The sequence below is a fragment of the Semicossyphus pulcher genome, unplaced genomic scaffold (assembly GCF_022749685.1).
Source record: "Semicossyphus pulcher isolate SPU_LCO1_2020_fin unplaced genomic scaffold, fSemPul1.0.p SCAF_8, whole genome shotgun sequence".
Taxonomy (NCBI): Eukaryota; Metazoa; Chordata; class Actinopteri; order Labriformes; family Labridae; genus Semicossyphus; species Semicossyphus pulcher.
Genome location: NW_027211759.1, coordinates 30,378,159 through 30,521,514, shown reverse-complemented (window position 1 = coordinate 30,521,514; position 143,356 = coordinate 30,378,159). Strand labels below are relative to the sequence as shown.

General features: G+C 40.0%; 9 protein-coding genes across 11 annotated transcripts; 5 read left to right on the top strand and 4 right to left on the bottom strand.

Moving 5' to 3' along the window:
* The first annotated feature begins 32,267 nt into the window (after positions 1-32,267).
* st3gal2 (ST3 beta-galactoside alpha-2,3-sialyltransferase 2) lies at positions 32,268-46,036 on the top strand. The gene is made up of 8 exons (XM_069687045.1): positions 32,268-32,293; positions 32,984-33,638; positions 40,619-40,678; positions 41,125-41,258; positions 43,616-43,795; positions 44,102-44,147; positions 44,961-45,080; positions 45,240-46,036. The coding sequence occupies exons 1-8, from the start codon at positions 32,268-32,270 to the stop codon at positions 45,411-45,413; spliced, it is 1,395 nt and encodes a 464-aa protein (XP_069543146.1). The 3' UTR covers positions 45,414-46,036.
* Positions 46,037-54,731: 8,695 nt separating this feature from the next.
* aars1 (alanyl-tRNA synthetase 1) lies at positions 54,732-72,730 on the bottom strand. The gene is made up of 20 exons (XM_069686964.1): positions 72,668-72,730; positions 69,235-69,392; positions 68,885-69,073; positions 68,379-68,524; positions 67,533-67,724; positions 66,558-66,702; positions 65,811-65,956; positions 65,390-65,498; positions 64,353-64,503; positions 63,645-63,769; positions 62,218-62,362; positions 61,948-62,126; positions 60,689-60,802; positions 60,355-60,561; positions 60,051-60,235; positions 57,407-57,515; positions 56,791-56,904; positions 56,505-56,711; positions 55,928-56,041; positions 54,732-55,842 (listed from the first exon to the last, which is right to left on the bottom strand). The coding sequence occupies exons 2-20, from the start codon at positions 69,376-69,378 to the stop codon at positions 55,663-55,665; spliced, it is 2,901 nt and encodes a 966-aa protein (XP_069543065.1). The 5' UTR covers positions 69,379-69,392; positions 72,668-72,730; the 3' UTR covers positions 54,732-55,662.
* Positions 72,731-73,255: 525 nt separating this feature from the next.
* Positions 73,256-74,626, top strand: exosc6 (exosome component 6). The gene is made up of 2 exons (XM_069687094.1): positions 73,256-73,562; positions 73,957-74,626. The coding sequence occupies exons 1-2, from the start codon at positions 73,288-73,290 to the stop codon at positions 74,501-74,503; spliced, it is 822 nt and encodes a 273-aa protein (XP_069543195.1). The 5' UTR covers positions 73,256-73,287; the 3' UTR covers positions 74,504-74,626.
* Positions 74,627-80,971: 6,345 nt separating this feature from the next.
* Positions 80,972-93,088, top strand: LOC138613189 (protein-glutamine gamma-glutamyltransferase 2-like). The gene is made up of 15 exons (XM_069686805.1): positions 80,972-80,987; positions 83,262-83,432; positions 84,662-84,892; positions 85,397-85,515; positions 85,926-86,054; positions 86,468-86,645; positions 88,130-88,265; positions 88,393-88,496; positions 89,362-89,504; positions 89,593-89,692; positions 89,788-89,933; positions 90,785-90,914; positions 91,046-91,206; positions 91,507-91,643; positions 92,708-93,088. Exons 1-15 carry the CDS (start codon positions 80,972-80,974, stop codon positions 92,880-92,882), a joined length of 2,076 nt encoding a protein of 691 aa, XP_069542906.1. The 3' UTR covers positions 92,883-93,088.
* A 5,502-nt stretch (positions 93,089-98,590) lies between these two features.
* pllp (plasmolipin) lies at positions 98,591-110,788 on the top strand. 2 transcript variants are annotated; one of them, XM_069687293.1, is made up of 4 exons: positions 98,591-99,150; positions 106,987-107,160; positions 107,781-107,897; positions 108,711-110,788. In XM_069687293.1, exons 1-4 carry the CDS (start codon positions 98,986-98,988, stop codon positions 108,816-108,818), a joined length of 564 nt encoding a protein of 187 aa, XP_069543394.1. In that variant the 5' UTR covers positions 98,591-98,985; the 3' UTR covers positions 108,819-110,788. The 2 variants fall into 2 exon arrangements, with proteins under 2 accessions (XP_069543394.1, XP_069543393.1); XM_069687292.1 differs by having other exon boundaries at positions 107,781-108,794.
* On the bottom strand, positions 110,699-114,501 carry arl2bp (ADP-ribosylation factor-like 2 binding protein). Of its 2 annotated transcripts, none has more exons than XM_069687294.1 (7): positions 114,424-114,501; positions 113,979-114,048; positions 113,103-113,164; positions 112,296-112,402; positions 112,087-112,172; positions 111,768-111,864; positions 110,699-111,648 (listed from the first exon to the last, which is right to left on the bottom strand). In XM_069687294.1, exons 1-7 carry the CDS (start codon positions 114,440-114,442, stop codon positions 111,550-111,552), a joined length of 540 nt encoding a protein of 179 aa, XP_069543395.1. In that variant the 5' UTR covers positions 114,443-114,501; the 3' UTR covers positions 110,699-111,549. The 2 variants fall into 2 exon arrangements, with proteins under 2 accessions (XP_069543395.1, XP_069543396.1); XM_069687295.1 differs by having other exon boundaries at positions 111,614-111,648; positions 111,749-111,864.
* A 1,047-nt stretch (positions 114,502-115,548) lies between these two features.
* rspry1 (ring finger and SPRY domain containing 1) lies at positions 115,549-132,364 on the bottom strand. The gene is made up of 15 exons (XM_069687232.1): positions 132,024-132,364; positions 130,910-131,532; positions 128,572-128,624; positions 125,242-125,354; positions 123,649-123,775; positions 123,284-123,342; positions 122,281-122,347; positions 121,517-121,648; positions 121,257-121,372; positions 120,859-121,002; positions 120,659-120,770; positions 120,214-120,316; positions 119,872-120,024; positions 118,214-118,318; positions 115,549-117,988 (listed from the first exon to the last, which is right to left on the bottom strand). The coding sequence occupies exons 2-15, from the start codon at positions 131,305-131,307 to the stop codon at positions 117,892-117,894; spliced, it is 1,779 nt and encodes a 592-aa protein (XP_069543333.1). The 5' UTR covers positions 131,308-131,532; positions 132,024-132,364; the 3' UTR covers positions 115,549-117,891.
* Positions 132,365-135,705: 3,341 nt separating this feature from the next.
* On the top strand, positions 135,706-138,793 carry anapc13 (anaphase promoting complex subunit 13). Its single transcript, XM_069686490.1, has 2 exons — positions 135,706-136,059; positions 136,326-138,793. Exons 1-2 carry the CDS (start codon positions 135,961-135,963, stop codon positions 136,449-136,451), a joined length of 225 nt encoding a protein of 74 aa, XP_069542591.1. The 5' UTR covers positions 135,706-135,960; the 3' UTR covers positions 136,452-138,793.
* LOC138612952 (lathosterol oxidase-like) lies at positions 137,030-139,263 on the bottom strand. The gene is made up of 5 exons (XM_069686489.1): positions 139,054-139,263; positions 138,794-138,926; positions 138,180-138,280; positions 137,600-137,728; positions 137,030-137,299 (listed from the first exon to the last, which is right to left on the bottom strand). Exons 1-5 carry the CDS (start codon positions 139,261-139,263, stop codon positions 137,030-137,032), a joined length of 843 nt encoding a protein of 280 aa, XP_069542590.1.
* Between the last annotated feature and the right edge of the window lie 4,093 nt (positions 139,264-143,356).

Sequence of the window (143,356 nt, the reverse complement as noted above, 5' to 3'; positions counted from 1 at the left end):
TGGATGCATTTCTATGAAGTAAAACTATAATTTCTTTACTTTTGAGTGAACCCTAAACCCTCATTGGATGAAAAATATGAATTTCCAATACTTTGCTTTTTGATCAAATACCTACAATACAAAGAATGGAAGAATGATTTTCATCCCACTGGTAGAGTTCAGAGACTTGTAGAATTAATGTTTATTTTATGTATGTTTTCTCAATCAATCAATTTTTATTTATAGCGCTAAATCTTAACCAGTTATCTCAAGACACTTTACAAAAAGAGCAGGTCTAGAACGTGCACTTGTTTTTATAGTATTTAGAAGAGACCCAACATGAATCCACCATGAGCCGCACTTAGGAACATTTGGCAACAGTGGCAGAAAAACTTCCTCTTAACAGAAACCTCGAGCAGAACCAGACTCATGTTGAACAGCCGCCTGCCTCGACTGGATGGGCTAAAGAATGGGATAGAGGGAGATTTCCTGAATTAAAAGGATTATCTTATCTTATCTTATGCAGGATAGAGACAAACAAACAGCAGCAGCAACTAACATACTTAATTTGGTGTTTTCTTTTATTATTTCACCTGTCTACATACAGATCATGACAGGTTCTGACCAGTTGGAGCACACAGCGCTCCTGTGCTAAACAGCATGTGCTTTGAGATCAGCTTTAATGTAGCTTGCAGACACATTTTAAAAACATTCTCCATGGGTTACAACATTAATTTGTACTTTTTTGACAGATTAAAAGTTAAATAAAGCCAGCAAATCTTTACGCACAGACAGGGCTCAAATCCAGCATATACCACAGAACGTTAGACACCAGCTGACTGAGTAAGTACAAAGCCAAGAGGTTGTTAATAGGATTCCTACCTTTAAGATTATGTGTGTAACTTACACAAACACGCACACACTCCCACTATGTTCTGAGAGTACCTAGAACAGATTTGAAATGTAAATCCTTTTCTGTGTAAAACAGCAAGTCGTGGTTCTATGCTCAGAGTAAACCACGACGGTGACCAATGTCAATACAAAGCACAGAAAATAAACAACGCGTATGCTACTAGATTCACAGATATTTACATTTAAGCAGTGTTAGTTCAGATTAGTGTCAGCATTGATTTGAGTGCAGAGTGAGGATAGCTTCTTCAGTTGAGGATTGTATGTGTTGACCACTTTATATCACAGCAGTGGTTTGTTTAATGTGGTAGCTTTTGTAAAGATTGCATATAAGCACGACATGAAGAGACTATTTCAAGTTATTAGCTGCTACAAAAAACGTACCAAATATCAGGTGACTGCTATTTCTTCTTTTCCTTGCTGTGATTGGTGTGTGTGTGTCCAACAAGGCATCATAGTATAAACCAGTTCTCACAAATTCACGAAGGTTATTCATTAGGGTTCTTTTCAAAAACGTTCTGCAATGAAATTTGGTCCTGTGGCAAAAATCTGCGGTAAATTCATAAAAGTAAATTCATGCTCTTCACAACAATCAGGAGTGAGAAGAGACGTTTTTTCTTACTTCCAGGCTTCTTTATGAAAGCTTCCTCAGGGGAATCTGTGTGTGCAAATTTACCTGGGACAGCTTGCAAAATTGTATGATGTACATCCAGTTTAAACACTGCCAGGAGGTAAAAGGCCTCCAGTCAAGTTTTTCATGAAAGAAATGCTATACCAAAAGGAACCAGTCTGATTTCAGATTGTGGAGGCTGTGAATAATAATGCAAACCCCTCCAGCCTGTGAAAGCATGTGGATTTAAAGAACAGATCAGAAGGACTCGACACGATGCAGAGCACATGGTAGGAATCAAAAAAGTGTTTCTTTTCCCTCCACATATGCACACACACAAACATGCACATGGACAGACACAAACCCCCACATAATCCCATCATTTCCAACTACTTACAGTAACTGTATTTTTTCCTCTGGCTCACACACACACAAAGGCACACAAATAGAATCCTATCAGCGTAAACTACTTAACCTTCTCAAGCACATTTAGCTCCTTTATTTGTGCTGGTGCTTGAGTGAGAGCCAAAAACCACTTACTGTAAAACCAAGGAAAGCCTTGTACCTACTTCACAGTACTGTTATTATATAAATTAATGGAAATCAATTCAGTCCAACATTTCTTTGTGTCAATCTTAATTAGTTGTGTATCTGGTACTGCTGTTTATCTTTAATTATTTCTCCAATAGAAACCACACAGTAACTCAGACCATCAGATTAGATAACACGGCCGGTGTCGGACCATTTATTAGCACACCGTTTGTCTAGTTACTAATCAATGGCTTCTCTTACCACTGATAAAAGCAAACACAATCATTGATGGCTGACAGGGGAACTTTGCACTGCTTTATGCTCGCACGGCAGAGAGTTCAAGACACAGTTTAAACTGAATCAAAACGTTACCTTTTGAGTCGATTCAAACAAACTTATTGTGTCATGTGCGGTCTGGTGGGTGGCTGGTAGTGGTAGAGTCGGTTGTCTCTCAATCGGAAGGTGGGCAGTTCGATCCCTGACTGCTACAGTCACATGTCGAAGTGTCCTTGGGCAAGACACTGAACCCCAAATTGCTCCCGGTGGCATAGCCATCGAGTATGAAAGGGCATAGATCTGATTGGAGATTGGCACTTAGGCCATCAGTGTGTGAATGTGTGTGTAAATGGGTGAATGTGACATGTAGTGTAAAAGCAGCTTTGAATGGTCTGAAGACTAGAAAAGCTCGATATAAGTACAGTCCATTTACCATACAGATACTGTGGTTAGATGCAGTCTTCATCAGAGCTCTTGAATTGAATTATCTAGCAAATAAAACTCAGCCTTAAACCTCTTAAAGACCAGCTCCAGTCATGTTTTAAGACATATCAAATCCTCTGCTTGAAATAATAAACTGTGTCTGATATGTATTTTCCGCAAAATACGTTTAATTACCTTGTAAAAATCCTCCCAAGGCATCTCCTTCTTCTACCTCTTTAAAATTAATTAATCTGCATGGTCCCCGCCCAATATGCACATTTCTAATCAGCCTGTCCGTCACAAACACAAAACAGGTCTCTGCCAACGTTTAGTGGCAACTTGTTGAAACTTAGCTAGCTTGAAATGTAGTTATTAATACTAGTAACATTAATGTTAGTAGTGAGTTTGCAAAAATTACGATGACGGTTACAGCTGGCTCGCGCATTGCCGAAGTGGTTGCCATAGGTTGCACATAATGATATGCATAGGGTCACCCCCGTTTATTAACAGGATTGGCTCCTAAGGTTTGTGATGTCTCAAACCTGCCAATCTGAAAACGTGTTGTTCAGCCTGTCCTTGCTACACTTCAGTTTAAAAGCAGACAGGCCCAGCCATGGAGATGATGCTGATGTTGTCCCTGATATGTCTTGTAGCACATGAGAAACAGCACATGGAGATGTTTACAAGGTTAAACTTGATTTTCACTGGACGGGGTCTTTAAAAGAACTGTTTATACATTTCCAGGACTGAACGTAGTATTGCCTTAAGGGTTGCAATTAACAACTATTTTGACAGTCGACTAGTCATCAATAAATAAAACGATTAATCGACTAGTCGGATAATGTATTGCTCAGTTACTTATGAGAGTACTAACTCAACGTAGATTGTGAAGAAGTAGGCAAATGTAAATATAAAGACTTAGCAAGGACAAGAATATGCATCCTTGTACCCAAGTCAGTGTTTTTTTTTCCCAATATTGAGACCATAATCTCTCTCTGAAGTAACAAAGCGCTTTAGTTACCTAACATTAACTAACTGCACCAAAACCCAGACCTCAGTGTAACTCAAACAATTACCAAGTGCATTTTTCTCTTTTCTTGTGCTGTGCTACCAGCTTGCTGAAACAACAAGCCTTATTCCATCAACCACTGTCTAGTAACTGTTTCAAAACAATTTTTCTTCTGTGAAGCAGTTTGTATACTCCTTCAGAGCAGAACAAAAGTGAACCGTGCAACATGGCTACCATAGCTTCCGACATGTCAGACTCTCCACTCATGTGCTCCCTCAGAGATCAACATTGAAGATTGCTTGCAGCTGGTCAACAGAGCAAATGTAATGTTAAAATGTAACCACATTTAGTGCTGCAGTTTTTTTTAACTGTTTGTATTGTCGAGTGTTGTGTAATTGAACTGTACTAAGTGCTTTTCCTTTTGCTCTAATCCTCTGTCTCTCTTTCCTTTTTAAAAAACAGACTGTAGGAAACTGAAATGGTTGCACTCTGATGGATTTCAAGTGGGTGCCAAAAGCACCAGTAAATACAATTAAAAATAAGTCGATTTACTGCTGCCCCCCAAGACCAAACAACACTGAAACACTCAGCAAAAAAGGACGAGCATTTCAGTGTTTCTTGCTTTATAAAATCAATACCCAAATACCAGATTAGATTTCCAGGCGGTCACATGCTTGGCACTGCAGAGGGTAATTTGAACACAGCTGAATAATATAATTATAGATCACCCTCCTGCTCACACATCCAAATCTGAGACTGGGCTGTTGGTGTTCATCAGATCATTAGGAATCGGCAGTGGCAGTTCTCAGAAGCTCCAATCTGGCTAATTAACGTAGTAGGAAAAGCTTTAACTAGGTTAATCTGGTACCTAGGGAGCAGAGTTTTAATAGAGCTACATAGACCTAACTGGGTTAGCCTTATGTTTTTATTCTCACCTCTTCACGTCTCTCCTCACCTCTGTATCTTTCCTCTGAGTTTCCTTTTGATGATAGTCCCTGTCACTTTTGGTCCATAGGGATTTCAAACTGGGTTAACACACAGGTCATCCGATTGATACAGTCTCGAAATATTACTTTCGCTCTCTGTCTGCCTCTGCTCTCCAAATGCATTACTCTCAATGGGAGATAGCTCAATTGCCCAGGACACTCTCAAGCAACTTTCGCTGAATAAATATGTAGAGACGCAGCATCGAGGTGTCAAACTGATGTTCCCTTTACTGAGAGGAGAGCTTTGGTGACAGACATGTTACGTAGAAGACAGATGGGCTCTGTAACAGATGCAGTAGCTTCACATTAATAACCGGGTGTCCATAGATGAAAATACACAACTAAAACATTGACTATGCTGAGGAATAGACAGGTGTGTTCAACCAGGTAGCATAAAAGGGACTATATGACAGTAATATATGGTTGTGCAACCCTGCCTTGCAGTAATAAATACATAGATAAGAACCTTGAACCAGGCCTTCTATTCAACCGTTGCTCCAGTCAAACACAACGCTCAATCTAAATGACATGACATTAGTGCTGTGTGACATGAACTCTCCTCTGACCATGTTTTTTGACTTTAATTTGACATAGTTTACAGTATCCTCCCTATGTTATTGTCTTTTCACTGATAGCCTTTGTCAGGGTAAAAGATACTGGTCATTAGTGGCCAACAAAACATCAGGTAGCTGTAGAGGTGAGATGTCACATGTGGCTTCGGCAAGGCAGTTTCCTGTCATCACTGTCATCAAGGGATGTGAATAATTAACCATGTAACCGGTTCAACGGTAATAGGCTAATAATAATAAAAAAAGGTATGTAGGGCAGACAAAGACCTAAGTGTTTCTTATACATAGACTATACCTGCAGGCCGGTAGCATTTTTTCCCATTTTTAATTGTATAACAGCGTCAGGGTCATTAACTATCTCCCCTTACTTTTACCCCTCAGGTACCGGTCGCAAGCAGACTCCACATATACTCACATAAACAGCATCCCGACTATGTGTTAATTTCGTTAACGAAAATGATGACGGTAAATGTTAGTCAATTACCTTTTTTCCATGATGAAGACGAGACGTTGACAAGCTAAAAACAGATCGTTGATAATAAAAACTCTGACACGTACGTTTTGTTTTCGTTAACGAGACGAGATGAGACAGGACTAAAATGTGCTCAAAGAAAAAGGAATGTTTTGCGAGTCATTTGACACTTTTGTGCACAAAAAGGGGCGTTCACTGGCTGTCTGCTTCAGTCAGACTGTTTGTTTTTTTTAATGTAATTTTTTTGGCTTTTGCTTTTATTGGACAGGACAGCTGAAGATATACAGGAAATGTTGGGAATAGAGAGTGGGGGATGAAATACACCAAATGTTGGCTGACCGAGAGTCAAACGTGCGATCAGTGCGATGAGGACTATAGCCTCTGTACAAGGGGCGCCTGCTCTACCAACTGAGCTAAACCAGCCCCAGTCAAACTGTCTAAATGAGAAGCAATGATGAATATATAAAACGTTTTAAAGACACTGCTGCTGTAAATAAGGCAAGAGCGGAATGTGCAGCTTGTTCTACGTTAGCTGCACGGCTGCGTTCTGTGGCTTTACATTCCAGAAGTTTCCGTATACATATCTTCAGCTGAGGATCTAGATTACCTGTGTAGAACATCGTCAGGAAACAATGAGAGACTATCAATAATGTCTAAAATATGATGACATTTTATTGACTAAAACTGGACTAAAATGTTTTGAGTTTACGTTGACTGAAAACTATAAAATGTGACTAAAACTAAAAAGCATTTTTGTCTTAAGACTGAGACTAAGACTAAATTTAATAAAGCTGCCACTGCTACTATCATTTAGACAATTTCACAAACAAACAACACTGCTGTCGATGATGTGGAACATTCTGAATCAGCAACAGGATCTTAATCAAACATATTGGAAACTAGTTCACGTTATGTTCAAATGTGTTGGCTGAAAAATCATTTCATGCTAAATATCTGTATTTTTCCCTTTGGAAATCAAACATGTTGCTGCTGACAAAGTACCTTTGTCAGAAAAGCAACAGCAACTCTGTATCCGTTTACAGCTCAGCCAAACAAACCACATTAATAAATAAGATCAATAATTTTCTGTCATTCTGTACATAACTGCACTCTGATCTCGTGGGCGTATGCTGTGAGCTTTTTCCACACAACAGCAGGGAATGCCACGAGTTGTTCACATTGTAATGGATGATTTTTTAAGGCTGCAAATACATACTGGCATTTGTTAACTGATGTGTTTTTCTCTCTCATATCTTTGTGTTCTTGCATCTGCTGGTGTGGCGTGGCAGGAAGAGGAAAATGTCATTTGTCAGATTGATATGAACGGCTGCAGGTAACTCTTTGAGTCACTTGTGGTGCTAGTCTCTGATTGCTCCATGTTGCCCCTGAGCAAAAGCAAATACCAATTGTGTACCAACCTGCTGCAAAGTATCTAGCTATTTTGTGTGATATAAGGGAATATGTCACTGTGGATGTATGAGAAAGCCGTCCTTTAGCAGTTAGCAGCTAACTCAAAAAACGGGAAGACAGAATAAATGTGAATTGAGAAGACAACAAGGTGTGGAAGCTCTTTATCCTCCGAGCAGAGGATGAGATCAACACCAACTGTGTTCCTGTCAACAAGCTTAGGCCATTTATGTCTATGGCCCTGTTTACACCCAGTATTAACATGCATCCTGAGTGATCCGATCACAAGTTCAAGGCTTCAAGTTCAAGTATGGCTGTTCACACCTGGCATTTAAATGTGTCTCCAAATGCATCCGGATTAACCACTTTAGATCCGATCTCACTTTTCTGCTCTATGTGCAAAAACGTGCAGCCAGCATCATCATCATAAGCCTGTTAAAACTTCAACTGGAAAAAAAACTCAGACTTGCAGAGCTCATATAGATGGTTGGATATGGACAGTAGTGTCAATGTCATACAACACTTTGAAGCCTGATGTTGCTCTACAGTTCTGAGGTTTATCAGTGAGTGTATGAACTCCACTGTAGAACTCCACTGAATTTTCATAAACTAGGATGAACTGCTCGTGGGTAAGATCTCTCAGCCGCGTCCAGGCCCCGTGTCACCAGCTTCCCTTTTCTGTCCCGTATTTAAAAAACGGGATGCTATGTCCCTTACTGAATCAATAGAGGGGCGGTCCACTTCTGATCGTATCACTCAGGATGCATGTTTGTGTCAGGTATAACCAGGGCCTGTTTGTCACACCTATTACAGCCTCCCTCTTGTTTCAGATGGGTGTTAGGGAGTTGGACAGAGCCATCCATCACATTGGTTTACAGGCAATCTTAGGGCTTTTTCTCCCAGGATTTTCATATCCTCTGTAAATGTCCTTTCCTCACCTGGGAGCACATGTACAGACAGCCATCATATGTCTTAGACTTCACAGATGATCAGATTCAGAGCATTGAAAACGCCCCATCCTGGAGCTCCAGCTAGCAAGCACTTTATGTAGCTGTTGCTATTTTGGTAGCAGCTCAAAGAGTCACGATCTATCTTCACTGGTACCATGAGGCTCACTGATCTGAGTCCTATGACCAGAAATGCTCATGTCACTGATTTCCATGTCTTCCTCTACAGTATGTTTCACTTCATCCAACTCTTAAAGAATAAGCTGGCTGCTAGCTCTGTTCCTAAAGTTTAGAAACAGTCTGTTTCTTTTTCTTTCTGTCTGTCTCTCATGTACGCTAACACAGACAGGAGCTGTTCCATGAGCTGCTGTCTGTCAAGTGTTCACTTCATCTCATCTGTCTCCCAGAAACCTTCTCATCTCTTTCTCTATTCTCACACTCTCATCTCTCTGAGGAGCAAGAAAGAGCCCCCAAGGGAGAGAGTGAGGTAGAGCAGCAGGATCCCTCCTGCTCTCTTTTCAAGAAATGAGTAGGGCTGAGGCCTAGTTAATCAACCTCCCCTTAAAGCCACAGAGACTCCACACGGTCTGAACCTCCACCTGACTTGAATTTAAGATGCACTCATTAATTTACTGTGGTTGAGGGAGCAACAACATGAAAGCTGAATCCATTTCAACCATGTTTCATGTGAATTAAGACAGGTTGGACTGAAAGGTTAGGCTGTGCCCCCTCTGAACAGCCAATGGTAACCTCTATCCTGTAACACTTTCACCAGTGTAACTTTAAACCTTTTCTTGCAACTTTCTGTGAAATACATGGTTTGAAAACTGAAGAGTAGGCATCAAAACTATGAATGTTCACAATTGATCAAAGAATTGCAATCATGGCAACACTGACAAATTGTGGTAGCAACATTTCCATACATATAAATGGAAAATGTACTGTACCAAAGATGCAGCTTTTTGATTTTCACTAAAAATATAAGGCAATCTAAGTCAGCACTTTATTATTCAGAAGTAGCTAATGCTGATTGCAAAGTATCTTATTTTATTATAGCAATAAAAGCACATGGCTTTCCTATATCAAACCTTTATTTGGTGCTTAATATGAGCTCATTTCTTTATTCCTAATTGCTCATCAAAACCCAGTTGTTAGGGAGGTAACGCCTGCTGGGACACAGGCATAATGTGTTTCTTTGATTAAGCTATTAATAAATAATGTTAGACATGCTTTAGTGTATATTTTCTGCAGAAGTTGTTTTGTAAATTCTCCTCTGTCGAGACTTGCCTTTGAAAATTGTTCTTTGTTCAGCATCCACACAAAATGTTGACTTTACCTCCTCAACTTAAGTTGGCACATATTCTCTCAGCAGCCGACTCTGCTCCTGGCACACAGAGCTCATCCTTAGTAATTACAACTGTTAAATGTTAAGCTGCTTTACTCTTTGGTATTGTTTACTTTAGATTGAACCGATCCAGCAGGGCTCTGTTAACAGGTGTAGTTTATATATTGAGAATGGCTAACAAAAGCTAAGAAATAATTATCAGCTTCTGTAAATACTTTACATGTTTGGTCTTCTTACTATCAAAGAATGTCAGGTTGTTGTTTGGACAGGGTTTACCCCGTTGTCTACTTAAAAGACTTTTTTATGCTCACAGTTATGCTACAGCGGGTGGTGTATGTGCATTTAGATGAATGTGACACAACAACAGCTGTGCCGTTTACCTTGTCATTAAAGCAGGGTGACAAGATTTTTTAAGGCCTCCAAATATAATGAAAAGTTATCACATACTTACCAATACTACCAAGTATTTATACTCCATGCTACTATTAAGGAATATACTTCTTTGAGGTTCATTACATTGAGAAAGTGGATACGTACCATTTTCGTCCAGAAACCGAAAATGATTGTATGGGCTTATTTGTCCATACTCATCGATGTTTGCTCAGGGTTTGAGACCACGTTGAATAATTGTGCATTGATAGCATTCAAAATATACTCAGTATAGAGTTGACATAGATAAGGAGATTTTTTTGATGAGCATCAGTCTATTGTCAAATGTACAGTAGTGCAGTTCTTACTTGTGTGGTTAAAAGTCCCATCATCTCACAGTTCTGATGACTTAATTACCTGTTTGGTCAGTGTTCATGGTGCACTTTTGCATTCAGCGTACATACAGCCTGCGTTTCGTGTGTTATTGGGTCTATTGTAGGCAGTAATCTGAAAGGATGAAAGATAAGAGAGATAAGAAATCTTACCATCTGTGTACATGGCAGATAAGAGACGGGCTAACTTGTAAAGTTAACATTGTTTATAGAGCGCAGACTGGGGTACCTTCTGCTGTCACTATCAGGGCAGGGTGACACATCGCACCCAGAGAGCCCAGGGGTTTATGGAGGCAGGCCTACCCACTGAGTTAGCATTAGGGCTGAATTCCAAAGCAGTGTCATCCCTGCCTCTGTGCGTTTCGATGGATAGTCACTGCAGCAGTAGCAGCTGGCACTGGGCCTTAGGACGTAGGGACTCTCCTCCTCCTCGTCCCTTTTGTATTCCTCTCGCCTCTCTCAGGACTGAAGACTAATGGATAAAAAAGGAAAGGGAGGGGAGTGAAGGAAAAGCCCCAAGACACTATCAGGGCTGGCAGAGAGACGTGAGGGAAAAGAGACAAGTGGTTAGTTCATGCTTTCTGTGTGACTAAAAATGAAGGGACATAGTACAAATGTGGACATGCCATCTATGTGCTTTGGCAGTCTTGTTTCTTGCACCACCTTTAACACAGTGCTGGAAAACTTACTAAGTATGTGTTGCTGTAAGTCAATTCAATCCCACACGTCTGGTGGCAAATATAAACATCAAACATTCACTCAGCTGAAACACCCATCGGCTACGGTTATTTGACCTGTCAAGCTTTCTGTTCTCATACACAGTTTTTAGCAAATTTCAGAAAAAAAGCTGGACTGGATGTCAGACAGTTGAAGAGGAAAGCAGGCTTCTCATTTCGACTGACTGTTTGTTTGTGTAGCAGAAATGACAAATGTGTCCGGCATATTTTATCAGCTATATTTAGCTATCTAATAAAGCTAATGTTAGCAGTGAGCTCTGTGAGTGGTTAAATGTCTCCAGCTCACTTTCTAATGTTTCCATCTGAGTCAACTGTAGAAGCGGCATTAAATGTGCACTTAATTGCTGTATGATATTGTGCTGTAAGACTGAGGCTCACATTTGCATCAGACAATCACAATATATTCTTGAACTCATACTTCAACTCTTTCTGTTGTCTTTTAAAGCCCTGAAAACTATACTATATCTATCGAGCACTTGCTAGAGACACTTGACAGACCTGTTCTCTGAACGGTCAACTGGAGAAGCTTTTGAAGGAAGGCGACGGTCACATATATATTCTTTATATAACCAGGTAAAAGGCTTGTTGAGATCCAAATCTATTTTTCAACAGTGACCCGGCCAAGATAGCAGCATAAAGATAAACGTTGTTGCAGCAAAAACACACCCACACTAAAAGACAAATGCATTCGTCTCACACTACAACAGAGTGATCCCAAGGTCCAGTTAGTATGCAATACAAGGGCAAGGACAGAAATCCAAAGTTCAGCTGAAATTCTAAGAAGCAAGCACAATGACCAAGAGCGTTAGTTTCTCCTTTCTCCTGAAAATCAGCTTACAGTCCTTCTGTACATTATTCCAGGAACGAGGGGCAGTGATTGTGTCCAATTGAGAAAGCTGAATGCGTCTCTTTACATTTTGGTAGCCTTGCTAACCAGCTTTAGTACTGTAGCAGGAGAGAAGTATGACCTTCCAAATAAGCAAAACTTTCAACATAAAAAGGGAAAATGAAGTCAGGCTTTTAAATGTGTTTTTATTGAATGTTCCTTCAGATTCTTTGATGTGAGTTTTTTGACCTCCAGCAGCTCTGTTCACGATGTCTGGCTGGAGAAATATAGGAGATAATGAAGGTAAAACAGCACTTTGTTGGAAAAGAACACATCTTTTGAATAATTCAACATTTTAGTACAAACAAACAGTCCTTGTTAAAGGTCACACAGTACTTTGTGCTCTCTCTCCTCAAAGGTCGTGGAGAGTGTTCACAGTCATCCACTCAAGTAACTTTGTAACTCAGGTTACTTTTTGTTCAGCTGAATTTTGTTAACAGCAATTTCTGATAGACATCAGGGATGTAAGGCACTAAATGTTCCAGTTTTTTAAGAGATTTGAGATTTCACTGTCGCAGTTAAATACATTTTCTGCCAAAGTAGAACGAGTGGAATGATGGTAGGACAGCTATGATCAGATCAGTTAAAAAGGAATAGAAATGATCGGTCTTGTTATAACTGAAGGTGTGTATAGCTCATGCATTGCGCACCTGAAACAGAGTTAACAATTGGTATCAGAGAAACAACTGTGTGTGACAGGAGTTTGAATGATTGGAGGCGAAAGAGAATAGGTGGAGGGATTGAGATGCAGGAAGTAATATAGACTTAAATATAAGGTCTTATTATGGAAATACAACATGGGAGTGTTTGACTGTGTGTGTGTGTGTGTGTGTGTGTGTGTGTGCGCGTGGGAATGGGACATTTGAAAAATGTGAAGTAACAGTAGCCCCTTTTACACTGCCAGTTCAAGGCGGGATTATTAAGGCTTCTGTTACGTTCCGTCTTCTATGTAGAACACACAGAGGCAAGATGGTGGGGGAAAGTCGTTTGCCTCTGAGCCGGCATCGGAGGTCGTAAGAGAGGCGAAATGGCATCTGTGCAGACAGCGGAGCCGACAAGGCTCAACATCGGTGTGTGTGTGTGTGTGTATTTGGGGCACGTGCTGTTTGTTAAACCTCGCGCACGTTTTACTTCCCCAACGCCGGAGCGCTATGTAAAAACACGCCGTTGCTTGGTCTAATGGTAAAATGTCCTGTCCTTGGTAAAATGGCAAAGGCTGCATGACGGCGGAGCTTCGTTGTGGCGCTGAGGCGGAACCGCAGTGTAAAAAAGGCAAGTGACTGATAGGAAGGCAAGAGGTGCAAGAAAGTTAGTAAGGAAAAGAAGACTTTTAAAGTCACACTGTTGATTTATGTTCTCTATGCATACTTTACAACCATAAACAATCCTACACTTACCTGATGTTTACGGCTCAGTAGAATTTCCATAGTATGCTTATAAAAATCCCATTTGCAGAGGATTTTATACACAAAGTCCTGCCATATGAGGCGTGCGTAGAATGAAAGACAATAGAAAGAGAAGTTGGGAAGATAGATGATAAAAGGTGGATGAGGAAAAAATCGAGCAGGGAGATGAAAGCGGGAGAAAGAGGTGATTGTGTCTGGTGATAGGCCACTTCACCGCAGCCTTTACTCAGCTGTCTGGGAAGAAATATTGTAAGTGCTCTTTAAGTGCTGCCATTTTTTTCCAGTGATTGGACAAATGCGACGCTATCTCATTCACATACAGGAAGTTACGACTCATAAATCCAAAAAAAGGAAGTTGAGTGAACAACTCAAGAGGGAGAGTCGGGTGCTTTTTACCTCAAAGTAATGACTTGGTGGTCAAGTATATATTCTGTGCTATCAGATTTAAGACTGTGAGAGGCAGGAGGGAAGGGTGAAAATGAATCAAATGACAGAAACTAAGTGGTAGACCAGGAGGAGACGGAGGAGGAGAGGCAGCCAGACCGACTTATTGCAGTTAGATGGAAACTTTTAGAACAGAGTGAAAGGTGATTCTTGATCAGTGGTAACAAAAGAAGGCAGGCTGTGGACTAAAACAGGCAGGATGGGAGAGCAATACAGTTAATAATAGAAGATAGCGAAAGTTTTTGATATTAAATGATGGCAAGAACATAATGTACATGTAGTGGTACAGTGTGTTGATAGATAGTCTATTTAATCTGTTTAAAAGACCTAAGTGTTGTTTCATGATTCATTTTCATTCATTCAGTCGGCTAAAGAGGAGAAGGGAACACATATGAGCACATACAACGACATTCTAACTTTCAAACTGTTAAACCGAAGACGACTCGGGGAAGCTTGATATTTTAGGCCCGGGCACGGTGCCAGGATTTTTTCTAATACGTGGGGGTGCTAAGAAAATAAATGAGTCTCATGACATTGAATTACTTTAGAAGCAAGTTCGTTTATTCAATAAAAACAGATCTGGTACAAAACACATTCGATATAAATGTAGTTTTTAACTGACTTTGGCCAAAGAATATTTAACAAAATAGATGAAAGCTTAAAGCAACAAAGGCAAGGACAAAACAGTTTCACGCGTCAAGGTGAGAGACTTCAGCACCCCGCAGCACCGGACAGCGCCCAGCCACAACAACACAATGAAACCAAAATGACAAGTGCAGGCAGAATCAGACAACGGGCAGAATCAGACAACTGTGCATTGGTAATGTTTCGGACAAAATGGCCATCACAACCTCAGGAATACAATTAATAATGAGAAGTAGTAGTAGTAGTAGAGTAGTGCAAACAGCCTATGCCGGTTAACTGTGCGCACACTTAAAAAACTGAAATGGACATCACGATCTTGGTGTTCATATTTATATTGTAAACAACAATACATGCGTCCCGCTTTGCATTAAATTTAACAGATTAAACGTCTGTCACAATGTCAAAAATAAAATGAATGAAAATAACAGCCTATCCAAAGTGCAGCCAGTGTGTGCCTAGTATACAGTGTAGTTGGCTCCCAGAGCTTGTTTAATCCAAAAGTGCGCTACGCTTCCAGCAGTTGGGTTGGAACTAGGTCAGATCGCGTTCTTACCACAAACGAACCTCAGCAGAGTTCGTTTGGAATCGGACCGAGACCACCTCTTCAACAGGTCTCGGCCAGTTGTTTTTGGTCCGCACCCAAGTGCGATTGCGTTGTTCCCACCTGCCCAAACAACCGCACCAAGGGGGTAAACGCTCCAGGGTTTGATTCAACGGAACTAAACAAGGCAGGTTTGGAAACGCCCTAAGTTGTATGAAACACTTGCTTGTAGTGTAGTGGATGCAAAGCCATTAGCTTACTCAACGAGTCCCGTGGTCGGAGTTCTGGCCGGTTCTGAACGTAGAATAAGTCGTTCCGGTGAGATGCCAAGGTCATGAAACCAAAAAGTTTTACCCTACAAAAACATTTTTTCAGGATGCAGGATTTCATATACTGCACCTTTTTTTTTTTGGTACCATTTTCTCTCTTGAACAATCCAGTGTCACTACGCCTGTAGCAGGCTGGTTTCTCAGGTGATGCGATCCATCAGCTGTTTCTAAGAGAACACGCTGGCATTGGTAACTTGTGAGACGACATTTGTTGTCACAAAGGAAATGACATGTCAAAATGGTGCGAATTTGTGGTTTTCCTGGCTGTAGTAATGTGTATGTAAATATTCCAGCACACATATTTCATTGTTTTCCTGACAAGGATCGTGCCCATAAAGGTCCTGTTTGATCCATTGTAAAGGGTAAATCTTCCTTTCAACAGTCCAACATGTTTACTTCAGCGTTGGTGCGAATCATTCAGAATCACGTGAAACAGCTACTAGGTCGGCATACCTGAGAAACCGGCCTGCCGCAGGCGTAGTGATACAGGATTGTTCAAGAGAGAAAATAGTGCCAAAAAAGGCACAGTACATGAAATCCTAGGACGGTTATTTTGTGATGAAAATGGATCACCATTGCCTGCGTGTTTTTTTTGTTTTGTGTTTTTTTTGTCATGACACTGGCATCTCGCCGGAACTACTTATTCTACGTTCAGAACCGGCCAGAACTCCAACCACAGGACTCGCTGAGTAAGCTAATAATAATTCACAAATCTGAACTATCCCTTTAAGCCTGAGCATGCAGGTGATGCAATACATAGTTCTGTCCCCTGTTTCACACTAATGTGCTGTTTGAGAATTGGTAGCTGTAATGTGCAAATTGAGGAAAATGGCTAATTAGGATCCTGAATTTTTTTACATGTAAACATTAAAGGAAAGAAGCCAGTATTGGTTTTTCTTTTAAAAGTACTGATTAATGCTTGTTTTATGTTCTCTGATATCTTTCAATTATATAATAAGTCTGTTTCCTCGGCTGTTTTGAAGTTTGAAGAGTCTTATTTGACGAAATTCGACTACTGTTTGACTTATTTGATCTGCTGTAACAAACATGGAGCAAGCCCTTTCGAAGAAGAAGATCGTGGTATTAGTTCAGATGTTTCTCAGACTTTTCAGCAGCTTCTTACCAAAATACGCTGACAGGGTTTTGGCAAGATTAACTGAACCAGGGGGTTACAGAATGCATAGGCAGCCTGTTAAGGCCTCCTAACTTCCAAGTGCCACTTTCCCTTTATCTATGCTGCGAAAGTGATGAGTCAAGTGCATCGATATGACTGACTGGCTATAGTGGGTATACCTGTTCATTTACATGCCTGTCAGTATTCTTCAGAGCTGCTGCCTTGTTTGTTCACACAGACTTCGTCGTGTGTTGCCAAGTCGCCTCGGCTAGTGTACCTGCTGTCACAAGTTGGAATTACTTTCAGTAGTGTGGGTAAGTACAATACTGCGTTATAGAGCTTGTTGATATTTTGACACATTAATTAAGGCTTTGAATATTACAGGAATCACCAAGCTGTATACAGACTAGTGCTTTAGTTGGCCGTCGCTTTGTCTCTTCAATGCTTAGCATGAAGTTATATTTAAATTTGTGCAAAGCTTACACAATATTGTGGTGTTTAAAATCATATTTCTGTGTGATGTTAGTAAACAACATGTCAAACACTTGAGGTAGTCGAGATGATGAAAGATAGGTCGAGATATTTCCCCCTCTGTTTTCTTCCTGTGCAGCGATGCCCCATTACCTCTGTTACTTTTAGTCCCTCACTTATTATTATTTTAATAATAGTGCAACTCGACTGTAAAACATTGCCTGAGAAATGGAAACCGGTGAACCGCAAAATAAAGAAAAGTCCATTAGCGTCCTGTTTGGTTCTCATTAGGTTCATTTGTTGTTCTTGTGTTTCGTTACCTTTGATGAGGCAAACCGAAATGAGTCATGATGCAACCATTTATAACACCCCAACAGATCATTTGAGTGCAATACTTCACCTTCTAATTCCTGAATATTTTACCATATTGCCTTTCTTTAATCAGCATTAATAATTACGCCTAATTAAATTTAATTAAAGTCTCAAAAGGCGTGCAGGTGCTGTGGGATGCAGTTAAATGGTCGGGAGAATGTTCCCTCGCTCTGTTTAGAGGTAGAAACACATGAAAAATCGAATCCCCCACTGCTGGCTCAGGTGTCCGTACACGGAGGGGACTGAGGTTTGAGATGGTCAGCTTCAGCAGACTGCAGGGCCTCATCACAGCTGTGGTGTGAGAGGCCAGGAGCCAGTGAAATCCCACTGTCGCATTATGGGAAGTGGAGGAATCAGGCCTGAAGCAAAACTTTTATATTTTATGATCAGACATCTGTTCACCTGCAGACAAACTTTGTCTTCTAATGTGCCATCCTGTGGTGATAACTTATCTTACAGTGTGCCAGCTGTCCTTGCATCAAGGTGTAAATTATGTTCAGTAAATGGGACATCGCCTCAGACGAAACATCCCCTATTCAGCATGAGGCATAATTGTGGCCTAATTTAAAGCTCAGTGAGTAAATGTCTCCAGTTTTTCAGTCTTTTTCAGCCTTAATGTGTGTGTGTGTGTGTGTGTGTGTGTGTGTGTGTGTGTGTGTGTGTGTGTGTGTGTGTGTGTGTGTGTGTGCGTGTGCGTGTGCGTGCGTGTGTGTGTGTGCGTGCGTGTCTGTACGTGTGTGTCTGAACGTGTGTGTGTATGTGTGCATGCGCGCATGTGTCTTTACGAATTGGCTTCAGGCAAGCAGCCACAAGCTCATTTCAGAACAACATACTTCCTGGCTGATAACATTGTTGCAGGTGCATTACAACACATGACGATAATAGTTAGGTTCATGGCGACATTAACTGATTATTTTGGGCCACTTTGTAGCTTATCTTTTTTGCTATTCACTCCTGTATTCTTCTCCGTACTTTGTTTTTAAATACGTTTACAATATGTATAGTGCCATAAATAAATCCTCAGTGGAACAATTAAAGGAGTTTTGAAGCATAAGGCTTGATTTTACAGCCAAGCCCCGAGCTATCTTCAAACCCTTTGACCACCATCTGACAGGTATACAGCCTCAGGGGGCAAAGACTAATTTTTCAGGGCTTTGAGTGAGGCCAGTGGTATCAGGGTTAGTGCTAAAGGATATTTATTTTCCGTCTGTTGCTCATTCTTTACGGTCTGCAAAGCAACTTGAGACATGAGAGTGGAGTTGGACGGTAGAGACGTTATTTAGGACCCGATTGTAATCTGCACTCCAAAGCAGAATCCTTTTTATTGAGATCAGTAAAATCTTGTTCAGACTACAGTCAGTGGGTAGGGATTGCTTTAGGGCCTCTGCAATCTGCCTCTTTGCTTTCAAAACAGACACTTTTTCCTGCATACAATCAAAGCCCGCTCAGATGCGATTGGTACATACCACTTGGACCACAAACCAAAACCAGAGCACTTCTGATACCAAATGTCTCCTCCAACACTCATCCAACTTGAAAATGCTTCACACTGTTAACCAGATATTTGGCACCCTTTTCTGTCTGTCTTGGTGCTGAGCAGGTAGCTTGCAGCTGGGTTTACCAGAGTGATGAGCCAGTGATGAAAACGGTCGCTTTCTACTGCTAACACCCTGATTAGTGTTGAGATAAAACCAGATATTGATTTGTTTAGCTGTAAAGTAAACTGTTAGTATTGCAGGTGCTTGGCTTTGCAGAAGTTTTATATTTTTTTGTGACCTCTGAATTTGTGGAAGGAAAAGCCATTGGTGTCTTTTTGCTACACGAACACAAAGTACTACTGCTACAGGGGATCGATCATACTGAGTCCTTTTTTGCAGGTCCAGCAGCGTTACAGCAGCTCAGAATGAAGAAAAGAATTGGTCTTTGGCTGGCTGCACATTTCCTTTAACACTGTGATCCCTGAGTTCAATGTCCAGGTGAACTGCTTTACCAGGACAAAACCTACCCTGTCGTTATTGGTACATTGTTCAGCTGTACCTAAAGGCACTTTTTATTAATCCTGTGTTGTTATTTTGCTTAGATGTTGCTGTAATGATACAAGTTCTCTTTTCTATTAAAAGGAAATCAGCGTTAATAGAGCCACAGTTTTGTCACATTAAAGACGCACAGAACACTCCGTGGTTGGCTTCAGGAATTGGTCCCTTGCCAGTTGAAAAAACATATTTGTGACCCCTTTTGCACCCCGTAGCAGCGCAGCAGGGGGCGAGCGATCATCCCCCTCAGTCTGCTCAAAAGTTAGATCACACATTTATTCTCACTCGCTCTGCTGTCCCTGCCTGTCTCACTCTGGCAAACCAACAGATAAAGCAAGCTCATAAGACACGCAAACACACTCGCACTATATTAGAGACTCGTGCACACAAACAGTCGAGCATTACTCATTTGAATTCCTCCAGCAGAAACACGTCTGATGTGTTTAATTGGCCACTGGGGAGTTGTTGGACGGACCTCACTTGTTCTCTCTCTCTCTCTCTCTCTCTCTCTCCCTCACACTGTCTTTCTCTTTCTTTAGATCCTTCCTTCCTCTCTCCATCTTTGTTTCTTCCTCTCACTGTCCCTCAGAGCCTCCACCCTCACATCTAGCGTTCAATCTCCCCACCTCCCACCTCCCTCCGTTTGACTGCTGATTAAAGCCCCAACTAGCTGGAAACAAAGATTCCTAAATCAGACTCACTGCTGAAAATACTCCCCCGCACGGCTACGTGGGATACAATGAATTTCAGTCCCTTCATTTAAAATAGGTTGACATCTTAAACTAATTTCCTCCGGCAGTTTCTCTTTGACTTTCCATTTAAATATACCACTCGGAATATTATTGGGACTATTTGAATATTTTATCTGCAAAATATTTGCAGACTCAGACCTGACATCCATTGACTCATGAACAGACTGCTACTGTTTTAAGATGCGTACATTAAATGAGTCTCTTCAATAACAAAGCAGGTGCATCTTTTCACAGAGGGCTGCTTTGGGGAATTGGCCTGCCCATGAACTGCCCTGTTTGTGATGCTAAGGATGGTTTCAGACACCTTATGGTCAATTAAAAGCAAATAAAAGCCAGGTAATAATGGTAATTAATCAATGTCAGTAGTTCAAAGTGCAGCACTGCCTTAAATGTTAGAGAAGATTTTTAACCTAATGAACCATTATCAATGTCCCCGTGACCCTTGTTATATAATTTTATTAGCAATGTCCTTGCTGTATGTCCTCACCACTATTTATTTTCCTACATACTCATGCTATGAACCTTTTTGCATTGTTCCTCCGTATGCAAATCCCCATCTGGCGTGATTATCTCTGTGACTCTTTGTCAGCTTCTGAGACCTCTGGGAAAAATACTGTTGGTGCTTTCATCTCCAATGCAAAAAAGTTTCCAACATCTTTTGGTAACCTCTAAGAACCTGAATTAAGCAGCACCAGCAAACTGTATAATACATTCTAATTATAAAGTATATTCAGAAAGTTTCCAAAGACTCTGAATGTGTCAGGATGAGTTTCAGGGAGTGTGTTTGAAATGACGACTTTCAAAATATTTATTTACAACATTAATGTAATATAGTGGCGTAGCCATGAAAATAGTCAAGTTTTTAGAGTGCGGCCTCATTAAAGAGAATATAAAAATAAATGTGATGTCATAAAATGTGGAAAAACAAGCTTCTTGAAAAGGTTAATCAAAGTTCAAAGGGTTTCTGAGAAGTTTAGCATTTCATAAAGTGGAGTCAACATCTCTCCTCAACAAGAACCCAGCATTATGACTTATAAATGAAGGTCACTATTTGACAATTTGTATTTAACAGCATTCATTTCACTAGATTTATCTGATAAGGTGGCATCTCAGTGTATTAATCACATACAAAAAATTCTCTCTGTTTTGTTCAAGGATTAAGCATCCAATATTACATTAGTACACTGTTCTTTAAATATTTTTGGCTGACCGCCGGGGTCAGCCCTACATATGGGTCTGTATGTGACTGAGTAACTGAGTGAGTGGGAGAGAGAGATGGGATATCGCAATGGCGTATCATGGAGCATATTGGACCACCACTAGCGCGACTCTCTGTCTATACGGCTCTGGATACTTTGTCCGCTGCTCATCTGCTGCTTGTCCGCTGTCCTCACCTACATCCTCAGCGCGCACCTGCTTCCAAACACGTTGCCATCGGCCTCATAACGACTGCCTCCACTTCACTCATCTCCTTTTAAAGGTTTTTCACACCATGAACGGATATTAAACTTTTCGTGGATAATACAACTCAAGACCAAGGTTATTTTGCTGCCTACAGCTGCAGACTTCATGACTGCACAGCGACCCTCTGTCTATACGGCTCTGGATACTTTGTTCGGGGAGTAGGCGGGGTTGCGCGTCTGCTGCTTGTCTGCTGTCCTCACCTATGTCCACAGTGCCCACTTGTTTTCAAACACATTGTCATCGGCCTCATAAGGACAGTCCTTGTAACACATCGCCCACAAAAGTGCACATTGACCCGATGCAATTAGCCACCACAAGGTTTTGACCTAGTCTTGTTTCAGGTCAGGACACTTAAATCTTAAGTTCTCACAAAGTATTCAGGCTCTTCCAATTATATTCATTCTGATATTTCCAAACGAAGAAATTGCACTCAGCAAATGCAGAGCCTCAAATCACTCAAAATGCTTCTGCCAGGATGTTGGCAAAGACAATCTAAAGACCCCCTAACACCCATACTTTCTGACTTATCCTGGCTTGTTATGTCAGCTGGTTGATTTGAAAGCCTTTTGAAATAAGATTTTAATGGATTAGTTTCTTTATAGATTTGTGACTTGCTGTGATTTTTTTTACTGAACCAAACGAAGGAGGCAGACACAGTTTACACTTCGAACAGGAAGTTGAAGCCTGAGATTTGCTTTTTTCATGTACAATTTATTTCTATTGTTGCTATTTGACAATTAATGTTATTAGCTTGAAAGGTGTTGGGAAGGTGATAAATATTGGCATCTTTATACGATTCAGGATTAGAGTTTGGTTTCATTTGGTTCTTCCTTAAGACAAAAAACAAATACAATTCTAAGTCTAACTCCAAATAAATAAAGGAACACATTTTTGACATTGGTTCACCTGGTTTATCATAGAAAATACATTTTATGAAGTTAGAATGCGTTTTCTATATGGATTGTCATTGCTGGATGTCTCCTGTCTTTGATTAAACAAACACAGCAGCAATAATAGCAATAACAATGTAAATCTTGACAACATTAAATTACCTATGATTTTTATGTGGAAATTGTGTCTTAATAGCTGAAAATAGTAGCTTAATCACTTATTTGTGTCGTGATTTTAAGCAAAAATGAATTGCATTGATGGTACCATCTGTGATGATTTGTTACTTAGGTTTTGGAGTTGTGTTTGCACTTGTTGAGACGTTACCTTGGACAGGGAATCTCTGATTGGCATTTCCTTTTGCTATAATCAGGCTATTAATCGAGGAAATGGTTGGCAGATTTCTCGAAATTAACATGAGTGTTAGCTGCAGCCATTTATTCAGACTAGTTCACATTTGTGAGTACATTTTTTAGTCCATTGTTGGATTACATACTTCTAAATTAACATGCAACACTACAACACAACAGACAAGACTGTCTCTTTTTAAAAAAATGTCCCAAGGGAAAATAGTTACAATCCACTGTGCATTCACATGAATTTACTGCATTTGGAATATCCGTGTTGCTCAGACTGTTTCCTGTCATGCCCCTCATTTGAAAACGTAATGCCCCAAAACCAGTGATTTAATGTGCAAATAAAAAATGCAAAGTAGGTAAGACTTTCTAAAGCTGACAGTTTTTAGGCTCAAAGAAAAATCTCTCCCACCATATTAATGGAAAACTCAAGACTGAGATGGGTTTGACATATTTCATGTGCTTGATTAGATTGCATAATCAGCTCTTCTTGTCTTCCCTGTTGTAGGTCTGTCCATTTGGAACAGGTCCTTCCATCTGAATACTGTTAATCTTGCAAATCTGAATCTTGATTGCCTTGAAAGCATTAGAGTATACGCTCATCTAAAGACCAGATCCTTTAAACTCTTCACATCTTCCATCAAATGAAATCAGGAAAAATAATTTTAGCAAAAGCAACACACGAGCTTTCAATTACTAAGAAACATTGCATATTGTGTCCCAAGCATCGTGGTGTCAGTGATCCTTGTAGCGAGTATGACCAGGTCAGTCCCTGGAAAATGGTGCATCACATTTCTGACGTGTTTCATAGAGTCTAAATAATACACACTGAGAAATGTAGCACAATTCACTTAGAAACATACGTATATAGAATAAATCATTGCTCTTTAATGGAAATAACTGATATACAAAGCCTTCATCAGGAAATATGGACAGACTAATCAAGTAGGAGGAACATGGATTTAAAAGTGTATAATGAAGCAGTTTTTACCATTTAAATTCTAAGGACTAGATTTTTACAGTCATTTTGTGTAATCAGTGTGTCTGTATGACACAATTAACTGAGTGAAGGAATAATCTCTTTCCATAGGATACAGATAGTGGGTTTCCATGGCTACAGCCGTGTTGCAGAGCGAGGCTTTCTGCTCGCAGTTTATAAAAATGGAGACACTTGAATTCGGTGATAAATAAGCCATTATCTTCTTCTGGAATTGGCTGCTCTTTGACTGTGTCTGGGATTATTTTCCCGTCTTGCTATATTTCATTTCACATTTTCATTTTCTCTCTGCACCGTGTTTCTCGATGATGGTCAGGACTGTTTTTTTCTCTGTGTTGGCCATTTTGTGAGTACTGTCAAAGTCAGAGGTGCTTCAGATAAACCTAAGCAGACGCACAGGATCCAGGTTGTTGCTGAAGGTGTTTGATTTTGTGGGTGTTCTGGTCAAGACTCAAATGTTTTCAGACAGAAGACTATGTCAATTTCTTGGGTAGCCAAGGTGGTGGTTTTGAAGTTAAGCTCAGGCATTTTCAACGTTGCACCTTCCACCTAAAACATCATGAAAACACCTTAAAACTGTAAAAGAGGATCACTAAGTGAGATGGGATGAAGGCCAACCATCTTCATGTTGTAGTCTGGTGTATCACAAAATAATATTATCTTGTTGTGTCATTGTACACACTAAAGGTCATGTTACAGCAACATTTAAAACTGTGTGAATCCTTCAACCCATTATCTATATCTCTTATCTTGTTTAGGGTCGCAGGGGGGCAGGAGCCAATTCCCAGCTGTCATTGGGCGACAGGCGGGGTTACACCTTGACTGGTCACCAGTCAATCACAGGGCTGACATACAGACAGACAACTTTGTGTATATATATTAGCAAAATCAGTTAATTTCAATGGAACTCCTGCAATGACTTCTACACAAACAATTTGCCTCAATTTAAACCTTGGTAAACTGTTGACCAATAGCAAACTGTCTCGACAGTTCTTCCGACAAAAGGAGCTGAAGTGTCCAAAATGGAGAAAGCCATCATAACATGTTAGCAGTGTTGCACTATCAAGTTTTATTTAACCCTTCACTGATTGAGTATAAAAATCTGCCTTTGAGGAGAAGTCGTTTGCAGGATGTTATAACACGCCAGAACACACGAGTCAGTCGCGGTCGTGCTGATTTTTTTCACATCAAATATTAATTTTAATATCCGAATATCTGTTTTTATTACAATTCGGTTATATAATTAGAATATTTGTTGACAGCCCTAGTGTATACACAAAAGTCAAGTGTTTGTGTGTACTACATACTTTATATAAATTATGGTAGGCAATGAACCTGTTGCGGAGGATACTTCGGTAGTGCGAATGCTTAATTTAGCTCTCAATCTTTTTCGAGTCTGTGAGTTTGCTTGCAAACAAATCTTTTTTCTAACATCGCATAAATGTTTCTGATCATTTAGCCTGAGGTTGTCGAAGCTGCAGGGGCTCCTTGTGCACGATAATCAGAAAGCTGAATAGAAGGGGGTCTTACATTTCCAAAACATTGGACAGCTGTGGCTGTGGCACCATGGTTACACTGTTGAAGATTAAAGTGAAAGTAGTGATGCTCAGGAGAGAGGACAGGTGAAGTTCAAACACACAGAATTGTAAATTAAAAGGAGACAAAAAGAGAGAAGTTGGTAACAGACTGTAGACTGTGCGTAGGCGCAGACAGGGTGATTTTGTAACCAAAACATAAATCACATTATACTAGGATGTGCACTGAAACAGACATTCATGATTTATGTTGATGGTGACTGTGGCCTGTGGTGTATGAAATTGCAGTGAAGCATTGCTATAGCCACGCACCAGACACAGCCAGGATACAAAGAAGACAGTGAGGGAGGGGGAGTACAGGGAGACAAAGGAGGGGGGGGGGGGGGTATATTGGGCACCTGTAACAACTAAAATGGCTGCATTTTATTGTTTCTGTCTGGTGCCATCTGCAGCGGTGATTGAAATGGAAAGAGAGCGAGGGCTGATAGAGGGGAGCGGTGAAAAACAATGACAAATGCAACAGCGAGGTTCGGAGAAAAACATTGTAAGAAATCAAGAGAGAGGAGTGATGGGAAATTGTCCAAACCTGTTTGAACCTTTTAAAAAATCAATCCGTTCAACTGCTATTCACAGAAGCTTCTACAGTGAGGTGGACAGAGGGAAGGCAACGATTGAGACAGCATGTTTGGTGGAGGAGTCTGTGCACCTGTAATGGCGGCATGAAGCTTTCATCGTCATGAACACACTGTAGTTATTGTCCTGATTAGAGATGGGGATGAATGAGGTGACTACGAAATAATCAAATAAATGGAAACGGTAGGAGATGGAGGAAAAAGCAGGAGGTGGGGGAGCAGATTATGAGAGGGTGATTGAGCAAAGTAATTGAAAATGCTCGGTACGACCATGACAGCTGCTAATAACAGATGCTTCTACTGCAGCATTGTGCTGACGTTTTATTTTAAACTGTGATAATGAGAAATAAAGAGACATGGAGAAAAATGAGACGTGGGTCGCCCGGAACGAGATTCGACTCATCCAGGTAGGTTAATGGCCGGCTGCCAACTACGTGCTTGGTGACAGCAACAGTTAAGGCGAGTAATTAGAGTAATGAAATATGGTAATTAGACCTGGACGGGGAGTCACACAGAGACAGTAGTATATGTGCACACAGATACACAGGCTGGCTAAAGCAGCTAATTGCTTTGTTGGTCACTGAGCATCTCCAGAGAAGTGTGAACAGGAAAGAGTGACTTAATCAAAGTCCTGTGTCCAGTCATGTGACGCAATAGGAATATTAAAACCCTGCTTAACATTTTGTAGCTCTTATCACAGCAGCATTTAATCTTTGGCAAACTGATCATTTCAGGTTACATTTATCTCAAGAAGGCACGTCTACTTGCATGTATTTGATTGACCAATGAAAACTGGGTTCAGTTTTTTTGAAAGTGTCCCCACTGCGCCACCTGTCCCGTTTAATTCAAATAACAGAAAGGGCTGGGTTTTTTTCGTGCAGGGCTTAAGTCAGTCTGAACGCAGCTTTTGTCTTGCTAGACAACATTGAAGCTTTGCGGCACAGAGAAATAATCTTTATCATGCTTTACTTGCAGATCAATTCATAACTGGGTTTGGTCATTTTATGGGGTAAGCACACGGGTTACTGCTATCAGTGAAAGAAAATATTGATGCCCCTGAATATTGATATACATGAAGTATATCTTTTGAAAGATTATTTGGCCTTTGGCCTTTATTGGATAGGAAAGCTGAAGACAGGAAATGGGGATGATAGAGTGCAGTTAGACATGCACTAAAGGGCCGTGAGTCAGAGTTGAGCCCGTGGCAGATGTGTTGAGGACTTTGGCTCTGTACATATCTCGATAACGTAGCCTCCCTCTGGGGTTCGCTCCAGGTTCACTCCCACATGCAAGGATTAGAACATAAAGCTTTGTCAAAATGACGTAAAAATTGCCGTAAAGCAGTTCAGCCACTGGTTTAGTGACGATGCAGACGATATAGGAAAACACATACGACAGACATTTTCATGTTGTTTTAAGGATATCTGTTGTCATATTGCCCAGCCCTAGGATCACCAGATTCTTGCCCATACATAGTCATTGTAACTACCCCCTCACTGAAAGCATTTTTATGATGTCAGCCATTGGGATGACAAACCCTCTTTATAGTAATTTGTCCTTAGCTTTGGTCTTATTTGTTGGACAGACATTATGCTTTTCGTTCAAATGTTCTTAAAATAAAATGTCTATTGATGCCCTTCAGTTTGCAGGGTGTATTTTAGTACTTTCGCCCCTTAATGTTTCTGTTTATTCTGAGTATTTGTTTCTGCCTGCACTGCTCAATGCCTCTCTTTTTTAAAGCACCTTGTATTGACCCATGTATGAAATGTGCTATAAATCAGCTTGCTGTCCTTATCATGCTTTTTGTGGAATGCAGAGCTGTCAGTTTCACGGGGGAAGTTTTCAGTGTCAATAACGATAATAACGGTTCTCACTGTTCTGCAGTGAACAGAAATGTAAAGTAACACTGCTGCCAGGAGCGACAGAGCTGTCTGCCATATAAAGACACTTTGGCACATGTAGCCTGGGCTTTAAACCAAATGGGGATAGACTAGTTCTTGAGTTATTCATTGTTTTGTTCACTTATTAGACACCCACGCCTGAAGGGAGGAGGTGAGACTGGGGGGGCACAGACGAGAGCACTCAACAGGAGGCAGCGTGAGAGAGAAGATTGAAATATTCCAGCACCTGTTAAGTGCCATTGTTAAAGAAGGGAGACTGGCAGGAGGCTATTGGGGGATAATTGCTGGTTGTAAGTATATGATGGCATCAAACTTCCAGGTATGACAGGAAAATAGGCGCCCCTAAAACAGAAAATGGAGAGAGCGAAGGTGAGGAACGTGGGGGAGATGATTGACAGCTTAAAGTGGTGAGCTCCAGTTAAAGTTGGACTGAGAACAGTGAAAGAGAAATGTTGGTGTGGAAAAAACTGGACAGAATACAAAACACTGAAGCCAAGTTCATATTCTGCTCCCAGGGTGTACACCTGCCTCCACAGATATGATGAAAAACAGAACATTGTGTCAGACTGAAAATATGAATGCAGTACAGATGAGCTGTTGTCTTGCAAAGCAATGAGGCATGTCTGTGTAGAAATGAGCATTTGTTTCGTAAAAACCTGACACGATGAATCATTTAACAGAAGATTTCACTGACAGCTGTGCAGACTGTAAAGAACATTATATTTAACAGTGGCAGATACAGTTGAAAAAACAGACAGCTGTTTCTATATACACCTTCTGATGTCAACACTTACCCACATGTGTCCTTAGCTCGCTCTTAAAAATGAGAAATGAATTCAATAAGAACGCTCTCAGTTGTTTTGGGAGAATTCTTTATTAAACCAAAGGGGCAGAGGCGAACTTCATGCTCCAATTAATAATATCCTTTGGCTTTACTGACAAATAGAAAGAATACAGCCTCTGAAAGAAGTGTAACTGTGTGGAAAAACCAACCAGCCTGTAAATCTGCAGCTTGTTAGGACTCAGACGACAGCTGTACCAGCGTCCCCAGCTCTGTCAGTGCTTTGTACGTCTGCTTGTGTGATGTTGTGCATCTGGCTGCTGTTTGTCACTCTACTTTTATACCCAGAGGACAAACATCCAGAGACAACAGTTAAAGTAATGAAAAACCACCAGGACAGCCAGGAAGAGGAGTAAATGTGTGTCATGGAAGGCAAGGTGTATGTACAGCAGAAGTTAAAAAGAAAGAAATATGGCAACTGGAGGAAAAAGCAAAAGTGTCCCAGTTCTCCAGCTCTGGGTCAAGGTTGGGGACTCTGTGGTTTCTGTTGCTGTAACAACCCTGCATCGCTTGTTGGCTGCCATGGCGATGTATCATAGATAGATTTTCTGGATGGGTTGGTATCAAGCAAATGAAGCAGATTGCTTTATTAATGTAATTCGTTATCAGACCCTCATAGGTGAAGGGATGGAAAGCAGGACATCCCTCCAGTGAAAATCAGGTGTTTAACCTTGTAAACATCTCCATGTGCTGTTTCTCATGTGCTACAAGACATATAAGGGACAACATCAGCAGTCATCTCCATGGCTGGGCCTGTCTGCTTTAAACTGCAGTGTACCAAGGACAGGCTGAACAACACGTTTTCAGGTTGGCAGGTTTGAGACGTCACAGACCTAAGGAGCCAATCCCATTAATGGGCGGGGTGACACTATGCATTTTATAATGTGCAACCAATGGCAACCACCTCGGCGAACTCACTACTGACTACTAACGTTAACGATACTACTACTAATTACTACATTTCAAGCTAGCTAAGTTTCAAGTTGCCACGATGGCAGAGACGTGTTTTGTTTTCAGCTGTAATTTTACGAAAGGAGAAACGTAGCACATAGTGGGCGGGGCCTATGCAGATTCAGGAAGTTTTAATGAGGCAGAAGGAAGAGATGGCTTGGGAGGATTTTTACAAGGTAATTAAATGTATTTTGCAGAAAAAGCTTATCAGACACAATGTATTATTTCAAGCAGAGCATTTTATGTCTTAAAACATGGCAGGAGCTGGTCTTTAAAAGTTGAGCTTCACTGCATTTTTCTGCATTAAATGACTAATTATTTAGTCTATAAAATGTCAAAAAGAAGCAATAAAAATGGCCGTAAAAGCCCGATGATTTTAATCAAAGTGCTTCATTTATCCTACATCTCAAAGTATTCCTTTTATTTCTGAAAGAGCCGAGAGAAGAAGGACCACATCCTCACGATTTAGAAGCTCAGATAAGGACTTTGCTTTTGGCACTTAAAAAAATTAATAAAACAATCAGTGGAGCATTGAAGTAGTTGATAATTATAATTCTCCAGATTTGAGTAATTAGAGTTTTTGCTCTACTTAATATTTCAGTCCTATAAAATAGTTCATTAACATCTGTAAATCAGCCAGTAGTACTCATTGTTATTATAGACCAGCTCGACCAGCGCCCCCAGAATTTGAAGTTTAACCAAAGATCTCCACTATGATTTTCACCTCGTATTATTTAATCCAAAGCACTTTTATTGAGATAATGATATTTGCAGGATGAATACACACTTGTAGTACCAAAAATGTACCTAAAGGACATCTTCAACCCTTATTCCAGTTCAGCAGCCTGAAAACGTAATGGCTAACTTCATTGCTTTCCACACGCATAAAAACAGCAGGTCATCAGATCCTTATAAGCAGGACTTAATAAGTCAGAAATCAGATAAACTTAAACTAAGCTCATTTACATTTGTGGTCTTAATATCACTTCATTGAAAGATTGCAGTTGACATATTTTTGCAACCTGACGGCAGTTTGCGCAGAGCTTTGCAGATATCCCCCACAGATGCATGATGATCTCATACAGCAGCTACAAGATCTGAGAGCAGTTTGTACGGGAGGTCTGTTTGTCTGCTCGCAATCTGCAACGACCTTTTCAATCTGTATCCTGTCAGTCTACTTCAACATTTCCTATTCAGCACAGTGATATTTTTAAGAATCGATTCAGATCCAATCAGCAGACTCACAAACAGGACAAAGCAGAAGTTTGTTCTGTGTTTGTCCTTGTCCCTTGTGATGGGCAGCCCGACAAACAAACTGAGCGAGAGGAGCACGGATGAAAACAGGAAAGAAGGAGAGTAGATGTAATTGAACCAGCAGCAGAGAGAGAAGAGAAGAAGGAATACGAGAGGGAAAGGGATCAAAGAGGAAAAGGAGAGGAGGATTGAAGATGTCAATATGGTCAATGAGGCTAATGGCAGTAAATGACATCCTGTCTTTTATCTCTCTCTCTGTCTCCACAGATTCTCCTCGGAACAGGAAGCCAAACATCAGGCCAGACATGGCTGTCAACCCCCTGAACGACACACAAACACACACAACACTCACACACATTTGATCATGAAGTAAAACACTTCTGGGAGCAGCGGTTTGTGCCTTAGAAACACACACACATATCTGAGCCAGATGTTATTGCAGCAGTATAACGGGGATCAGTGAGTGTGTGTGCAGGTGAATAAAGCAGGTGTTTTATCGGGCATCAGATGAACATGTGCACTGCAGACAGCTGGCATAAAGTGGGCGCTGCAGGGGTCTTACCCTCGGATTACAGTTTAGGAGATTAGAGCTAAGCAGCAGTCACCTCAAGCTCACCAGCCGCATGAAACTTCCGCTGCAGGCATACACAAACACACACATACGCACACACACACTGCAGCACAGCTGTAGAACACAATTAAATTAGTGCAACTGGCAGACGGTGTGCAACCCTAGCTTAACACCATACACATTAAATTACAGGCACAAACACACACAGGCACACACACATGCACTCCGGGATGCAGGACAGACGCTGCCCCCACCCTTCCTCCCGTCGTCCTCCCAAAGCCAGCTGGAAAGAAGATGAGATTTGGGGCTGATTGGTTTTGTCTTTTTTCCCATCACATCCTCTGGGCATTACTGAATCCACCACCGCCGACTTTCCTTAGAGCAGTGTCATCTCTGGATGAACTATCGTCATAAAGATCTTCTTTCCATCGGAAGAGGCTCGGACAATCCGCTTGTGATGCTTTGAATACATCTCCTAAAGTTTTTTTTACTGTCATCTTTTTTACACCTTTTTTCAGGACACTATATTAGTCAGGCTTGGCGGAAACCCTCAAAAGTCTTAGCTACACATGAGCAGAACAGCATCGCCAATATTTCGCTTCTCTCTTTGTGGTGAAAGATGAAATCTTAGTGAGTGAAAAACACTAAGAATTTAAACTTTTATTTCAATCCGAACTTTTTAAACTCTGACTGTGATAGTGTGCAGAGGGACGGCAACAGAGCAGTGCTTTAAACTGGACACAGCTGCCGTCCACAGCTCTCAGAGCCTCGGTGAAACACAGACAGAGGCTTGGCCAGGGTGAACATCAAGTGGAAGGTAAAAGAGGAAAAAAAAAACAGGCAGGAGAAAACTACACATATCAGTGGAATCAAGCAGAAGCAGCGAAAAGAGAGTTAGAAAATAGGTATATTTTTGGTCTAGGATGGCTAGAGACGTGATGGAACACCCGTCAGGCCAGACCTCCTCCCATTTACCGCTCCTCCTCCCTCTCCTCCTCCTCCCTTCTTCTCTCCCTCTCTCCGCTGCTCTCAACTAGTCTGCCAGCTTTCTTTGGCTACGTCGCTTCAGTGCAACGAGAGAGACAGAAAAGAGAGAAATCAGAGCGCTGGAGCCGAGCTCAACGCTCACACAGATGGCAGAGAAAACGGGAAGGACCTGCTGCATTCATTCACAGCGTGCACTGGGTTTCACTGAAGATGGACATTGCAGTTAATCCTAAAAAAGAGGGAGGAAAAAAAGAGAGTGAAAGCCTGAGAAAGGAAAGTTAGGAAGTGAGGAAGGAGAGAATGAACCAAGGATAGAAAGGTGGAAAAAGCAGAGACTGATTGAAGCTGAAGGAGAGATCACCCCTCATCGAGGGCAAAGGACTTCCGAGGCAGTCAGGCTACAGCTGTGTGTAATTCAGCTGCGACTCAAGTGTGTGTGTGTCGAGACATTTTTGTGTGTGAGACGAGCGCATAACTGTGAAGGAGAGGGAGGGAGAGGCTCCAGCGAGAGACAGAGAGAAAGCGTAGGAGCATCGCTGAGCGCACAGCTTGACTGAGAGACAAATTGACTCTGACACATTTTCTTCTGTCAGTGTGAGTGTGTATGTGTGTGTGTTTTTACTCGTCTGATATCGAAGTGATCTTGTGCTAGTCAGGGAGTCGTCCCTATCACCCTGACCAGACCTTGGTGGTTGTTGCGTGGGGGCGGAGAAGGCAGAGGAGGTGGTGGTGGGCTGGTGACAGTGGCAGGCCTAGGGGTGGGGGCATGGCCATGGGGGGGCCGCATCCTGTCCTCCACCCTGCACCGGGACAGGCGCTGGGGCTGGGGGTCTTGGGGCGGGGGTCCATCCAGGGGAGCTCCCAGACTCTCAGAGCTCCGGCCCTGGCTGAGCGGAGGCACAGTCGGGGCGGCAGCAGGTGGAGGTAGTACTGGAGGAGGAGGTACGGCGGAGAAAGGAGGCAAAGTGAGATGTTCCCGCAGAGTCTGGGTTCTCCTCGGCTCCCTGGCTCTCGTCTTCCTCACCTCGCTCTTCTTCTCTGTCTCGCTCCGTGGGGGCGTCGGCTTCAACTACCTGGAGCCGCCTGGGTGGGAGGAGTCGAGGCGGGTGAAGCTAGTGCCAAGCTACGCGGGCGCACACAGGCTGTCACCACCTGACGCCCCGCAGCAGAAGACGTGTGCCTGCCCACGCTGCGTCGGAGACCCCGGTGTTTCTGATTGGTTCGATGAGAGCTACGACCCAGATATCTCACCTGTTTGGACCAGAGACAACATCCAGCTGCCATCTGATGTCTACTACTGGTGGGTGGTAAGTAACAAAATCATTTGACTTTACATGTTTGAGTTTTGACAATTAGTTTGCTGTGAATATAAGATTTAATTGTATGTTATAGCTGGACTCCTGTTTGTGTAATTGTTAAACTGTTTGGATCTTTTCAGAATATAGATTTAAAAAAATGAATACCACTCTCACGTCTGGATGAAAAGTGTTTACCTAAAGCCAGCCAGGTTTTTGTTCAGATTAAACAAATAAAATACCACATTTTAATCTTTGAACTCAGAACTGAGTCGGGCTTGCTGTTCCCGAAGCTAAGCTAATTGACACAACACTGAGCATACAAATATGAGAGTAGAGTTCTCTCATCTGATCTTCTAACTGTCAAATTTAATGTTAAAATTAATTAATCACATCTCCAAGTTTGTGGAACTTTTGTTTGTATTAAGTTTTTCACTTAGTTTGTCTAAGAATAGCCACACAGTTACACTCGTGTGTCTTCAGGGTCGCACCAAGGACATTTATCCATTTACATTAAGGTCAGTAAAAGTGATAATCTTGAAGATTTTCATTTAGATAAATGTCTGTTAAGTCACTATCTTTCGCCAAATGAGGTAACACAATGGTGATTGAGCCTATTGCCCACTGATGAAAGCATTTGCAGTATTATGGACTGGGTGTCTCTGCAAGTGTTGTGAGTAAACAGTAATCTACTATGGCTGAACAAACAAAGAAAAGATGGATGACTACAGATACAACTTCAACAATAAGTGAAAATCAGAAGAAAAAGAAACAAATTCGACGCTCAGATGAAGGCAAACAGTCTAAAAAGGAAAGCGACCATCAGCCAGGAAACTAATGAGTTACAATTGTTACGAAGGGAGCCAACCATAGACGTCTGCATATGTGGGAAGTGTGCTGCCACAATTACTGTTTATCGCCAAAGGTGCCGCCTAAGACAACGAAACTGAAATCTTTAGATTATGTCTTTAAAGTCACTCGGTGCAGATTTATTTTATACTATTAATACCATTTTCATTCGTTTCGTTAGCTGTTTTTTACAGTGCTTGCAGCACCATCAAACACTTTCCTTCTGTGTGTGTGTGTGTGTGTAACAGAGGCGGGCAGTCCGTTACATTGGAGATTTTTATTAGGACATCAACATACGAGGAGTAATACATCATAATCTCAGATCTCTCCTCATCCTCCCTCTTCCAACCAATCCCCTCTTACAAACAGTACATGCTCCTGGTGCCAGTCATGTCATGAACCATGTGAAACATCACATGGTTGGGCTTTTTGTAAAGCACCGCCCAGTTACGTCTGTAAAATGAATATGCCTCTGAGTCATTGCAAGAGAGAGACGGGAAACACTTAGTTACAGAATTGCTGCATTAGCAACCCTTCTAACTGTGTGTGTGTGTGTGTGTGTGTGTGTGTGTGTGTGTGTGTGTGTGTGTGTGTGTGTGTGTGTGTGTGTGTGTGTAATTGTCTTTATAGGTGCGTTTCCATGGTGTAGGCTCATTTGTCTCCTTATATCTGTTTGAATCTCAGAATAAATCTGTTAGTGTGTGTGTGTTTTCAGAGATAACTTTATCTTACAGTTGTCCTTCAGTTGCTGCTCTAGAGGCCTGTTTCAGAGCTGTAGCCTCAGTCCGGCTCTAAAACGGCACAAAACTGCAAACACAGGCCAACAGCTGCCAAGTCATTAGGTCACACTGCAACATGGGGGTGATGAACTGAGAGAGAGGGGAGACAGAAAGAGGAAAGAGGAGGGGGATTGGATGGAGAAGGAGAGGAGGGGATCACATAAAACAGAGGTGCACTGTAGGAAAATGGTAGTGGTGACATTACAAAAGACGGGCTTGAGGGGGGGACACATTTGCAAATAAGCTTTAGGAAAGGGAGGAAATAAAAAAGCAAAAGGAAGAGAGGAAGAATATAGAACAGGTGGTACAAAAACAAAAGGAACCAAAGAGCCGAGACAAATGTAATGGGGTCGTTCCAAGTAAGATAAACATACCAGTCTCTGCAGACGTCGATCAGGGATGCCTCTCTGTTCTTCTGTATCGGACATGAACATCAGGTCCGGTTGCATCAGGATGTGTGACCTTGCCTGGCTTGCAAATATACTGCACATAACTATCTCAACCAGATGTCAGACTTTCTCCTCTGTTCCTCCAAACTAACCCTGGCCATGTAAGTTTGTGAGTTGTTTTTGGTTTGGCCCAAGAACTTTTGTAAACACTAGTACAACAAACATAAGGACATCTTACATGGTTTCAACCGGAAAATGGTTCAGAAATTCAGAAATATCTTGGAAATTTGCTGAACAAACCCACATTTGTAAAAGAACATGAAGAAAATGTAGTGAAGTTAAGGGGAATTTGAGATCTTCCTGTTGGGAATCAGAAGACAGAATATATGATGTTTCCGGGTAAAGGCTGAAGGAGGCAGACAACACGGATGCACAATTCCAGAAGCTGTGTAAGTGTCCCCAGTCGATTACTCACTTTTATCTCTTCTGAAGGAAAAATCCCATCACAGATGTTTAATATCATTTAATCCCTCATCCAATCATCCAGTGTTAGAAAGGATGGAAGTTGAAATTGATTATGTGTGCATGGTTGGAGTATCTGCTCTTAAACCTATTGTACACTAATCAATAAAAGAAAAAGAAAATAAAGAATAATTTGTTGTGCAGAACTTAAATGCTTAAGTTTGGTGAAACATTTTCACTTCCTAAACACACAGCCTCTAATCCCAGTGTCTTACCTGTCACTTGAGTCCAGCCTGAAAAAGCTCTTCGTGAATACTTCAGTAAGTTTGTGCTTAGAGTCCTTTTTAAGTTTTTAGTAACTACTTGCAGGTTTCAAACGAGACATGGCCTACTGGGTTTCAAACTTAAAGAAATTTAAGAAGCGTCTTGCCTAGTTAATTCTCATAATAATAAATTATAGTTCAATCAAAAGTTATTAACTTTGTACGTGTGAAGTCACTCTCGCATCACAGGCTGTAACATCCATTCATTCAATTTCTTCCGCTTATCTGGGGTCGGGTCGCGGTGGCACCAGGCTAAGCAAGGTGACCCAGATGTCCGTATCCCCCAGCTCCTCCTGGGGGATTCTGAGGCTTAATCCCTCCAACAAGATCTGCATCTGCCCCGGGGTGTCCTCCCAGTTGGACGTGCACAGAAAACGTCCAAAGGGAGGCGTCCAGGAGGCATCTTAATCAGATGCCCGAGCCATCCTTTTGATGTGAAGGAGTAGCGGCTCTACTCCAAGCTCCCTCCGGATGTCTGAGCTCCTTACCCTATCTCCTCGGCTAAGCTCAGCCACCCTGCAGAGGAAACTCATTTCGGCCGCTTGTATCCGCGACCTCATTCTTTCGGTCACTGCCCAAATCTCATGACCACAGGTGAGGGTTGGAACGTAGATAGACGGTACATCGCAAGCTTTGCCTTCAGGCTCAGCACCACGATCTGTTTTACCCTCACTGGTGAACAAGACCTTGAGATACTTGATTCCCCCACCCAGAGGGGGCAATCCACCGTTTTGGCCTCAGACTTGGAGGTGCTGACCTTCTTCCCAACCGCTTCAGAGTAGGCTCCAAACCGCCCCACTTTCTGCTGGAGGTCCCAGTTTAATGAAGCCAACAAAACCACATCATCTGCAAAAAAGCAGAGATGAAATTCTGAGGTCCCCAAACCGGACACTCTCCTCCCCCTGGCTGTGCCTTGAGATCCTTGAGAACAGAAGAGGTGACAGGCCAAGAACTTTTTTACTCCTTTACACATAATTTATAAACCATTTTGTTTATATGTGCATATTTGAAGAAATACATATGTGTTAGTTCATTTAGTTTTGTGTGAGAGAGACAAATATCATTTTAAGCAGCATTTTGGTTCATTTTTGACCTCATTACCTCGATTACTCTTCAGTCTAAACACATCATACAGTTAAGCTAAAGCTAGTTCATGTAGCTTTATTTGAAAGGCAGCAGTTACTGGGTGTAAATATCTCCTGTACTCTAGAAACTGTGCGTGTGGCCCAACCCTTCTTAATCAAATCTCCACATTGTTAACACTTGTGTTTTAATAAGGCTACATTTAAACGCGGTAGTGGCTGCTGCAGTGCCTCCTGGAAGTTTTAATTCTCTGCCAATGTGAAATATTAGTTTTATACTTTAATGTGGATGCCAGAAGCTTATACTTTAGGAGTCAGAGGACAGCTGAGAGGAAGGAAGCACGGCTGCCAAGAAAACATCTGCCAAAAATTAGTAGCCCCTGAACAACGGCGGTGTGGTGCGTGCCAAGCTGGCTCCGGCATCATGCAGGGACTCTGAGACAGAGGAAGGCAAAGGATGGAGGGATCAAAGAGGAAAGAAAGGAAAAGAGAAGGAAGGTGAGAGGATAAGAATGCAAAGAGGTAACAACATGAGAAACACAGAGTAAAAGAAGATTTAGGGGTCCCTGATCAGCACTGATGAGCTGCGAGGTGCACAGGCGTCCCAGAGAGACGAAGAGAGGAAGAAGGACGAGGAGGAGGAGAAACAAAGAGGGAGCAAGGGAAATTAAAGACAAGGAATTAGACATGAGGGCAAGGAGATTGCTGGAGAGGATGTGTGAATGAATTTGTAAGCGAATGAGTTGTGTTGGGAAATGCGAATTAAGGCCGGTGGTGGGTGAAGAGGAAGTGGTAACAAAGGAGTGAGAAAATGAAGATGCTGTGTGGGAGTGAGGGAGAAAGACGGAGAGGAATAGATGGTTACAGAGAGAAAACAGCCATTTAGTGGCTGCCAGTATCCTCATGGAACTTTTGTGTGTGTGCTGTTTTGTTTGGGGGATTTTATGTGTGTGTGCAGGTGCTCACGTTCTCTTTACATGCATGAACGCTCATGTGCCTGCGTGGTTTGGCAGAGGCTAAAACTGGAACATGATTTTTTTTTTTTTTTTTTTCGGAAAACTTCTCTTTGTCAGGTGCTGCTAGTATTTGTCATCACTCTGTTTACATCTCAGTGATGCAGTTCTGACAGTGATCCAAAATTATAAAAACAACCATACTTTTATATTCATACCTTTTTTTTAAAGCAAAAGATCTACGTCTAATTGTGACTGTGAACATGTGGCTTCACAATATGTCATGCTTCTAAGAACACGAGCGTTTCGTCGATATGAATTGACTGATATCTGCCCTAAAAAGCTCTGAAGTTAAAGGATGAGTTCATGAAGTCTGTTTGAGAGCAGCAGGTGCCCAAACAAACACTGAAACAGGAGGTGGTGTAATATTTCCCCTTGTTGATACTTGGCATTCAAAAATAAGTTTCCTTATGCAAATAATTACAGTCCTCATTTTGTGCAAAAACACACTACTCAATTAAATTAAAGGAATAAACTGTAATTTAAATGTTTTATTGCCACAACGCTACAGCCAATATACTACAGTGCCGGGTTGTATTTGTTTAGTGTGAGACAAGAAACAACCATCCATTTTTTATATTGTGAAAAATAGCAATTGGACAAAGACATATGACACACAATTCTAATTTTTAGTATATGCTAAAGGAAAAACGACAACAAAAAAACAAGTACAATAGTCCTACTCCATTGCCAGCTCGACAGCGCCCCCTCTGCCTTCCTAAATTTTAAGTATATATGAAACGTCATCTGAAGCAAATATAATGCGTAGTAGTAGTAGTAGTTTTACGTCCTTCCAGTATACAATATATACAATTGCAATTCAGTGAAGGTTTCAGAAATCTTATAACCCCATATTTAAATTTAAATAAAAAATCAGACTATGCCAGGTTGTCGATGCAGTTGCAGCATTGACCGTTAGGGCTGGGCAAGGACCTCAAGATACAATACATGACTGTAACTAACTTTTATATCGCTGCGTCAGGTTTATTTCCTTTAGAATATTGCCAAAAAAAAAAAAATTCCCTGCCAATGATCTTTTGTTGTCAATTAACCGATATATCAAGTCAAATTAATGAAACTATTTTGTAATATATTTATTTCCTAATTATTTTTGCCTCACAACTCACAAAGGTCTTAGTTTCCTTCAGCACCATCGTCATCATGATCAAGCGTTTTTTTTCTTGCTTTACAGAACAGAGAGATTCGTTATGTCTTTACTTTAATATCTACTTTAATTAAGTGACCGTGTTAATTCAAATTGTAAAGGATTATATTGAAGCTAAAATACTTTTATGGTTTTCAGAAAATAAAATTAATCTGTGCTTTCAGGCTGTTTTCAAGAAAGCAAATCTCTTGGATCGAAAAGTAACAGCTTCAAATTTAAAGTAACTTGTCCATTAAGTCTTTGACACTCAAGTCCTAAAATGATCACACAGTATAATCTTCCAATTCCTGTTTTTCTGTTTACTCTTCTTAACATTCAACTATTTCTTTCTTATACACACTCCTTTTATTCAGGCTGCAGTCAGACAGGAGACGCTTGTTGTCATGTCTGCTGTCACTTTTGTTTTTCCTTCTGAGTAGACCCGTACGTCCTCTGGACATCTCACTGTTGTTCCTGACGAACGGTGTAAAAGTAAACTTTCCTGGAAGGACACAAAGAGACAGAGAGAGTTTGTGTGTATGTGGACAATCAAACATTAGCACTCTGAAAAAAGCAAAAACATTATGAGTGATTGAGAAGTTTCCGAGTCGTCTCAACTCTTACATTTTCTATCTTTTCTTCAACTTCAATCTGTTTTTATATTTATTACTCAGCTTGTTTTGACATGTGCAATGCCTCTTCGCCACTGACCACAGGTCACCAAGTCTGACAGCATCCTGTCAGTCTGACACATTGCTGTGACATAAACACACACACACACTGATACAAAGACACACACAGGCACAAGCACCTGCTTATTTGCACATGAATGCTGGAAAGTGCATGCATACACACGTAGACGGTGCAAGTATCTAAATATAAAGCCTGTTGTCACATCCAATTTGTCTGCAGAGGATACGTGGCCTGACTATACTTCCTCTTTCTCTGTAGATGCTGCAGCCCCAGTTCAAACCCCACAGTATCCAGCAGGTGCTCCTGAGGTTGTTCCAGGTATTTAATATCATTAATTCATCTTTCCATTACGCTGGTACTTTCAGATCAGCAGAGTCATTACTCCACACTCTTGGGCAAAGGCGGAGGGGAACAGACTGCCTTTATTAGGCATTAGGTGTATCAGTGGACCAGCTCATTCCTTTTTAATATTTCTGTATGTGTGTTTTTATTCCGACTCTCAATGCAAAGCACGTTGCATTCACAGAAGGCTGTATGTTTAAATACCTCATCTGGCTCCCTGTGGGCAGAAGGGGCTCATGTATTTTTCATGAACGATCTCATGAAGAATTCACCCCTCTACTGGGAGCAGGATGTATTTTTACAATCAGGTCTGAGCTGCAGGTTAGGTTATTTGATGTCTCTTGCTTTGTCCAGAGCCTCGTTTAATATCCTGTGTAGCTTGAATTTCCGCAGCTTGATGTGATAATGCCTCTCCATCGCAGGTGATTCCAGGAAGGTCCCCGTACGGCTCGTGGGATCCGGGGCGCTGTCTGCGCTGCGCTGTGGTGGGAAACTCCGGAAATCTCCGAGGGGCCGGATACGGGGCGACTATTGACGGACACAACTACATCATGAGGTGAGAGGGATAGATGAGACCAGGGAGCGGATTCAGGGCTGCGTTAGACTGAGTGATGAGGAGAGAGAGGCCATGATGGAAGAAAGAGATGAGGAAAGAAAGAAGAGGGAGAGAGCTGGAGAGGACAGAGTTCATGTGAGGAGAGTACTAAAACATCACACAGCTTAATATGTGACATTAAAGTTACATGGGCAAAATGTGTGTTTGCAGAAGTATTTATAAATATGAAAGCAGCACGTGTGTCTCTGCTGTTCTATATTCTGTTCTCTACTCTCCTATTGGCTGACAAAGAGGTCACCTGACTCATGTGAGGTCACCACAGGCAGCTTTAAGCACTAAGAAGCTGAAACGTATATAGATTGTGTCGCTCACATCCACACCCGAGCAGAGAGGCACATAAATCCCTTTGTGTGCGTCTCTCCCCCGCTCGGTGTCGTGCAGCAGCCGTGAATCACAGAGCCTGATTGTTGTCAGTTGGCATGAACACACAGCTATATGCTGTTCTGTGCAGGGAGTGTGTGTAGCTGCACAAAAGCCTCAGCAGGAATGACAAGTATTTTCTGTTTCTGTGTGCTAAAGACATTAGCATCCATTAGCGTTGCTCTCTCAGCAGACCTGTGTGGGCAGCCGCCAACGTCCAGCGCCTGTTAGGCTGCTCGTCGCTGTGGTTAGCTCCTCATTTGTGTTTTAAATCAGCTTGGCCCGCAACAGTCCCACACACACCACCACCCACCTCCTGTCTGTCTGCCTTTTCACTCCCCCTATCTGAACAAACATCTGTTTTGCTCACTGACATATGGATCAGTGCATACAGTAGCCTTTTTTTGCAGGTGCACTTTTTCGTTTATATAAACAGCTCACTCCTCCAGACAGTGAGTCATTTCTACTGTAAATATGGAGAAAGTCTCAAGTACACAGACAGAGCTGAGTGGTTCACTTACTGTCTGACTAAAGGTTAGACAAGACAAAATATACTTATTATATTATAGAATAAAATGTGCTGCATGAAAGTCCTTGTCTTGAGGCTTGTTCAAGGTATCAGGTGAATTTATAGAATTAAAAGAAGTAGACAAAGGAAGCATCATGAAGTTTGTGCACTGCTGTTTCAAAGCTTTGAGGAACCATCATTTAGAAATTAAACATCAGGCGATTGAGACCATAAACTAAATATACGAATAATAAATAAAAAGTAATAAATCAACTCAGAAGTTTCATGATTTACACACATTTTCTCATCTGCTACTATTCCGACTATTTGTGGTGCCGCCCCCTGCTGGCCTTTAAATAATATCCAGGTTTAAAGCTGCTGTGAGGAGTTTTTAGCTGGCTATGAAATGGACTGAAATGAATACAGATGCCTCTAGGTGAGTTACAAAGCAAACAAGACAATCAGCAACAAGATTGATTATAACTTAATAGTTATTTTTAATGCCCGTAACCACTGCAGGAGGGTAGGTGTCAGACGAGGCAGTTAACTTTGTGCTGCCAAATCAGCCTTTTTTCTATATTTTCCGTAGCAAAGACTCACAGCGAGACACAGAGTGACACATCTGAATGTGAAAAGAAAGCAGGATGAGATTTTACCTTTATCTTTAAGTTTTGAAACTAAGGTGCAATCGAGTTCCGATATATCGTCTTTGCATGATCAACAAGTAATCTACGACCAAAAAAAAGTTGTATGTAAGAAAATGCAACTTGAAGCAGCAGTTTTAAGCTGGAGTTCTACAAAGTACAAGTTACAGAAAGTAAAGAGGAGACTTGATCACTGAAACTGAAAGTGTGACGAACAATGTTTTGATAAAAGTGCTTTTTTATGGTACTTCTAAATCAGAGTTGACTTAAAAAAAAAACTCATTTGAACACAGTCAAGATCTTTCTACTTGGTCTGCTGTGATCAGATGCCTAATGGCTTTTCATGTGGCTAATGTTAAATAACATAAGCATAATGTAATATTTATGAAGTTTTACAAACCGACATTACTGAGGCAGACCTGCATTATGGTTTATAGCGTTTACCGTTATCCCATAATCGTTGTGGCAGCAGAGTAATCTGACTATAAAGCCATAGTTGATCCTTTTGGGAGGAGAGAAACGGTGAGCCTGGCTCTTTTCAAAGTGAAACAATCAGTTTTTTGAGTCAATTTTGTGTTCACAGCTTGCTGCAAAATGAAACAATTGATTTTCTCATTTCCTAAAACGAATATCAATCAGTCTGTCCAGTCAGCATGAAATGATCCCTTTGAAACAGTTTTTGCACCTTTTTGACCACAGTTTAAACTGGACGCCTGACGTGTTGATGCTGACGAAGCATGACTCTAAAACATGCATCTCTTACGCCGCCCCCCTCTTCCTCCTAGGATAAACCTGGCGCCCACAGTGGGCTACGAAGAAGACGCCGGCAGCCACACAACCCACCACTTCATGTACCCGGAGAGCGCCAAGAACCTGGCGGCCAACGTCAGCTTCGTCCTGGTTCCCTTCAAAACACTGGACCTCGTCTGGATCACCAGCGCTCTGTCCACCGGCCAGATTCGATTGTAAGAGGAGACACACACACACACACACACACACACACACACAGACATACTATATAAGCACGGATTAACATGTGAGTGCACAAAAACATACAATCAATTCTGGACGTATAGTGAGCACAGAAAGGATTTGATTCCTCTTTAAGAGGCTGCAACACACATAAGCTTACTTTGTGGACACACACACACACACACACACACACACACACATACCAATCTGTCAGCTGTCAATCATCCACAATTCATAGCTGCAGCAATCACATGAAGCGTTGATTGAATGTATTTAATCAATTTCTCTCTCTCTGTCAGTACGTACGCTCCAGTGAAGCAGTTCCTCCGTGTAGACAAAGACAAGGTGTGTATTTTCAGCTTTCACTGCAATTACTTTTGGCTGGTCTGACACATGCACAGTAATAGGCCAACACACACACACACACACACACACACACACACACACACACACACACACACACGCAGAATAACCTCGCTTTACTGCAATTATAGCCTCCCCTCCCCATTGTTGATGAAGGATTACAGTTAGATTATAAACCTTTCCTTTGTTTTAAATAATCTTCCTCTCGCTCTTTAATCCTTGGAAATAAATAAACTCATTCTAATCCCTGCCTGTAAAAATCTTCGCCTGGTCAGAGACAGTTTTTTTTTTTTACAGTGTCTTTGGAGCCGAACCAGAAATATAGATTTATAAGATTTGCTCCTCCACTGCGGCGCTCTGATCAGCCTAAAGCCCTGTTTGTTGGGACTGAACATCACCTGGAGGCAGATGATTAATATGTAATTACTGTTCATTTGGTTAACAGTGCCTTTAATCTTTCGCAGCAATCACAACCTCCGGGAGTATTAAAATTTAACTTGGCAAAATCTTTTCTTGTTTTGTTGGACCTTTTGAATATGCAACGGCTATGATGTGCAAGCGGTGATCTTTCCTGTACGACCGTGTAAATCATCTGAGTGAGAGATTTACATCTGAAATCAGCATATAAACTGTCGGGCAGAAAAACTAACCAGTAGAAAATGTTTTCTTGTAGAAAAATAAACCTAAATCTTTTTCTACTTTCCTTGCTGGAGTTTGATTCTATGTTAGATTTACAGCTTTTAGACAGTTATGTTTTAATTATTTATTCTCTCTTCTGTGTCTGTTCACCAACAGGTCCAGGTCTTCAACCCAGCATTCTTTAAATACATCCACGACCGCTGGACCAGACATCACGGACGCTACCCCTCCACTGGCATGCTGGTGCTGTTCTTTGCCCTGCATGTGTGTGATGAGGTCAGTTTCTTTCTCTTTCTCTCTCTGCTGTCACAGAAGCCCAAACTCTAAATCATTGCATCATGCCGAAACTACACTTGCATCACATCCATCCTCAAAAGTTGCACATTCGTAATCACACACTTGCCTTTCAACACTCTCTCCTTGACTCTCCTCTAGGTGAACGTGTTTGGTTTCGGGGCAGACAGCCGGGGGAACTGGCACCACTACTGGGAGCAGAACCGCTACTCAGGAGAGTTCAGGAAGACCGGCGTCCACGATGCCGATTACGAAGCCCAGATCATCCAGCGGTTGGCAAAGGCTGGCAAAATCACCATATTCCCTGGGAAATAATAACCAGCACTCCACCTTGTATCTACTGTTCCAACACTGGTACATCAGCAGACACTACAGAGGCTGCTTACAATGTGTGTGTATTCTGGCTTTCACTTACCTGCACTAGTTTGCTTGCAGAAGGCGAAACAATACGGTCACCGAATGGTACCAAAAAAAGTTATTCCATTCTTTTGCCTTCATATTTGGGATGCAGGCCACCAGTCAAAGCACTGATTGAAGAACATGTTGTAGACTCACCAGGAACAGGACCTGGGAATATTTAGTTCTGCTCACCTAAAAATGGCCTAAAAACAGACCCGAACGTGGGAGTTGAGCCTTAAATATGACAATAAAGGAATTGGCTCTTTTACTCTGAAATGCAGTTCAAAGTTTGAAGACAAGACAAGTGAGAAATGGACACAAGGAAGGCCGAGGAGGGAAAGATCTCACATAACAAAACAACAGTATGATATAAAAACAGCCACAGAAACAAAAACCTGTTCCCCCTCTAAACTGTAGATGTTGGTACTGTACTGCAGACTGCAAGATTGACACTGTGGACACAAACTGTGGAGCGAGCAGAAGCCGTCGTCCTGCTGACCATATTTAGACTGAAGGACAAAATTCCCATCTCTTGCAGGACCCCGGGCCGTGACTCCCATGGGAAAGATTTGTTCCCTGTACGAGGCAAAAACCTCACTTTGCCACTTTTCACTCATCATAACTCCACTTTATGTGAGTTCTGCCTCAGAAGCTGGCATCGCAGGGACCTTGTCTGGCTGTGATGGCTTGTAAAACGGTTGCTTATAAGACGGAAGGTGATTGCTGTGAGTTTATATCATACGACTTTCCTCTCAACCCTCCCCCCGGGTCCTCACCACGGCTTAGCAGGGCCTCGTCACCTTGCAGCAGACTCACAGACACATGATGAAGACTTTTGCCTTTTGGTTATTCTGACTCAGAAAGATCACTGCAGCGCTGGCATGAGCTGCAGCTTCTGTGGAGAGAGCTGATTTTAAACACCACAGCGACCACAGGCCCCGCTACAGACTTTATTCACATCCAGACACAGGGAGAAGTGTTCATGGGGAGCGCTGCGATGACTGCATCAGACTCTAATGAGGCCAAAAGTCCATCTCCAGGGATTTCATGTTTGGATGGAGGCACGCTGGTTCCTGGACCAGAGTTTAATCCCCATGTGGTCTGTCAGTCTATTTTGGGAGAGAAGGACTGGAGACATAGAGCTGGGTCATGAAGAACCAGTCTGACAAAGCCAGAGTGAGAAACACTCCTGTGTTTGAATGATTAAAAGAAAATACGTTGGATCACAGTTGCTAATGTGTTGCAAACACAAACTGAACTCCGTTAAACTCTCTGGCTTAGAAAGCACTGAAGCTTAAAGGCACCTCGCTCTGCTTCTGCTCCCTCTCACAGGCCTGAATCTCCAACCTGACTCCTGGATCCCAGTGGAGTTAGACTGTCAGGAGCATTTGGCTCCACATTAGGCCCATATGATTGGGTGAGAGAAAAGCCTGCTGGATGTGGGAATTCTTCTACCTGTCAGCAGATCAGCTTCATTAACCACTAGCCCTGGTCCACGCTCAGCCAATTAAATCTTCAGCTAAGTCTGGAGGGGACGGAGCCACCAGACGCCTTAGACTCCACCTCTGTACTGCATAAACTGCACTTCCTGTTCTGGTTTTCTCCATGATGGCATAGCTCCCTGCAGACTGCAGTGTTAGTTTCATGTACTCTTTGAGTTTACACTTTGTCTGGATCTATACCACTCACTCAGATTAGAGTTAGCTTTCCACCCAGGTGCCACATTTATTGTTTTTATTATGATTTTATATCATCAACTAAAACCCATTCACACATCTATAGCCTCCTACAAATATCAGTGATGGAAGTGCTGCTAGACTTTATCAAATAACAGATACATCGGTGTAAAAGAGAAAATGTTTGCCACAGAGACAAGTGTTGGTAAATCTATCCAAAGATGTGTTTATAGAGAAGCAGCTGGTTGCTGACAACAAAAAGTACTCATGGTTCCTATGCAGCAAACTATTATACCAAACTATGATATTTATGTATTGATTTGAGTAGCTGTTGAGCAGTTATAATGCATCAACAGATACGTTTTTTTAATACACTAAGAGCTCTGGTTTGTAAGACTAGTATTTGGGTCAGTGACTGAAAAATACAAGTCATCCTTCACTAAATCTCCTTAAAACCTGGTCTCAAATTTTACATTTTCACAACAATATTAAATATTCATGGCTAAATATGAAACATAACAAATTATAGATGCCCTTGGGTGCTGGTTTAGCTCAGTTGGTGGAGCAGGCGCCCCATATACAGAGGCTACAGCCCCTAATGCAGCGGCCGCAGGCTCGACTCCCGCCGTTGGCCCCTTGCTGCATGTCATCCCCCACTCTCTCCTCCCAATATTTCCTCTCTTCAGCTGTCCTATGTAATAAAACCCCAAATTGTATAGGTGCCCTGCAGAGTCTTTGACCACTGTTAGTGCGATGGAGCTATTTCTGTTATCTGTGGACCACTGTTTTGTGTGTTATCGTACACGCATACAGGAAAATACATGACTTTTACTTTCCTGATCTACAGGTGACAGCAGGGAAGAATAAGACAATAAACAAGAGGAAAGAGCATTTTGGTGAACGCTAACAGAACCTCCAGAGGGCAACTCTGAGTACAGAAAAAAGAAAATCTTAGGCTATTATTTATTAAAAGTTTAACACTTAAAATCAGCAAATCTCTTGTAATCAGGACTGTGTGGATGTTGTTTGATTATAAGGGATTCACAGTAACATGGAAACACAAGCATACAACCTACCAAGTGTTGCCAAATTAGGCTATAATGCACTGGTCAACATTTGCATGGAAAAAATATGACATCCGTTTTTCCCACTAATCGCCTCTAATTCAAATCAGTTCAGTGAAAGTAAAAAATAATACAGAAATGTCTTCGTTGAAGTAACCAAAATAGTTGTATTTCCTGCAGGATCCTATGACTAACAGTAAGGTACAAAGAAAACATGTTTTCAGGGTTTAATTCTCCTGAGAGAGAAAAATATTCTTCTTACAGCTGAGAGTTTACCAGAACTTCTCCAGTGTATATTTGTCCTCAGAAGCAGTCTGTGTATTGTTTTAGTGACTCATAATGTGCTATAGGCCGAGCTGAAGAAAAACAAGATGTTGAATAGAAGCTGCGTAGGAACTATGAGAGCCAGCCGCTGCAGCAGATGGTACTTTAATGTGAAATAACACTCGTGTACGAAAAGAGTTGCTTTTGTTGAAAGTTAAGGGATTTAATCACGTGGCATTTTAAAGCTCACTCTTCTTAAGTGTTTTATTTTTTCATGTACTTTAACCACCTACAAAGTGAGAAAGGTCGGGGTGTCATACTGCCCCCAGCAGGCCATGTGAAGAACTGTGCCTCCTGTTCTCATTTAAGTTCTGTGTTTCATTTCATTAACTGTGGATTCTTTTGTGTAACCACTCGGGACTCTCGTGTGTTGCTACTGTTCTTTATCTGCTCTCAAATTTGTTTGTCCTTCTTTGCACATAACAGATTTGATGTTGAACTGGCCTCATTTTAAGGGTGAGAGCAGCTTAATCAGGACATACTCTTTGTGTTTTCTCTCTCTCTCTCACACACATTAACGCTTTCGTGCCTTGTCCTGCTGCTGGACGTCTCGCCTACAGCTGCTCCATCAGCAACACACACCTGCCACCTTTGCAAATTTTTAGCCACAAACACAGACACACACACAGGCACACACACACACACACACACACACACACACACACACACGTCTTCTGGCTGAGAGCTGTGCCTTCTGAGCTGCTCACACACACACATAGAAACACGCACTCTGCCTTCTGCTCGGGGTGCAGACGCCTCCCGCTCTTCACTTCTTACTGCTTTGTACGCTGACGTTGTTTTGCAAAGATGGCTGTTGGCTGAAGGAGAGGATGTGAACTTGTGATGTAGAGTGACTCGCTGTGAATTCACTTTAGGCCATTTGCTACTTCTCTGAGCGTATAGTTTGTAGTTTCTAGATAATGTGTTGTGAATCGCAGGAAAGATGGCAGGCCGAGAGGGTCAGCTGCTGGACTTAGGCCCACAGAGTTGCAGGTACCTGTCTTATCTTCGTGCTTCTGTTTGAACAGCGTGACTGTAGAAGATAGTGATGATGACAAAGTGTCTAAGACTGCTGTCTGTGGTTTTTCTTGGGGTGGTCAGCTTCTGTGGTCCTGTGTTATTGATGTTTGTTTCCGGAGATGCTCCTTCCAGCTTCAAAATGAATGTGTAAATGGTTTTTCGGGGCCCTCTGGCAGGAGAATAATACACACAGATCCTTTTTGCGCAGCCAGCAGTGGGTTGAAAGAGTCGCCTGCGCCGCCAACGAGGCGACACCCTGTTCCAGCATTCAAACTGCTATCATCTTCCTCCATATCTGACGGTAGTAGACCAGGACATTGTGATCAGACAGAAGGGGGAGCCGGGTGATCCCTCTCTGCTGCGTGTTAGCATAAATTAGAGGGTTTTTTCCTCCTACAGTGCACGACACAGATCTGAGCTTGCTCCCTGCAGCATTTCTAACCTAAAGTAGGTCTTCCCTCCCGTTGCTGACCCAATACACTCATTCTTTCTCATCTGGAGTTTATTCTTAAATAATTGCAAGGAGCTTGAGTTTTCAGGTCACTGTCTGTGTCGTGTCCGTGTCGGGAACATCAGTAAAGAAACAAAGAGCTGTGTATTTTGGGAAACAAGGTCCTTGATTGTGACAGTCGGATGTCCGGGGGGGGAGCATGATGTCTCAGATGAATGTGCGGTTCAGATCTGTGATCACGCTGACAGAAACAAGTCATTAGACACTAACTAACAACACTAACAAAACATCCCTGCGCTGAAATCTTCTTTGTTTGACTTTACCGTCTGTGGTACCCAGGTCCGTTTTACATCTTGTGTCACATCATGTGCTGAAGCAAATTTCAGTAAAGCTACAAAACACCTCATTACTGATTGCCTGGAAACGTGTTATCAGGCCATTCACTACCGCACAAAGCAGCAGACGCAAACCACCGTTTAGTTTACCACGGATTCCATTTTCCAGGATAGAAAAAGCCACATTAAACTAATTACATTTTGTTTTTTTATGGGGCTTTTACACAGAATGAGTTCATGAAAGCAGCATGAAAACACACCTCTTCCACCTCTTCAGCTGATAAAAGTGGATGCGGATGTTTTTATATCTGTTACTCAATCTGTCACATTAATACACATGTACAGGAATTGTTTGACCATTTGGAAATAAATTGTTTTGTTAAAAGTAAAGTAGAAAGATGGATACCTCTCATGAAAAATGTCCGTCTTTATTATAAGGCAGCAGACAGTTAGCATAGCTTAACTTAAAGATATAATCTCGAAGATTTTCATGTAAATAAATGTCTGTTAAGTCTCTATCTATCGCTGAATGAGGTAACATAATGGTGAGTGAGCCTATGGCCCACTGATGAAAGCCTTTGCATGTGCAGTATTACAGACTGGGTGTCTGTGGTGACTTTTGTGGAAAAAAATCACAAGCTGCGCCCAGTTAGTGACACGTTTTCCATCAGCCAGCAGTGGTTGGTCTGCCAGAGAGGGTAGGCGGAGCTAAGCGGCTGCTTTTCCGGTCTCTGTGTTGCGAGTAAACAGTAATCTACTATGGCTGAACAAACAAAGAAAAGATGGACGACTACAGATACAACTTCAAAAATAAGTGAAAATCCAAAGAAAAAGAAACAAACTCGACGCTCAGATGAAGCAAACAGTCTGAAAAGGAAAGCGACCGTCAGCCAGGAAAATCAAGAGTTACAACCGGAGTAAACCGTGCTCCCACAACTACCGTTTATCGTCATATGTGCCGCCAAAGAGAACGAAACTAATCTTCGGGATTCTAACTTTAATTTAACAGGGACAGGGAAAGAGCTAGCCAGCTTGTTAACAGCTACTGGCCAAGAGAAAGTGAGGCACATAAACTCCCAGCGAAACTGCTAATAGTTCTGATTTTGTGCCGGTTACACAAACAAGAAAAAAGGTGTTAATTAGTTGCTGTTTCATGTCTTAGCTAAGGTAGCCTCCTGACTGTATCTTCTTTTTTAGCATACAGATATACCAACCGTATTACGCTTCTCATTCATCTCTTCACAAGAAAGCAGATAACCTTTTCCCCCAAAATGTCAAACAACTCCCTCGCTATGTGCACGGCAAATTGGGTGCATTTTTTTTATTTTTGCTAGCCGCAGTACCCTAGACTATGTTACGCTAAAATATTAAAAAGAACCTCGTTAATGAGCTGGAGTTAAAAACTTTTGGGGTTTGGCTGGGGAAAAATAACTTGTGCAGCATCTCCAGCTGTAACAAAAGAGAATCTGAAGCAGAGAAATGGAAATCACAGCCTGAGAATACTTAAACACGTCTCCCATCTCCTCAAACCGTTTCTGTCTGGTTCCCGTGGTGAAGGTGTCTGCAGCTCATGGAGAAAAGGTGTCTGCAGCAGGGGTGTAAATTTAACCGACTGTTAGAGAAAGAGCTTTCAGGAACATACATCCTGATGAAAAGCCTGTTCACGATGTTGGCGTCGTGACACCATAGGCAACTACTGCCGGCGTGCTGTGGTGTTTGAGGTGACAGTGAGGACAGGCTTCAGCAGCTCAGTTCACTGGTCTGTATTGAACAGAAACGGCTCTTTAGCAGCCGTCAGTGAGCTGAAGAAGCACATATCAGACTCTCTGTCTCTGCAGATTGTAACGCTAAAACTCATACCTCTGTCAGCTATTGTGCCAGTACTCTGCAACCAAGTATGAACCATCAGTTAGGATTAAAGGCTGCTTAGTGAAAACATCTAACTACAAACATGTGGTGGCTCATATGAAACATACTGTAGGAAGAAGAGTAGACTTTAGAGAGTTTAGTTGTCAGTGCGGATGGATGAAGTCTTTACATATCGTGGGTTTCCTGCTGTCTGGATCATCTAGTCCTGGCATTATCGTCTCATTCTTCAGTAGGACTACCTTTTGCACAAGGTAGCAGACGTGTATTTACTACAATGAAACATCTGTATGATATGTGATCGCCTCTTTGTATCTTATGCTATTGTACAAATAAAAGCTTCATGAAACAAGATGCCTGCCTCTGTTTACACTGAGCTTCTGAAACACTTTGGTTTAAATATTGACCCATATTATCAAGCCAGTGTGGGCTTACAACAGATATATCTGTATCAGCATACACCCATCAGCCACAACATTATGACCACTGACAGGTCGAGTGAATGATTGATTATCTCGTTGCAGTGGTACCTGTCAGTGAGTGGGATATGTTTGGCAGCAAGTGAACATTTTGTCCTTGATGTGTTGGAAGTAAAGCCAAACTGACGGCTATACGACTGGCTCAGAGCATCTCCAAAACTGGAGCTCTTGTGGCGTTCCCGGTCTGCAGTGGTCAGGACCTACCAAAAGTGGCCCAAGGAAGGAAAACTGGTGAACTGGCGACAGGGTCATGGGGGGGCCAAAGCTTACTAATGCGCATGGTGAGCGAAGGCTGGCCCGTGTGGTCCGATCCAACAGAAGAGCTACTGAAGCTCAAACTGCTGAAAAAGTTGATGCTGGTTCTGATAGTAAGGTGTCAGAACACACAGTCAGCACACAGACAGACCAGTCAGGGTGCCCATGCTGACAAACACCGATCCATAGAGAACCCACCTCACAACTTACAGGACTTAAAGGATCTGCTGCTCACGTCTTGGTGCGAGATACCTCAATGTTTCGACGGGTCAGGGCTGTTTTGGCGTCAAAAGGGGGTCCTACACATCATTAGGCAGGTGGTCATAATGTTATGGCTGATCTGTGTATAATGTTAAAGATTCTTAATTTATTTGTTTAAAAAAAGTCTTCTGAGTAGCTTTGCATATTTATATCACTGCACAATCAAAAAGGGAAACATCTTTTTTATGAGCTCGCAAATTAACTACAGCTGCCATTACAGAAATTGGTGAATATTCCCTGCAGAAAAAAACAAGAGACCACTTCAAATGTTCCTTTAATCAGCATCTCTCTCTCCATGTCATGGCCAGCCCAGTCCAGATCTGAATTTAAAACCTCCTGAATGTGATCAAGAGGAAGATGGATGGTCACAAGCCATCGAACAAAGCCGAGCTTTGTTCGATGGCCGAGACAGACTTGTGGAGAGCATGCGGAGATGCATGAAAGCTGTAATAAAAAAACCAAACAGGTTGTTCCACCAAACATTGATCTGTGAACTCTTCCCGAGTTCAAACATTTGTATTCTGTTGTTTAAACTTATTTTCTTTGCATTATTTGAGCCCTGAAAAACATCTTTTAGTTTTCTTAACAAATAAAAAGGTTTTCTGCAAACAAAAGACCTCAATGAGAATATTTTATTTGGAAGTAGGAGAAATGTTGTTTACAATAAAACAAAAGCTAATTTAACACAAAAATTTGATAGTAGAACCAGAGAAAAATATATTTCTGCAGTGGTCTCTTGCATTTTTCCAGAGCAGTGTGTCACCGCTCCTCTACTTGGTACACTCTACTGTTGCCTCCAGGGGGGCAGACCTGGTTGCAGACTAATGGGGCACACCTGGGCCCAGTGTGCCTCATGCAGCACATTTCCATTCATCCACACCATACACAACTGACTTTACAGATTATTCCTATCTACTTGTTTTGTAATTTTTTACTATTTTAGTAGTAAATAAATTACTTTCTTAATTAGTATAGCTGTGTGTCCCCTGTTCGTGTCCCTGTCTAAGAGCCGGGCTATGGCCCAGGTGTGTCCCATACTGCTGATTAGCCTGTAAGCCCTGAAGACAGAGAGCAAAAGCAGCAGTAGTGTACCAAGTCCAGGGGCCGTGACATGTAGGAAAAAAAGCCACAGTTTCCCATCAAGTTAGGTGGATTTTCCGTGTTTATAGCTTGCTTGTACTCACCCTGACAGGCAGAAATAATGTTGCAGCAGGTTCAGAATAATTTTCCAATATGCTGCTGCTACTGCAGACATCCAACCTGAAGATGATGCACAGTCATTCCTCTTTAAACCAACAGTGTTAATAAATTGTTGTCGCTAATGAATTTATACCTCAATCACTTTTGTTCAGTGATCCACGTCTAATGATCTCAGCCTGACTTTGCGAGATAATTGATGCATCGGAACTTTCCTAAAGTTCAGAGTAAACTGCACCCGTCTGAAATTAATCACCAACACAAACCTGCATCACATGCTTGAAAAGAACAAGGAGGACATTTGGCATTTAACAGTCGCATTTATTCCATTCTCATAACGTGACATTTCTCTGACAGGAACAGCTACAACGATGAAAAACATTTTGAACTTGCATTCAATCGATATAAAATGTCAGTGGAATGAAGTCACACAGATTTGTTATGGGACAAGTTCATGATCATTTATATGATTCATTTACTAAATTAAACCCCTGGACTCCTGCCACGTGTCGGTTCATGGCTTGTTATTAGAAAAGACTGCATGTACAACTGAAGTCCGACCGATCACAGGAGAGAAATGAGGCTTCCACTCAGTCAGACGGACGGAGCAGACAACACAGGACAGACTGTACACTGTACCTAAACCATTTAAGAGCTGGATTTGTGCTTCACTTTTCTTTACTAGGCTGGGCTGAAGTGGTACAGGAAGCCAAAAGTTTAACTTGTAGGGGGTTAAAGACAAAGTGCTTTGGGGGTTTTATTTAATAAACAGAGCTACAGTGAGATGAGACATACACAGAGACAGGATGGAGGTTAATCAAGAGCCTTCATCAGAACATGAGTTTGAGACAGAAATTACAGGGTTTCTTTGCTTCACCTGAGCTGTACGCTACTTTCAGGAGGCTAAATCCATCAAAAGTTCATCCTTTTTCTTTTCCCTCTAATCAAGCATGAAATAATGAAGGGGAGACACTAAAATGTAATTCTCACACCATCTTAGTTTAACTGCATGAGTGGATTTTTGTATGTATTCAAGCAATTTCCAAAGAGAGAACTTACTGGGTTCAGAGATCATCATCCCAACAAAGATACAAATGGCTCATTTAGTGCTGGCTGAGTGTCAGTGGTCATCGGTCGACATAGAGCGAGAAACCAACCTGGGAGTACATCTAATTCTCTGACCCAAGGGGAGAAGAAAAGAGGAAAGAAGGCTGGAAGGTGAGCGTTTGCTCTCCTCTTAGTTCTCCTCCAGTTTGAGCCGTGCAAACTCGTTGGCCACCTCGAGCGCGTCCTGCAGGCACTGAGTGTTCCTGCCTGTTGCCTGTGCTGACATCTCCTTGCCGCCTCCTTTGCCGTCCATCAGGGGGCAAATCTCCTGAACCCACTCGCTGGCCTTCAGCCCACGTTTGGTCACTTCCTGTAGAGAGAGGAGGAGGTTAAGGACAGATCTGGACCTGAGAGTCTCCGAGCACACTGTGTGACTGGATGAATGGGTGTGTTACCTCTGGGACTTGACACAGGCAGATGATCTTGCCGGCGTCTGGGTCGATGGTGAAGAGCATGGCGGCGGTCTGAGGGGACTGCGACTTCAACAGCTTCAGTGAATCATTGAGAGCCTGCGAGAGGTGGGGGGGAGGAAAAGTTGAAGGGTAATTGCAAAGGGTGGAAAAAAAGGAGGCGAGAAGGAAGAAACAAGGAGCAGAGAAGTCTCCTAATCAGCACTATTGATGTCTCAAGGTCAGAATTAATGGGCCACAGAGCTGATTTGGTCCCATGGCAATTACACAATGAGATAAGCTATGAGACTGCCTGAGCGCTGTGCACTAATGCAGAGATAAACTGAATTTTAATACTGTTTGCACTTCTATTTCTGTACAGGATGCTGATAAAGTCTTGGTGTTTGGATTTAAGGTTTATCCTTGTATGTGTATGTACAAACTTCTTTTGGTCTGATACGTCAATAAAGATAAAACAGAAAACATCTAAACGGGTAAAAAGGGCTTTCAGATACACTATTAAACTCTACTTTTCATTACATGTTATTTTCTAGGTGGTTTTAAAACCTGTATTGACGCTCACCTTGGCTGAGGCTCCGGTCTCCATCACCATGATGAGCAGTGGCTGGTTGGGGCTGCTTGCGATCACCTCGTTAGTCTTTTCCAGGACTCTCTTCTGGATGTCAGCCTTGTAGCTGCGGTCCAGGTCATCCATGGTCTTCTTCAGGCCTTTTAGGGTGTCCCTCATCTCATCTTTCCTCCACTGGGAGATCACAGCTGTGCCTATCAACTGCAGAGAGGATGGAGATGTTGATGCTACAGCTCAGATTTGTTCTGCTGGGACGTTCTGGAGTCTTTGTGGATCTTACCTCCGTCATGTCGGCGATCTCTTTCTGAACGTCCTTGTTTGGGGCCTTCTGCTGCTTCACCTTTACTCCCAGGGCGGACAGAGACTGGTGCAGGGAATCTGCTTTTCTCTGGGCCTGGGGAATGTGGGACACAAGAGTTGTGAGACAAGGACAATCAGCGAAAAGTGAAGAAAGAAAAGAGGAAGAGCAGCGAAAGCAAGAGGGACGAGAACACAGATAAAGACGAGGATCAAACAGCAATTGTTTTCTAAAAATAGGACAGATTAATTTGTCCTCGGGCCTGGAGAGAGGGGGGAATGCAAAATGCTCCTCTTTTCTCAAAGTTCAATAAGTCAAAAATCATCCTCATTAAAGTTTCAACACTGGGCTAGTTTTTCTCACAAGGGATCCAAATAGGACACATAGTCTCATATTTCTGTCATGAGTGGCAGGGAAATAACCATTTGACCATCAACAAGTAATAATTTCATTTCAGACAGAGTGATACACTGTAGGAAGATTAAATCTATGTCATTTCTATTCTATGCAGTGTGGGTGGATGTGTGAATATAAACATATAAATCTAAATAATGCTTGGGGCAAAAGTGTGTGTGCGTGTCGGTGTGTGTGTCCTGACCTTGTGGGCCTCTGCTCCTGTCACAGCAACAATACGGCGGATGCCCTTAGCGATGGCCTCCTCTGAGACGATGACAAACGGCGCTGCGTGACCCGAGTTCTGCAGATGGCTGCAGATAACAGAAACAACAGCACATTACCAACGGGGTTACACAACTGTGGGAGGCAGCGGAGAGGGAGACTGCTGAGGAGCAGGGGGAGAAAGCATTATAGAACAGCAGCAGGAACAAGGGGATCTTTGAAGTGAACGCAGATAAAAAACAACATCAAAGTCTCATCAGGAAGCAAAACAAGTGTTCACTAAAGTGGAATCATTTTAAAACGAAGATGTGGCACGCTATGGTGAGGCAAGTGTCTCCTCCACTGCTTTAATCAGACCAAATGCACCTTAAAGCCTTTACACGGTAAGTGGGAAATCATTTTGACGCCAAAAATTAATGAAACGAAGTGAAAGTCTGGCTTAATAAATGCAGGAGCGAGAAAGTCTTAGCATTCAGGTGAATATTACAGCCGGGAGCAGACAATGTAAAAGTTGGTGAAGCAAATCTAATCGCTGGATTGAGCTCTGCAAAGCGACAAAGCTTTCACACCATAAAGACCCACAAATCTAATTAGTGATTTCTTCTTTACACACCGCCACCAGGCAGGTCTGACACCTCTGAAGACTGAAGACTTCATGCAGATAAACATTTTTTAACTCTTCTTCTCTGGTTTGATTTAAGCGAAGCTGCACACAAGCTGGAACATACTCAGGGTTTATATGTGAAGTGTTGCTGCTGACACGTTTCTATTTTCCATCCTCCCATGTGTTTTAGTGTGTTAGTGTTTCTGTTGCTTCACTCATTTGTGAAACTTCACAGACACACTTTGAACAAACACCATCGTCTTGTTTTATGACACACAGTTAGAGGGCATGCGAGTCCAGAAGCTGTGAGGATGACTCAGTGTGAGTGTGGCAGCAAAGCACAACAGAAGTAAACATCATCATAATAAACTCTACCGCTCCACAAAGGCAGAATGCAGAAACCACAGGAATGGAAGAAACTATGTTTCAAAGAGTTTGTAATTATGTCATGCTAAAAAAAAGGCAATGAGTGTCTTATTGTCACTTGTAATTACAGTAATTTCACGTACTATAAAAGTGAAGGAAAAACAAGCTTCTTTTAGCTGTGAGTGACTACTTCCATTGTTTATTAAATGTTCCTATCTCTCCCTCCAGTTTCTATTAATATCAACATAAACATAATACAAGTTTGTACAATAAAAAACATTTTAATAATTGATTTAAAAAGGGAACTACCGCATGAAGTTGCATGAATTTCACCAAGTCAAAAGCTAACATGGCACTGACTGCCTCTCTGCTAAGATATCTACATTAGCTTTAGAAGGAGTTTAGCTGAGGTTTCATTTTTACATCATGATAGAAGAATTTAGCTTCTGCCTCATTTAGCTTTGCGGGGGAAAAAAGATTTAAGTCCCTAACTTGGAATGTGTTTTTAGTTTTTGGTGACAGTGGTTGTGTTTTTTTTTTTCACCCTTTGTTGTAGCCACGTTTGTGAACATTTGTAAATGTAAAACAAGTGTTGCAAATATGCAAACCACCATAAACTTCAATGTATAAGACGCACTTTTAATTCTTTTTTTCATCTAAAAAATGTACTGCGTCCTATATACCGCTACAGCTTCGTCATGGACATGCGCTGTCATGACCGCCAGTGCAACCGCCATCCTCACAACAATAGCAAACTATCAAAAGTCAGAAGGGCTTAAATGTTAATCCTTCATGAATATTTAACTGAAAAACAAACATCTCTAAAAACATGAATTAAATTTAAAAAAAAAAAGTAAATAAATAACCACAAAAGTGAGGAACTACATTTATTGAATACTACTTCAATATACGAACATGTGTTTACAGTTAGTGGGGGGTTTGATAATCACGTTTGAATACATCACCAAGTTGGCTATGAACTCTGGGTAGCTGCCAAAAGAAAAGTCCGCAGATATGCGGACTCACGGAAAGTCCGCAATTTGGTGTTGAAAAGTTTGCATCGGAGCCCTCAGGCACTTGGTTATTTGAGAGCGGGACAGCACGAAGCACTCACACACTTGGAACCACCCGGAATGCGCCTCAAAGTCTGCGAGTCCGTGAGTGTGATGATGAACTTTACGTAGGCTGAACTCAACTACCGCACTGGTAGCAAGCAGGATGGCAAACTCGACTGGCAAAAACAGATGTTAGGCTATACTTTGTGTGTGTTTTGAAAATGTGTTTCAAATGAAAAGAAATTGAAATAGTGTTGAAGTAACTTGTATACACTTTATGTATAAATAGCTATAGAAAGCTTTTTTTCCCCTCGGGTGAACCACCAAAATCAGACTGCGCACTATACTCCAGTGCAATTTATACTCTGGATTTTACGGTAATTTGTCATCAGTTGCATTTTGGATGATAATGCTACATTCTTAATTCAGGAATAATAGAAAACAAGTGGTAGACACATTCCCCTCTGTTACAGTCAGGTAAATGTTTGTGGTCAGCTCTATATTTTAGTACTAACAATGAACTGAAGGTTCAGCTGTTAACTACAGAGACAACTTGCATACAGTGTCACACGTAAAATGAAAGAAAGCATTATACTCACGTTCCACCACAAAACTCAATGGAGGTGAGAGAACCAGCAGCACTGTCAGGGTCCTTTAGCAACTCCTCCACAGGGATACCGATAGACACGACACGGACAGGGTCGGGGTACGTCTCGTCGAACACGGCACGCAGGCCCTGGATGGCCTTTGCTTCTGCGAGTGGAGCATCCATGGCATACACCTCCTGCAGAAAGCAAAGAGTGGAAGAATAGTTTAGACTGAGTTAATATTGATTAGTATTGTCAGACTAAAGGAGGAGGAAAAACAGGTGACATAAAGTCAGGATAATTTCATGTTTCTAACCTTAGCATCTCTGATCAGAGCACAAGCGATCTCCTCAGTCCGTCGGACCTCCCCCGTGCTCAGAGCACCTTTAGCAGTGAAGTCAAAGCGCAGGCGGTCTGCCGCAACCAGGGAGCCCCTCTGGTCTGCCTCCCCCAGAACCCCCCGCAGGGCGAAGTTTAAGATATGTGTGGCGGTGTGGTTGCTCATGATGGGCCTACGACGAGCCTTGAAAGAATACAAGGGTCATTGGGTCAGAGTAGCAAATCAGAGGCAATCAAGCAGACAGAGCATTAGCTTGATAATATGGTGAAAGAATTTATATATACTTTTCTAATCCTGCAGATATTCTCACCTCATCTACACGTAAGGTGACACGGTCTCCAACCTTCAGAGTGCCGTAGACTGTCCCCACATGGAGAACATAACCTCCTCGGACTTGTGTGTTCTTCACTGTGAACTCCATCCGCTGCAAAGACACAAACGAAGACAGAGAGACAACTTGGTTAGACATCTTTGTTTGCAGACAACAGAAGTTTTGAGACCCTGTCAGGTTAGTTAGAACACTGACTCATATATTTTGCACGAGTTTTGTTTCAGCATTTGAAACTTACATGTACTTTTTTTGAAACACATGCCTTCAAGATTTTTGAATGTCTTAATTAATGCTGTAAGAAACAGAAATATAAAACAGCTTCCTTCATATCTTCATTAAAACTGTGAATTATTAGTCATACAAAAGACAAATTACTGCCATTCAAATGGATTGTTTAAGACAGATGGTCTTCTGTGAACTGCTGGGAAATGAATGTTTTCATGCCATTCACTCCTGAGACAAAGATGAAAACCGTTTATCATCTTTCATCATGCTCCTGTCAAAATTGTTATATTTCATTTGGCAGCCTTTGTTGTCTAACAGAAGGTCTCTTTGCTGACAGGCATTATTTGCACCTTCCAACAGACCAGCTAGTCTTATTTAAACACAAACTGAGTCATTGTGTGACTGCAGAAACAAAAATCAACGTTTCTGCCAAAGCTTAAATGAAATAACTTTTTTTCCTTTGAAAACTGACAATGTGACAGCTGCAAGTACGACTCACTAACAAAAAATACCCTGAAAAGGGCTTTTTAATACTCAGGGCTAATGGTGTTGTGATAAAACCCTCTCAAATAGCATCATCCATCCATCCATTATCTATACCACTTATCCTGTCCAGGGTCACGGGGGGGCTGGAGCCTACCCCAGCTGTCACTGGGCGAGAGGCGGGGTACACCCTGGTCGCCAGTCGATCACAGGGCTGACACAGAGACAACCTTTCACGCTCACATTCACACCTACAGGAAATTTTAGATTCACCAATGAACCTAAGGAGCATGTTGTTGGACAGTGGGAGGAATCCGTACGAGGGGGAACCCACACATGCACGGGGAGAACATGCAAACTCCACACAGAAAGGCCTCTTTCCTCCAAACAGAGATTTGAACCAGAAACCTTCTAGCTGTGAGGCAACAGCGCTAACCACTGCACCACTATGCAGCCCAAAACAGCATCAGTGGAGTTCAATACAAAGTATTGAGAGGCACAGACATCCGCTTTATTTTTGTTGCACTTACATCCTCTGAGCCATCGTCCTCTCGCAGCATGTAGCCCTCGTCAAACGTCTGCCCGCCCTGCTCGGCGTAGAAGGTTGTCTTGTCCAGCAGCACCCCACACTGCTGACCCGTGGTCACCTCATCGCAGAAGGCGCGGTCTCTGCGCAGGGCCAGCACTGTGGCGGTGGGCTGCTCGAAGTCTAGACACACAGACAGGATGAGGGTTAGTGTGTGAATGTCCTGAAAATACTGTGAACTTGTGGTGTGTTTATAAGAATGAAAATCACTGACTGTAGTGTCCGTTTTGATCCGAGGTGTACTTGTATTTGGGAGAGTCATCTGTGGCGGGAATCTGTTTGTTTCTCAGCTCTTCAATGGCGTAGATGTCCAGCATGATGTGGTCCTCATCTCCTGCACCCTTACCCTGAGATTTCAACTACAAACACAAACAGACATTGTTCTGTTAGTCGGGTATAGATACAAAATCTATAACACCAAACAGGCCATTAATACAACATCCAGTGAACATTTCGGTGAACTTAACTAACTTTGCTGGTTATGAAAGAGACTGTAATTAATTCTGTTAACTCTCTATGACCTACAAAAGCAAATCAGACAATCACCATCAGCGACTAGATTGATTATTTCTACACAGTTATTTTTAATGCCTGAAACTGCTGGCAGGTGGTAGGTGTCAGACAAAGCGATGAACCGCACGCTGCCTTTGTTTACATTTTCCACTGTAAAAAAGTGACTGATGCATATGACTGTAAAAGAAAGCAGGATGAGAATGTTTTGTTAAAAGCCACCACTTAAACATGTACAGGGCAAAATCAGCAAAGAGATAAGAGGTACGGCTTTGTCCACAGGGGGGCGCCAAAATCAACGCAAACTGAAAGTTCCTCACAGGAGCTTTAAAGAAAACCATTGATTTTAAAAAGGCATCAAAGTAACATACACATCCATTGTTTGAGTTATATTCAGTTGGATTTTATATCTGTACAAAAGATGACATTTTAAACAACGTTAAAAAGACGGGCTAAGTCCAGTATCTCACTCAATGCTCGTCTAAACTAGAAGAATCAACAAATATATGACTTTGCCGTTTTCCTTTCCTGTGAATTGGCTTTGTTACATGAAGTGCATACAATACAACAATACAACAATTATATACTAAGTGTGTGCACTCTCACAAAACCTCTCACTCATGTAGTGATACTCATTATCCATCCTATCTATGAAAAGTTTTTTTTTGCAAGCCTATCTGTACGGAAGCTGAAGACGGTCAAACAAAAGACAGCGAGATGCAGTGTAGCTCAACTTCAGTCTCTTTCGCTTGCTCAGACGCTCTCTGATTGGGTTCTGACTATCAGTATAGACTGCCAAACCACTTTTAATAAAAACAGTGTTTATGTAATATGTTGGACAGCAGTATGGCTGAAGTAAACTAGGAGAGAAATCAATCTTTTTGCACAACAACAGCAACAATGGGGGTTAAGGAAAGGGCTGTAAAGTAAACAAGGCTTTATTTAAACATTAGGTGCATGGATCCTGATTCTGACTTACAGTGCAATACTGGAGAACGCTGACACAAGGTAAAATAATGTCCCCACAGGAGAGGATATAAACTCTGTTTCCCTCACTGAGCAGTCAAGGACAAATTCAAACAATCAGTAGATATCAAAAGATTTCCTCCACCCCTCCATTAATCTCCTCACCTGTGCTGCCTTCTTCTCCTCTTCAAAGGCTGCCAAGTCCACCACCATGCCTTTCTCCTCTGCGATGAGGGACGTCAGGTCCAGAGGGAAGCCGTATGTGTCATACAGCAGCCATGCTGTGTCACCTGGAAGCACAGACGGAGAGCATAAAAAAATAGTTTTCTGTCTGAATAAGAGGTTTCTGAATGACTGCGTGAAGTGAAATCGTAATATGTTTTTTCTACTAAATTATTTAAGTAATTTTAGGTGTCTGTGCGGTTGTGCTTCTTTTGTACTTGTATTTAGCCTTAGCAGGAGTAGCTTCTGATGTTGGGTGAGGGTATACATAAAGTTGTAACCTCTTTTGACAAAGAACACTTTAAAATCCAGAGAATAACAATCTGTCAAGTTTGAATTATTGTATAAAAAAAGATTTGATATAAGGCATGTTGGTCTGACTAAAGAATAAATCAAGGAAGAAAGATCGAGTCGTAAAGCAAAAAACAAACAGTATTTGGAATTTTAAAAAACAATGGAAGAAGAAGTAAAGGAGTGATTGAGGAAACGGTGAAGAGGGAAATTGTTGGAGACGTATAAACAGAAAGGACAGAAGAAGATGACTGAGGGAGAATAGAAAATGTAACAGTGCACAGATATAATTAATTCTTATTAATAATTAGTTAAAATTATACAGCAGATTTTGATTATAAAACATGTTGTGCATCTCACCTGGGATGGTCTTGCTGTCTGCAAGGCTCATGATCTTCCTATCGAGGATACGGCGTCCCCTGCTGAGGGTTTTGAGGAACTGCGTCTCCTCCTCATTAATAACTTCCTTCACCATTTCTGGGTCTTTCTTTAACTCTGGGAACGCATTACCCTGACGAATGTGAGCAAAAAAAGATGAGGATCGAAAGGCGAGACAATGATGGAGAAGGAGAAACAAAGAGATAGAACAGAGAGAGAGAGAAGATGTCACTTCTCACATCCAACATTAACATTTCAAGACTAATGCCATAAAAGTCTATGTGTTTTTTTTCTCATTTCACAAGTGTGTTAAGTAGTGATGGCTCCATGTGCAACTTTCCATCATGAATAAAAGGAGAAAACCGGGGATCTTCACACTTTTAGCATCAAATTGAACACATATCAAGATCTTTTTGAAACCCCACAAAGGAATTTAATCCTCTTCACAGCAGATAACATGTCTCAAACAAAACTTATGCAAGTAATTTTTAGTAGCTTTTAATTATATTTAGCTTTAAATCCTTAATTCAGACAATGTTAAAGCAATAAATGCAGACAGGGACGTCAAAACTATCTCAGTCTAACACCTGACACAGATTAAGGCAGTTCTTTCTTATATAAGTGGCTGTGCTGTCAAAGTGAGTCTCAAAGTAATCTTTCTTTAAACCGAGGTGATGTAACATATGCTGCTGTATCAGACCAGACTACTCCATAACAAACTTCTTAACAGCAGTGACTACAGAATGAGATTTCATTTCACCTGATTGGCTGGACTTTGCATCACCTTTACTAGACTGAAACTGAAAAATATGAATGCTTCTAGTTATCACTAATTATTCTGTTCTACTAAAAATAAATGTAGTGGAGTGTAACAATTTCTCTTCTGTTGAAGCTGGTTATCTCAAGTACACACTTACCACCACCAACAGAAGTGATCTAAACTAACACTTAAAACAGCAACCAACTACTCAAAAAACTGCAAAACATTAAAAAACCTAGTTGAACTCAACAAAACTCACCAGGGAGCTGACCACCACGTCCACCAGAGAGGCGAAAAAGCCTTTCTGAGCTCCCAGCTTCTCGTGGGAATAACGGACAGCACGACGCAGGATCCTCCTCAACACGTAGCTAAACATGACGGAAACAACAAATGACTTTAGAATGACGTATAACATAAACATACATACTCTACAGTGTGTTTGTCAGCAATAAAAAAACACATACAACGTTGGAAATATAAACTACATAGGACAAGCAGAATAGATTGACAGGCATGTTTAGACATTTCCAGATTCATAAACTCAAAACAGTTAAACTGTGTTGCACACACTAATTACACTGTGCTGTGCTCCACCCGCAACAGATGGTGTTTACACTTCAGATACTTTTTTCAGCTCAGTAATTCCCTCTTTTATTTCCCCTGAAATATTAGTGTCTCACCCTCTTCCTGTGTTGTCAGGTCGGCCGCCGTCTGATAGGGCGATGGTGATGGTGCGGGCGTGGTCAGCCAGCACACGGTAGGCCATGTCAATACCGTCAGCATCCTCGGCGCCCACTTTCCCCGTGTAAGGTCGAGCTCCTGTACCCTTAAACACACAAGTTATGTTTGAAATGAGAATCAGATCAGTGGATCCCAAACTCTTTACAGATATACAGTACACTAAATCTCTGTAAGAAGGCCTGGCTCATCAAATAATTGTATTAATTATAATAAAGTGAATATGGTTATTAGACATTTTCCATACAAAACATCCAATTCCTAAAACTCCTTTTATATCTAGGCAAGGTCTATTCTTTTTTCCTTTTCATATTTATAGTGTAGGAGTACTGCTACCAATGTAGCATCTCAATAAAACAGCAAATGCCTTAGCACCAAGCCTTCCTAGAAGGTTTCTAGACCGCATTATATTTACTACAGCAGTATGCAACCTCTGTATTATCATTACATCACATAATGAGACATTGGCAGAAATCAACCACGATTCTGCTCATCACATTAGTGAGCAAAACCAAAGTTCAGCTAAAAACTGGATGTTAAAGGTTAAACATGTTGCTACAGGCTCTAAAGCTAATAAATATGTGGTTGTTCTCACTGGACATGCAATTTTCTGCAATGACAGTATACAAGATTAAATCTGGCATGTTTACATGTCCATTAAGTTACACAAACATGGTGCGTCTCAGTACCTTCTGAATGGCTTCAAAGTACGGGATGAAGAGGTCGGTGTCATAGTTAGACATCTTGTTCTGCAGCACAGACACCAGCCGCTCCAGACCCATCCCTGTGTCAATGCTCTTCTTAGGCAGCGGCTTCAGCTCCGTCTCTGACTCTCTAAGAAAAGTGAGACAGAAAACAACAGTAAAAGAGACTGACAGTGAACAGTAAATGAGCATATGCACCTTTTCCTTAAAAACCTGCGTGTTCTTTTTCTTCAAGGCTGCTGACTATGTGCAAGGTATAAGGAGTTCTACAGCTATAAAATCAGATCACTAGTTAACAACATGCAAACAACTTTAAATGACTACACAAACAATAGAAGGAAATGTTCATGTGTCGAGGAAGGGTGTGCACATATAATAAAAGTAGCTGCAGTTAATGGTGTAAATAACAGATGAGGATAAAGGTGTGTCCAAACATCACCTGATCTTAAATTATGATTAGTATTTGCCTGCTTTGCGACACAGATCTAAACACAGTCATTTTAACATTTTATAAATACCTCTCAGCTGTTTAGACGGGAGGAAACAGATGGAGTTAAACGTGTAATCTCAAGATCTCAGTTTCACTCTTTTTTTGGTGGCATCTATCGCAATAAACGTTTTTTGCGGGAGCACACGTCCCAGATATCCAGACAGTGCTGCACGTGTGACGTCCACAGTTGGCTCCGGTTGTAACTCTTGATTTTCCTGGCTGACGGTCGCTTTCCTTTTCAGACACTATTGTTGCTTTGTTGCATCTGACAACCACAACAGCAGTAAATAGAGAATCCAGATTAAAAAGTATCCGTTTGGCTTCTTTCACATTGAACCCATTTAGTTGGCTTTAATTGAACTCCAGTGTGTTTATCCCTTTTGGCTCAGATTGTTCTTGACAGTTTTTACAGAGCTAAATATGCCATCCTCTTTATGATCATACCCTATCAGAATGTGTGTGTCTGTTACCTGTTGAACTGGATGAACACCAGGTTCCAGATCTCCAGGACGTTGGGATCGTCCATGTTCACCAGGTGAGAGGCGTCTCTCCCTCCGATGCGGTCAAAGTGGATCTCACTGCAGGGGCCACATGGTCCGGTGTCTCCCATCTCCCAGAAGTTATCCTTCATGCTGCCAGGCAGAATGCGAGCCTCCTCCATCCTGAGAGAAACACAGAAAGCAGGGAGAGGATTATATTTAATCAGTGAATAAGTTGTATGAAAACGAGGACAAATCTGCAAAGTCAGGCTCAAACAATACAAGTGAAAAAGTGCCTTTCTGTCCTTTAATAATCTGTTTTTCAGGATGAAGACAGCAGTGTTGTAACAAGTGAGAGGGAAGAATCACAGAAAGTGAGATGACAAGTGGGTAAATGTCACCTGAAAGCTTTGATTAACTAGATAAATGTAGTTACTGGTTAACTATTATGACAATACCAAGGGGGGAATGTTTAATGTCTTGGGACTTGAAAAGATACAAATGAGATGAGGAGATTCTGGGATCAGGAGGTGGAGAAATGGAGACAGAGACACAATCTTTCGCCTGTTGTTGCAGGTGGTGCTGTGGCTCAGTGGGACTGGGGGAGGAGAGAAAAGGCTGTTCCACAGGGACTAATCATAACATCATGCAATTATTTTCATCAGGGGTAGATAGTCAGCAGTTTTTCTGGTATTCATGCAGAGATCTGTGAATGATTGTAAAGGAGTTAACAGGAACTCCCAGGAGAAAATGCAGATGATAATTGCTTAAAGACACCTTAAAACAAATCTCAATCTAAAATGTTAACCAATTCTTCTGGTTTCAAGCTAAGCTCACCCAAGGTCAATCCAGATCTGTTTGCACTCCAGGTCGGGCTCCAGGCCTGCCTCAGCGCTACCTCCAAAATAGGTCACATACAGACGTTCTATGGGAATACCGAACTCCTTGGTCAGCAGATCCAAGGCCATCTCACAGGCCAGATGCTGCAGAGAGAGGTGGGAAGATGCAAAATGAGATATGGGTAGAATAAGACAGAAGACATCAACTACTACTACTATGTTTTTTGCAGATATGAGTAGAGGTGCGCCTGTCCTGTAAGTAAGAGGCATTGTAGCACAAAATTGCAAAGTAAATTAGGAAGAGAGAGCACTGGGTATCAACTGTCCTACTTCGTGTCATAGTCACAATTATTATTAAAATAATACAACTTAGCTGTATAAAGGTTATTGTTTTTGTTATGCGTTTGTTTAAAGTATAAGCCTCAAATCTCCAGTATCAGTCAGTTTATAATTTCAAAAGGCTAAAAAGAAATTACACAACTGAAAAGGATGACAGTGTAATACCTTGAAGTAGTCACCAAAGGACCAGGACCCCAGCATCTCGAAGAAGGTGTGATGGTAGACATCTTTACCCACATCGTCCAGGTCGTTGTGTTTGCCTCCTGCTCTAATACACTTCTGGGTGTTGGCAGCACGATGAAGCTTGGCCATGGGGTGGGACGGATCAATGGTGTTGAGGAAGATGGGCTTGAACTAAGAAGAAGAGGTAGAAAAAGGAAATTAGAAATTGAGAGTTTCTTACAAGAATCTTATACTTTGACACAACTCTGTAAATCAGTGGGCATGTATCCAACATCCAGCCTGAAGAGGAGTGGCACAGAAAGTTTGGAAAGACAGATGTATGTATGGTGTACCTGGTTCATGCCAGCATTGGCAAACAGCAGCGTGGGGTCGTCCAGGGGGATGGTGGACGATGAGTGGACGTACTGGTGTTCATGACGTCGGAAGAAGTCAATGAACTTCTCTCGGATTTGAGCCGCACTCATAGAGGAGTCCATTCTGAACCAGCTCTCTGAAAACAGAGAACATTGAAAAAAAGATAATAATTGTAAACATCAAGCATGTTTAAACATGCAGCTCTCAAGGGTGGCAGCAATTTCTAATTAGCTCAACATCCAATTAAATTATTCAGGGTCAGTAACTGAGTTCCACAGTGACAACATGAACAGTTCTTTGTAAATCACCAGTACAGCTAAAACATGTTGTTAGTTGCACATTAAGCTCCAACAGCTGGGTTCATTTAAAGTTTGGAAGTAAGATTATTTGGTGATTCATACAAACTGTTTTATTAATTGATTAAAAAGTGTTTGAAATGTTGAAACCCTTTTAACTCTAAACAACAATTGTTCCTTTTTTAAGGATTCTCTGCAGGAGTGAGAGGTTAAAGACTCCAGCCATGTCTAACCAGTTATTTAAAACAGCAGCTGTTTTTGGTTCTGTTTACATGTGGTATTAACCTAGCTGAAAAAAGCTTAAAACTAACAGAAGTTTAGCTGCACCCTGAGAAATGACATGAACAGAAACTGGTGATCTACTGAGAACATTGGGTTTTCTAACATAGAGCTGCATGTCTTCTGAACATTACATAACTTATAGACTGCTAAAAGGTCAACAAAGAGGTTTGTTTTGTTTTTTGTAAAAATGTGCAATCTGTCTTTCAGGTTATCTTTGAGGTTCAACAGAGACTCCAAAACTGGAAGTTAAACATTTCTGTGACTGTTTTTCAGTTTTAAACTGAGCTACACTGCTGAAAAATAACTTTATGACCAGTGAAAACCAGTTAAACCAGCTTAACCTTTCCAGCAAGTCTGACATTTGCCTCAAGGTCTGCCTTACTTCAATACGCTCACTGTGATTGGACACACACTGAAATACAATAAAACTGAAGCACAGGCTACAGTATGCTCAGTAGTGTATAAATAATATAACATGTAAATATCATGAAGGGATTTTTGTCTAGACTCAAAATAATGTTGGTGATATGACCATGCCATGTAAGTGATGAAATAACTAGTAATGACAGGCATGACGCATACAGTTTCTGAAGTGATACCTATACCTTCAATATCTCTGGTCCGGCCATATAGTGGGCAATGTTGCTAAGAAGCAGGCAGGATTGCTTCATGTTTTGTGTGTAATGCTGCCACACCAGAGAAAGAAAGAAAAGATCCTGATCTGCCACAGTGGCAAATTAGCCTTTGGCTCTTCTCATGAAACGGCAACTCAGGAATTTTTACGTGCAGGGAACTACTCCCAAGCCGAGAACAAATTTGGAACAAGCCGTTTATGATATGAATTTGTGACAACATTGCATCATCCTATTACTGCAGTATGTCATCACTGAATCATTGAAGTAACAGAATGATTAGTTTTTTATGCTTATCATTTTTTTGTCCACATTACATCCAGCCTTAGAGCTTGAATGCATTCAGTGTACCCATCGCTGTCATTGCTGCTCACACAGGATATACCGAGTGAAACATCAGGAGAAACTTCAGTCGTGTTTACACCTAAAGCAAAGTTCACAAAGTACCTGGGAAGGCCTATGAGAACATCTGTGAAAGAAGGCAAGAACATGCAATTCAGAGGTCTTATTAAAAGGACAGGCACTGGACTGACAACAACTGTGGAAAAGAGACACCAAAGTGGACTTTTTCCACCTTTGCAAAATGAGGAGTAGTATATCTCCAGTACTGTAATTTTGCACGATCTACAAATTCCACAATTTTAAGACTACACTTTAGACATTAGAAAAACTGATGTGTGACAATGAAATGAACAAAGAATGTATCAAATAAAATAGATAATGGCTAGCAGCAGCTCCTTCCCACTATTCAGTTGCCAAGCAGCATATAAAATTACACCTGTAAAAAAGTACTCATAATAATTTTGAAGGACATTGTGTACTTTTCATTTTGCTATGATGAGTATACAAATAGTAATACATCTTTTTCTGTTACTCCCTTTCCCTCAATCAAGTTTCACTTCTTTAGTTAAGTTCCACAATAAAACCAAAATGTCTAATGTGTTTTGCCTCTTCTGAGGTTTCTTCCAATTCCTTTGTGTGTCATGGGCTTTGGGTTTTTCTTTTTTGTCTTGAACTGGATTAGCCACTCTTGCTGATGATGGCTTGTGAAGAGACAACGCAGGTGACACTGGCCTACACAATTAAACATAAACCTTGTTCCATGACAAATCAAGTAAGATTGAACGTGGCTAAATTTCATTTTAAAATTGAGATACAGACAGCCAAATATTTGCTTACAAGTAAAAATGTCCAAAGGCCTTAAGTAATGTAATTAGGCAATTCAAATTACAGAATCAAACCTTTTAGATAAAACAATTCAAGCCCGTAAATATCCTTAAGGATTTAAATTCATACAGCTAAATTAAAAATATTTTTGATCTAAAACCCAACCACCATGTCTTCAGTATCACTAACAACAGTGTGCTGCCTATAATTAAAAGGAAGCAGAGTTGAATTCCCATCAGTGAATTCATTGGTAAACTAGCTGGTAAAGGAAACCACACAGCTGGTGCCTTTAGCTCTCTGGGGCCTGCAAGCGGACGGTAAACAGCCCCCGTCCCCATCCTGACTACCAAACCACACTGTTGGCAACCAGAGAAAGTAGCAACATTGGGGTGAGGGGATGGAAATTTTAGCCTCTGTGAAAAAGGGTTGTATGAGGAATAAGTTTGCATTAAAAAGCACTATAGTGTGTTAAAACTTTACATATTGATGTTGAGCTCAGGTGTTGGTAAATAATGAAACCAACATATGTGTCCAGAGTCAAACTCCAAGTTTGTCAGAGTGTGTCCAAGTCAAGACTTGGCCTGACTATACAACCAGCTTGTTAATACTCAAATATACATTTACATGTTATATCCAGAAGGCCTCGCATTATACAGTCTCATGGGTTAATTTCCATTTCTCATGCTGACTATACCAGTTCTGTCATACCACATTTGTACCTCTGTTGTAAACAAGCGCACAGGGATAGTGCCTTATGAAGTTTCAAGTCGTACGAAACAACATAGTTCATCTCAAACAGGCTATGATAAGCATTACTAGATTATCAGTCGATTATAAACTGCTGTGTTGGGCAGAAGCGCTTGTTAGCTTGACAAGTTGACGTTAGCTGGCTAAACTAGCCTGACAAGCTACCTCTATATGTTCTGCCTGGGGAAGATATTTTAACACACAACGCTGACTGAAAGCCTATTTTACTGAATGGCAAAGTAAACTTTATTAACTTAAATAACATCTGAGCACGTGTTAATACTCACAGATGTCGCTATTCTCACAGAATGAATCAGTTGCTCCCAAACGCACAGCTTAGTCCACGCTGCGCGACCAAAAGGAAAGTACAGAGTTAGTGAACACGCCTATGGCTGCCGTCCATTGGTCGGTCGAACCGGCACATCCGTAAATCTCAATTTCTATTGGACAAGCCCACTGTCAATCTAAGCCGAGCCCGCCACATCAGTGGTTCGAACTACACCGGCTTGGCTGATGCAATTTAAAAGACACAGGTGTCAAAAGAAAAGAATGGGTCAATTGATATGTTTGCTCTGTTTTACAAAGAAAGGTTGATGTGCACATATTCGTTATAAAAATTCAATTATTAATTATTCAATAATAAAAAATTGTAGTTGTTATACAAATAAGCTCATTGTTTAGGGTCTGGCTTTGCCGTAATGACAGTAATCAACGATTTTGTAATCATTTGTTACTGTGAATGATTATTGCAACCGCTCACATCAGATTTTCTGATTGCTGATGTAATTTCTTTCAATGCCATAAAATGACGGAATCATTTATCTGCTAGCTGTGTTTCCGGGGAACAAGTTTTGTGTAGGACTTGTTCACACGCTGCGGAGTCTACTCTGTTGTATTTCGTTGAACCATGCCGACTGACACTAAACGTGTTCGCGGCCCAGAAGTGTCCCAAAGTCCGTCACTGTTTTTGTGCAAACCGGCGGCTGGTCTTTTGCACGGCCCCAGAGCGGACGGTCGGCAGCGGGATCAAGTGGACGTCCGGCCGGTTTTCGTCCGGTGCGGGCTGGTCAGCCAGGCCAAAGGGTCCGCGTACATCGAGGCTGGAAACACCAAGTTGATGTGCTGTGTTTATGGCCCCAGAGAAACAGAGCGGAAAGATGAGACAGATATGAAATGTGGAAGGTATGAAGTAGTATTTTAGAATACATTTATTATATTTTACTTAATTATTAACACTATAGGAAACCCAAAGTCTGCTACTTGCACATTCTGCTTCTCACAAAGGTGAAGTTTATTGAAAATGTCCCCAAGACGGACAGAGTTTTAGTGTCCTGCAAAAGATACATACGATTACTTTGAGATGTTATTTTATACATAATTACAATGAAGAACACTATGCTCTGTTAACAATCTAATTTTATACTATGTAAGTCTGTAAACTGAGCTAATGGTTTACAAAATCACTTAATATACTTCTCAACTGGACTGTTCATCTGTTCGCAAAAGCTAATTTATAATGAATTTACGGAGAAACCAAAGAGACAGAATAACCTTGTCTTCCTCTTTATGTATCCAGGTTGACAACGGACATGCGTTTTGCTCCGTTTTCCTGTCCGGAGAGGGGCTCCTGGATTCAGGGGAGCCAGGATAAGGATCTTTCACTGATGTTACATGAGAGTCTGCAGCCAGCCATGTGCCTCCACAAGTATCCACGCTCTCAGATAGAGGTCAATGTGATGGTTCTTGAGAACAGCGGTTCAGTTCTGGCCCATGCAGTCACATGCGCCTCTCTGGCTCTTGCAGATGCAGGAATTGAAATGTATGATCTGGTGCTCGGTTGTTCCATCCGCCAGGATGGAGCCTCCTATGTGGTTGACCCTTCTTACATGGAGGAAAACAGCTGCAGCTCAGTTAGCAGCGAGAACCAGGGCGGTCTGACTGTCGCGTTCCTCCCCAGCTTGAACCAGATTTCTGGGCTGCAGTCAGATGGAGAAATGACTGAAGAGACTCTGACAGCTGGAGTTCGAACCTGCATTGAGGGATGCTATAAACTGTATCCGGTCATCCAACAAGCGCTGGCCAAGGCCGTGCGCAGGGCTGCTCCCCCACCATCAGAGAGCTGAAGGATTCTTTCGCTAATAACTTCTCAGTTTATACTTTTTCTCCTTTAACTTTTTCGGTCTTTACTCTGACAACATTACTTATTTTCTTTGTTTGCTGTTATTTTCTGTAAAATGAAAACTCATAAGACTAATTCAACTGTTTTCTTATAAAATAAATACGTTCTGGCCCTGAGGCTATACATTTGCAGGAGTGGAAAATGCTGTCAAAAGCACACTTATATTGCTCCTTTGGAATAGTTCAGGTTACTTTATTATTAACTGCAAATTATAAAGTAAGTGCAATATTTTGCAGATGGATTTGGTCAGCAAAAGGTCTTCACAGTGGCACTCTGTCATTAGCTTTGCTGGAGCTCAGGGTTAAAGGTTTAAACTTGTGTTATCTGGAAAGCCCCTGAAACCATGTTACTGTATCTCAAATTTGTGGTTTCGATTCCACCTGCCTAAACTAAACTGAAATGTTTTGCACTGTAGAAATAATCATAATGCCACTAGATGTCCCCCAAACTAAGGGTTCTGTAATTTAAGGTTAAAACACAAGTTTAAGAGAAGTTAGGTAATACTTCTCTAATATAAGAAAAGTGTGTCATATTGCTGCAAAAACACATTAGAAAGTTTTGTGCCAATGTTGGCGTTTTCCTTTCAATAGTGGGTTGAGAAAATTACAAATCCTTGGATTTGTAAAAGCTTAGATGACCTCTGACTCAGCATGAAAATGTCACATAAATGACTAGCTTTTTCCAGTACTTATGGTCACATTTAAACCTACTGTGTGGAGTTTTAATAAAGGAAATAAAATAATTAAATAACCTCAGTCGAGGCGGAAGAGCCAGGAAATAATCAGTGTATTACATACTAATTTGCCCCTTACAATTTAAGTTAACTTACAAGTGGAAAAAATCTGGAGCAACCCCATGAGGACTTAAACAATGCTCTAAGGATCATGAAAATCCACCGTACATTTTATTGTACGTTTTTTTTTTTTTGGACAGAAAATTAACTAGAGGATGGTGTGGTTGTAGTTTTAATATAGAAAAAAAAACTTTTCAACTTCCAAAGAATGTTACACAATGAAATGGTGTCTCGACATTTTGGTAAAATGGATGGTAAATGGACTGTACTTATATAGAGCTTTTCTAGTCTTTGCAACCACTCAAAGCTGCTTTTATACTACATATCACATTCACACACGGATGGCAGAGGCTGCTACGTAAAGTGCCCAACTTACCACATTCATACCCGTTGGCTAAACCACTGGGAGCAATTTGGGGTTCAGTGTCTTGCCTAAGGACACTTCTACATGTAGCCTGAGGGAGCTGGGGATCGAACCTCCGGCCTTCCGATTAAAAGACGATCGACTTTGCCACAGTCGCCCATTTTGGTGCCCTCAGTAAGACACCCACTGGCACCTGTGAAAGAAATAATCATTTACTATAATATTTCAGAGCAATTATAATTAAACATTATTTAATTTTTCATTATTTATATTGGAAATAACTCAAAAATAATGTTTCTCACCATTCAGTACAACAAAGTTGTGCTTGTTTCGATTAAGATCTCTTTCTTACCACTTGTTGCTTGTTCTCTGTTACCATCAGGTTATGGGGTTTTTTCTTAAGGATCCTGGCTGCAGCCTTTGTTCTTAGTGCCTTTTTAAGCACAGCAGCCAACACAAACAGAACAAAAGAAAATATGTGGATGCTGAACTTTCCTGGCCAATGTGGAAGGTTTGTTCCCTTTAGTCTAAAACCAAACCTATAAAACTATTGACAAAATTCTGTTTAAAATGTCTCTGTAAAATAAAAACAAATCCATTATTTATACAGTTATATATACAGTTCTGCTGACATAATTCCAATACTGCATAACAAGTTTGCCTGCCTCTGAAAAAATATTTCTAAAAGTATTTGACATTGGCCCCGGTTTGGCTCAGCAGTTAAATCAGTGGCTCTTATACAGAGGCTATACAGTCCTCAATGTGACAGCCCCGGGTTTGACTCCAACTCTCGGCCCCTTGCTGCGTGTCATCCCCACTCTCTCTTTCCCAGTATCTGACACTATCCACTGTCCTCTCTATGAATTAAGGCATAAAACGCAAGAAATAAAAAAAAAAAAATCAATATTTAATTTGATCACTCAAGTTTAAGTTTCTTTAAAGTGAAGTTGATAGAATCCCAGAGAAATTAAGTCTGGTAGCATGGTCCATGATCTACCAGCATGCTTTCTCACAACACAAATCTGTAAATTAGAAGAAAAAAAGAGATTCTAATTCTAATGCTTTTCTAATTACAAAGTATTATTGTCTCATATCGCGGCAATTTAGCTGCTGTGTTTGAGGCTACTCCCTCGAGTATAAACAGTAATTCTCAGCTTTGGTTCAATTCTCAAAAAACAGTTAAACTCAAAGTAATATAATGAGTAATATGAAATTTTTCACAACATTTCGTAAGTTGTGCACAAGTAAACAGTTACATGTTTGCGATTACATAACTGAATATTATAATATTTTATGTCCATGTAGGTTAGGAACCTTCATGTAACACAATATAAATGCATTTCGGCAGTGTGTGTGCAACACAGTGTAGCATCAGCTTAAATGGCCACAGTTGTTTCACTGTGGTTAATGCACGTAAGTGAAAAGGGCCCCTTATAGCAAGTTTGCACAGGACCCTTCACTCCTTTTGAGCCGCCCTGCACATGATGTCTAAAAACTGTCAGTCCAGGAACCATGTTGGAGGACAAGCCTTTCGCTTCCTCATGTGCCATACTGTTTACATTTCTGTATATTTTGCCTCTGTGACACACACATACACACACAGAGGCTGAGTGCCCATCAGTGTGTCACTCTGTTAACACTGTGGTGTGATCGGGAGGCTGAGGTCAGTCAGAGACCTCGTTTTCCCGAAACATGACTGTCCCAGCATTCCACGGCTCAGCATCACACAGATAAAAATTCTGTTTCCTGTTCATCCAGATACACTCCCGACCAGGCAGATATTTACTCTGCAAAATGTTTGCTCTTAATGTCTGCTTAATGTCACCGTCCAATCTGTGGCTGTTGTGTCACAAGAAGTGTTTCTACTGGCAGATAGAAACACTTCCTGTAATATATGCACAGCACTGATACTACATTTCAGAGTAAGTTTACTATTCACAGAGTGTACTGCAGTTTCTCTGTCTGAGAAAATTATTAAAGGGACTTCAGCCAGGTATCTCAGGACTGGCTTGTTAACAGATGTGGTAGTTTAATATGCAGAGAGGAATGCTATGGAGCTGCATTATAGGAAGCTTAGCATGCTTTTTGGAGCTTGAGCCACACTACGGAGTAAATAGAGTATAAGTCAGCTACTGCTGCGTCAGTTCTGACCCTGTCTCACATCTGTGTCTGAAAGTCCCCTTTCTTACTCACAGAAGAAAATAATCACATGAGAGTGCATTTAAGCAGCACAGGGAGGTGTTGTCTTCAGGTCCTGTTAACAGTAGAGGCAGAGGAGTAGTGATGAGCCAGGTGAAAGATGCAATCTGCAATGAGTAGTGAAGCCATGTGGATGTGTGCATGACCCTGAGTCACCTGCAGGGTCATGACGTGATGAGTGAAAGTGTGAGTGAGTAAATAAAACACATAATATGTCAGTGTACGTCATACTAATAGCACAGGAGTGACAATCCTGTCTGTTTCTGTGTGGACTGGGTGCTTGAGTATTCCATCTGTTTATTGTACTCTGCTCCTTGTGAATGTGTTTATTTTTAATTTTATCAGTCTGTCACAGACCTCATTATCTTCCTGGTATCAGCTCTGAGTGAGACAAAACAGCTGCAATCACCAGCTATGCTGTGGGTGCGGAGGTATGTAGCACCTCGCAGTAAGCTCTCGAGTCACACCAACAGATTCTGTTTGTCTCAGTCTGCAGGTTAATCAAGTTTAAACACCTGCCTGCACAGAGGGTAGATAGATTTTATGAAATTTATTATGAAAATTATGAAATGTTTTTTAAAGTAATAGTTATTTGTCATAATATAGTCTAGGGGAAATTTCATTTCCATCTCAATCTTATATCTTTAAGTTGGGTATATAATTGTTAAGTCTCCTGCAGTTGCCAATGTGCTCTGTGTCTCTCGGGCTCAGTTACAAAACGTCTTGTGGCATCATGCGGTGCCATGCAATGACGAAGTTGGTGAAAGCTGGATTTCCTTGTCTCCTTCTTCCACCTGTATGGCAAACTAGCTAAGAAAACTATTTTATGAACAGCAGAATGACATTCCGATAGGGACCATAAAACACATGATAAAGATCTTCTTATAATGCACCTGTTTGATGGAGGTATAGATGTTTGTGATTTGACCCTGTTTTTAGCAGACATGGAGCATCATTAGCATTCATTTGGGGTCATGTTTTTGTCCACCTGACAATATTAAATCTGATCTTCTCTCTCAATTTATCTCTGATGTTGTTTTCACAAACTCCTGAGGTAAACATCTCGGTCTTTAGCCACTAAATGCTACAATATTCACAAAGTAGACTGAACACCTTCTCAATATTGAATTTTACCAATACATTAGAGTGCAATGAATGTTCACTGAAGCAATTTTGTAAGATTAAGCAATCTGAAAGAACTATTCTGACCTGTATTGTGTATGTAGCTGAGAAAAAACATAAATGCTTCAATCTGCTATCTGCTATCTAGAGAAACAAAAGGAATCTCCAACCGTTATACCCAAAGTCATTTTAATATATTGAAAGTGGTGGAGGAATACTTCTATCAGCTTTGACTGAAGGCCAGTTTGAGTAATAACATTGCAGAATACTTAATGAGAATGAAAGAGGAGGTGAGGTCGGGCTCAGGTAAAGATGGTTTGCCTGAAATAACAGTACTTTTTGTTACAGTGCGTGTAATGCTGCTTTACTTTGTTGTCAAATGAAATTACTCTCACATAATCACTGCTATTCCGAGGAAGAATAATTAACATTATGTGGAGATTGTGTTGCATCATTTGAAACAATAGCTTTTGGCCCAAAGACCAACTTCCTACTTGACTTAAAGGTCACCTTCCTGTTTGGCTGGGTGGGACGACTTGCTCACAAGAATTTCTTTACAATAGGACCATGTGAAATATCACTTGACTAGCAAGTAACAGCAATTCTTTGATGTCAATGCTAAAAACAGTATGCCAAGATGATTACAATGACAATTCTAACATGCTGAGGTTAAATTGGTATAATGTTTGTCTTTTCATGTTAGCATGCTATTATTTTTGTATTAAAATTTTCTGTTTTTATATCATCTTACTAAATTGTTAGCAGCATGCTATCATATGCTAATTAGTGCAAAACACCAAGCACAGGAAGGAAGGAGGAAGGAAGGTATACGTTATTAATCCCCAAGGGGAAATTCATTCCCTCATTCACTCACTGCTACACACACAAAGGCCCAAAATACAAACATGGACTGACAGGATCCCATGGACATGCACAAATGAAGAGATGTCAGAATGAGGGGGCTGCACGAGGGGGATTTGGTGCCTTGCTCAAGGACACCTTGATGGAGCCCAGGAAAGGAACTGGCACCACTCCAGTTACCGAGCTACCGTCTGAGCTACTGTCTACCCCAAAGCTACCCCACAGCTGAGGCTATTCTGTGGTCATACACCAGTGTACAGTCCGTATTAAAATATTAACATGATGATAGCTCTAGAGTAAGCATTAGCAATTCATCAAAGTCATCGGGATTCATAGTTTGGGCACCATTAATATCTGTACCAGATAATTATAAGATATTATAAGATGAGAAATGATCAGTAAATATTATTATAATACATGAAAGAGACAGAAGATACCACCATACCCTTATCTTACACATGCACACTCTTAAACATCCACAGGAAAAGAGTCATAGTTGTGATAGTAATAGGGTAAACACTGTTTGTTTAATATGCTTTATCCATTTCTGCCTAACAGAGATAAGAAACAGGCTCCGTCTGTTATAAAATAGTTCAACAATAATGTGGGAACGCTGTTGGAATTTAGCTGAATGCTCATATTGCTCTGGTGTAATGAAGCACACTATAACTTACTTTCGCAAGATTCTGATAAGAGAAGACGTGACTGGCTGTTACTCCTCCACTGATTGCACAGCCTTTAATGTCACAGCCCTTTACACACTCACTGCCAAACATAACAACATCCACCCGTCAATATATACAGCAACAAAGACCCCAGTGTGTCTAGTTTAAAGTATCAGTCACACTCAGCACACCCACAGAGGACTGCAAGGTTTTGGTAAGTGATGTCAGGGGTCACCGAGGGAGGTGAGGTGGAGTCAGTAAGTGTGTGTAAGAGAGAGGGGAGGGCGGGACCTGTGCTGTATAAATACAGGACCGTGATGGATACCAAGGGAGAAAAGCGGAGTGTAAAGGCACTTGAGGACGCTCAGAGGAACATTTTGAGAGACTTCAGCGGGAAGAGGATCTGCAATGGCCAACCACAAGGGTGAGTGTTCTATCTGTCTGTCTGCTTTTTGTCCACACCTCGTGTGAAAAATGTGATCTGGACTCCGCACTTGGGTGTGATATGACCCATCCTAATTCCTGCAACTAATACAAGCCAATCTAGGAGAGGTATCGAGGTGGCATAAGGAGGCTACATATACAGTTATTCTGAATTGCTTTGGCATGTTTCTGTATACTTTTAAAGTTCCACATCTTCCCATAGTTATACATCTAATACATGTAACAAAACACTTAACTTGCTAAAGTCACCCAAAACTTTGACTTCATGTGTCTTTTGACTATGTTTTAAAAAAAAGGTGGTAACAATGTTTAGATGGTTTGTCAAAAGAACAATTTGAAAGTATGTTCTTCATCTCTTAATTTCCAAAATCCTAAAGGTTTTCCCTACACTGTAAAAACAATGATTCATGGCTACTTATAATTCATTGTCATTAAAAATAGAAGTTACTGTAAATGTTGTGATAACTCAATATTTTTAGTTAATGTCACATTAACTAATGAAACATTTTCCAACTTACAAAAATGATTCAATTGAAATTAAGAATGGGACACAAAGGGATATGCAGATACTAAGTAATAACAATGATACCATTTATATTTATTATATGATATACAACATATAATACAAAAGAATAGGATGTATTATAATATAACATAGATAATATTACACATAACACAACCAAATAGACACGTTCAAGTTTTAAGATGTACAAAAAAGGCAGAGCCAATAGGGCAAAGATATCCAGTGGCTGTAGGTTTGGCATGTGCTTATGTGTTGTACAGCCTGATTGAGGTAGGTAGGAAAGACCTGCTGTATCTTTCTGTAGAACAGCGGGGGTGGAGGAGTCTGTTGCGAAAATTGCTCTTCAGATTGTCCAGCATGTTATAAAGAGGGTGGGAGTCATTGTCCAAAATAGTGAACAGTTTATTCAGTATTCTGGCCTCATCCACCTCTTCCAGCCTGACGATCTGCAGACCTACTCCTTGATCCATGACCCCTTTCCTCCATGTCCTGAGATTGTCTAAACCTAAGGTGATCACAAGGATGTTTTTACAACATGACAATGGACTCTGGATGTGTGTTCTTTATCGTCTGATTTCCAACATCCTGCATGATTTCAACAACACTGAATAACTGCAGTAACAATTCTTACAGAAACTTAATACAGTTGTGTATCAAAGTGAGTGAACTTTAAATGCTGAATTCAAGAGTCCAGAGTTTCACAACACTCTGTTTAGTAAAAGAGCACTTAGACATGCATGAAATGTAAGGAAAAGATGTATATCATATTGTGTGTCTGTAAGTATCACCAACAGCCTACAATACAGTAACTGAAAACCTTAATGTCCACAGTCTGCGCAGGATAAAAACATGCAGACTGTGTGACAAAACACAGGCTTACTATATGCAGTTGTGTACTACAGAAACAAAATAAAGTTACAGTGCAGGGAGTCGCTGGACCTCCTGTTGCACCTCTCTGTCTGACAGTGAATACATCAATTTAGCAGACTTTATGGCCATGTCACTGCAAATTCATGCCTCTCAGCAGATTCTGAAGTTTAGATGGACTATTCTGCAAGTGATAACTGAAAAATACTTTATATATTTTGATCACAATGACATATAGAACTGATAACTTTTTCAAATTGTAGACAACTTTTTTTTACCTTTATTTGCTTAAACATTTGCAAATCTTTAAAAAGAACAAGAAATGCTCTTTCTGTTCTGCTCAAGTACAATCTCTTCTTTTTTGCTGCCTGGTTGTACAACAGTTATTCTACAGCAGCCTACATATAGTGAGCAACATTAATCTTGCAAACATTTTAAGTAAGGATAAGTTAGGATAGACTATTTGGATTATTTGACTCAAGAATTTATTTTGTTGCCTTGTGATCATGGCTTGCTGATCCCTCTTACCCCTGAGTCCAGTCTTTATGCTAAGCTAAGCTTCCTGTCTCGTAGCTCTAGCTTCATTTTCCCTGTGCATAGTTGTTGTGATCTTCTCATGCAACTGTGTAAAAAAACAACAACGTATGAATAGGCCCAAAATGTTGATGTGCATTGTTTTCACTGACGACAAATTGATCATCACGTTCAGCTTGTGACTTTTGAACACATTGCAAGGCGAAACTCTGAGTAAAGTCACTTCTAAACAAAACTCTGCATCATAGCTCCATCTGTGCCAAATGTTATCGAACAGTTCGAGTTTATGTCAGACTGATGTTTGAAATGTGTCCCTGTTGATCCTGACAGGTTTAATCGTTGATGTGGATCTGAGGAGTCATGAAAACAACTTGTTTCACCGCACCAGAGAGATCGATCGGCAGCGCCTGATAGTCCGCAGGGGTCAACCCTTCTCCATCACCCTGCAGCTGTCTGACTCTCTGCCCCCCAAACACCACGTGGAGCTGGTCCTGAATCTCGGTGAGTCCAGCCTGATGTGCAAAACACCACAGAGAAGGCAGGACTACTGTTATAATGAGTACAAGCAAGAGTAATTAAATACAAAGGACAATCAGTTCAGTAAGTAGGCTACGTATGAATTTTGAGACACAATAAGAACCGGAAGTCAACTAAATCCTACGCTAAATGTTTAGCCTGTCCTGTGTCAGTTGGATTGATGTGTGTACTATTATCTCGGATATGTGCAACATATTCTTACATTTTAAGAAGTTTTTACAAAACTTAATTTATCACGGCGGCAGAACAATGGGGTGGTAAATATATGTATTTCAAAGCAAAGAAAGAAGGTTAGCAAAGAGTTATTATCTTATTAGCTCTGTACATATTTTTTAGTATACATTATCTTTTTAAGATAAACTTGTTCAGTTATTTATTTTTATATGCCATTTATTGTAATGTTGCATTATCCACTTTGCTGTGGTGACACTGTAAATTTACCCGTTGTGGGACGATTAAAGGCTTATCTTATCTTATCCTATCTTATGTATACCTGTGCTGATGCTGTTTTGAACTGTCTGCATAGACTGTAGATAACTTTTTTAAACTCTTTTCGTTTTTAAATATACAAAAAAAATAAAATGGGTAAAGTTGACTTCAATATCATGAACACATCCAGCTTCACCAAACACTTTCAACCAACACTTCCAACTTGTTGTCTAAAGTTTCTCATCTACAAGTTAAATATTGGTTTGAAAATATAAAATAATGCATTAGATGATCACAGTAAGCTTCAAAACTTCTTTCTTGGTTCACAAAATTTTATTTGATGCGATACCAAGTAATACTGAAAAACCTTTTCTTGTAATAAATGTTATATTTCAATTTAATTCATTTCTATTCAGTAAGCTTTATTGGCACGAATGGCATGAATAAGCATCACGTAATAATACAAATAATATTTCAATAATGATCGCAATAATAACAATAACAATAACAATAAGAAAAATAATCAAATATATTTGAAAGAAAATAATATAATACAAAAAAACCCCCAAAAAATCATAGTGATAATATATTTTCCTACTTATTTTACAAATTTAACTCTGGGACATGATGCTGATTTCAACAATAGCCAACTTTGGGGGATCCACCCTATAATGCTTGTCCAGGGTTTGCCTGATGTTCTTGCACTGTTAATAGCATGTAGCTGACTTTTTTATAAATTCTAAAACATTTTTTCATTTCTTCAGGTAAAAGGGACAAGACGGGGATCAAAGTTCAGACGGAGCGAGGGGCCGGAGACAAGTGGTGGTTTACTCATCAGGGAGCGCAGGATGAAATGCTGCTGACCCTGCACAGTCCAGCAGACGCTATCATCGGCCAGTATCATCTGGGTGTGCTGGTGATGTCACCGGACGGACGCATTTTAGAGAAGATTGATCAAAAAAGTTTCCACCTGCTCTTCAATCCCTGGTGCAAAGGTAAAAATAGTGCTTGCACTCTCTGCTATCTGCTCTCTCCTGAGGTCAGACTGTTTTATTATGCAGCTGCTGATGTGTTTAGTTTGGGCTCAGTGTCACAATCAAATATGTTTCTTTCAGTCACAAAACAGACTGAATGTGTTTTCTCTATGCTTTACATTGGCTAATTTCATATGGAGCCAGATCAGATCCCCTCTCCTGTTTGTTGCACCCATGATGAAGACCATACCGAAGGTCACAGTCACCATATCTCATCCTGACAGAGTGTTTATGGGAGGCTCGAGCATCTCCAGCCTTCGTTTTGTAATCAGAGGCCTTATAAGCTCAAAGAATTCAGATTCAGATTTTATGTTGATGTTTCTAATTGTTGTCTGAGTCTGTTTTTTGTGAATGTGTCACACAGGCGGGAGATGATCTTTGCATTCACACTGATGAATATTAACCTTTCTTTTTCCATTAGTGTTTGAAAGTATAATGATGGTCTTTTATGTGTGTGTTTACCAGATGATGTGGTGTACCTCCCTGATGAGAGTCAGCTCCAGGAGTATGTAATGAACGAAGATGGAGTTATCTTCATGGGGACCTGGGATTACATTAATAGTATTCCCTGGAATTATGGGCAGGTAACTCACACACACAGAGACGATAATACTGTGTGTATGCGTTGAGCATGTGTGTCTGTCAGGTCAGTAGGTGGCCTGTGTGAATTGTCGCAGCAGTGTGACAGCAGATATTCGGAGCATCGGCTGGATCAGGAAATCTTGTTTGTTGGACGGAGGAAACTTCTGGACAGAGGTGTCAGAATGTAACCAAACCACACAAACAAGGGCTCGTCCCTTCACAGCTCGCTGGGAGGGCAGAGATGAAGACAGAAAGGCAGATAGATAGACAGCAGAGAGACAGACAGGAGTTGGTGTGACAGAACGACCAACAGGAAACTGATGTGATTTAAAATCTGTTTTAAACATGGTTAAGAAGCTTCCCCTTCCCCTTTCTCTCCTTTTTCCTCTCTCTCTCTCTCTCTCTCTCTCAGTTTGAGGACTTTGTGATGGACATCTGCTTCGAAGTCTTGGACAACTCTAAGGATGCCCTGAAAAACTCAGAGAGGGACCTCGAGCTGAGATCTGACCCCGTCTATGTCAGCAGGATGATCACTGCAATGGTGACGCTCTTTTATACTTGCTGCTGAAACACACAGAGCAAGAAAAAAATACATCTGCAAGTGTAGCAACACATATGATATTGAATGATCCAACCAATATGCTGTTCATGAAAGCATTCAGTGTGGCTAAAAACCTGTATATTATAGCATCTCTTTTATGAAACAAAGAAGATCAGCAGAAGTAGCATTTTAAAATTCTAACACTTGTTAACAGAAACTGACACTTCATCATGTCATGTTGAAAATGTCTTCATACTTACCGTATTGTTTGATTGATTTGATTCCCTACATATAATCCCAGACACATATTCTCAGAGAGATACATGAAAAGTTCTCATATTGAAACCTGTGCTTCATGCAGTGATTCACAGCTTTAAAGATGTCTCCTCCATATGCTGTCTCCACTTTTCCAGGTGAACTCTAACGGAGACAGAGGTGTGTTGACCGGTCGCTGGGAGGAGCCGTATTTAGAAGGAATGGCACCGCATCGGTGGGCCGGCAGCGTGCCGATCCTCCGACAGTGGAGCAAAGCCGGGGCGAGGGCAGTGAAATATGGGCAGTGCTGGGTGTTTGCTGGCGTCGCCTGTTCAGGTGAGGCTCTCATAATGTTGCTTTGGCTGATTTCTCAAACAGTTTTAAACTCTCTGCACCAAAGATACATTTCTGAAAAGAGCTAATACATGCAGCAAAACACTACAGTGAACCTGCAAAAGTTACCTTTAATTTATGTATTTTAATTAAGTTTTTTAATGGAATAAAGTTTTGCCACCCAAATGACACATTCCTTAGACATGGTCTAAAACCAAGATGGTCAAAATGTGTTGTTGAAGTTTGTTCTTCATCTCCTTATTTCCATCTTGTCCTTCATGTTTTCACTATTATATACCTACTGTACCAGACTGTTATCAATCTGAAGCCGACTGAATGGTTTAGAAGTTTTAAAGCAAAAAATAACTTAGTAGTCTATGTTATGTTAGGAAAAACATTTTTGTGTATTGTGTTGGAGAAATGGAGAAAAACTGGAGGGATATCGGACCATATTTTATTAAAAGCAACATATTTGATAGCTATTGTTAGACAACAGCTACTTTTAGCATTCAACATCTTCCTAGCTAGCTAAGATTACTGTTTGATAATGTCACATGAAACAAAATAAAATGTGTTCCTTGCTCACATAAGTGTAAACTAGCTAACTTTAATGTTATCTAACTTGAATGTTAACTAGCCAAAAGTTCTGTTTACTAGCTTGCTAACATGGTAAAATATTGGTAACTTTAGCTGGGAATTGGCTGGATAATAACATTTGCTGTCTGTACCTAATGGGTTATGAAATATGGTGCTTTTAGCTTAAAATATGACTCAATGTTTGAGATTTGTATGACTACAATGGTCACACAACACAGAACCCCACAATACAATAACGAAAAATGAGAGGAAAATTTAGAAAACACTGGACAGAACAAAAACTGCAATCACTGCACATCATATTAATTTGCCAAGCAGATTTTACTGCCACTCAAAGTCAAGGCAAATTCATGCATCTCTGCATATTTTGACAATTAGAAGGACCAATCTGCATGTGGTGACTTACACAATGAAAGAATTCTAACATATTTAGAAGACTAAAGTATTCAAGTGAAAAAGAAAGTAAGTGATTACGAAATATACTACAAATAACGTTATTTGCCTAAATGTGCAAAAACATATGCAAATGGTAACAAAGTATGAGAAATGACAGAGAGAAAGATTTTACAGTGTTATGACCAGTTCAACTGTCATTGGAGAATTTTGTCAATGCAACTGAGAAAAACTTGAATTGCTAATCAGATATTTCATGAATAATTGAACATTTTGAAAAATATTAAAGAGGACTGATACCACTCTCATATCTGTGCAGTAAATGTATAGTTTCAGCCAGCGAGCTAACTTAGCTCTGGTCACTAGCACTGGTGACAATATTCTTAAACCTTAGTACCAGCAGACTGAAAGCAGTATAAAGTGCCAAAGTTAAAAAAATAAAGTAAGAAGGAAAAACGGAATGAATTGTCCCAGTCTGATGTGTGTTTTCTCTGCAGTGCTGCGCTGTTTAGGAATCCCAACACGCCTCATCACAAACTTCAATTCAGCTCATGACGTGGATGGAAATCTCTCTGTGGACTTCCTGCTGAATGAAAGACTGGAGAGCAGAAGGGAAAAGGGAGACAGTAGCTGGTAGGAACACACACACACACACACACACACACACACACACTCACACACACACACACACACACACACACACACACGATTAAGACATTCATCATATAAAGTAATGAACCATCTGTATTCTGGGTTTTAGGAACTTCCACTGCTGGGTCGAGTCCTGGATGAGGAGGGATGATCTCCCCAAAGGAAATGATGGTTGGCAGGTTTTAGACCCGACCCCTCAAGAACTGAGTGATGGTACATTCCTCATTTTTAACACACTCTCTGTTACTCACACCTCTCTCTTCCACTTCTCTGTCTCTGCCTGTTTCACATTTATCATGTTATCAACCTTGAAAACTAAAAATGATACATCCTGTCTGTTGATTGATGTCTTTCATCTCTATTAACTTTTATCACGACTGTCACATCTGGATCTCTTTGATGTCATTGTCATTATAGTGTTGTGTTGGATTTAAAGCTGGTGTTTCCTGTTCACCATATTCACATGGTGGCCAATTTCCTAAACTCAAATTATAAAATTGCAGGAAATCTGACAAAATGTTTTCCTTTTCTTCCCCACTGATCAGAAACTTAAAAGATAGTGAAAATCTGTAGTGATATTGGGCCATATTTTGCTATTCAACAACATATTGGATAGCTACTTTAAGACAAGCTAATGTTAGCATTCAACAACTTCCTAGCTAACGTTACAGTTTGATAATGTAACATGATACAAAATGAAATGTGAAAATTCTTTGCTCACGCAGCTGTTTGCTAGCTAACTTGAATGTGAGCTAGCCAAAAGTTATAACAATAGCAAGGAATTGGCTCGATGCTAACATTAGCTGTTGTGACATAGCTGTCTTTTAGCTTTAAATATGACCCATTGTTAGAGTTTTTCAACCCACAATTGTCTTTTATGAGCTAATCAATGAAGAAGCATTGGAATTCTAAATATCATGTGACATCAGAGGAAAATGGCCGCTGTGTGAACATGGTGAACTGGCTTGATAATCTAACTAAAGTATCTCTTTAAATCATCCCAGGCTTGATTTATTGCACTGTGTACACCATCTAAGGATGCAGGAAATGCTTGACAAAATTAATGTTTGCTCCTCAGGTGAGTTTTGCTGCGGCCCGTGTCCAGTGACGGCCATCAAGGAGGGAAATCTGGGAGTTAAGTACGATGCTCCGTTTGTGTTCGCTGAAGTGAATGCTGACATTGTCCACTGGATCATCAAACAAGACGGCCAAAGGCAGAAGGTGATGGGCTTTTTAATTGTCTTTTTTATATACAGTATATTTGCTCAATTTATAGAGCAGTGACATGATGACTGTTATAATGTTACAGATCAGAGTGGACCAGGGGAGTGTGGGGAGGAACATCAGCACCAAAAGTGTTTACGGTGACTTCAGAGATGATGTCACCCTACAGTACAAATATCCTGAAGGTTAGTTGGAAAGTCGTGAAGTCTTCTGTAACCTGGATGATCTCCCATTGTTTAATTCTCTAATCAAATGTGGCTATTGTTATTTGTATTCACAGGCTCCAAAAAGGAGAGGGAGGTGTATGAGAAGGCAGGGCGCCGGGTCACAGAGCCGACCAATGAGAGTGCAGAACCAGCACAACTACAACTGTCAATCAAGCACACTAAGCCTGTTTTTGGGACCGACTTCGATGTGTTTGTTGAGGTATGTAGTGTTTAGACTGTAGCTGAATGGATGGAAGGACAAACTGATAAATAAGTAGGGGAAGACTGAGGATGGTTGCAACAAAGAAAAGTTACAAGTCTTATTTCTAGAATCAGAAACATGCTGAGATGGCACTCTCTATTGCACATGCTCAGTTAGACCCTTCAACCACCAGTAGGCAGGGTAGAATTAATCAAAACTTACTTAGTTGGAGCCTTGTTTAGTTGACTTCCAAGTGACCTGGTTAGCATGTGTCAAAAGTCAGTGTGTCTCGGTAGCGCATGATTTTCTGTAATGGTTGATTGACATGTTTTAATTAATAAATACATGTTGAATAAAAAATTGCTAATTATTCTATTGTTTCCTGTGAAAACAAGTCAATTCCAGTTGTTCTCTCGGGATTTCCACTTTTTATATCTCCTCTCGAGATAACAACGCTGCAGAGTTGCAAAAGCACAAAAAAGATAATAAATAATAACTAAAATAATAAATAATGTCCCCAGGGTTGTGGTCAGTTGCAACATCTAACAACTTTATTTACCATTCAAATAAATATTGTGAACAATATGTTCTAATCTTGAAATGGTAAGGGCAAGACAGATACAAGTTTTGTGTACCAACATTTTCTTGTCCAAAAAGTCTCTAATCAACTTAAAGAAATGCAAAAAATGTTGCAACTGTCCCCAGTCTCCCCCAACATTCATTTACGCTCAGTGAACCTGGGACTGCTGTCATGTGGGTGCAGCTTGTGTGTCTTCTTGTATTCTGACATCTAGTGAAAGGACATCAAAGTGATCACTTACAAGGGTCCATCCATTAAATATCCAGTCATGAATCTATTCTGTCTTTAGGTGAAGAATGAAGGAAGCAGAGACGCTCATGCTCAGCTGACCATGCTGGCCATGGCTGTAACTTACAATTCTCTCCACCGGGGGGAGTGCCAGAGACAAACAGCCAGTGTGACAGTACAAGCTCACAAAGGTTAGAGACTCAAATACACCTACAAAACAACTATGCTGCTGTATCTTACCTGGACACTTCCTCTTGTTCTTATTAATAAAGTGTGTATCATGAGTTACAGTTTCCTGTTTAATATTGTGTTTTGTGTTCAGTCCACAGAGAGGTGCTGCGTCTGCACTATGAAGACTACGGCAGGTGTGTGTCTGAGCATCATCTGATCAGGGTGAAGGCGCTCCTAGAGGCTCCGGGGGAGAATGAGCCAATCATGGCTGTGGCAAACATCCCACTAAGCATGCCTGAACTCCTTGTACAGGTGGGTACGCCCGGAGGTCGTACCTGGAACATGAAATCATTTTTAAAAATGAAACAATTAACTTTCTCTCCTTCTTATGTATGAGATTAAACTACTAAGAAACATATCACATGTTATTCTTGAAGTTTTTTCTCCACAAGAACCATTTAAAGAACCCTGAAACCTTACTTTCACATGTCAAAATGATCCTTGATGTTTTTTCCTTTTATGTGAAATATGTGTATCAAATAACACTGTTGTCTTTTAATGTGCCATTAGAGTATCTGAAAGCTGTCTGACACTGTGACACTCTTTCTCCAGGTACCCGGGAAGGCTTTTCTTTGGGAACAAGTCACCGCCTACATGTCCTTCACCAATCCTCTCCCAGTGCCTCTGAAAGGCGGCGTGTTCACAGTGGAGGGGGCCGGCCTACTGTCTCACACTGAGATCCGTGTCAAGTAAGTACTGAGTCATTGAGTCATTTTAACAATGAGGCATGTGCAGAGGAATGAAAGGCACTTTATAAACTTTTTAAACCATTGCATATATCACATGTACTAAAATTAAAGTTGTGGCTTCAGTCTCAACAGCTCAGAATTTTTATCAATCCAGTATGGTATGTTAAATGCAATGAAAATAATTCTTATTTATTCTAAGTCTGGAACAAAGAGATATCCCTGCTTTGAAGCCTGGCTTACAAAGTTCTCTAGCACTTTATACTTTTAGAAAACGCAATATGAAGTGTTAGGGCAACTAATTAGGCTCAAACAGAGATGGCAACTATTCCTTGATTATGTCACAGTACGGAAAAGCTTTCCTTATTTTCCTTGCTGCTGTTTATTGATTGCCCTGCACCTATGTGATGTGCATGACAACCCTTCTTCAACATTCCCTGAATAGACATGACAACATAGAAACGTATTCAGAAGATTACATTAAAGGGGGTAAAATTTCAAATTTTTTAATTAATTTATTTTTTTATTTTATTTTATTTTTTTAAATATTTTATTTATTTTATTTTTTAACCATTTTTCAATTTTTTAAATTTGTATTTGTATTAATTTTATTAAGATTTTTTTTGTTTTTGTTAATTTTCATTTTATTTTATTTTATTTATACATTGTTATTTTTCTAATTACTTTACGTTTTTACATTTTAAATTGTATTCTATTTATCTAATTGGTTACTTATACACGCTGCCTTTGTTTAGATTTTCCAGGGCAAATATTTAAAGTGAGTGATACATATGACTGTTAAAGAAAGCAGGATGAGATTTTTTGTTAAAAACCACCACTTAAACATGTACAGGACAAAATCAGCGAAGAGATTAGAGGTACGGCTTTGTCCACAGGGGGCGCCAAAATCAAAACAAACCAAAAGTTACTCACAGGAGCTTAAATAGAAGTGAGGCTGACAATTTTAAAACAACTAATCAACTATTCCACATGTTCTACACTTCGGTTTATGACAGGACCCACAATATCCAAGCATTTATCGCTCCTTTTTATCTCTCTGTTTACAGAGGTGATATCTCTCCGGGTCAGAAGGTGTCAGTGAAGCTCTCCTTCTCGCCTGTTCGGACCGGGGTGAGGAAGCTCCTGGTGGACTTTGACTCTGACAGACTGAAGGACGTGAAGGGAGTCGCCACTGTGGTTGTCCGCAAGAAGTACACCCCTCTATTTACTGGATTTCATTAACAACATATGAATGAACTCACTGAAAGGGACACATCTTGAATGGTGAGATATCGTGGCATTCCCTAGATGTGAGAGGAGGAGCTGCTCTGACCTGGTGTTGTGATGTTAAACTGTCATAGAGTACAAAGTAGGTGAAAAACAGGAACTTCAAAAGAAGGGAACTGATGATGACAAGAAAACTTTAAGCCACTATTTGTCAGATTTGAATAATGCACAGAAACCCAACAGGTTACTGCCTCTATATTTCAGATATGTAAACACTGAATGATTTTTTTTTTCCCGCTTTGTCCTAATCTAACCAGTTACATATACTGTATTTTTTTACACTGACTATTTGCCAAATCCGAATTTCCTTCTCTCTCCACTTAATCCTCCCTGCCCCTGTGAATGAGGGTCATTATGTAGGGTTACAAATACTACACTGTGTTTTTTTAAGTCTACTTGCTGAAAGTATGTTTTTACACAAAATCTCTTGTTGTATTTTTGTTACTTATATATTTTTGCACTGTTTGCCGTTGCATTTGAGTCATAATAAAATTGTGAGACTTTCACTCTATTTAATCTCAATATTTATGCATCTTTATAGTAATTTAGTACAGCCAAGCTAATGCAACATACGTATTAAGTGTTCTCAATAAATATCTTTTTCACAAGTCTTTATTTGGTCTAATATCTTTTAAATATTGATGTTTGAGCTTGACTATGGGTTGTCTATATTGAACATTATTATCTACTCTCTTATACTGGCAGTAAAAAAACTGGTAATAAAAAATAAAGCTTCTGCTACTATAAGATTTCACAGAGTACACTCCTCAGTTGGTCTTTAGGATGTTTGAAAAGACATTTGTTATTCAACTAAAAGCTGCTGAGTGTAACCATCAGAGGTATAAAGACACATGCTGCTACTCAGAACAGTACAAAGTGAAGACCTCAATATTGTAATTATCAAAAGTTAATGATGATTAACTTAACATGTTTGTGATATGCAGAGCTAAATTGGAAAGTCAGAAGTCTGAATGCTAAAACAATCTCCAACGTAACTCGACACTAGATGCTCACGTTTCTGTAAGCAATTAATGAACAGAATTTAGGTGATTACACAAATACATAATGTATGTTAAGTCATGTAAAGAAAAGGATGGGTCCTAGTGTGTCTGGACAACAGACCAATATCTGCCAGAGACAAGAAGCAAAGGCTCTCTAGACGATGTTAATCCATGTTTGTGTCATGTCAGGGTTAAAAACTGCTTTTGACCACGTACAAAATGTTCATGTCAAGAGTCATGTCCTGAGGTTCATTGGGGTCATCATACTGAAATCACACAGTAATGTGAAAATGCATTAAGCATCATATATAAAATGAATGGTTCTTACAAATGGTGCTTTAAGTACCTCAGTTTCTTCCAACCATATAATCACCAAGAAAAACTGCACCAACATTTTAATTTACACAACATACATTATTTATCTCAAAGAGTCTATCCATCACACTGTCGTTTATTGCTACCACTGATCTATTGATTATTTAACTATCAGTGCTGCTTCAGCACGTATAACAGATTGTCACCATCACAGAGATCATCTTGGTGACATAGGCAGGGTCAGATCTCTGCTCAGTGTCCATCTCTGAGTTTTCAGGGCATCTTAAGAGTTGTCCAAGTATTCAAAGCAGACTGTCCATCTCATAGTCCTTAAACTGAGGGAGGAGTAGGAAGGAGAGAAAACATGAACAGGAGAGGCTTAACCGTGTTTAAAACAGATTTTAAATAACATTTGTTTCCTGTTGGCTGACCTGTTACACCAACTCCTGTCTGTCTCTCTGCTTTCTATCTATCTATCTCCCTGCCTGTCTCCCTCTCTACCCTCCCAGCGAGCTGTGAAGGACAAGCCCTTGTTTGTGTGGTTTGGTTACATTCTGACACCACCGTCCAGAAGTTTCCTCCGTCCAACAAACAAGATTTCCTGATCCAGCCGACGCGCCAAGTCTCTGCTGTCACACTGCTGTGACAATTCACACAGGCCACCTACTGACCTGACAGACACACACATGCTCAATCTGGCACATTTAGGAGGTGCTGATATGCATATTTTACAAACTTTAGACAGATCCATTGTAATTTTTTTCCACCTGTTTCTGGTCTTCATACAAAGCCTAACAAACCACCTCCTCACTGTTCTGAAATGAGGCATCTTTTTTCCAAAGGTTTAAGTTTTAAAGTATATTTAATTCAGTTTAACAATTGTGTAAGATTTTGTGGAACTAAATGCGCTTGAACCATAAATGTAACTCATTAAATGTACTGTGTCATAGCTGCAGAAGGCTCCAAATAATGTTGCTGCAGGAATCAGAAGGGACATATCACACCCACATTTTTGACTCGCATCATAATCCCCCATTAGGTTTGTAATACAAGATAAGAAAGAGGAAACGACAGATATGCACAAAGAGCAGGAATAATACGAGATAGTGTCCTTATACTCCCTGTGTGTTCATCATAGTCTGGTATTCATACAGCACTATAACACTGATGCACTCCACCTCACCTCCCTCAGTGGCCTTACTTAACATGATCCTACAGTCCTCTGTGGGTGTTCGTGTGGGGGCTACAGCAGCTGGGAAGTGACATTATTGATGAAGCAATTTCTTCTTCCCTGTTCCCTGTTTGTAATCAAAAACGAGTAGCCTAAGTGCATTTGGACACATTCACAAAGTAAATGAGTTAATTTCCCGGTAGGAAAGTCATTTTCTATAAATATATTCCATACAGTCTTTGCAGTGTAAGTTGATGGTATTGCTAAAGAGCTTCTAAAAACTAATGTGCAGCATGACAGTTTAAAATCAAATGTGCACAATTTCAAGGACACAAAAATCTTATGTTGCAGAAAAAACTGGATGAGTCATTTTTTTCTGCACCTTATTGGATAATAAAAATCACAGAATTCTACCACACAGGTGATATTTAATTCATTAATAAGTATTTATTGTGTGGCCCAGGTTATAATGTTAAAATTTCATTTAGCAGACGCTTTTGTCCAAAGCGACGTACATCTGAGAGTTAATTCAACACAAGCAACGATCAAGACAGGAGGGAACAAAGTCAGTAAGAGCCAACAAACAGCTTCAAGTGCGATCGTTTTTTTTGTTTTTGTTTGTTTTTTGTTAATCATCATCAACAACATCAGCAAGGTCAATATAGTCATCGTCATCATTGTCATGAAAATCCTAATCAACAACATCCTCAATGTCATCATCATCATCAATCGTTTCAATATCAGTGCAGAGGTGTCCATGGAAGAGCTGGGTCTTTAGCTTCCTCTGAAATAATAATAATAGCATTGTAATTCATTAATACGTATTTATTGTGTGGCCCAGGTACAGCATATTGTAGATTCAGGCTATACATATTACATTTACATCCATTTTCCACACATTTTTTTAGTTCCTTTGTAGGAGAAATGTCATTTTTTAATGAAGGATGCTAAAGTTCACTTTTTATTTTGGACTCTATGTAAGTTAACATGACCGAACCTTGTATGCTCACACTGTCTAAGAGTATTTTTGAATCCTTATTTCCCTCCTCTGCTTCTACTGAGCATATAGCATACGGTTGTTTTGTGTGCGTGCTATTATGACAGAGAGGTGAAAGTCAGGAGAAGCATTTAATCAGTGTGACCACAGTGGGCTGGAAATTAACCAATAAATATTATCTTCTCCCTGCAGTTAGGAAACTCGTAAAAAGCAGCAAATAATTCACTGTAACTGGTAGGAACAATAGAAATCAGGAAGCACACCCAATCTCACCCTGTTAGTGAGAAGTCGGGTTCCTGCGAAATGTCGTCTTTCCCGATAACAAGTGGGAGGAGAAGAGTACAGAGAGATTACTCATGTGTGCTTAATAGATTACATTTAGTTACCCAATACTTTCACAATGAGTGGTTCAAATAGTAATTGCTCAAAATGATTCATGTAAAAGCAGCCAAACAAATCATCAGTCGTGACAAAATCATGTGAAATGTAAGTGTATGCCTGATTAAGTAACATGTATAAAGTCATTCATACAAAATAATTCCTTTCATCCTAGGCATTATCTTCCACATATTGGTTTAGGTTATTGCCTTGAATCCAACGTTTTTACCTGTCAAGTTTGCTCCTGCATACTCAAAGGGAACCAGGTTTGTCTACTAAATCTTTGATGCTGGATCTGACAAAAAAAAAAAAGAGAGATAACAAGTATAAAATAAGTAGCTCATATTTAACGCAGCGTTAGGAATTCATTGTGTATAAGCTGACAGGGATACCTAAACATGTAGCTGTAGGAAGGTTTTACAAACACTAAACCTAAAACACCACCAGAGGGAGCAAAAGGCCAGTAAATAGTAACACCTTGCTAATCGCGTGCTTACAGCCATATAACCCGAACGTCATGAGTTCGGTTCCGGTCGGTGACTTATATTTTATGTCATACCTACAACTCTTATCTTTAAATAATACATCAATGTGATAACAATTGTAATTATGTAGCTGCCATTAAAAACTGCAAAAACGATTTTATGGGTTTAAAACGTTGGCAGGTGTGTCCTACTACGAAAACACAAGCAGATGGCATGTACAAAGTTGACCCACTGGTGCCGATGGGCCACCGTTTAGAGATGTTCCAGCTTGACTCCGAAATGGCGATGTAAAAATATAATAAATTGTTAGAATATGGCAATAAATGTAACTGTATCTATATATTGTAACCTTCTTCTCTAAGGCGCTGCATCCAGGTCGCAGTCTCCCCTGGAGGCTTGGGTTCGAATCTCACTTCTGACAATAATCTTTTCTATCGTCGAAGAAGTGCTCATTTCCGTTTCCGGAATATCATGTTTACGAATGACTGAAATACAACTTTGCTGTCAAACACTGTAGAAAAGTGACTTCAACTTAAAACAAAAATAAGGCAATGAAAGGTATGAATTTATATGATATCATTATTCATCAGTTTAAATGGTTGTTTAAAATGTGCTCTATAAATAAAGTTTGAGTTGAGTTAAGTTATATCCACGGCAGTTTTCTAGCTATTGTGGTTTTGTATGTTTCATGTTTTACTGTATATATATTTTATGAGATATTTATAATGTTGACATATTTTATGATGTTAGTGTTGTGATGAATTATGGTTTTTCTGTTATATCTTTTTTAGGTTTATTTTTTATTTGTTCATTAATTTTTGATTTTTTGAAGGCTTCACATTAGATTAACCAAATACATTAGAATGTAAAAGTTTTCAACCAGTTTCACATTTAAATACCAGCACACCAAACTCTTCCTCACTTTGATCCAATGGCTTGTAGGATTTAGCAATTTAGCTAAAGATTATCTTCCCATCAAGCCTTATATAGAATTTTTAAAACTCAGTTCTGTAGTACATATCTATGTGAAAGATATGCACATACCAAACAGGCGCACACATGCACACACACAGACACACACACCAACAGAGCGTCACTAAGCACCTCTCCTCCCAGTTTTCAAACATGTTAATGAGTCACTCAGTCGAGAGGCCTCTGTGAGCCATATGGGAGGTACCAGGAGGAAATAGAGATGGTAAAAGAGAGAGAGACTAAAGCCAATAGGGAGAGGATGACGAAACTTTCAGTATGTGTGAGTGGCTGTGTGTGTCTGTGTGTGTGTGTGTGTGTGTGTGTGTGAGAGAGAGAGAGAGAGAGGGCGAGAGAGAGTTAAGTTATAGAGACGCACACACCATTTGACACCTGTCAGTGCAGGTGGAGAGGAAACGCCGGATAACTGAAACTGGAGGTTTCCTTGGAGGGCCCTTTAAATCTTTGACTGTTTACTTTTTTATTTAACTCTCTGGACTTTGTGCATTTCTGTTTGTGTATTTTTTGTGTTTTGTACACTGCTGAAGTTTACTTTTGGGGTTTTTGCTTACCATCCGTGCATGTGGTCGATGGTTTTTGAATCCCAACGTTCAGGTATTTTTTGAGGAGTAAAAACTGTTGGAGGAGTGAAAACTTTCATCACAGACGTTTATTCTGAGGCTGACTCCATCTTCAAGTAGTTTTTTGTTGGTGCGACAATCTTCAGATAAGTTGTGTAATCATGGCAGAATTCCCATCCAAGGTTACCACAGAGACTGGAACCTCCAACGCCCAGACGTCTCAGCAGGGGGGCAACAGCCTCCGAGGGCTGGCTTCTAGTGTTGCCATCAGGATGGACGTGTCTTTTATCCAAAGCATCCCAGCCATCCTCATGATGGTTGAAATGGTACGTAACCAACACACTGTTCTGTGTTTACGGTATTTAACTGACCTTATTACTAACTAATCATCTGTTCTTTCCTTTCTCTTCTTTTTCTTTTCCTGGCTGAAATCATTGCTGGATTCATGCTTTATTCTGTTGTTTTATTCCCAAAACAACAATCAATGTTGATGTGTCTACCAATAGTTTTTCTGACTTCTTACCTTCCACTGTCTGTGGTTCTCAGGTCCAGTTTTTCCTTTGAAGACATCTTTAAAAAAAAAAAAGGTCCAAAATGCATTTTTGAACACTGTAGCCTTTAGCCAATGTCACTCAAACAAAAGTTAGAGTGTGTTTGATTGGGATTAGTTTCAGCTGCGGATTAATACACGTTTGTGGCACTAGAGACTATTTACATCGACTAGATTTATGTAGGTGCAACTTAAAATAAAATACAGTGCCTATGATCAACATGAGTGTATTTATAGAAGTTCATGTTGCAGATTTATGTTATAAATGAAGCTGTGGTTAGACAGGAAACGTTTAAGTCTTTTTAAATTCTTTGTTGACAATGAAAAAATATATAATATCACAAGACTTATCTTTTAACTCCTTGATGGTAGCAATACTCTTATTTTATGCATATAAGTTGGTTTGTTTTGATTTAATAGCCTGATAAACAAATGAAAAAACTCCCTGTCATGTTTTACTATCAGACAACAGCATCACCAATATGTTCAAATTGGAAAACAAATTGTTGAAAAAGAGTGAGTAAATAAGGACCAGGAAATGAAAAGCTTGCTGAATAAAAAATTAAATGTTTTACTTGTTTAGCACAAGTTAAATGGAAACTACACTATTTGATAAACTGAGGAAATTACTGTCAAAGCTGCAGCAGCTTTAGATAAAATTATCTGTTTACCTTCACATGAATTTGAATGCATGTCCACAAGGTTCCCTTTGTGCACCATGAATGTCATGACTATCCATGAATAAGAACCATGGCTGTCACTGGTCAGAGCCTCGGCCTGGCAGAGAGCTCCAGCACAGTTACACAGTTACCAGGTCAGTCTGGAACTGAGCTGAGAAATAAGGAAGTGTGTTCACACACTTTTTAAAAGATTTGATTGTGATTGTGAGCTTGACAGGTTTGGTTGCTCTGATGTTTCCTTGTAAGATTGAATTGAGTTTCACCCTCCACTGATTTATTTGCGCTGAGCTCTGTCCACATAGAGGTCATGTGACCGGCTGGCTAGATGACTGACAGGTGCAGGTGACCTTTGTCCCATGAAGTCTCCGTCCCCTCCTCACACACCACTCTCACAATCCTGTTACTACACTGCACCTACAGCTCAGTCTTCAAGGACAAAGGGACCACAGTTAATGTTCACTCTGGGTGATTTTTGTTAAACATTTGTCACCTCTGCCATGTGTGAGAGCTTTATTGGCCTTTGGTGGTATTGTAGTAGTAGATCCAGTTAGGTATTAGAAGGCAGTAGAGTATGTTTGTGAGGTGTGGCAGGTGACATTTGAGTAAAGACTACAAAGCTTAACCCACTAAATTAGTTACTCAATTTTACTGAGCTTGCCTTAACATTTCTTTTACAAATGACAAGTTCAGATAACATTTTTTCAGCCCAAGTTTTTAAGAATATCAACAACCTTGGCCTATGGTGAGTGTTTCTGGTAGTGTGAGTTTGTTTACAGGCTTTTCTTAAATAAAACAGGAATAGTAAACTACTACCTGACAGCAGATGTACCTTACCTCCTGTGTTGCCAGCCATTATGCACGTTACAAAAAATAGCAATAAAGATAGTGAACAATGTGGGATACCACGAACACACCAACACACTGTATTTAAAATCACGTGTGTTGAAGTTTATGGATCTTGTAGAATTTAACACAGCACAAATATGTAAAAAGCAAGAAACCAATTCCAACTAATATTCAAAAGATGTTTTTCAACAGAGAGGGGGGTTACAATTAAAGGGGAAACCTTAATGTAAAGACACTCTGTGCTCGCACAACAATGAAGAGAAAACATAACCATCTGTGGGGTGAATTTGTGGAACTGTTTGAACATCGAACTCAAGCAAAGCATAAACTTAATTCTGTTCAAACGATTGAGAAGAGGAAAGATTGTCATAGCTTATGAAATTGATTAATTTCTGTACTTATTTTTTCTACTATGGTGTATATTTGTGTTATTGTTGAAAAGTAGATAAGGGTTAGGAAAAAATATACTTCATCTTACTCCTTTTCGAACATGAACTGATTGCTTTGTGTTGAATATGGCAGTGGATATTTTTGTTTACATTTACTTTTTATATTTTCCAATGCTTTTCTTGTTTAGACTTTTATTTTACTTTTATTCTAACATGTTCTAAGTAAAGATATCAATTAATCAATCAATCAATCAGATCTTTACACCAAGATCTAATGAGCCCTGTGCATACACCTTGATTTTCTTGCTGTTGGTGTTAAATGTTACTTACTATTGTTCCCAGTTAATGAAAGTTGCTTTGTTTAAATTGCTTTTCAGTAAAGTGTGAAAATAATTGTACCATAGAGTGTAAAAGGTCATAGGCTACACAAAAAAATTAACTAAACAGGACCTTTTTGTAGAGTTTTAAAGTTTAAAGCTTAAAAGAAAGCTGCATTTGTTGACCATTTAGCATTTGACTAACTGTCCAATAACCGAAATACTTTGTTTTAGCTTTGTTCTCGACCAAATCCTAAGGAAAATATCTGGCTAGGCCTATTAGCTGCTAAATGATGACTATGTTCAGTAGCTTGCTGCTCACTGCATCTCTCAGGGCCATAGACTGTAGTCATTGGTCGGGGCAGGTAGAGTACTAGCCTATGGCTGCCTGCTGTGCAACGAAACTGCACTGCAAACAACATCGGAGCGATTAGCCTAATATCTACCTATTTAACAACCTATTAAGTTACGTTATAAATTACTGGTCCTATCAAACCAAGTAAGATTATAGCAGCAAATGCTGAGAGTAATAAATTAGCAAGAGTTCAATTAACACTTAAGGCCTGTAAAAACCGAAATCCACAATAAACCTCTCACTATGCAAATTAGGGTTTCTCGACATGATAGTAAGCATCTATTAGAAATTAGTTTCAATCCAAGACCAATATATTGTAGTTTCTTTTTTTTGATATTGTGTTTAAAGTGGGCGTGGTAATGCTCAAGTGGGCTATTTATTATGAAAATTACGCAATAATGTCTGCAAACTTTCGGCATCTCAGCTAAATTTGCATGTGCATGCTAACTGCTAACTGTGACGTGTTTAGCAGAGCCTTTTGTAACTCACCATTCAGTGAAGCGTTGACAGGAATATTTTCAGATGTCAGGGCCCCTACCTTCTCCTCTGATTCTGACTCAGATGCCTCAAACATGCTGATAAAGGCTGCACCACGCTGATTATCATGTGCCGTGTTGTGTGCATACCAGAGCAGATGACTATGTGATTAACCACGCCCACAGGCTTCAGAAGCAGTCTAAACAGGGAGATGAACGTTTTTGACCTTGGTTTTCTTGTTATCAAGAACATTTATCTATTTCTGAACTTTGAAATTATTTCAGCATTTTGCCTTTTATGTTGATTATTTGTATTTTTCAGAGTTAGTTTCAATGGCTATGTTTAAGTAGAAAGGCAAGCCATTGCTATTAGGTGATTGAGTTGGACCTGACTCAACAACATCAGGAGTAAATGATGTAATGATATGCAGTTATGCAAGCGGCATACAGATTAAACAACAGATATTTTTTTGCTTTACCAGTTTAGAGTTTTGTTGCCAAGCAGCCCAAACATTCTCCTGCACTGTCTACAGGTTACCACAGATCAGCAGTTTTTTTATTATGTACATTTATCCGTAGGTTTTGATTCATCATTAACCAGTGAAGTCAGAGTCTGCTGTGTGAAGTACCAGTTTGATAAATGTAAACATACACAGTCTGCTGTATGTTAATCAACAGTATTCAGAACACATGGCTGAGACGGAGTAATACACAGAGTGAAAAGTCCCAATGATGTTCTCAATATCAGCACTGAATTCCTCTTATCCAATGAGATTACTTGTTCGGAACTAACTGTTGTACAGTATAATACATAATAATACACACTTATAGTGTCCCATATATTCTATGTTATATCTTCTGCTGCAGTGCAAACAGTAGAGGCTGTAAAGCGTGGTACCTCCCTTATCAATGTACGAATGTGAAACGCCTGATCAGTAAGCCTGAATACCGAATACATAAAGGTTAAAAACCAAATATTTGTGATACTGGCTAATTCTACTTTCAGTATGTTGCTCTGTTTTGCGAGTTGGGTCGTGGTGGTGGTGCATTACACTTTGCAGATTTACTTTGAAGAACTTAAGTCTAAAACAAAGTCCTATCCAGAGGAGATTATTTCTACTGGTCTGACTTGTCACACAAAGCTCAGTGAAAGTTGGTGTAAAACAGTTCTCCACAGTAACCCTTTTATTTTGAAAGGTTTGTTTGTTTCAGTGGGCTTTTTGTCTGACCCTCAAAGAACAGATTTTCGTGTGTGTGTGTGTGTGTGTGTGTGTGTGTGTGTGTGTGTGTGTGTGTGTGTGTGTGTGTGTGTGTGTGTGTGTGTGCGTGTATGTGTTTGTGTGTGTTTTACTTAACCTGCATTACAAACAGAGTTGAGAACAGAGTGAGATGTTATCTAGACAGATTGAGGAACATGAAATGAAAATCAGTTGACCTGATCGTTAAATGTTATGTTGTCTAGCATCAAGTACTGAGGTGTGTATGGCAACATCATTTTCCAGTTTCCCTTTAAAGACTTTGGCAACAATAATAGGCTACCTGGAGGGCAAAAAGGGACAAACTCAAATTCCTGAAACCAAACATCTTCCTTTCTTTGTGACTGCTTTCATTCATCTCAAGTTTTAATTTCAAAAAGCAGCTGGTTTCCTGTTTCAAACTGCTCCCTATAAAATATTAATAAATAAAAGGCCCCATGCATACTGCATTATAAAACACATTTGCATAATATATAAATACTGGAACCTGTCACCTAGTGCCTGGTTTAACTTTATAGCAGCTTGAACACGGGCAGTAAAAAGATAGACATTTACTCCATCCATTCACTTTTTTCTGAGTCATTAATTTACATTTAGTGATCATTTTAAAAAAAGCGTTGGACACTTAGGCTAAGTTTTATTTAAGGTTCCTCTTGCACTGATAGTTGTGTCATAATCCTTGCTGCCCTAGCTGTATTACTTAACATGTATGAACAAAGTGAGACAACAAACTTGACTCCAGCTGTTGGTCCACATTAAACAGTTTCAGGCAAGAAGTTCAGGTTATTTGCTGTTCCTCTCATCCAGAATATAGAGGTGCTTTGTTAAGACAGGTGCTTTGTAAAGGTCAACGTCACAGTATGCACTGTGTGTGTGTATCAGGTGTGTAAAAAGTGAAATGGGATCTCGGCATTCATAATAGTCTGTCCTTTCATGCCCTCTCTCATGGGACACAAGCAGACAGACCCAGGGGCAAAAAGAGGAGCCTTGTGTGGTTTCTGTCTGGATGACGGCTCACGTTTAATGTAGGGATGCACGATATTGGATTTTTTGCTAATATCCAATATGCCGATACTTTCCAACCCTTTTTGCCGATTTTGAACTTTGAAAAACTGCCATACTGTGGAATAATGTAATGAATCCTACTTGCTTTAATCATGCCCTGACTTTTGCTGTACCACCAGCACGTTTGTGGATTTAACTGAAATGTCTACACAAACTATCGGCTGGTTTGCCCTGAAATTTGGTTCACATATTCATGTTTAGAAAGAATTGTAATCACGCTGGTCATTCCTTAGTTATTTATCAGGTCAAAATGTTCCCATCATACTCTGCTGTACACTGTGTTTAGAACTAAATAGCTAATTTTAGCACGTAAATAAACTCAACTTAGGCGGTAAACATTTCAGCAGCTAGCATGTGAGCCCTGTCATTTCAACCGCATTGCCATATAGCATTTGTATTTAGCTAAAAGCATTGCAGTGTACAATACAGCCTCAAACAGCTACTATCATGGCTTTAAGTTGGTTTCTTAGTTTCATGACGGTCTTACAACACTCTAATCAGTCCTCCTCATCTGGAACTGAAGGTTCACCTCTTTAGAATACTAAGAAATGTGATTTTTGACAACATTGACAGGAAAGCCCGTACACATTCAAATACAGGCATAGGCGGCCTGTTCACCTCAAACAGTAGCTTTAGTCTCTCCAGCTTCAGTGCTTGTGTGGACGTTAGTATGTAGATAAAACTATCTCAGTCTAATTGCAGTGCAGTGCAGACCATTTCTTATTGTGTCACACTTTGTGACAAAACCCCAAAAAAGGAAAATAAAGTTATGACATCATAACACAAAAGCAGCATGATGAATCCATTTACTGTATAACAACACTGGAAGACTGGACTGATGTTTGCAACAGTATGTTGGTTTCCTGGAAGCAGAAGTGAACATATTTGGTCAGAGGGTTGAGCTTAGCAAACAATGTAATACAGTTCAACAGCCTATTCCCAAGGCTTATTCATTTACTTACTAAGTCACTAGTCATCTAGCAAGCTAACACACCAGGTATTGTGAGCACAGACACGGCCGGTTATAAGTGCTAACATATAAATAACATAATCATAGAATTTAACTCATTGAAAAATCTGGAGCACAGACGGTTTAGTAAGTTTAACCATACAACAAGCCATATCTTTAGCCTGACAAATTGTCTGTTTGTGGTTCCTTTTGTCATACCTTTCCTGTTGTGACAGGAATTAGTTGGGCCAACAGCTAGCAGCATCCATCTGTTACTTGAAGCAACCACAACCCTTACACCCCCCTACAGTTGTCATGAATGACGAAATGAACTATAGAGGCAAAAAAAGGTTTTTCGTAACAGGCTGTAAATATGTTTATCTCAACTTAATATGGGCCTTTAAAGTCTCAAGTAAATGGTTTTGGCAGTCTCTTTGTTGGCTTCGTTTAACAGTCCCAGAGGAAGTTGCTTCTGTAAAACACAAGCAAAAGAGAGAGAGGAATGTATACCTTATGCTGCTCCCACTAATATTTTTAAATAAACAATGGGTCAAATAAAATTGTGTAATTTGAGAGAGGTAGAAATTACAGTCTGTCTCTATCAGTCAGCCCTGTAATTGACTGGCGATCAGCGTGTACCAGCCTCTCGCCCAATAACAGCAGATCATTATTACACAACTCTCCTGTTTTGAGCTACAAGCCTAAGTTAGGTACTAGCCTGTGAACGCAGTAGAGCGGCTAAAGTGCTATGCCTTTTCCTCAGGAGTTGCAAGAGATCAAAACACAAGTAAAAGTTCATCGGCCGAACAGAAACACGACTCCAGGAACTGCTAATGTTGCTCTTTGTGTTTTATGTGTAAATAGGCAACTGTCTGTTAGCAGTGTCAACAGAATGTCTCTTTATTTAGCTGGCAGCTTGTTGTGCTGCCCCCAAATGGCAAAAAATGGATCAATGCAGGTAAAAGACAAACTTTTGAAGATGCCTACTTCATTATGCATAGAACAAGGATTAACACTAAGAGGAGCTCAATACGCGGCAAGTAGGAGGGGAGGAAGATCCCAATAATAATGCTTTTTATGGACATGTGGATTTTGTATTTAGACAGATTTTTAAAATGCGTGAACCTGCCCCCAAAGCAGTCTCATTAACACACTTTACACATTTTATAATTAATTGTTACAGATGAACAGCTGAATTGTTTCTCTTTAGTCAAGTAATTTTCCCACTTTGTTTGTCTTTAATTTTGTTTGTCTTCCTGTCTGTCTCTCTTCTCTCCAGGGTCTGGGGCTGCTCCACTGGGCGTTAATAGCCAGCGCCCCCTACACAATATTGCCAGTGTACGGCTGGGTGATGTTTGTGGCTGTCACTCTGTGGATCCTCACCACCATCCTCTTCTTCATGATACTATTTGGCGTCCAGCAAAATCTCACCTTTGTCCCCTGGCCCCTGACGGTAGGGAAGGACCAGAACAATGAGAGAGCTCTTTAATGAATGTAAAAATAATTATCAATGATTAAGAATTATTTTAATACATTTCTAAAGTCACTCAAAAATATCCTGCTGCCTTCAAACCACTTACACGTTGAGAAACCACCAAAACAGTTCTAATTTTAGCAGGAAGTATAATTTTAGGACCCTTAGAAATGATACCACTAACACTCAGATTCTCCCAGTGCAGCTTATATTAGTTGCATTCAAGCACAAACTGGCTCATAAGGCACACTTTAGTGAGACATAATGTCTCTCCTATGCAGGAGCATAGGGCTTTTGGATATTAACGCATTGATAAATGGATTAGAAACCAGAAGATGCTTCAGGATTCAGATTGAAGACTAACTGTCAAATATCAGGGCTCATTGATCTAATGATAAGAGGCTTAGAAAATAGGACAATGAATCAGGCCATGAGATGAGAACACCAGGGCAGCAGTTTAAGAAGAATAACAAACCAAGGAGATAAGGAGGCAAGATTTAGACGAGGTGCAAAAGGGGGGAAAAACAACAGAAAAGAGTGCAACAAAAAACAGGGGAAGCTTTGATGGTGGTTAGCTAATGTTTTTCCTCTTTTAACAGGTGATGGGGTATAACAGCATAGCAGCAGTCCTCTATCTGACTGCCTTCTTGGCCAACGCAGCGTCTGTGCATCCATTCGGGTCAACCATTTTCTTTGGACACTTCGCAGCCGCTGCTGTAAGACGCGCGACACCACTCAAACACAAAGAACTGCTTAAATGTGCAAGAAATACTCTGGGGATTCATCTGGGATCAAGTGTCTGCAAATGGAAATATCTGTCAAAGGAAAAAAAAAGTTTGATCAATAGACAAAAATCCAGGCCTCACTCATTCAGGCATCAGGTGATGAACACCAGGCCCAGTTACAATGTTTAGCCTCCCTTACACTGTTATCTTGGTGTGATTCTGTTGGCAAGTTTACCTGCTGGGCTGTGTCGGGTACACACACACAAAACTAAAAAAAGAGGCATAGTAAAGATGGAGGGTGAGGCTTTTAATGGCTCACAGGAATGTCATGTGATTGGGAGTGTAGAAGTACGTTCTGCTGTTTACAGGGGTAAATGTTCAATGAAACACAGGAGTGTGAGGTGGATGTAGGGCAGTGTGTGCCGTATGTGTGTTTGTGTGTGAGAGACAAAAACTTGCACACTGGCACAAAGATTACTAACATTTATAGTCTCTTCAGCAGGTTAAAGTCCATGCTGGTTTACAGCTACAGTAGCATTTAGAAACACCCTGCCCTATCACAAACCCTTATCAGTAACATTTTACTGCCCCTCTGGAGGAACGCGGGATTAATGCCCTATAAGGTGACTGTAAAAGCTATTTAAAAACAAGTATATGGAATCTTTATCTGTGTGAACACATAAAGATGTAAATTTATCTGTGATTTATGTGTCCTGTTGAAGATTTGAGACCTTTGCTCTGCTCCATGATGTCATTAAGGTGTGATATTTTCTTTCTTGTCCCCCTGTCGATGTCTATCTTCAGTTCTTTGGTGCTGTGGTTACAGTGGCGTATGGTGCCAGTGCATTTTTCTCCTATTTGGACTGGAAGGGAGATGGAGGAAACGCTGCCACCAACACAGTGCCGACATAGGACTTAAACTTGTGATGCTGACCAGGAAAAAGTCATGAAAAGTCATGTTTCCTTTCCCCTGAATGTAATTACAGTCACTTGAAAACAACTGTTGACTCTGGTGTGATCACAATATTGAGTCTACTGAGTTTCAGACAAACTTGGTAGACCTTTAATTTCACATTATGAGAATAATTTCTAAATCTACGGAAGCCCTGAGCAGACATGCATCCATACATTTTATTTATTCCATTTTCCTGTGAGTTATTTCTGGTCGCTGGTTCTTGAGATCTCGACTTATTTATCACGTTATCACAAGGTAACGACGCGGCACCACCATAACATCAGATGATCATAACTCGTATCCCCAGAGTTGTAAAAGCACAAAACGAACATAGAAACAGGTTTACCTTACCTCATTAGGGTGAGCAATGGCAGCATGGCCTGTTGTAGTCTGAAATAACACAGTGACCAGCCTGTTGTTCTGTTTTCTAGATCGCTGGAAAATGATCCCATTATCACGAGAAAAGGAGCTTTGATATCTCGAGATAACGGGAAAAATAAGTTGAGAGATGATTAAAATGCATGGATGTATGTCTGCTAAGGCTTCCGTATATATCAGCGCTGGATTATCCACATTAAATGTAGCTCTCGATACTGTATCCCTACACAATATTTCTCTAAAGGGACTGAGTTATTAGCTACTCATGGCTCATTTCTTGGCTAGGAGGACTGAAATTTTGTCCTAGCTAACAAAAAAACAAAAAAACTCAAACTTGTGTTTACACTTTAGTATCTATGCAGATTAAACAAACAAGTTATGACATGATAATTAATTATCTTAAGAGTGCTAAAAGGTGGGTTTTGTGACCTTTGTTCGCAGCCAGGCAAGCTAATTCCCTGTGCTGAGCTAAGCTAATCTAACTAGCTGGCTGTATCAATCCTCCCAACTCTGCATGAAGTGGACATATATAGGCCTATATATATATTAAATATAAGGTTGCCCTGCTTTAGAGATACTTTAAAATTAATAAACAAAATAAAACTAAAGAGGGGATTAAATGTGACTTTTTTATATATATTTTTTTTACAGTACCATACTACCAACATTTACCAAAATATTAGTAATAAAAGAATATTGTAAAATGTATTGTGTTTTTACCAGGGGATCTACTTTGATGATATTAGTTTTAAAAACTGCTTTAAAATATCATTATTAGTGTATACTGCTGTTTTGTCCTTGGTCCTTATTTAGTGATGTTAGATTTCCGCCGTTTAGTGTTTTATGTTTTCGTCCCTGTCTCATCTTGAGAGCCTGACCAAAGACTTTAAACATTTCTTAGCATATTGTGTCATTAGGAAATCACACAAATAATTAATTACTTATTGTTAAAATTCTGTTTAATATTTCTTGTTTACAGAGTATTGGTTCGGCTGGTCGGTACTGTAGTGTTAAGCCTGTACTGTACAGGCTTGACTCCTGTGAAAGCTTTCTGTTTTGCTTATGTTAAGACCCCTAACCTGACATGACAGTGCAGATAGTGTAGAATGAATGAATGTGTTGTATCTGTGTCTTACAGAATCCATTTTGATTTCCTCTCTGAATATTTCAGCTCATATAGAAAAATAATGTCTCAATATGGACCAAGCCAAAACACTGATGATAAATATACAGAATGGGATGAAATGTACTGAATATATAGTAACATTGTTCTGCAGATCCCTTTAATGATTCAAACATCATGTGGGAGTGTTTAAATATGTATCTAATTAACATCATATAGTGCTCAACTACTGTTGTATGTGCCTTTATAAAATTTGTTTCATACAAAATAGTTGAATACTAGTGAAATCCAGGTTCATTCATGCACACGTTCCAATAAAATAACTTGTGATTTCAAAGTCAGGCTTTTTGATGTTTATTTGAAAATATGTTTTTACTAACAAATATTAATACAATTTTTCACCAGTGACATAAATATATGTTTACAATTACAGCTGTCATGTAGAAAACACTTGGACTTTGTACTTAAAACTTTAATAAAGATCTTATTTCATATTGTAGACATACGCACATGTGTGCACGCACACACACACACACACAAAAACAATCACTATATACATTAAAAATGACATTCACAGGCACAAAACTCAATCCGATGAGTTTTCAAACTGACCAAATAATTAAAAAACATATATTAGTTCTGCTATTTTCTTCAGGCAAAGATTCAGTTATATCAAATAGTGTCCCTTGCTTACACTGGTTTACATAAGAAGCACAAGGATGTAATGAAAATCACAAATACAAATCCAGTACCAGCACCAGAGTTCATGTTTCCTTATCCCAGAACAAACCGGAACTAATGATCATTGTGAATAAAACAAGGACGGTTAAATCAGGATTAGGCGTCTTAGCTCCACATTCCTGTTAAATCCATTTGAATATCCCTAGTAGTCATGTTGTCCACTGGTGTTGTTGGGGAGCATTAAGAAGCCCAAACCTTCCATGTTTAACCCTGTAACTAGAGTGTCTTTAAAACTCATCCCATCCCACCCATCACATGAAACATAAAGGAATGCATGTATGAAATTTCCATTGGAGGCCATGTGTGCACAGACTGAAGATCTAGTAAGTGTCTAGTCAGCAGTCACCATCGGAGCACACTCACAAAAAACACAGACCACAAGTTAACAAATTTCTGAAGGCCGACTGACAACATAAGCACATGGAGGAGGAGGCAAAGTTTGAGTGTCACTGCAATTCAGTGCAGCTGTTGTGTTTGGAGCCTGCAGGAATCAGAGCTGTGACCAGCAGTCCTTGACTCAGGTCCAGACCTCGACCCTCCTTCTCCTGGAAACACACAGAGACATACAACTGTGATTAAAGCAAATCATTCCAATCCAGACTCCTAAAAACCTATTTTAGCTTAGTTAACTTTAAAAATGTTTACCAGCCTACAGACAACTCACAGCTCTGTACTCCACAAACATCTCCTTGAAGGCCATAAAGTCAGTAAATGTCAGCAGCATGTCAAAGATGTCTCCCGGCACCTCTTCCTTATGTTGCCTGCAGATTCAAGAGATATATGTTCTGAATCTTATCACATTTTCAGCGTACTTTTGTGCCACCTAGTGGCCTCATGAGAAATAATGTTTGGAGCAACAGATGCATCAAACAACAGGTGAATCAGAGAAAATACTGAATGAGCTGACTAGGTACTTTCAATGACACCGTTAAATGCACACACAAACAGTAGGAATAAAATGGCTTTGACTTATGTCATCTTACATGAGCAGGTCTATGAAAGTGTTCATTTTGAAGCCGGGGATCTTCTCCATCAGCTGCAGCTCCAGATGTTTCTCCAGCAGGTCAACCTGCACAACAGCCATGAGTGTGATGTTGAATTTCGGTCAGATACATAATTTAATCCTATACCATATTCTTTAAAGGCAAATGTGGGATATTCATTAGACAAAGAGAGATGTCCTGCAACTCACATATTCATTGAAGATGGGTGTGTAGCAAAGCTTGTTCTCCTCAGAGTCATCAAACTCCAGGTAGTGTTTCTCCATGAAGCTCTGCTGAAGCTGCTGGAACTGGTCCTCTTAACAAAAAGTTATGGACATGTAGAACATCACTTACAGTATCATCACCATTTTTTGGTTAAACACTCACGATTTCTGTCTTCAGTTGGCTAAGAATCTACGCTTAGCCCTGTACACCTCTGTGTTCTCAAGAACAGATCAATTTTAGTTTGCTAATGTTGGCCTTTCTTTATTAAGTATTTTACATGTGTTGGACTAATGGGTACCTTCTACATCATTTCTCTCACAGCATATAATTAAGGCTCCTGTGAGGAATTTTTACTGGTTTTGAAACAGATTTTGATTACTCTATATGATCTACAAAAGCAAACCAGACCATCAACAACAAGAATGATTATTTCTATTTTAGTTATTAGTTATTTTTAATGCCTGAAACTGCTGGCGGGGGGTAGGTGTCAGACGAAGCCATTAACTGCACACTGCTTTTGTTTACATTTCCAAGGGCAAATATTTAAAGCAAGTGATACATATGGCTAAAGATTGACTGAACTGTTTGAAGCAAATAGATGATACTTTTGATTGCAATATCTTTAAAAAACATATGTCTGAAAAGCAAGAGAGGCCTTAATTTTCTAGAAAATCACCAGACAATAGACAATCTCTATGTACTGTCATGTTGATGCATAAAGTTATTTTTCACAAAAAGTCAAACTGGATCTTTGTATATTTATTTTCTTAGAAAACCTTGACAAATCCTACCCATGATGATTTCCTCTATGCAGCCAATAACAGCATCAAACTCAGCATCTGTAGATGAGGAACTGAAGGGAGAAAAACAAGAAATAAATGTCATGATGGTAGACTTTAACTATATGTATATCAATCATTCATTCATTCATTCATTCATATATAATATTCTGCTGTATAGAGTTGTAAACTTAAGTCTCAAAACTGAGATCTTGACTTGGACTCGACTTATGAGATACAATCTAAAGACTTCTCTTGAACCTTGAGGATAAACACTCAAGACTCATGTTTTGACCTGTCAAGTATCAGAAGAATACGAAATAAATACTTAAAACAGGGATAGAAAAGACTTAATTACCACACACTTTGAACACTGACTTAGACATATGCTAGTGTGGAAAATCCCCTCCACCTGCCTCTCTGCTACCTAGATGAGCATCATGTGGATGCATTGCTCTGATAGTTTAAACTGTGTGCATTATATAAGCTTGTATTTTTAATAAACTTAGTAATTTATAATTTATTTGCTGTGTTGTAATGTTATTTCCTTTCTCCTAGATTTACATGTTTATTTAGATAAAATCCGTTTGTCTGATTATAAATTATGAGGTCAACATCAATACCCTTTGTTATTCCTTTCTTTTGTTATCAGACCAATGAAACTATATCCCAGAATAAAGGTTTTTGGCCTTTGCTCGTCTGTCCTAACAGACAAACTACTAATTAGTAATAGTCCGTAAACTAGTCTATTTAAGGAGATATCAGTAGTCTTTAAGCTCAATATTCTTCACCTACAGGGAGAGAGATAAAGCCTGACTTGCTGTGACAGACTTGAAATCCGATTTGGCCTTCCCTTAAAGGACTTGAAAACAGCTCCGAACAACCCACCTGGAAATAGCAAAGTTTTCTTCGTCCATGTCAACCATTTCTACGATGTTGTCTCCACAGTTTCGGACTTCTGGAAAATGAGAGAGGCAATATCTGAGTACGTCTGTTTACATCTAAGTATCTGTTGTATGAAACAGTTAACTAGAAAATACCCAATTATTTTACAACCAAACCAATTTCAACGTTCAACCAAACGGCATCCTAGGCTAGGTAAGGCTTTGAGTTAACTAGTTTTGGTCGTAATTGAATAATAACGTTTGTTAGCTGGCTGGCTTAGTGACGGTTAGCTAACGTTAGCTAAACACATGTAATGCTAGCGTTCAATGAATATGAACTGTTAAGGGTTGTTAGCTCGCTATATTTAGTCTTTTTCCGGATTTGAAGTTGTACGTTACACCTTCCCTGACCTGCACTTATATCAGTTAAATTGATTCAATTTACTTACTTAGTTCCTGGATGTCCATGTTTTTTAAACAAGTCCTTAACGTGGATGGTAAGTAGCGAACGTAATGTTGTTGCCAAGGGAACGGCGAACATGCGTACGTCTCTGCGTTCTGTCCGGTAAAACAAAATGTGTGAACGTTGGTTCCTGCCTAAGGACATTAGTGAGACACGATTAATTTAACTAACTTAATATCAGTGACAGTTGAAGAGGTCAAGTTTATTCTTTGGTAGCATTGGCAAATATTTAAGAGCATGTAAGGCAAATCACTTAGCCCATTAGGTCTACCTGAAATTTGAACAATTATAGGTTGTATACGTCTATGTGATTAAAATAGATCTTTTTATTCTTAGTAGAATAGTTGTACTCTCCAGAATAAGTAAGAATGAATTCATTGTGTAAATCATCGCATGCAGACTAGTCCATCAAATTGTCAGAAAGAGCAGAGAGGCATTAATTTGCATCGACATGGAGTAGCAGCAAAGTCTGCTAGGCAAATGGTTGGTACAGTGTGGCTAAACAGGCCAGAGCAACAACGTGTCCTGTTTTGTAAATTACCACTGTTTTTCGTTATTGTATTGTTTGCGTCTTGAATTCAGCGTATGAAGAGTTTCCCTTTAAAACAAAATAGCAGTAGGTTAGCTTCAGAAAAATAACTGGTACAGTAGGTATTTAGTTATGAAAACAGGAGTAGATTAAAAAAATTACTCCCATTTTTGTGGCAATTACTTGCACAGTATCACAGAAACTTTGGGGTCACAGCCTTTTGCAGGTTAACTGAATTAAGTGTTTTGGGAAATTAGTCTTCAGCAGATAAATGTTTTAAGAAACGTGCCAAAGCAATGGAGAATAACAATTTCTTTACACCAACTTTACTGGGACTAATCTTGCTTCCGTGGTCTCCAGTCACAAAGTAGTTACTACTTAGTTTAGTCAGATCTTTACGGTCATAGCGGTTAACACTTGGTATCTACATTGGTTCAGATCAGCTGTTATTTAAAGAATATTGTCTGCTTAGATATATTTATATGAAGTGCGTCACATTGTTAACTCGCACATTTTTAGACCAAGCGTGTTCAAACAAAGTACTGAATAAAAACCACTCAGTCATACAAAAATAATCACATGTACATACATTTAATACAAATATCACAATCCAGGAAACAACAATTCTCCAACCAATCACATCTTTGGGAACTCTGGGGCAAAAGTCCTTTATAGATGTTTTAAATACAACTCACAACTTCTTTACAATCCTCAACTTCATCTCCAACCGTATAATTTCTCTCCCCTGCATGTATAAGGTGCTCCAGGAAATACAAGATGGCAAACAGTGACCCGACCAGTCGTTTGTCATACTGAGAGATGCATGTTATCTTTTAGAAATCATTCTAATATAGTCTGGATGATTCAAAAGATCCTGTTCATGCAATTTGGTTTAGAAGTAACTCATTCATAAACAATCAGAAAAAAAAATCGAAACTATTCTGTGCGATAATTTGAAATGTCATGGAATTTCTTTAAATTAAACAAATATAAGCTTTGTTGAATCACAATCACTCATGTTCATTTTGTCACTAAAATTTAAATGCCTTCTGTCAAACCAGAGATGCTTCAAGTAAAGGAATGGACAGAAATACGGACAGAGAACATGATGTTTCTATGACGACACAGAGGGAAAGATGGAGAAATGGAAAATCTTTTCTTTGTTAGATAAAGCACAAAGAGGGAAACCCCATTTCATTTTACTCTGAACTTTAACAGGCAGGTACATATCCAGTCTGATCGGATCAATTATGATCTGAACAGAAGAAATCCTGCTGGCGTTGCTTTGATTTGTAGCAACATAAGTAGTCATTTGTTTATGTCTTCATCTATCTAGGTCATGTTGCAGCATTGTTGGCATTTCCTTGGCTGTTTCACTTCCAAATCAGACCCAAAATATGAACATATGAAGAATGACCCTGGGATACTTTGTAAACTGTTATTTAGAAAAAAAACAATTAAACATTTCATATTGGTTTTAAACGACTTCACGCCCAGCTAAAACCACACTCAACCATCAGGACCTGTAGTACCTCTAACTCAAGTTTTTTTTACATCAGAGTTGGCCTTTGTTTATACTACAAAATTAAATAGCATCATGTGGATTGAAAATAGTCATCTTGATACAGACGCTTGTGTTTGTCATAACAAATCAAAAATTAAGACATATTACTTATGCAGACCCTCAAAATGAGCCGGACTGATGGTCAAACTGCATTACAAGTTGTTGCCAAATTGTTAGCACCAATCAAGCAATCAGAGAAGATGGTGGAGGAAATTCAATTGTGTACAACCCCTCACTGGCTCTCCAAACACTTGCACATAATAATGGGGAAAAAACATGATTTCTGTTACAGATCAACTTTCTGTAAATTCTGATCCCTGTATTCATGTGTTGTGGTTACATACATGGCTGAGACTGAGGAAACATCAACACATCTGAGCAAAGACAATAAAGCACACATAGCAGCAGGGTCAGCCGTGCTGAAAATCATTAGATCAAATACAGATTCAAGTATTTAATTTTGTTTACTGGTTTCAAAACAATTACTTTGAACTTAATGATCTGAGTCGTGTGACGGCTGAAGTGACTTTTGCTTTTGTAAACCCAATCAGAAAACTGAAGTCGAGGAATAATTCTGCAACTTTTGAGCTTTCCAGCACCAAGAGTAAAATCTGATAATTTACCCAAAGGTGTCTTTTTAACGATGACTGAGCCCGATCAATTAAAACACACAGTAAAGCTGACAAGGCAGAGGTGTTGGTTACACCTTGAGAAAAGAGAATGAAAATGCTACCTTGAGAACACCTTAATTTGCATCTCTATATCCATAACATGACACTGAGATACACCTCAAATTACTCTGTACCTTGGGTTTAATACTACACTACAGGCACTGTTCCTTTCTGCAACCAAGCCCTTTCAGATCTGCAGACGTGTGCATGACAGTGATGGGATTAAATAGTAGTAGCCTCTTGGCTGAAATGCAGTGGGATCCTAATATCATAGAAAGGATGTTTGATAACTGTACGCAGGGGATTGCAGATGAGAGGTTGGTTCTGTCTGTATCTTGGTAAATTGTTTCTGCTCCTTGCTTCTGCTCTTTTTCTCTGAAAAACACACTGACAGTAGAAAGTTGATTCTTGGCCCAGCTTCTGCAGTGAGTTGTCAGGAAGATACAAAAGAGGAGATGTTGGTAAATGAGATAAAGCTCCCGGGGCTCCAGCTGTAGTTTAAATTCCCCTCCTCTCTTTCATCTCTCCACCTCTCCATCGTCACCTCCTTTTACGGGAAGTAACAGCTCTGTCATCGTCACAACACTGTGGCACTGTCCCCTCAGCTCTGTTGGGTGAGAGGGGATTAGAGGAGGAGGAGGCTGTTGGGCTTGTGTGTCTCGCCTCATTGGAGGAGGAGCAGGAAGTGTGTCAGGAGACATGTGCAATGAGTCTGACGCGGGTCTGGATGTCCTGGCGGCACAGGGGGCACGTCTCTAACTGTAAGGCACACTCCATACACATACCACTAGAAGGAGATAGGGGAAACATAAAAGAAGATGTTATTATTTATTCATAGAAAAAGCTGCACAGAAGAATATAAGCCAGAGTTCTAAGATATCATATTATATGACACAGACCTCTCTCAAAGATTTTACATCCTAATATTTGTGACCTTCAGTATATTAAATTAAATAATCTCACTAGTTTGGGATTTTAAAGCTCTATTAGTTTACACCAGATGCACACATACCCGTGTCCACAGGGCCGCAGCTCTGTGTCAGCCATGACGTCACAACACAGCGTGCAGCAGTTGTCTCGGATGCTAACTTGCTTTAGTAAGGCCAGACGCCGGTGTCTGGAAAACACACACAGACACAAATAAACCAACAGGCAAAGATAGACAAGGGCAGATGATGTTTCCATGTACACACATTTACACAGAGCTGTTTTCTTCTGTCAACAAAGTGATGTAGTTGCACTATGCCTCACCCATTCTTTAAGAATTTTACTGTACATTCACACATAATCACTGGTATCTTACTTATGCTTAAGGTTTATGCTCATGAACATGTATTTACAGTCAAAATGGACCAAAATTGATTATTATTTTATCTTAACATTTGTTCTTCTGTTCTTTCCCTGGCCTGCTCCATGGTACAAATAGCTTCTGCCACACTATAATGTCACTTTTCCATCATATAAAGGAATCATAATTGAAGTTATGATTAAAGTATGAACATTTACACAGCTACACACAGTGCAGGAGAAAATCTGCAGGGTGTAAACCATTAATAAAATGCATGCTGCGAAAAACATGCATGCAAACAGCAGTAATCAGAAATACTTAATACTTAAAAAAACAACAACTATTAATTCCCAGGGGGGAATTTCTACTACATCATACTTTATTTATATAATATGAACTGGCTGTCGGACATCAGTTTGCATAATTGTGCAATGGCAAAAAAACAACAACAAAAGCATCGACTGTAAATTTACAGTGTGAGGCTGAGGCAAAGCTTTTCCTGACATAGACACATTTCCTTGACAAAATTGCCTTTTTTACTCTGTCTGCAAAGCTTCTTAAAGATAACTGCTATAAAAAGCTCAATGCCAATAAGATAATCCATTAATTAACCCCATTAACATCTATATGGCTGAAAACGCTTTCAGTGGACTTCCTAGTGCTTACTGTGCAGTCTCAAGTTGCTGCGTACATTTTTTCCCCCAAAAAATAGCTTGTCTAATGAGGATGTCCCCTCTCTGTGCAATCAATACAATTCTAGATGTGGTTTGTCATCAATTATTTTGCTGCAATCTTGTGTCTGCTCTCAACTTGGAAGCACACAAACTCTTAGATGAACACATATGGTCATACAGACTCTGTGGAGGCCAGAAAGACATGGTTCTGTATCATGACAAGAATAAAGGTTGGTGGTCTTAAAATGTGCACGCATAGCAAGTTACAATTGTTCATCAAAACTATTTCATTAGAATAAAAATAAATATTATATATAAATGATTAGTCAGCTGTTTGGCAGGCACCCGGTGTTTATGTTAAACTCTGGTGTTCATTTCCAGAGTGTTGTGAATGCTGGGTCACTGCCACGGCTTACTACAATCCTAAACTAAATAGAGCCATAACCAAGAGCCTGCACGAAAAAAAGCTTCCTGCAAAGTGAAAAAAAAAGGGCGGTTTAGTGTATAGAAAGTTGATGAACCTCTAACTTTCATTGTAGCCAACAATAAATTCTACACTGGAGAAACCCCAAGAGATGAGTCACGTTTGTATCACCCCATACCCTTTATGTTTGATGTTGTGTGCAGAGAAATTACTCACTTGTCAAATTCTAAAAGTGCATTGTATTTTATAAACTGCTACTTTTAAGGACCAGACTAATTTCTCACCTGGGTAGGATGATCTTCTCACTAGGCAGCAGTGAAGCGAAGTCGTTGAAGGTGCTGAATTTGACAGAAGGTGGGTGACGGAAAGGCTTGGCCCCAAAGTTAAACTCACACTGCTGGTACGACATGAAGCTGGCTGCCGCAAAGAAACCGGACCTGCGCGACACAAAGGTGAAGAACAAAAAGGGATAATTTGAGAAAAAAAAACACCAAGAGGAGAAAAGAGAAGAGGGAAATGCACATTAACAAAGGATGGGACAAAGGATGCATGGAAGGAGAGAATCAAGGAAACTGAAGGAGACTAAAAAATAAAACAAAAAGGTGGGCGATAGTGTTTTGACTTACGTTGCAGAGGAGAAGACCTGTTTCTCTGGCGGCAGCTGATGTCCGTTCAAATAAAAGATCATCTGCTTCTTGCTGAGGTCCAACAGGAAGCCGATTGCATCTCCTAAACAGGACACAAATGAACACACACACACAAACACAGAGCAGGATTTAGTCTTTGCACACTGTTATTACTGATATCCCTTTGTGTGGGAGGTAAAACAGAGTCTGAATGCTGGCGGTGGCAGCAGTGTGTAGGTGCTTAAACCACAAAAGCCCCAGAGATGCTGAAAACAATAACACAATTTCTAAATATACAGTCTGACATTCAAAGAGTGTCCCCTCTTCTATTGTTCATACTGACAACTTTTTCAAAATTTGTTTGATTAAGAACTTAAGAAAAAAGCTTTTCCTACGTCATAACTGTGTGAGTGTGTGTGTGTGTTTGTGTGTGTGTATTGCATACCCTCCTTCCAGCAGGGGTGAGAGTGAGGTTTACTACGAGCGTTGTACCAGATGAGCTGCCTGCAGCCATCATACGCACATGAGTATTCATCGTCTCCTATCCCATAACCCTCCTGGAAAACAGAAGCACATACAACATGCTAAACTGTGTGACTGCTGTAAAAAAGCAACTGGAAATGCTGAACAGTAAAGAAACAGTACATGGTTGAGGAACTTGCTGTCCTTTGTTGCCCATCCGATTTGCATCACGCCTGAAGTAATGACCGTCACCTCGTAGTACCAAACGCCTGAATCCACACAGAATGTACAGCGTACGCTCTCAAAGGAGGAGGCATCACATCGTGCCTGAGGAGAGGAGAGAAAATATCCATAAAGGATTTAGATTATATGCATACACTTGGAAGAAAACACACAGTATACACTACCAGTCAAAAGTTTGGACACACTTTCCGATTCACTTGTATGAGAAAATGTGTCCAAACTTTGACTGGTAGTGTATATCAAGGCCTACACATATCAAGTATCAAAATCTTAATGTTGGAGAAGCCGTCAGTTCAGCTTAATGTGGCTGTTCTTATTGACTTCACACACAGACTGACCTCTAAGCCAGTTGGGGAGATCTTGAGGTACTCGCTCACGTCATTGCTGTTGAGCATAGCGTTGATATTTGTGAGGTTGACCTTCTCGTAGGTGAACTGACGTCCCTCCTTTAAGACTGGACAGAGGACAACAGAGGACACGTTATCACAATTCTTTCTGCAGTGACTCATGGACAGAAATAACCTAATTACAGTTTGTTGTGGCACTGTTTCTTTAGCATTTGGTCGAACACAAACATTTAAAAGGTTGGGCAACTCACACAGGTTGTCAAGGCTCCACTGTGAGCAGAATCCAACCTGCCTCTTGAGGTAGTCAGGCTGCTCTGCCCACGACTCCAGGACAGCGAGTCGATTGCTGATACACGACTCCGACACCGTCAGTTTGTTCTCACCTAGGGGCAAGAAGGTGCAGCAAGCATGTGTGAGAAAAATGAAAGAAAAAACAAACAAATCTTAAAATAAACCTCTGGCAGAGAAACAGGGAAATGGACTGAAGGAAAATATATTTTTAGAGGCTTATGTAGGGAGGGAAAAATGAGGATAAAGTGTAAGAACCAGTTCAAATCTTCAAAACAAATTGCTTTAAAACATTGCAGAAAAAAGCTTCAGCAGTTTAACCATAACTGAACAAAGGAATTGCACATTTTAGAAAAACAGTTTCTCTTTTGCAACTAATTTGCAATTCACATATTGGTTTAGAAGAAGAAGAAGAATACTTTATTAATCCCTGAAGGGAAATTCTTGATGTAAATAAACAGGTGACACTGTTGTGGAGAACAGCACATCTTTGTCTGTGTCTCATAGCAAAATATCTGATATGCAGAAGCACACAAACAAATAACCACCAGGGAGGAAGTAGACACTGGACATGCCTGTATTCATGGCATTGGGATTGTTTTTGCTTATTCAGTAGATAAGGTGACTTTCAATCTCATTTTGGTATTCTTTTGCAGGTAAGTCACTAGTTTTGAACTGTCTAATCTTAAACATGACTTGGTATTTAAATACAGTGAGTAAAACCTACTGGTCTGGGAGAACTTCTCCAAAGCAATGAGAGCAAACAGCATGACAGTGGGGTGGGCCTCAGAGCTCTGCAGGAAGATAAACAGAAAAGACATATGAAATAGTTGTAAGTAAACAAAAACATATGATAACAATACACATAGTTGTATTGAATCATGACTTCTCTTGTTTATTTACAGCAAAAGCGCTTCCATGGACAGATGTTAGATGAAAAACAAGTTGTTTTGTAACAACCAGCCATGTCAGGGTTACACAATAACTTCATTTCACTCCAAGTTTACTTTTCAGGATAAACTTAACTAACAACATCCACCTACACACATCTGTTCGCTCTAGCATGATTAATAGTCTCTGGAAATCCAGAACATAAAATTCATCTGCAACAATCATCATCCTTCCTTTTTCTACGTGTTTAAAGATGTTGTCCAAGGCAGCACTGAAAGACTTTTCCAGAGAAATGGCTGCACAGTTTTTTTCCAATAAAAGGTGTCAATATTTGGATGAAACACTTCCACATAGCTCTGACAAGGTTCATCAAAGACAGTGGATTAGATCAGAAGGCTTTCATCTGATGAAAAACAAGTAGTAGTAGTAATAGAGTTGTAAAAACAGAAACTCTGCCAGTTTTCGCTTCTCTATTTATAGGACATTTAATTGGACAATTTCCAAATGCTGCTCCTACTTCCAAGAAATTGAAGTCATTCATAAAAAATAGTACAACAATCAATAACATTAATAACCGCCTGATGTGATGTGTGTAAATAATTAAATAGAAGAAAAGAATGATGCAGGATAAAAAAATGCTATCTTCCTTTGTGTTTAGATTTTATAACAAAAGAAAAAGCATAATAAAGTTGCTTTGTTGCTCTGGTATCACCAAATGCAGCACAGCAAGAACATTAACCAAGTGTTATAATATGATTCCTTAAAACAAGAAAAACAGCATAAGTACACAGGCTGCTACCACAGGGATGTTTCAGAGTGAGGGTGTGTGGTTTGCTTACCAGGCTCTCTAAAAGGTACTCAAGGGTTCCAGGACTCAACAATCCAATACTGGCAGGACCTATACAAAAGGGGATAGAGAGAAAACAAATTAGGGAGCTACTGTAGAAAGTACTAACCTAAAAAACATGAGAAGCTGCATCTTGATTTCAAGAATAGTGAGTAACTAAGCTATACTAATCTGATCTATCTAAGACATAAAACCCAACATCAACCTTGAAATAGTGAAAATTATCCCAAAATAGATTAGGGATGTTCAATGTCGTCAATTTCATAGCGAGCACGTAACATGCCAGTGGAAGCAGTGAAGAGCAAGACTATTAAACTGAGGATGAAAAATATTTGAGTGTGTAAATGTGAAGTGTACCAGCAAGTTTCTCTGCCAGGCATCCCAGGACAGCTGTAGTGTTTCTGTGTTTTGCAGGGTTCAGAGCGTCCTGTCGTGCTAGAGCCGAACTCAAACTCAACATGTCAGACAGTTTCTGGAGAGCGTCCTGGAGAGAGGAGATGGAGCTGTTAGTCTTATGAAGGTCACACAGTTTCTTAATTACAACCAAAAAGTTCATGACAATAGAGGGATGAAATATTACATTTTCACCAAACGTGCAGGACGAGTTATAGCAACAGCTGATGTAAACATGCTGTTGTTGCCAATAAACACAAGGAAAGGAATACCTTCTGCTTCAAGGAAACATGTACCACCTGCAGACAAGTGAGTTTCACAAAGTGCCGTTTTAACCATTTTGTAGCTGCTGCGGGGCCATGCGTGTGGGTGTTTTTTGCTATACATTTGAAATTTATGTTTTGTTAGGTGGAGCATATTTCTGTTGAATACTGTGAAGACTTCATACTGTTCAGAGTGTCAGAGTATGCCCTCTGTCCTCAGGTTACTTTAAACAGGGAAGCAGGGAGTCCTAACCAGATTCATTTTGTAAGAAATGGGGGAGAGAGGGTTGGGAAGAAGAGGCCAAAACAAAGCAATGAGGGAAGACACTAGTGAAAGATTTAAGTTCAGTTCAACTGCAAATTAAAATGGATTATATTTGGGTTGTATGTCATAAACCAACACAAAAAAGTCCATCATCTGTTAAGTAGGAGGGAGGACATTACATGCTATTCAAAATGATTTACAACTACGAAAAATTAAAGCTTTTATTGTTTCCCCTAACCAAGATTAGGTGCAACCAAATTCAGGTTAACTGGTGCATCCAACAGCTGTCTGCGTCTTGAACTGAACTTGTTTATTAATTATCAGTAAAAGCCCAAATAAGTCTATTTAAATTACAGGTTGCAACACTGTAACATGCAGAAAAGTCCAGGGGCGGTGAATACTTATGCAAGGCAATGTGAGCTGATTATCTATTTCTATAAAAGTATTGGATTTTTCACTGGAGGTGAGTTTAAGACAAGGGTCACGATACCAGAATTTCAAATTTGGGTCAAATACTAAATACTAGTGATACTCAGGGGCGCTCGTTTAGCTCAGCTCTTCAGCTTTTATCTGAAAGGCAAAATAGCAACAACAAAAAAATACGATACTCAATGCCACTTAATACCATAGGTCATACAATCATTTTCTTTCTGTTCTTTTCTGCGCAGACTGCTGGTACAGAAAGTCACTGGAAACATACCAAAATATTTGTATGAGTGAATCAGCAGCCTGCTAAATGTCAATGAGAGATTTTCAAATGATGTTACAAGTCAGTTTCCCAATGTATAAATATTAGGCAAATACAAATGAATAATAATAATATTCATGACAGAAAAGGTCAACGTGAAGAGGAAGACAAAGGCTGTTTTCCTGAGTAGAGCTGTAATAGCCTAAAAAGGGACCAATACAGGATCAGGTCTGAGATGACACCTTCTCTACAGCAGGCTTGGGGAGGTCTCGGGTAACAATTTTCTAGAGTCAGTTTATTTAAAATGTAGCATCCCGAGTGCACATGCATATGCCACTAACCTTGGTTGGCAGGGGACACTCGTCCAATAGAAGCGTGATCACTGCAGGGCCAAGTGGATCGTCCAATGGGATCACTCGAATCAGAGACTGGACAACTTCTAGCCAACCATCATCTGAGGGAGAAGAGAAGAGTAGAAATAATTAATAATCCGACCATTCACTCAATTAATTGTACAAACACACAAGACATTTCTGCCTGACAACATTCTAAGAAAATATTTTATTCTTCTACTCCTGAACAAATAATAAACAAGGCTGTATTCTGGGTGTATACATTTAAATCCTTGCAGTCTGTTTTCTCATGCAAATTGAACTTTAGGAAACACTTGTTTTCCCAATGATTAAATATAAGAACATTATTTGGGAAACCCTATGGATGCTTAATCCTTTATTTTATTTGACCTATTTTACAGTCCGCTGGATTGTGAGCATCAGTTGCAGCATAAACACTAAAACATCCATTTCCTGTCCATTAGATGACTCAGTATGAAAAGCTCTCTCTCTATCACTAAGGAGAGCCCCAGCCAACGGGCTGATGAATAATGTAGCATCATTCAAAACACGTGACAAAAATGACTGACTTGCTGCTTGGCTGCCTTCAGGGTTCACTAACTGCAAGCTAATATTCAACTTGGCTGTTGTCAAACCACACAACACCACGCCATGCGAGCATCAAACACCATATGTGCATTACACAAGAACCAAACAGAGAGCTCAGAGGCTACTGCATAACAACACACACACACACAGCAGGAGAGCATCGTTCACCATATGCACAAAAACACACAAACATCAACTGCAGCTTTAAATAGAGCCAAACCAGAAAACCAATCACACCTGTTATGGTCAAACTAAGAGTGGAGTAACTTTGTTTTGAGTTTGTGCTGTGCAAACTAGCAAACATATCCATATGGAGTAGGGATGGGCAATATGAAAATGTCTATCGTATGTGTTTTTCTATATTGTCACCGTCATGATGTCACTAAACCAGTGGCTGAAATGTTTAATGGCAATTTTTACGTCATTTTGACAATGCTTTAAGTTCTATTCCTTGCACATGGGAGTGAACCTGGAGCGAGCCATAGAGGGAGGCGCTGTTTATTAACATGGTATTAACGTGCAGAAAAGGACTCAGACGGAAACTCAGTACTTTTAAATTGTCAAATAATTCACACAGGATTATCCAAAAGTAGGCTTTAACATGCGATTATTTCTTATGGATTAATTATTTGTTAAATTACCAGAAAACATGATATATCATTATATATATCGTTGTCGAGATATGAAAAATCCTATGTCATGATATATGATTTTGGCCATATCGGCCAGCCCTAATATGTAGCATTGAAAAAATACAATGATAATAATGTAAGTTATGGACAACATGATGTCTACAGTGTTAGCCGTGGCTATGTCCCTTCCACAGGTGATGTAACATCCCCGTGTGCCGGGTCAGTGGATGTGTCAGAGAAACGCTGAGGTAGCAATATTACTGCAGGGCTGTTAGCAGAAGACAGGTGGTCCACTTAAATGAAGGTTTCTTTAGTCTGACATCAGTGGCCTCTTTTCTGCCCTCATTTACATCCACACATCTTCTTTGTCGAATAAACATTACATTTTGGTATCAAAATTGTGTTTCTTTCTTTGAAAACAAAATACAGCTCAAACCAAACTAAATAAGCTTACTGCCTGACCTGCTTTTAAACACCAAGTGTTTCAAAAACTAAATCCTATGCACATACAACACACACTGTATCATGGGCTGAGAGGTTTGAAGGAGATGTTAAAGAGGCAACATTTGTCTGTCACTGAACAGAGAAAGAGGACTGCGACTGTCTGCTGCTTACAAAGCTACTGTAAAATCACTGCCTCAGCAGTTACAAAAACACCCCACAAGCTCAGCCGGAGGGGAATGGGACGTCATATTCAGAAAAGACCTGTTTAAAATTCCTGGACCTTTTCACCAGTCAGTAGAAACAATAAATCCTCTGGTCTATTTGTGAAATGCCTAAACTGTACAGCTTCAGTCCAGCGGATGGTTTAAGTTCAATCTAAAGAAACTGGAATTAACCTGTCTACATGTCACACATCTACAAGTCTGAAGAGTTGTTTACATGAATTCAATCCCCTGGAATTATAAAAAAAATATTTTTTTGTTTCCCTTACTATGCTGATCAGCCACATTGTTCACTAAATATTTATTATATTTACTATATACTTTATTTTTGTTCAAAGTGAAAAGATTTGAGCTGTTGCTAAAACAGAATTATGACATACTTTGGTAGAAGCTGCAAAAAATACATCCTCCTCTGAACTTCATGACCTCACGTCGCTATTTTGTCTGGGTCAAAGACCATGTTATAATTTCATTTATCAGACGCTTTTGTCCAAAGCGACGTACATCTGAGAGATAATACAACACAAATGCGATCGGACACAGGTGCCAATCGCTTTTTAAAAATAATTATTATCACCATTAGCAACACCAACAAGGTCAATATAGTCATCATCACCATAATGAATATTCTAATCAACATAAAACGCATCCTCAATGTCATCATCATGAAGTTTACTTACTGACTGCAGTAAATTTGGATACTTTTTTGGAAAAAATACTTTCTGATTTCCCCCAACTGCTCTGCCTGAACTTTCTGTGATTCAAAAGTTTCCTGCTGGACAGATTGTTTACTTGTTGCTGATGGCTAGATAGCTGGGTTAGTGTCCAGATTTAAAGCTTGGAGCACTGAGGGAGTTTCTGTGTTTACAGCACTAGCACAGGAGGCTTGGACCGCCAGGAAGAGGCTGGGGGACTAGTGGGGAATGCCGGCGGGGAGCGGCCACAGTATGAGCACCGAAACTGGGCCAGCGGACAACAAAACCTCTGATCAGCCTCACAGTTAACACAGAAAGACCAGGACAAAAGGGAATACTCATTTTATGTTTGCGTGACCACCTAGAACAGCAATCTGGTTGACATGGTAATAAACATGTCCGACAATTACCACACGCCATTTCTCTTGTTTCAAATTCAACAGAAAAAACATTAGAAACACTGGCTGGACTGGGACTTAAAATCTAAACAAGAGATGCTTTTGAGCAATTCTGCCCTACTCGTTCAAGTACTGTTTCTGACTACAGCTAACGTTTATATCTTTCCCTATCATACTATCTCTGATACTATTATTTCAACACATGAAAAGTGCAACATATTGCACAACTTTGCCTTATGTATTCTGTTTTATCTCACTAAACAGCAGCATTTCATTTCCTTCTGCACTGCTGGAGTGATCTATGATAGTGTGTGATATTGTGTTTTCAGTTTTTCCTTACCTGTCTCAGCCATCTCGTGCAAAGTGATCATGGAGTAAGGGGGCTCTTGGTCACTGAAAAACAAAAACAGATTTTGCACAGAATGTGAGGTTAGGGATAGAAAGGTGCATTTCTATGTGTGAATGCTTTCCACAAATGGATATAGTGATTCTCAGTTAGAGCATTAAGCCAGCAAACACATCAAGCTTTTAAGACCCTTGAACCGCTGCATCTGAAATAATAGAAACAAATGAGTCATGCCTTTTTGTGTCTCTGTGATTGCAGTAATGGTTATGGACAGTAATGTTGTCCCATTGAAAGGTTAAGGCAAGTATATAATTGTGATGGATTTGCTTCAGTGAGTGTTGTTTTTGATGATGCATCTATTACTGTTGCTTGTCATGGTTCAACCCGAGCTGAAGGACTGTTTTCGCTTTGACAGCCACAGCGTCAGGAAGCTTGATCCTCTGGTTTCCAAACGCAGTGAACTAATACTGAAAGTGTATTTTCTGTCAAACTGTGAAGATAGATATGCCCAACTCAGCAGTCTGCTCTCAAAGAATGAGAACTTACGCAGGACACCTACTTGCACAACGTCCTTTTTTTAGCCACAGGTAAATGACCAAATACCTGAAAGAGCTGCTTGGAGCACCAAGTATCATTCAAGTCATCTCTGTGAAGAATGGGCAAGGTTTTTCAGTCTGCTGGCAGTATCTAACCAATATTCATATACAATACATATATATATATATATATATATATATATATATATAGTTCTTTCAGGGAGAAAAGTTAGCCTACTTGTTATGAGTTATTTGGTCTATTTGGTCCACTTTTTGTAATAGTTTATCCTTTACATTATAATGTTGTTAGGCAGGCTATTTTTTAAATGACGGGTTTATTAATTTCTTATCTGCGGTTGTGCATTTTGCAAAAAAAAGAAAATATACAACTTTTGTTTGGACTACAAAGATGGCGTAGAAGATGATGAAAGTGATATTTGTGAAGCTGTGTCACCTCCCTGTTTTTCATCTGCAGTAAAAATGTCAAACACTGACAGGTTGATAAATGAATGTGGATATTTTTTTTGATCAAAAAGAAGTTTGATGGCATTCTCAGAAAGACAGGTGTGCACAGCTGACACAATCAACAGTTCACAAAAGCAGTGTGAAGAGCATCTCTGACAACATTACAGGGCTCTTACCACATTACACAATACCAGTGAAATAACATTTAATAAAATTAGTTGTGTCAGTTTTACTGAATTTGGTTTAAAAACTGTTTATCTGGTTTTTTCCTAAATATAACTAATAAACAAAGAGAAAGTATAACACCTACTGGGATTTTCCCTGTGGGATTTCAGCAGCACTTTTAGTCCCCTTATTTAGCACTTACAACAGCACAAACATTTTATAACATACTATCATATAGTTGTGCATAGCTATAAAGACATTTAATAGTTTTATATGATTATAACTTCCCCTATAAAGGAATTAAATTTGATTGCATCATTTTTTACTATAATTTCATTCATTATCTGATTACAAAGCAGCCTCCTGCCATGGGTGCCCACAGAGGAAGTTATAAGATGTTGTCATAAACATTAAGAAAACCTTATATCTACCTACAATTGTATTATAGTGTGTTGCAGCGTTGCCAAGATTTTGGCACAAAATACATGTTCCTGGAGAAAGATGACACTGGACTAAGTCATCCAAAAGGTGTGACTTAACTTTGTACCCATTACTACTGCAAACAAGTAATGCACATGACCTTTGTTTGTTTGTGACAGTTAAACCTCCTCAGGGGATACAACTCCTGAAAAACATGTATATATGTGTTCTGATTCTAGTGTGCGTGCCTTTGACTGAGCTTGAGTTTCAGTGACAGTTACTTTAAAAGGGAGAGTTCATGGCATTTGACCCCCCCTGCACTAGTTGACAGAACTGTAGCTCTCATGTTCATATGTTTCTCAACGTATGAAAATGAAGTGCGTTTTCAAGAAGGTTCAAATGTACTGACACACTAAATAGAGCACATTGGCCTTTTCTAGGGTACTGCTCTACATCTGCTCCACATTACAACACATTAACTACTCATGTATCTACATGTGTATGACAAAAAATTGCAAAATATTTAACTTGTAATTGACAGAACTTCTTTGACAAAAGATGCAGTCATGGTCCTAAGACTACAAGATCTACTCATGAGAGAATTATTTTAGTTGGTTAAATTGTTGGAAAAGATACCATTATTTAAACTTCAGAATATAAGTTTAAAAACTGTACAGACCACTGTCAGTCTTCCTCCCAACATAATATTTCTCTGATCACTATTATATAACTAGTATTAGACTTACTTGTCTACAAGTGTCCTGATAACAGCCAATGTGTCCAGCACCAGGCCATCCACATTCTGCTTCTTCCGCCTTGGCTCATGGGGCCCTCGTCCTCGGCGTGGCGGCCTGACCGGGTCCCTGGGTCGACTGCTTCGAGCCTCTACAGCATCATGACCTGTGCCTGTACCATGGTCAACCCGCCTAGCTTGTCCTCGGGTCGCCCTTGAGGACCCATGGTGATGATCCTCCAAGTCACTATCCTCCCGGCAGACACAGCTGTTACCCATGGTTCCAGTGCCAGATACCACACTGGCAAGAGTCTCCCAGAATGGAGGAAGGGAGTTTGAGGAGGAAAGGAAGAGCAGAACCTCTGCAAGGCTCCTGCAGGCACAGTAAGTGATCCAGGCGGCTACTATCATATCATTTGGAGAGCTTGGTTTTGGGGGATTCTTATCCCAGAAGGCTGGGTTGGGTCAGCGTAAATTAACATACTGTTACCAAGCAGAGATGTGGGATCGGTTAAAGAAATATTGTATATGGCTGGCTAAATAGACCAGGAGGAGTCCAGTGATGCAACAGGAAAAGCTCTGAACATCATAGACAGCTCAAGGCTCAGGTACAGTTCTCATCCAAGGCTAGCAGAGCTGTGAAAGAAACAAACAGAACAGAAAAAGTGAAATTCTGCCCCTAGGACAGGTCTCTATATTATACTGTTTAACAGCTGAACATGTAGTGCCAGCAGCAAAACTGAAACCTGACTAAAGTTAAATATCTATGAGATAAGTGTCAAATCTGAACGTAAAAAAATTTGGTAGAAAAAAATGATCATAAAACCATTTTGTTCATCTGCCAAGCAAAGTAGCTACTACACGATGTGTAGCTATTTTAATATAAAGATACGCTGAATAAATAGATGGTTAAACTATATCAACAATGAGCTGATATAATGCTTAATTGTTGAGATGTTTTAGTATTGTTGACAAACAAGATCTTTTCAGTTAGCTGGTTAGCAAGCTAGCCACCCACTTAGCAAGCGTTTTAACATTAGCAGCTCCAAATAAGGTCTCAAAAACTGGGATTTCTTATTTCGTTAGTAAATAACAGGGGTTCAAATTTAATCTGAACACATACTTACGTGCTTCAACTTAAATACTCGCTGTTCAAACGCAGTTGAGCCTCGCCGAAGTAGTTAACAAAACAGGATGCTTACTAGCTAGCTACGCTATGTTGTAGCTAACTAGCTAGTTGTTAGCCAGGTTAGCTGGACGCTCCTCTGATCCTACTGTCAAACAAGTTAGCTAACGTGGGTAGCAACGAACTACGCGTGGTACTCAAATGCCGGTGAGGAATAGGGGAACATTTTCATTATCTGCCTATGTCCCTCCACACACCTTTCCTGAAGTCTTAAACAGTACTTTCATATAACGGTTAGCTAGCACCTCGTACACATTTTAACGACGCTACACCGCTAGCTGCTTGCTAAGTTCCGTAGCGTCGGCAGCTAAAAGGTTGGCCATCATCAGCTGTGGCTGCGGAGGAGGCGCGGCTGACGGAGGATTTCTGTTGAATACAACGTCAACATACAGCAGAGAGCGCGGTTTCCCCACCAAGAACTCTAAAGTCCTCTAAAGTATGGAAGCCCGTTTCTGCCACTTGGATTAAAAAAGAGGTCATGTAAGTCAAAATATTGAGATACTAAGTCGAAATATTGACAGAAGGAAACTATTCATAATAATTAGAGATACGGATGCATATGAAACACTGGACAACATAATCAGGATATCGTTTTTCGTTCTTGGACTAAATGTAACATTATATAAAAGTTAGTGATAACTGGCAGTATACAGGGGAACTATATTGGCTACTCTACCGTTTCTAAGCAAGAGGTCAAACCCTCTAAAGTCAACCTTTACAATAGTGTCCCAACTTTCAATATTTGATACTATTTATACTGTAGGAATCATACAGTCCCACTCATGTGCTAGACAAATAAGATACAGAATAAAGGTGGTATTATCTTGCAGTGGGGGTTGTTTTTTTCTACCTTTATATCTACTGAAGAGGAGATCTAATGTGAGAACTATACAAATCAAGAGATTCAATTTAAGGCTCCTGTGAGGATTTTTTCGCTGGTTATGAAAGAGACTGAAATTAATTCTGATTACTCTATTTGACCTTTAAAGCAAACCAGACCATCAGCGACAAGATAGATTATTTCTATACAGTTATTTTTAATGCCTGAAACTGCTGGTGGGGGATATGTGTCAGACAAAGTGATTAACTGCACGCTGCCTTTGTTTACATTTTCCAGGGCAAAAATGTAAAGTGAGTGATACATATGACTGTTAAAGAAAGCAGGATAATATTTTTTGTTAAAAACTTCAACCTAAGCATGTACAGGACAAAATCAGCAAAGACATAAGAGGTACGGCTTTGTCCACAGGGATCGCCAAAATTGACACAAACCAAAAGTTCCTCATAGTAGCTTGAAATTATGAATTTGCACTGCCACTGAGGGAGAAAAATGTTTTGAGAATCAGTTTATACACAAACATTAATCTAAAATATCTTTAGGTCTTTTGGGTCAGTGAAACAGGTGAATATAACAGGAGACTGAAGGTGAACTTTTGCAGTTGTGAATTCGTGCAGCAGGATTCAGGTCCATGGTTGTGGTCCATTAGAGTAAATCTGAAAAGTACATTACTATGAAATCACTAAGTTTCAGTTTGATGTCTCAGAAGCTGAACGTCTGAATTATATGTGAAGTTGTAGTCACAATGTTATTATGTAAAAGACATTGATGTGAACATCTGCAGTGTAACAAATGTGAAATGAAAACAAAGTAAAATCTTCTTTTTCTGCTTAAATCTGTGTTAAACAGTTGCGTCACTTACAATATCAGTTAAAAAAGTGGAAATTATGAACCTGTAATTATGGTCACAGCTCATTGTCAAAGAAAAAGGTTGTGCACAGGTCTTCTTTTTCTAGGAACACTGTTTATGTAGACATCACAAGATCCAAAATTACTGCACAAGAGCCAATGGTCTTTCACAAAGCCAACCATACATTTAGAGAGTGTGCTGTAAATTGGGACAGTCATGCACCCTGCTTCGGTCTAGGGCTGTATTGAAGGAGTTGTCACGATTCATCCCACTCTTGCCTAGGTCTTCAGAGAATCTCTGTGATTTAGGGTGGTAAGTACAGGGTGAGCTTTCAAAAGATGGAGGCAGAAGACCGTAGTCACTGGAAGTGGTCCTGTACAGTGGACTCTGGGGCTTTGCCCACAGTGCAGGTGGTCCATCTTTAACTGCTGGAGTCATCATGCAGGAGAAAACTGGGTTTCCAGCGTTGGCGCAGGTTTTAGTATTTTCTACCTGCTGTTCCTGAGAGGCTGACATCATTGAAATGCCTATGAAAAAGAAACTGATATCAGAACTCAAAAGCTTCAGCTTTAGTACAAGATTACACTAAACAAGCTTATTTTTTGGTAGATTGCTGAAGTAAAATTGAGAGACGCAAAGGTTGTCTCAAACTTGTTTACCACCTCTGAATCCATGACAAACATTAAAAGCCAAATGTATGATGCCTGTTTTATAAGAATAAATATTCAAAGTTATTAAAAGATTGGAATTCTGTAACATAGGATTTAAAAACTTAAAGTAATAGAGGACAGTGCTTCTCAGCAATCTATTTTAATAATGATGATGATACAGGCATAGGCATCATGTTTCGTATCAACACTTTTCAAGAGTGATGGTTAGAATTAATAAATACACAGAACAAATTTACAAGAAAAACAGAGGGAACGGTAAGGTACAAAAAAAACAGACAATGAATCATCTTTTTGAAGATTATTAAGAATTGAAATGACAGTAAAAAAAAAAATAACATGGCCCCCACCCAATCCCTGCTGTGTTTGTTTTGGCTCTTAGCTCTGAGCTTTAATACAAACAATCATAAAAAAGTATGCATTAATGCTTATTTTCAGCTAACTTTGATAATGAAAACATCCTTCAAGTTTCAGAAAAATATATATTCAGTTAGTTATTGACGGACTCAACGTTACAAGGAGATAACAAAGTAATGTTAGAAGGATTAAATGCTAGTGCAATGCTATCTAACTAGAGTTATTGCACAACTAATCTCCTAAAGTATCAATAACTAGTTGGTGTTATTGCCTATCTACACATTTTCCGTTACTCTTTCTCTGTAAAACGCTGCTGCTGCCAAATGTAATATAGTTACCTCCAAATGCAATAAACTTACAAGTGTCGACGTCTTTACCTTCTTGCGTTAGACTGAGCCCGGCCCAAATAAGAGGACATTGGTTACCATGGAAACCACGAGACATTCGTTGGGACCATACAGTCATTGGTTGGGACCATGGACGCTTACCCTGCATTCAGGTGGTGTCGGAATAATCAGTAAAATTAGATTCCGACAGGAAAAATTCACATGAAGACTCCCTCAGATCGTGGCAACAACTCGGAAAGTCGGAGAATATGTTGATTTGTCAAATATTCGTGTGAATCATTCCGCGTGTATGCCGCACAATGACAAATTACAACAGAAAATGGTATATTGAATCTTTAAAATGTAGTTACTCAAAGAAAGCCCTGTGGTAGATCCCGCTGTACATTGGTTCTAACTGGAATAAAACCGATGTTATTATTATTACTTTTGTCGTTGTTGTAAATTCATTGTCTGAGACTCAATTTACTATTCAACGCATTACCGATATGTAGTACTGTATTTTACGTAGAACATGAAGGTATCATTTACTACATCATCACCCAGCGTCATCTGGTTACGTACAATTACCGCATCCGTTGTGGTCCTGGCTAGAAGCTAAAAACTGACATTTTGAACTCACACCCTCAACAGAGTGAACAGACTAGCAAATCGTGTATTAATGTTTCTTTCTTATAAGTTGGTGGGTTAACTGGTTTATTTTTAGTGTAGCAGTGGCTATCTGCACCCTCTTCCTCTGCGTGTTGTGTTAAAGCTACCTTGAGGCTAACTCGGCAAGAGCAGAAGGTCTGAGCAGCTTGACCCGGAGTCCTGCTCAGAAAATGGACAGTGAAATCCAACGAGACGGGAGGGTCCTGGACCTCACTGATGATGCCTGGAGGGAAGACAGACTGCCCTATGAGGATGTCACCATTCCTCTGGTAGATACTGTACAAGAAGTTAACATTAGAAATAGCAGCAGTCAGCTTTAGCAGTGCTAATCTGAAAAAGCACAGATTGTAGGCTGCAGTTACTCCTCATTCAGTCCCACATAAACATGACACTTGATATTAACGGCATACATATCCAACAAGAATTATATATATATAGAGAGAGAGATATTTCATATTTCACATTACTCTGATATTTGTTCATATAAAGCAGAGTGGCCTGGTCATCTTTTCATGTCACCCCTGTTCTCTTTCAGAGTGAACTGCCCGAGGCGGAGCAGGACAACGGAGGATCCACAGAGTCTGTGAAAGAACAAGAGATGAAGTGGACAGATCTCGCCCTGCAGAGCCTGCATGAAAACACACCAAGCACTGGGAGCTGAAAGATTAAGCCGGACTGTAGAAAAAAAAGCACATGCATGAGGACACTGGCTTTAGACACGTTACTGAATTTTTTGGCAACGTGTAGCATATCAGCTACGCAGAAAATAGGCAGAAATGCATTTCATAATTGTATGGGATTCCAATTATAGTCTTTATAAATATAAAATGAGTTTGTAAGATAAATTTGTTTTTTAATAAATGGGAAAGAGTTTCTTCCAATACCTCTCGACAAACAAATACATTTACTTGACCGAAGTGAAGTTCAAAGCTACTGAAATCCTCTTCCTGCTAACAATATGCATGAAGGCTTAAGTGAGAGCATAAACGATAGAGGTTTAGTGGAAAAGGGCAAGTTTTAAGAGTAACTGTATACAATCCGTTTCCAGTGTATTAGGCAACTACAACTAACTCCAATGTCACTTCTTTGTCCCTACTTTCAAACTTCTGCTCCTGATGGCTGGGTTCGCATCTGAAGTTTGCAATTGTTTCTTGCACCAAGATCCAGGAGGAAAGTCACTGTAAAAACCTCCCTGAGAGGTTTAAACCAGAAAAGGAAATCCTGACTTTAGCTCTGCCATCATTGTTTTTGTGCAGCCTCTGCCATGAGCTTGCGAATGAGGTCATGTGGCCCCTTCCCCAGGAGGGCCGATGGATGTCGATAGGAGCCCCCCAGACGATCCCAGAGTGTGAAGTATTGACCGTAGTTGTAGTTGAAGAAGAGGTGATGGTCTACGTGGTGAGCAGCACCATTGATCAGACATATCAGGGGGCCGGGGATGCGGTAGTCTCCATCATGAATGGAAATAGTCCAGATGTTGACAAAGATGAAGAGTGAGAGGTAGACAACCTGCAATGAAAACATCCCATGTTAAACAACAGTTGCTACATTTGATAGATTTTACATAATGTTAGTTATGTATTTTCTGGATTTTATCTTTTTTTTTTTACCACATTTTTTCAAGGAAATGCCATTAAAATTTGCTAAATGCTCCTGGACCCTTAATAATTCAAGTGAAGGTTTAACCGCAACAACAGCAGCATCATGAAATAGGCAGTGAAGTTAGTTTGTGTAGTCATGACTTGCAATGCGGTTTTTTGTTGACATAACATCAAAATGTTTAGTGAAGAGTTCAAAGTGGACAAGCACCTTGTGGAGGGGGAAAATGAAAGGGTAGACATGATAGGGTAAGCTCTGCAGGAAGCCGTCGAGCGGGTGGAAGGCATGGCTGGCAAAAGGCGTGGGGATCTTGAATATATGGTGCTGCTTATGGAGATGCTGAGGAGGAGAAACACAATAGTCTGAGTATTAGGACTGTACTGGTAGAAAATGCACAGGCTAACACAGTGACACAAAGCTCTACTGTGAATCTTAGCCAGAATCAGGATATATGATGAAAAACGTTTGCAGATGGAAAAGGCATAGTATGCTCTGAAACTTGTATTCATTTCAAACTAACTAAATGGCCAATATAAGAAATTCATAATTATGATATAAATATCAGTAACTGATTTTATATATACATATATTTATCGTTCAGATGTTGAGCACCGTTTGGCCGGAAAGTTACATTTTACACTGAACAAAAACAGTAAGTTTGTTGCTCAAAAATCAAAATGAAAATCCAAAAGATGGTAAAAATGTGTCATAATTCAAGGGTGGTAGCTGATTCCTCATAAATTATAGTTCAGAGCAGCTTTCAACAGACCATAAAAATGCTGAAATTTACCTTGTAAATGTTCCTATGGTGCATGTACCGGTGTATCCAATAGATACACATGTCAGTAAAGAACAAGAACCCTGCAATGCTCAGGAAAATCCCGGGCCAGCCTGAAACAGAACAAACCAGTCATCTTGAGCTACAGCTATAGTCAGCTAACCTTCAATCAGTTATTCAAATAAATTCAGTTTTGAATTCATTCTTCTTTTTTTTTTTTGTTTTACTACGATTGCATTGTTTGCTTTCTACTTATATTTATCTTGAGGACCCTTAATGTCCCTTTAATTTGAATGTATTCATATACAAATTGGGATACATTACCTCTGTTTTGTGTAGATGACTGTGTTATCTTTAAACTCAGCAGACAAGGATTCGTTATTTAATTTTTGTGTTGATTGACTCTGACCTGATAGGATGAATTGGATTGGTTGCAGGCTTGCAGCCACTCCCTATTAGAGTTGTCCTGGCCTTTTTGACAAATTTTTTGCCTGATGAAGGTCTAGTACCGAAACGTTGCAAATAAATATTACTGCAAGTTAAGCAGTGTGCAGGAGTTTGCATTTTTTTACTTTTGAATTGATTGAAAATAACATGAACAGCTGGCAATGCCCTCAGTGTCTCACCCAGACAAGATTCACTGATGTTGTCATAAAGTTTGCTGTACCCTCTGATCTCCCAGAAGAAAAGGGCCACTGTGGGGAAGCTCATCCAGAAGATGGCGGTGGTTCCTAGTTGGATTTCTTTTCTCACCTGATTCTGCCATCGGATCAAAGACACACAGTTAGGATTTAGGAGAAGTTTACTTTAGATTGTTACAGGCACAATGTTATCTTACAGTTAAATAAAGTCAGGACTACCGGGCGAGGTCCATTGCACAGCTTACCTTGATAAACTGTGGATGCCTCATAAGCTTATGGTCAAACACACAGTAGAAGCTTAAAGCACCAAAGCCCAGGTAAATCATCTGTGCTCCCAGGTTGGTCACCACCCACAGGCTGATTAACTGACGCAGAGTGCCGTCCTCGGGCCATGAGGTCGGGTAAATATACGGAGTGAAGATGTAACTGTCTGCAATGTTTAGCACATGATCCATGGCACAGTCTGAGAAGGAAATTATATGTACAATATTACAGAAATTGTGCTTAACCACCATCAGCCTACTAAAGATATACTATATGTGCAGGAGAACAATCTGTGGTATAAGTGACGAGCAGAGGATAAAATTATGGCAAAAACTACAAAAACATTCATGTGCAAAGGTAGTTAGTATTGTATGTTAGTGATTATGACTGGGTTTTAAATCCCTCTCAGTACTTCATGGATATACTGTTTAAACAAACTACGAGTCCACAGGATCTACTTTTGCCATTTAAGATTCATACATCAACCTTTTTTTTCTGTCACAACCCTCTGGGAACAAGCCTCACAATTCAAAGGCCTGGTGAGCGGAGTCAGGTCATCAAGACATTTGGCTCACCTGGCATTGCTGCTTGCCATATAACCCGGTGGCAATCAGTCAATCTCCCTCTCTCCCCTGGTTTCCACCCTGTTTGGTTTTGTTGTCTTTAGTTTGCCTCAATGTCGAGTTTTACTTTAAGTAAAATAAAACTATTTTTGCTTTAACTCGTGTGGTCTCCCCTCGTTTGTCCAGCCTTGAGCCAGGCAGAATAATGGCCATAAGCATAATCTTCAATAGTATACACATAATGTTGGTATAAACCAGAGACAAATAGAAGCTGGATGATTACAATGATTCTGTTCACCTGCGGCAGGAGACACACTCTGAATTAGGGATGCACGATATTGGATTTTTTGCCGATATCCAATATGCTGATATTTTCCAACCCTTTTTGCCGATTTCGATGCCGATATATAAGGCACATGTTTTTTTCCACCTAAGTGCAGAGAACATCAAGTCTCCCCTGTAGAGGAATTAATATAATGTCTACTCTTATTGTAGTGGCCCACTGACAGATGCAGAAATAACATAATACACTGCTTTTTAAAAAGTACACAGTCACTGGGCAATATAAGAAAACTACTCAAACTTAGGTTATGTACAAAATGCCATATTTATTTGTAACATTTTCTTTCAAATAAAATTGTAATATTCATACAACTTAGACAGGCTTGTATGATGCTGTCCCTGAGACAATCCAGAGAACAGCCACAATAGGCTGTTCTCAGGATTAGCAAATTTTACCTACTGCTCACAACAAATACATAAATTAAATCCACCTTGCTGTCCGTTTTGGAAACTTTGAAAAACTGCCACACCGCATCTTGCAACCTTCTTCACGCTTGACGGAAGAGGCGTGCTGCAGGCAGTGCGTGCACACTTACGCAGAGTTAATGTAGCATTATGTCAAGCTTTTTTAGGGAATCATCTAGCATTTAGTCAGAATTAAAACATTGTTTTATCGGCGGAAAATATCTGCAGAAAAATGACACATCTGCCGATAACAATATATTATTTTCAAGCCATTATCTGCAGATACCGATAATATCGTGCATCCTTACTCTAAATGCATGTTCCCCTTGTTGTCATATTTGTTTATTAAAATAATTTCCAAAGCAAATTTTTTGTTCACTCTAAAAAACATTTTACATGCATTTTAATCATAATTTGTCAAGAGTTCATTGCTGCGTTCATTATTTCTGCTGAACTCACCTGCTTCAGAGCCAGACGTCAAAAGAGTGTACACGTTCCTGAAAGAAGATGAGTCCTCCTTCCTCCTCTCACAGCGTGTCACCAGCATACGGTTTGTAACAGACCACACACAATGTAGCAAAGTTTAACCACATGTTGATTTGAATGTATCGTGTATCCAAAGTTTTCTCTAGATAAAATGAATATTTTTATAGAGGCTGGTGGAGATTCACAGGGAAACTCTTCCTTGATTCATTTCATTGGGGCAGTGAGCATGGTGAGGGGGATTACAAATACTCAGAAGTGTTGGTTCTGCTGGAACAAGATCCCAGCAAGCTCAGCAAATAACAAGAGTTCAGTGACAGCAGGACTTGATCTTCCAGTCAGATCTGCTAGTTTCAGTAGAGTGCAGTAGTCCTTCTATACTGGCTAAGAAGAGTATTTAATTATGTTGATCTTATTGAGATTTATCCAGGCATTTATTTGAAACAGCTAAAATTATCTGCAGTCTAATGGGTCAATTAAACATAGAAATTCACCTAGAGACATCAGAAATAATAAGATTACCATTTAAACTATATTACATAGTTACAGTAATCTGTATCTGTTTTGATGCAATGTTTTATCGTTTGCAAGGGAAGGCAGTTAATTTGTTTTGCAGAGCATGTTGCCTCTCCCATGCCCAGTTATAGGATCAAATTCCCTCTTAACTGTCTGCCCTTTAAGTGCACCACATATACACACTGAACACATGCTGTAACACAAATGTCTCAGAGGCAACGAAGTGCACACTGCTACCCCAGCAAGTATACAAGAAAACAAGTGATGTCTTCTTTGTCTAGAAAGGGGGATGACCCTTGGACTGAGAATCTGAACAAGGTTTATATGCCAAGAGCTTCCTTGTCGACTCTATTTCCCCCATGGCTAATAATATTTCTTTAATTTATTAGTCATTTAATCATAAGTATCTCTAAAACACAGAAAGCACTGTTTTCTAAATGTGTTAACCGGTAACCATGTCCTGCCTGCATGTGGATTTGTTTTTACATGTGTGGATCATGTTTTGGTCGAATGCTCCTTCAAAGAACAAGGGTACAAACTGACCTCAGGTATCATTTGCACTTTGCATTTCATCTATAGCTGATAACTGTTTCAAAGTTACAATGGTTATTTTAGAGATATTGTATGTCAAAGTTAAATGTGTTTTTAAAATGTGCATCCACTATAGTCTGAAATACATGATGGAATTATCTATCTATACAGGGAAAGCTCACTCTACATTTGTCAATGTCTCCCTCTAGAGCTGGCTGACACACACAGCACCTCTCTGTGCAGTGTGCAGTGCATGGATGGGTGGATGATAGTTTTACATGATAGATTTCCCCAAATATCCCCAAATAATAAAGTTAACCACTGCAGTTTGGAGCCTGGGCTTTAAAAAAACTGAACAGTTTTGGTTCTTGCCAAATCACATCCACATATTTATAACCGAGTGTTTATAAGAACTAAAGTAATCAGGGCGGCCTGAGCTTAATCAATGCTCTGAAGTGTTTTTGCATTTATTATAGCCTACATACAACACTTCACTAATCACCTGCTGCACACTCCAACATCCTCTCTAAACCCTTCATCATAAGCACCACAGATTAGTCTCTGTGATTAATTACACAATCTGTAATTATGTCTGTTCGCACAATCAAAAAGCTGATTGTGAAATCAGAAATCAGGAGAAACTGAGTTCTGGTTAAAAGGCCTTGATGTTGTGAGTAATAATCGTAACTTCAACATCCATTCTTTCTCTTCTTCGTGTTCTCTTCTTTCTCTATCTTCTTAATGTTTTTCACACCATGATTCTTATGTCTCAGTTTATTTATTTTGCCTTAATCACGTTCCAGTTAAGGTGATTTTTCTCATCAGCATCACATATTTTGTAAAGTGCACTTAAGTTAAGTGAAATATTAAATCCAGGGGCACATTTTTATAGCTGTGAATAAATATACATGTGTATCATTTATACACTTTTCTGCAGAAATTATGTGTCTTTTAAAACTTTCTATAGGCACCTATCTGAATCCTTTCTCTTAAACACCACAAATTAGTCTCTGTGAATAATAACACAAACTGTCCATTAGCACAATTAAAAAGCAGAAGAAGAAATTGTGAAGGGTTCTGGCGAAAAGGCCTTCATGTTGTAAGCAATAATCAAATGACACATCCATTCTTACTCAGCGTTCCTGCTGTTTTTGTTTTTTTTCCACTTTCTGGGTGCTTATATTTTATTTTCCTTTCATCATCCTACAGGTTAAACAAGATTTTTCACATAAACTGCACTTAGATTTAGTCAAACATTTAAATCCAGGGGCACATTGTATGCCCCTCTACATGTTTATCATTCACATTTCTACATAAATACACCATCTATTGAGAGATATGGATTTACTTTCAAATTTTAATATGTCTACACCTCTGGGCGTTTCAGTGACATGAGCACACAACTAGAATTTCATGTTTTTATGTTTCCTTTCCATTCATTGAT

What these genes read in the sequence shown, in the direction of transcription:
- arl2bp (XM_069687294.1), bottom strand. An exon ending in CATAGAGGAAATCATCATGG is followed by an intron (nt 112,403 to 113,102) that starts GTAGGATTTGTC and finishes CTTTTTGTTAAG; the next exon opens with AGGACCAGTTCCAGCAGCTT. An exon ending in TGTTTGTGGAGTACAGAGCT is followed by an intron (nt 111,649 to 111,767) that starts GTGAGTTGTCTG and finishes GTGTGTTTCCAG; the next exon opens with GAGAAGGAGGGTCGAGGTCT.
- st3gal2 (XM_069687045.1), top strand. Translation starts at nt 32,268, where the DNA reads ATGGCTAGAGACGTGATGGAACACCC. An exon ending in GGACACAACTACATCATGAG is followed by an intron (nt 41,259 to 43,615) that starts GTGAGAGGGATA and finishes TCTTCCTCCTAG; the next exon opens with GATAAACCTGGCGCCCACAG. An exon ending in TCCGTGTAGACAAAGACAAG is followed by an intron (nt 44,148 to 44,960) that starts GTGTGTATTTTC and finishes GTTCACCAACAG; the next exon opens with GTCCAGGTCTTCAACCCAGC.
- aars1 (XM_069686964.1), bottom strand. Translation starts at nt 69,378, where the DNA reads ATGGACTCCTCTATGAGTGCGGCTCAAATCCGAGAGAAGTTCATTGAC. An exon ending in GGATCAAAACGGACACTACA is followed by an intron (nt 62,127 to 62,217) that starts GTCAGTGATTTT and finishes CTGTGTGTCTAG; the next exon opens with ACTTCGAGCAGCCCACCGCC. An exon ending in GCCTGTGTCAAGTCCCAGAG is followed by an intron (nt 55,843 to 55,927) that starts GTAACACACCCA and finishes CTCTCTCTACAG; the next exon opens with GAAGTGACCAAACGTGGGCT.
- anapc13 (XM_069686490.1), top strand. Translation starts at nt 135,961, where the DNA reads ATGGACAGTGAAATCCAACGAGACGGGAGGGTCCTGGACCTCACTGAT. An exon ending in AGGATGTCACCATTCCTCTG is followed by an intron (nt 136,060 to 136,325) that starts GTAGATACTGTA and finishes GTTCTCTTTCAG; the next exon opens with AGTGAACTGCCCGAGGCGGA.
- LOC138612952 (XM_069686489.1), bottom strand. Translation starts at nt 139,263, where the DNA reads ATGGATCATGTGCTAAACATTGCAGACAGTTACATCTTCACTCCGTAT. An exon ending in GGCATCCACAGTTTATCAAG is followed by an intron (nt 138,927 to 139,053) that starts GTAAGCTGTGCA and finishes ATCCGATGGCAG; the next exon opens with AATCAGGTGAGAAAAGAAAT. An exon ending in ACCATAGGAACATTTACAAG is followed by an intron (nt 137,729 to 138,179) that starts GTAAATTTCAGC and finishes TCTCCTCCTCAG; the next exon opens with CATCTCCATAAGCAGCACCA.
- LOC138613189 (XM_069686805.1), top strand. An exon ending in ACTTCGATGTGTTTGTTGAG is followed by an intron (nt 89,934 to 90,784) that starts GTATGTAGTGTT and finishes TTCTGTCTTTAG; the next exon opens with GTGAAGAATGAAGGAAGCAG. An exon ending in TGCCTGAACTCCTTGTACAG is followed by an intron (nt 91,207 to 91,506) that starts GTGGGTACGCCC and finishes CTCTTTCTCCAG; the next exon opens with GTACCCGGGAAGGCTTTTCT.
- exosc6 (XM_069687094.1), top strand. Translation starts at nt 73,288, where the DNA reads ATGCCGACTGACACTAAACGTGTTCGCGGCCCAGAAGTGTCCCAAAGT. An exon ending in ACAGATATGAAATGTGGAAG is followed by an intron (nt 73,563 to 73,956) that starts GTATGAAGTAGT and finishes TTATGTATCCAG; the next exon opens with GTTGACAACGGACATGCGTT.
- pllp (XM_069687292.1), top strand. Translation starts at nt 98,986, where the DNA reads ATGGCAGAATTCCCATCCAAGGTTACCACAGAGACTGGAACCTCCAAC. An exon ending in TCCTCATGATGGTTGAAATG is followed by an intron (nt 99,151 to 106,986) that starts GTACGTAACCAA and finishes TCTTCTCTCCAG; the next exon opens with GGTCTGGGGCTGCTCCACTG. An exon ending in TTGTCCCCTGGCCCCTGACG is followed by an intron (nt 107,161 to 107,780) that starts GTAGGGAAGGAC and finishes CTCTTTTAACAG; the next exon opens with GTGATGGGGTATAACAGCAT.
- rspry1 (XM_069687232.1), bottom strand. Translation starts at nt 131,307, where the DNA reads ATGATAGTAGCCGCCTGGATCACTTACTGTGCCTGCAGGAGCCTTGCA. An exon ending in AGTGTCCCCTGCCAACCAAG is followed by an intron (nt 123,776 to 125,241) that starts GTTAGTGGCATA and finishes TCCTCTCTCCAG; the next exon opens with GACGCTCTCCAGAAACTGTC. An exon ending in ACAGCAAGTTCCTCAACCAT is followed by an intron (nt 120,771 to 120,858) that starts GTACTGTTTCTT and finishes TCTGTTTTCCAG; the next exon opens with GAGGGTTATGGGATAGGAGA.